This window comes from Capra hircus, chromosome 13, assembly GCF_001704415.2.
Source record: "Capra hircus breed San Clemente chromosome 13, ASM170441v1, whole genome shotgun sequence".
Taxonomy (NCBI): domain Eukaryota; kingdom Metazoa; phylum Chordata; class Mammalia; order Artiodactyla; family Bovidae; genus Capra; species Capra hircus.
In genome coordinates, this window is record NC_030820.1 from 52,139,018 (window position 1) to 52,283,196 (window position 144,179).

The 144,179-nt window shown below is 44.6% G+C and overlaps 1 protein-coding gene and 1 pseudogene across 1 annotated transcript; one reads left to right on the forward strand and one right to left on the reverse strand.

Annotated features, from left to right (window-relative positions):
• TGM3 (transglutaminase 3) lies at positions 3,043–47,043 on the reverse strand. The gene is made up of 13 exons (XM_005688225.3): positions 46,930–47,043; positions 34,002–34,169; positions 33,427–33,669; positions 32,694–32,812; positions 31,187–31,315; positions 27,975–28,152; positions 27,732–27,867; positions 15,840–15,943; positions 13,810–14,052; positions 9,819–10,127; positions 7,394–7,551; positions 4,060–4,193; positions 3,043–3,694 (listed from the first exon to the last, which is right to left on the reverse strand). Exons 1-13 carry the CDS (start codon positions 46,934–46,936, stop codon positions 3,547–3,549), a joined length of 2,076 nt encoding a protein of 691 aa, XP_005688282.2. The 5' UTR covers positions 46,937–47,043; the 3' UTR covers positions 3,043–3,546.
• Positions 61,968–62,797, forward strand: LOC102173948 (annotated as a pseudogene).

Genomic DNA, 144,179 nt, shown 5'->3' on the forward strand with positions numbered 1-144,179 from the left:
GCCATGAATCTAAAACTACTCTAAAAAATAAAATCTATTTAAAGAGAAAGGAAAAGAACAAAAATAAGAATAATAAGGATTGCTACTCAAGAATGGTATATAGGATTCGGTAAGATAATGGATGTGAAATATTGAGCACAATATCTGACAGATAACAAGCACTCAATAGATTTTCAAGAATCCTTAGAACAGTAACTTACAGATTTACCCTCTCAACGAAGGTTAGATATTACATTTTTTTTTTAGTGATTCCAATTGGTCACTTCATTCATTCATTCATTTATTCATCTACAATATCATTCACTTCTTTGGTCTTTAGTGAATATCTATGAGTACTTCATCTACACCAGACACTGCTAAGTGCGGAGGATGCAGGGCTGAAGGAAACCTGGTTTTTGCCCATGACAAGTACTAGTCTAAGATGGGGAGCGATGACCCAGATGACTTTAAGCCAAGTGGTCTAAAAAGACACAGTGAAGGGAGTCACAGATGAAGGAGACGCCAACTGTGTTTGGGTGCAGCAAGTTGGGAGGGAAATGGAGAAGGTTTCTCAGAAGAGGAAACATTTTTCCTGGAGAGCACATAAATGTATGCATGGAAATGGAAAGAAATGGATCCTTTCCTGTATAACAAACTGCAGGAAAACATACTGACAAAACAACCACCTGCTCTGTGGCTGGTTAGGCTCCTGAACAGTTCCTGCTGGTTTTCACTCCAATTTCAATTTCTTCAATAGATATAGGGAATACGTACTTTTCTTGAATGAATTTTGATATTTTGTGTCCTTTAAGGAATTCATTTTATCTAAGTCGCTGATTTATTGACAAAACGTTGTTCACATATTCCTCCATATCCTTTAAATAGCTGTAGCTTTTCTCATGATATTTGTAATTTGTATATTGTTTAATTTTTCCCAGTCAACTTGGCTAGAAATATATCAGTGTGATTCATTTCAAAAAAATCGCTTTTAGCTTCACTGGCCAATGGGATGTTTGCATAAGTGAAATGTATAATTTCAACTTTTGACTTTCAGATTGTCCCCTCAATGGGAAAGAGGGTGCCCATCGATTTGCCTTTTCTTCCTTCCTGCTGGACAACCTGCGGCTTTTGCCTTGAGCTGTAACAGTCACCTGGAGCCGGTAGGTGGAAGCTACATGTGGAGGATAACAGTGAGGTAAGACAAGGAAGCCTGTGTCCCTCTGTTTCCCTTGGCTCTTATACAACAGCAACTAACGCCCATCCTGTTTAGGACCCTGGCCGTTTGGGTTTCCCTGCTGTGGTCGCTGAGCATAGATCCTAACCAACGGAGCAAGACCACCTAATGTTGGGGTTCAGTCAGCAGGCCCACTACATCTCACAAGTCAGTACCACCTCTAACTTTAAGTCTACCATAAATAAATGTGGTGCTGAGGCCTTGGCCTGCTATTACTTTGTTTTATTGTTAAATTCTTCAGAAGCCAAGTTGCAGAGGGGTGTTTAGCTATAGCTCTAAGACACATGTGCTTGGGGTTGATTAGAAATTCTACATGGACTTTTCCCATTACACCTTAGGAGATTTCCCTGAGGATGGAAACCCAAAGGCAGGGTCAAGCTCTTGTTGATTTTTCATCTCCCTGAGAGAGACTGGCAGAAAGGACGCACTCAGCAGACACTGGCTGATGCTTGACAGAGTTAAGGTCTGGGACAGGCCTCATGGAGATGGGAGGAAATGGAAACCTCTGGATTTCCTTGTTTCTGATAGAAACCAGAGCAGAAGTATGTCTATTTAACCCTGCCCCTCCTCTCTCTGACCTGGAGCCCAGCCCCAAGGGGCACTTGAGAGAGGGGCAAAGCTTCAAAAGATGAGACAAGCTTCCCCCTCCACAGCTCAAAGCCTGCTGTCCTGCAGAGAATGGGAGGCCCAGCTGCATTCAGACACCAGAAACGGACCCTGGTGAGAGCTCTTGACACTGGGAGCAAACATGAACACAGATTCTGATGCTGACTGCCCACCTGGGGAACTTGAATTGGGCAGTTAAGGCTGGACCAGGTTGAGATAAGAAGGGAAAGAGGAGGCAGCTGGGGCAGGGCAGTGGAGCCCACAAACGGAACTGGCCTCAAGCCATCACTATAGAACCACACTTCCAGTGCAGTTCGAGGTAGGGGAGAACTCGGGGGGCCCAAATCTGGGGGACACACAGTGCAGAAAGTCTGCATTATCACTCCAGCCATGCGGTGGGCTTCCATGGCCAGACTACATCAGCACCAGTGAAATGGAACTTTATGGTTTTTCTCTAAATTTCCTCTCTCCCTGCTCCAACTCTAATGGATCCAGCAACAAAAGAAGAAGGAGGAAGTAAGAGGAAGGCATGGACAGTGCTTCCTACAAGCCTGGGTCAGGCCTGAGTTGAGCATAGGGAAGAAACTTTGAGCTGGATGTGAGGCTGAAGCTTCTGTTTAGATGGGACTGGTCCTTTATGTCCCAACAGTGAGGCATGTTCGCCAAAATGAGGTTAGTCAGCACCGGTGACGGAAGGCTATGGGATCTGCTTGGGGAAATTTCAGGGGGCACAGACTGAGGAACCACGAGAGCATGTGTGAAGGTAGAGAAGGTTCCTGTGGAGTTAGCATTGCTTTGGCTGCAAGAGGAGGAGTGTGGCACAAGTTGGGGTGAACCCAGTGTGAGCAGAGACCACGACCCACAGCTGCTCTGCAGAAGTTCCAGTGAAGACTGACGTCCCTTCTCACTCTGATGCCCGTAGAGGGTCCTGGAAGGGTTCACTTTGCCCCACAATGTTGGAACCTGCCTAGACAAGTCACTCCCTCCCAAGGCAGTCAATCGATTTTTGGACATCATCTTAGTGCAGTTTCCTAAACTGACTTGAAATGTCTCCCTAGTTTTGCACCTGGAGCCACAGGGAACCAGCCCACTCCTTTTGGATATTGGGACGTGGGGAGCACGGCTTCCCCAATGCCATCCCTCCTCCAGAAGGATATGGCCCCAGCCCCACTGTCTCCTTCTCCACCACCTTAGGTGAAGCAGCAGTCTTGTAGAGTCAGTGCTATGTGATCACACTCTTTTTAATATTTGTTTTGAGGGTAGTTGTGAGTGTCACAATGGATGGCTAACCATCATACCCCCCACCTCCACAATGACCCGGGGGAGGAGCAGGAAAGTGCCAACTGCAGGCTGGGGATCAGCACACAGTCCAGACCATCTTCTTCCGCAGTATCCATTTGTAGAGTCGCTGGGTCAGGTGCCACTCCGTGCCCACAACATTGAGGGTATGAGGGCTGAGCAGGGCAATGGGGCTCACACACCAGGCAGCATCGGGGAGAAGCTCAGGGAACGTGCAAAAGTGATCAAGTGATGGGCCAGGGTGGAACCAGCCCAGCCTGGCAGCAAGGAGGGGGTGTGTGTGCTGGAGGCTGGAGTTCCGGATCCAGGCCACCTTGGGGGATGGAGTGAGTTTCCCAGGCTGGATAATGAGTATGGCAGGGGCTCACTCCACAGGCAAATCCTGCCTGCTCCGTGTTCCCAAGTTTGTATGGGGCTCCCTGGGCCCTTCACTCAGCCACATCAACGGACAGCATGGCCTTGATCGCGGGAAACTTGTTGCAGGAGAAGTTGGCGAGGAGCTGCTTGGTGCCACTCCGGGTGGGCAGGATCTCAAAACGCACGCGGGACCGCTCTTTGGGGCGTAGCGCTGGCACGCTGATGGGGAAGGGCAGGAGTCAGTGTGAGGCCTCAAGTCCTGCTCTGGTCGAGGTCACTGCTCCTTCAACTCCCTCTAGCTGCCACCCTGGGTCATCGAGCCCCTTCAGCCCTGGGACCCTTCAGTGGGGAAGGTAGGGGTCCCATGAGCTCCCAGATATAAGGACCAGCTTCAAGCACTGAAGACCTGGACTTCTCTTAAGTTCAAGTTTGGTGAACCCCTAAACCAAATGCAAGTGTGCATCCTATGGGCAGATTCCCAACTTCAGAGGCTAGCAGAGTTCTGTCTACCCTGCCTGGGGTTCCAGGGAGGTCCCTCTGACCCCCTCCCGCATCCCCTACCAGCCCTTCAGTGTGGGACTCACTCGATCTTGAGGCTGCCCAGCAGCAGGCCGCTGCCCTCCACCATCAGCACGCAGTCCTTCACCGGCTCATCCAGTGGGTTGGAAAAGAGCATCTGCACGTTCACAGGCTTCTGCACCCGGGCCTCGTCCAGCACCTGTGGGGAGAGGGCTTGACAGAGTCAGGGCTAGAATGCTCATCTCATCTGCCCTTGAAAGCCGATGAGGCGGTGCCTGAGACTTGGTCATGGGAAAGATATCGCTGGGGACAAAGGAAGGGAGGACCACTTGGTTTAGTCCTCCTAAGCGCCAGTGCCATCCATACAGGGGGTTCCTAAGAAATTGCTGTCATCCCCAGGCTACAGACAGGACACCCAAGCCCAGAGGGAGAGGCGGCAGGTCGCAGCAGCTGAGAGCATTTAACTTCCCAGCTGGGTTCGTGGGCCCTTTCTCAGTTCATCTAGGGAAGGGCAGCCCCCACTTCCCAGACATGTGGTCTGCACAGGGTCCTTTATCAAGGGGCCGGTCAGAGAAGCAACCTGGACTATCTGTTTGCTCCCAAAGATGAAAGCTTGCACTCCTGCTAAGAAGCAGCTAAGCCTGGGCAGATGCGTCATCTCCCTGGGCCTTGACCCCCTCCCTGATAAAGAGGGCTCATCCCTCCCCTCCTCCTTCCTTGGACTAGAAGGGAACAAATGAGATCATGGATGCAGAAGAGAGCACTTTGGAAACAGAAACCGAAACTAGGTGATGGGTGGATTTTTCTTTTGAGGATCTCTAGAGGTAGCTGCTTTTTGTTCATTTGGTGTTCCTTTTTGTTGTCACCAATTCTCCCTGCCACCCTTTTATAGTAATAAATCTGCAGTTCAGATTGACTCAATAACTGAGAGATTTCTGGTCCCAGAGCTGTTTTCTCTTCTTGCTAGACTTTGCAATGCCTGCCAATAATTTGTGCATAATTGCAATGTTTTAGAGACCATGGTCTATATCACAATTTCTCCCATGGAACTCATTTAAGTGTATGACATGATTTGAAGGGTGAAGCATAATTTTATGCCATTGGGACCCAAGAATATATATAAATGTTGTCATATTTTTCACACTGATATTCAATTTGAGACTTTCCTATATTTGTTTTCCTTTCTTTGTGGCTGCTTACCACTCTATCCTATTGACCTAAATCTATACATACACCCAAAGAAGAGGATAAGAGCCACCCCAGAAACCTGTGTCTGTTATTGTCAGGCCAATGTGAAGGACCTCAGCCTTTGAAATAAAGTTCAGATTGTATGATCTGGTTCAAAAGTCCTCAATGCCTACTCCCAATCATAAATAAGACAACAGGGTGTTGCCCAAATTATTATCTTCTCATACAGATCACCCACGTGCCCTGCTCTGAGTCAGCTATGCATTAATTCATTCAGTCATGATTAGATCGTCTTGATTCTCTGAAGGCTAAAGTAAAGGAGAAGTTGTGTTAAGGGCAAATTCATACAAAGATGTCCAAGAGAAGAAAGGGCAGATATTTTTTTAAAAGGATTAAATAATTTCCAGGCTGCGTGTATTCTGATTTCCTTTTAAAAGATGTTAGATTCTCTTGAAAGATGAAGCTGATTTGATCTAAAAGATGGAAAGCAAAACTTTGAAAAAAAGAAAAAGCTATAAGCAAGTTTGAGGATACAGGATAAGGGAATATAATGGTGGAGAAACTAACTTTATCAAACACTGATAACTTCCACTCAGAATGTTTCATTTCACAGCCTCAAAAATGGCAAACGGCACTTGCTCCCTGTCATTCTACAGGAGTGGGGCACGATTCTTGGAAACACCCTAGGGAACAGGAGAGGCTTCTACAATCATGGATGAAAACTTGCTGGGTGGGAAAGAAGGCAAGCCCAGAGCCCAGAAGCTCTGTTTGGTCCTGCTCGTGGAGAAGCCTCTTTCTGTTTCACAACCACTGTGATGGGCCTAGAACAGGCGTGGCTCCGTCTCCCTAAGCTTGGAGAAGATGGATCACTCTGACCCCCATTCTGAAGCACAGCCCAGACTAACAGGACAATGAGAGAGCTCTATTTCAGGCTAGTGTCAAGGAGCAGGCCCTGGGTCCCCCTGCCCTCTGTCTGACATCAGGAATCCCCGAAGCTGGGGTGTAGCTTAGGGAGGGTGGGACGAGGGCAGTCACGAGTTACTCTAGAAATCTGGGGCTAGGGATACTAGTGACATTGTGATGGAACAACAATAACAAAAAAGGCAATTGCTGTCTAGACTGCTGGGGCAGATGGTGCTGCAGACTTGTGAGGAGTCTGACCCATGAAGTTCCCTATGGGGTCCCAAGGGAAGACCCCATCTCCTCATCCACTCATCTGCCTGTCCTTGCCTGCCAGCCCCTCATCCCTAGATTTGTGCCGTCTGGCTCTGGCTGCCTCCACCCTGGGCTGAGGTTGGTGTGTGTAGGGACAGGCTTGGAGTCAGCCCCATACTTCTAGCACCAGTGCTGAGGAAGGGACAGAGTGGCCCCAAGTGCCTCCCACAGACCTGTGAGAGCCCACATCCCTGCCTTCCTGAGAGGGAGCCTGGGAGCAGAGCCTGCTGCCAAAAAAATGAAGCATCCTCATTGTCAACTACTGGGAAGATGCTGCTGCTGGGTATGGACTGGCCAGATGTCCTGGAAAGGGCCTGAGGTCTAGCCCTTGCTCTGGCAGTATTTGGCAATTCTTTTCTCTTTGGATCTCAGTTTACTCATGTGTGAAATGGAAGGGCATGAAAGCTTGAGACCAGGTTTCTAAGAGTCTACACTTCTGTAACTCTGGGGTCTAGAGTCAGGAGATGCATGTGAGTTATGCCCATTTCTGATTTGCTCTACAAATGTGTCTGGGGGCTGGGCTGTGGGTTTCCTGAAGGCAGGACCCAGCCCTTGAGGTCTTCTGTGATTCCTGAGCCTAACACAGCCCAGGACACAGAAAATGTTCAGAGCGAGTGAGCTGAAGAGCCCTCCAGCTGCTCCTCAGCTGGCATCCCCAATGGGTCTAGAGCTGCAACCAAAGAAGCCGCAGGGCAATGTGCCCGTGGATCCTTCCAGAGAGGGAGCAAGGGCATGCTGTGCTGCGCCACTGGCAGGATCTTAGTTCCCTAACTGGGGGTTGGACCTGCACCCTCGGCAGTGACAGCATAGAGTCCTAACCACTGGACCACTGGGATCTCCCAAGGACACTGCTCTGAGCAGAACCCTTGGCTGATCCTTTTGGCAGAGGCTGGATCCGAGCTGGGCCCTGTGCTTGGCCTGTCAGCAGAGAGGGCTTTCCCTTGGTCTGGGAGGGCTGGGCTAGCATGGAGCAGTGTCCCTTCAGCCTCCCTTTACCTCAAGGGTCAGGGTGGGGTTGTCCAGGATGACGTCCCTCTCCACCACCACCTCAGGCTCGTCAGTGACCTGGCACACGGCTGTGGCCCGGATCATGTTGTCCGCCTTCAGGTACTTCTCGTACTGAGCATATGTGATCTTTACAGGGTGCTCTATTTCTGGAAGAAGAAAACAGGAAGCAGTGTGAGAGGAGGGGTTGGCTTCTGAAACCTTAAAAGCTGATGCCAAGCCGAGTCAGTGTGGGCTGGCTGGGACACCTGAAGCCCAGGCTTGCCTGAGTCCTCCCTGCTGGGCCCTGGGGGAACACCTGCCTGCTCCACACCAGCTGCAGAGCGGGGGCCCTGAGACCAGGATGCCGGCTGGCTGGGCGGATTCCAGGAGGAGGAGCTCACGGGGACTCAGACTTCCTCCCCATCCTGGTAAATATCAGAGAGCAAATTTCCATCTAAGGAGCAGGGAAGAATATGAGTATTAACTCATTGCCAAGTAAAGAAAACAGTAATGATGGCAGCATGATAATAACTAGCAAGGGAAGCCAGGGCCTGTCTGCATAAGAGCTTGGTCCTCTCAGGTGACCGTATAGCCTGGGATCCTATTGCCACAGCATCTGAACCACCACCCTCCTTCTGGTCTCTCCAGCTTCTAAGTCACCCACATGCACCAGTCAGGTGGGCTTTAGAAGCACTTTCCCCCAAATCATGTCACTCTTCTTCTGTGTCACCTGAAAAATCTCCTGTGGTCCCTCGCTGCCTCAGGAATAAAGTTCAGACCCCTCAGTATGGCCCTGTGTCTCTCTCTTCCTCAAAAGAATGTTCCTTCCCACAGTTCTCTTTGTCCTTTTGACAACACAGGTGCCTTACCACCTCCATGCTCTGAGTCACAAGGTCCCCTCAGATGGAAAGGCCTTCCCCAGCTTTTCTCCATTTCTCTGGCTCCTCTCCAAGCTTCAAGGCCCCTTTTTGACTCACTGGGCAAGCAAGCGGGGGCCTTGCCTGCCTTTGGGTGCTCTCCCCCTTCCTCATGCAGTTATGTTAGGTGGTTGGGGGGTGCCCGGCACCCACAGGTCACACACTCCCTGAGGTGAGGCTGTAAGGAGGGAGCTGTCTCTGCTTTCAGCACTGGAGGGATTTACCCAGCCTGCCCCAAATACGGAGACGACAGGCCCTGGCATCAGCTGGTCCAGCTCCCTTGAACAGTGAACCCTGAGGCTCAGGAAAGGAGGGAGACTTAACAGGGTCATCCAGAGAGTAGGTGATGATGTCAGGACTCCAAGACCACTTTGCCTGCTTCCTCCTGCCTTCCCATTTAACTCTGTTGCTTCTTGCAGAAGTACAGCTTTTTAAAAAAGCATTTCCCTCACATAAATTATTTTTGGCCTACAAAAATAGCTCTTCCCTTGAGCTTTGAAGGTAAATAACAGCCAGCCTTTGTTATAGGGAAGATTTCTGCTCAGTTCTGCCAGAAGACAGGTTGCTAGGGGATGCTGCCTCTGACAGGTGTGACAGCTCTCAGTTTCTCTGCAGACAAAATCTTTTCAAGATGGGCTGTATAAGTAATCAGTTTTTATTAGTTCCTTATGTGAAGCAAATAGCCACCCCACCCTTATTAATCTGCTTTGTTAACTCCAGACTTTTCATAACAGCTTGAAGGATTTTGCCAACTTGGGCACACCTGCCTTCTAATCCTTCCACAGCCCCAGCCTCTCTCTGCTCCACCTTGTTCCCCTCCCATCTGTGCTATCCAGGAGAACCAACTCACTCTTCCTCCCAGAGGCTCAGGCCTCCAAGAAAACCCATCACTGTCACTGGAAATCAAGGAATTTCACCTACCCACTGGCAGCTGTGAGGGAACACTGGTGGGAATTCAAGCCCTCGTGGTATATTGCAACCCTTCTAGGGTCAAAGCCAGAAAGTGATTCACTGTGGGATGGGGGTAAGGTAGGGTGGGAGCTGGAAAGAGGATGGGGTCGCAGCAGTAAAACCGAGAAAATGGGTGGTGGCACTGGATTTCACATCAGGAAGTCCGGGACCAGGATCTGGCCACCTACTAGCTATGACGCTTAATCTTTTAAGTGAATCACAATCTCTCCAAGCCTCAGTTTCTGGCTCTGCAAAAGGAATGCTGAAATCTGTCCTTGTAGAAGGTCAAATGTGATGGTGCATAAGAGCATATAAGGAAGCTCTCTGCACACTGGGCAAATGGTATGTAAGGGATACTGCGGTTTGTCTTTAACTGCCAAAGTCCTTTTCCTTTCTCCTCCAGGGCATGAAAGTGTTTTGGTTGGCACACCCCCACTGGTGCTGCTTACCATGTGCTATTTCCTTCCTTAATCAGTTGATTTGGTTCCAATAGGAACTCTCCAACCCCAAGAGGATACCAGCTACCATGAGTGTGTGGCATCCCAGCAGCCTACAGGTTGAATTACCTTCTTCGGGATTCAGGGATTTAGTGACAGAGTCCTTCCACACCTCGTGTACGAGAGTGCCGTTATAGACGATGGTCCAGGCTGTCATATTCACTGTCACTGTCTTTGCATCGCTTGTTAGGTTTTTGAGTATTAGGATCAGGTTGACTTCTTTGCCCACGGCCAGTACACCAGCGACCTTGAACCTCCCAGAGATGCTAGGCTCCGGTTCGTCTCTTGCCAGGCTGCTTGCAGATGTTGCGCTAAAGGATGCTCTGGGTTTAAGTTTCCTCAAAGCCTTTTCAAATACTTGTCTTTCCTGGCTGGAACCTGTGTGGTGGGAAAAGAAAGAAGTATCTCAGAGATGCAGTGGCAATGTGAACAAAGAGCAGTTCCCTGCCTGGAAAGGCGGCCTGGAACTAGCCCTGGTTCTGCTGCTTGCACAATGATTCTAATCCAAGCAAGGGTCTGACCTCCCCCAGGTCTCTATTTCATTCTCCTTAACATGAGGCTCACAGCCCAGCTCTTCCAATCAGCTCAAATTTCCATCAAGCTTAGGGAAAGCTGCATAAAATACATAGCTTGATGTTTTGCTTAGGTTAATTAGGTTAGATCCCTTCCTTCCTTCACTCTCTCCATCTCTCCCTGCCTCCCTCCCTCCATCCCTTCCTCCTTCCCTCCTTTCTTTCTTTTAATAAAATGTCCTTTGTGAGACTTAAAGAACAAAGCGTGTGTTAGTCGCTCAGTCATGTCTGACTCTTTGCAACCATGGACAGCAGCCCACCAGGCTCCTCTGTCTATGGAATTCTCCAGGCAAGAATACTGGAGTGGGTTGCCATTCCTTTCTCCAGACTATCTTCCTGACCCAGAGATTGAACCTGGGTCTCCTGCGTGGCAGGCAGATTCTTTACCATCTGAGCCACCAGGGAAGCCCAAAGAACAAACTGATAATTTAAAAAATAACAAGTCTGAGCTTAAAAAGATTAGAATGAGTTCATAAGTGAGAAAACTATGATTTAGAATTACCTCACTGAAAAAAATTCCAAACCACTTTATCATGTTATTCTGCTTTATTTCTAATGATGCTTTGAGAATCGGAGAGTGGAACTTTTGTCTATGTCTGTTGACAAGAAATTCTCACAGTTGGTATGGTTCCAGGTTATGACTAGTTTAAATTGTTGAGAGTTCAGTTTTCAAAAACACAAAGGCAGAACCAGAGGATGGGTTAGCCTTTGTTGCGGGTGCTGCTGAATATGATACTATAAACAGTCCCCAGAAAATGGCCAAGATCATGGCCAAAAAACCACGGCTCTTGGGGCACTAAGAGCTGATAACCAACTCCAAGCCTCTAAGCCAGGGTAGACCACACAGGGCACATAAGTCTTCTTGCCTTGACCAGAAGATAGACCCACTAACAAGGAGAAGATGTTGACCTTCCAGTAACATGAACAGAGAAACACAAAGAAGAATGACCATGTTTACGCTCCTGCCCCTAACCTCCCCAACAAACCTGTGAAATTTTAAGATGACTTATTAGAAGCACTTTATCATTTAGTGAAATCTTTCCTATAAGTTACATGTAACAACTGGCAGAGACCCCAAAGACATCTAAGCACATCGCGTTAGAGTTAAGGTCCTAAAGAGGAGGAGTGTCTGGTCCAAGTAGTTGGTAATCTGAGAATTAGGGGTGGAAAGAGGGCCAGTCCCCAGAAGTCTAGACCTGAAGTCTAGTAGTTCCTCCCACACACCCTACTGAAAAGAAGGCAGGCAGCCAAATTACCCGAGTTGATAGCTCCTGGTGGGCTGGGTTCCTTTTGGTGCCTTCCCATTCTCTAGCCGAGCTGTAAATCCACACCCAGGTCTGATGGCTGAGCAGGGAGCTGAGCCTCTGTGCCCAGAACCTTGAAGCAGTTGTGTTTGCACAATGAGGCTCAGAGCCTAGATACCTATATAGGTCACCTGCCAGGCTTACTCAAGACTAAGCTTCCTGCTACTGTTTTTTCCTTTGGTGTTGCTGTTGCGCAAATGCTTAGCAACCCATTTTATGGGCTTTTCCTCCCTCAGGCCATCAGACACAAGCTAGCATCATTAGGTAAGGGAGAATGGGCAACAACAGGTGGGGTGATCAGTCCTGCTGTCACACAAGGGCTGGGGCATTGCCAGGGGTCTGGCGGGGATCTCTCCACCTGGCTGTGGCCCCTCCTCATTGCTCAGGAGGTTTGGCTGGGACAGCCAGAACCCCCAAGAAGTGGAATTAAGGTGTGACACTCAGATAAGGGGCCCCACAGAATCATACAACTGTATAGGCAGTGCGTTTTAAAAGTCCCTTTGGGAGGTCGTTCTGATGAGGCTGCAGACGTTCAAGTTGATAAAAATCATCACTATTTATTAAGTCCTCACTATGGGCCAGGCACTGCCCTTGTTACTTTCTATACACTGCTGCTGCTGCTAAGTCACCTTAGTCGTGTCCGACTCTGGGCAACCCCATAGATGGCAGCCCACCAGGCTCCCTCGTTCCTGGGATTCTCCAAGCAAGAATACTGGAATGGGTTGCCATTTCCTTCTCCTTCTATACACTAGCTCATTTAAATTCCATTGAAGAGAGGCCTTGCTCTTCTCATTTTACAGGCGAGGAAGTGAGGGATCAGAGATGCTAAGAATCGTACTTGAGGTTGCACAGCTATAAGGAGTAGGGCAGAGTTCACCTCCTGCCTGGGGTTATCAGTTCCTTGGCTCCTACCCTGGTTTCTACATCAGAACACTGTTGAGAATGCTTGTCACACTCAAGCCTGACCCCCAGCCTGTGAGCTCTGGAGGGGCAGGTGCCCATCTGCAGGGTGCTTCCTGGCCTCCTGGAGTTGAGCATGAATGGGCGCTCGGGGAGGTCTCAGTACATGTTTACTGACTGAGAGAAAGGCCATCTGACCCCAGTGGGAGGAATGGGCTGCAGAACTACACTGGGGTCTAACGGAAAGCACCAATCTCATTACTCTGGTGCCTCCAAAGGACCCACACCCAGCAGCTTATCCACCTGGACTTGGAGCCTACCCCCCTACTCAGCTTTCCTCTTTTGTATACGGCAGCCAGCAGCAGCAGCAGCCATCCAGGGCACCGAACTGTGGGGTTTACTTTAGGGTGCACATGGGTACCTTCTCAAGAGCACTTTTCTTCACACCTCAGAACCAGCAGTGAGGACCCACTAAAGCAACTATTTCAAAGAGTTTAGAGTGACATGTTGATCCCATTAAGGAGTGACTGGCCTGCTAGAGCAAGCATTAATTCACTTTGGCCTATTTCTAAAATGAACATCACCTTCAAATGTAGAATTTTGTCACTATTGAGATTCCTCAGAGATATTAATTTGCTAACACTGAAAGCAACTTCTGAAACAGAGCAACACTCATAATTTGTGTTAAAGGTGGCCTCCTACCGACTAGGCTTCTAGGTGACTTTAAGGGGATCAGCACTCAAGTGGATGGTGACGACTTCAGGGACTCGGGCATTGTCATGGTGTAGGAGGTATCCCCACCTCATCTGGCTTTCAGGGAGCCACTGAAGCAGACAAAGCAGTCCCCATGTCTCTGGGGACTGTCCGTTTCTTTTTTCAGAGGATGTTTCCTGCTTGCGCTTCTTGGAGGCAAGGGGAGTGGACTGACAGAGACCCCTAGGGGGTCTTCTGTGGGGGCCATGTTTCTCCCTGTGATGCTCAGTCATGGGGCTGTCACCCTAATGGTGCAATTGGCAAAGGGACACAGCTGGAGACGAGCTAGACTGACAGCTGCCTGAGTCCTTCAGCGCATTTCCGCTGGCACTGTGTCTGCCCCTGATGGTTTTATCCCCGCAGGAAACAGTCTGGGGAACTGGGCAGTAGATGCTAGGGAGCAGTCCTAATATTCAGGCACAGCAGGCTGAGAAAGCGGGAGGAGCATGAGCAAGTTTTCCTTCTCCCGCCTCAAAGCTGTCTTCCCACCGTCAGGCCCTGCGTGGCACAGCCCATCCAAGCCCCTCCTACCTTCTGGATACTTGTACTTTTCGGTGACATCCACGCGAGAGTTGCTGCCCACCGCCTTGGTACTGATGTACTTGCCGACGCTGTGAGTGTCTGAGGAGTTCTTCTTCAAGGCACCATTCGACTCGTAGATCCACGTGATGCGGTCGGCATTGACCTCCGCAAAGATGAAGGGCATGTCGAAGTCCCAGTCCACATTACCCTCTCGGATAGCGATCACCGAAGCAGGGCCGCACTGGAACACCCCTGGGGGCCAGGGTGCAGAGGTTGGATGTGTGCCAAAGCCAGACCCCTCTGCAACAGCCCGCCTCATAGCCTGCTCCTCTGGGGGCCCTCCCCACCGCCCAGCTCCCCTGCTTCTACCCCAAACTCCTTCAACCCTGATTGTCTGCTCTCCTCTTTGGGCACTCAGCAGGACCCTCTGGGGCTACTGTTATCTTGTGCAATAGCACTCTGGTCAGACTCCAGCTCCACAGAAGACAGCCCACTCCTGCATTCTGTAGGTGCATAATTTGTGCTAACCCCCTGCTTTCAATCTGTTTCCTAAAGAGGAAAGTCTGACTGTCTTGTGCTCAGGGCTGCTTCTTTTCTACTCTGCAAATCATTCTTCCCAAATCATCCCCCTATTTTGGAAGACTTCTCTGCAAACCCAGCCTACAGAGACGTCCTGCTTCTTTGGGCTCCCAAGCCCTGACCATCACCTCCCTTCTTGAGCACTCAGCATAGCTAGCTCAGACAGATAGGTAGGTAGGTGGGTGGATACATGGAGAAATGGACAGATAGGTAGATAGATTCATAGATGGATGGGTGGATGGAAGGACATAAATGTGGATACAGGTATAGATACACAGATACAGTTTCCTTCATGAAGTGCCCAGATGATAAAAAGTAAGTTACAGCAGAATAGAAGAATATTATTCCATTTGTGTTTATAAAACAAACACACACACTTTTATATGCCTGAAACAGTGACAGTGACTTTCAGCTTTTTTTTTTTTTTTTTTTACCATGATCTCTAGAAATAAGTTTTTACATCATGGCACATATGTGGTCCTGAAACAAAAATCCCACAGGAAAATTCTTATTCTTAATGTCCAATACACTCTGATAGTTTCTTTTTCTTTCCTTTCCTCACTCCTTTCCATGCTATTCTATTTCATTTCTTAAAACAATGGTCACAACCCATTAACTTGATTTTATAACCACTAATGAGTTGCAGTGAGAAGTTTGAATAGTGGCCTAGAAAATATCTGGAAGTTACCCTCCTCACACCCAAGTTCCCCGAATCTCATTGCTTCTGGTAGACATGTTGCAGCAAGGGAGGGGGTAAGACCTCATTTTCATTGTAAATCTTTTAGGAACGAATTGAATTTTTTTTAACCATTTTTAACCATGCATATATGACTTTTATAATTTTTTTAAGTTTGAAAGAAACAATTGAAAATGAAGGCAATGGATAAGAATGCTCTGGAAATCAGGGAAGGGACGAGGAAAGGTTCCCAGAGAGCCCAATGCCCGAGATCTGATGGGAGAGTGGCCATCAGGGGCAGGGAAGGGCCAGCCTGCGAGAAGGTGAGCTCAGCCTGGCGGGGGACACCCAGAAGGTGAGAGGGGTGCTGGGGACCGTGACCACAGAGGCCTGAAGCTGAGCCAGGGAATCTGGACTAAATCCCAAGGCAAAGGGACACGGAAGGTTTCTATGCTGGGAGGGATGGGCTACTAGAGGCTGTGTGGGAGAATCTGTTGGCAGGGACAGTTCCCTTCCCTATTGCCGGCCATGGGCCAGGGCCTTTGCAGCAGTCATGTGAGAGCAGGGATGGCAGTCATTTAAACAGCAGCCTGAACTAAGCCAATTAAGAGGAAATCTACTTTGAAAATGCTTCTGTTTTAATCCCTCTCTGCACCCCCAAAGGCAGAGAAGATTTAGGTGATCTTGCTGTGCCGCTTTCCACCGTTGTAAAGATTGAGAAGTCATGACTTAGAGCCAAACCCAGAGAAGGGGGGCACTGGCAGGCTGACGGAAGAGTGGTTACCTTGGCTTCTCTCCTGAGGGGTGGCGTCCAGAACCTGCCATCCGTTGTACGAAGGGCCCAGGTCAGGCCGCACAAACCAGGCTTCATTCCAGACGTGGAAATTCCTGCAGACAGAGCCACACACTGCAGAGCTTGGCCAAGGCCACACAGCAGAGGAATGGCGAAGCGCCACATCTCTGACCTGGCAGGGCAGCGCCCTCGCACTCAAGTGAGTTTACTCTGGGCCAGCTATTGCGCTAGACCTCGGCGAGCACTGTCTCCTCAAATTCTCACAGCACGGTTAAATGGGTACTGTTTTCATGCTCATCTCATAAAAGGGGAAACTGAGGCTCAGAGAAGTCAAGCGGCTAACAATGCAAAGTTAAAGTGTGGCCCCAGGTATGCCTAACTCCAAAATCACCATGTTCTCCTGCCTTTCTGAGGAGCAGAATGGATCTAGGTTAGAGCCAAGACCCAGCGAGCAAACCCACACAGCTTTCTCTTGCGCATCCTGCTGGGGTACACTACTGTATTTCATGTGGGATGAAAGTGAATGGGGTGCAGCAAGAGTGACAGGTCTGGCTAAGAGCCACAGAGCCCTGAGGTTGAGGTCTGGATAGAAGAATGCACATGCCGGTCCTAAATGCTCTAAATCAGTGGCGCCCTCATCTCCCAATCTGCAGGCTCTCAGTCATTGGCCCCCGCCCTCACCAGGTGTAAACAGTTATCCAAAGCTTTCTTCATTCTTTATTCTTCCCTCTATTCTCCTCCTCTCCAATACCACAACAACCACATTAACGTTGGCAGTTTTGGGTCCAACTTGGAAGAAAATGTAAGTCTGACATAAACTCAAGTTCTATTCAACTTGAAAAAAATTTTTTTATATTCCTGAGGTGGAAAAGATAGTTTTAAGTAGAGAACCGACTTCAGAATGATACATATGACTAGGTAAAAATATTAAGCTTTCATATACCAAGTAAACAAAGAGACTATAGTTCTGTTTCCAGCATGGAAGAATAAGCTCATAATGGATAGTCTCTTGTGCAAAAACAACAAACTGACAAAAGATAACTATCTGGGAGTAAACAAAGTAGGAGGATTTTGGAAGGGTGTCAAAACTTTGAGGAAGAGACTAGCATGGAGCGAGTTGTGCTTTGGTGACCTTGCTCCTAAGGACAAGCTGCAGTAGATGGACAGTGCAGGGCAGTAAAAGTTCCAACAGACAGTCCACTTCTTTCTGACCTGAGGAGTTAAGAAACAAACTCTGGGTTAACTAGAATCACTAGAGGGTGTGGCAGAAATCTTGGAAAGGAGAGTCGGAAAGTGGAACATAGATTTGTGTATTAACTCTGCCTAAGCTTCTGGGTGACCCCTGAGCTAGGCATATACAAGGCAAACCACAAACAGTCCAGATAAAAATTTAAAAAATGAACTGAAACTTGAGCTGCTGCCTACCGCAGGTGAGACAGAGTTTGCAGTTTGAGTGTACCCCAGGTAGGCTCCTAAGACAAAATGCAGAATCAAGACATAGCCAATGACCAGGATACAATCCCCAATTAATGAACATCCAAAGAACCAGAAAAATGTCACTTATCCTCAAGGCAAAAGACAATCAACAGAAATTAACCCGTAGATAATCCAGATGTTAGAATTACTGGGTAAAGACTTTAAAGCAGTTATGATAATTATGATCAATGGAGTAAAGGGAAATATGCTCATAACAAATGGAAAGAGGAACCTCTTAGCAGAAAAACAGAAAATATAGAAAAAGAACCAAATGGGTAATTTTAACTGGAAAAAAGTCCAGTATCTGAAATTAATTCAATGGATGGCTTACTAGCAGGATAGAGATAACAGATGAAAGAGTAAACTTGAAGTCAGATCAGTATAAAGTATCCAGTCTGAAGAAGAGAGAGGAAAAAAGGTTGAAAAAATCAATAAAATAGGGAAAATATATGCAACATGTATACTAGACAGTTACTATAATGAATATTATAAAGTATTTACAAATCAATAAGATATGAAAGAACCTGTTTCCAGGTGGCTCAGTGATAAAGCCAGATTCTCCTATCTGCAATGCAGGAGACATAGGTTTGATCCATGGGTAAGGAAGATCCCCTGGAGAAGGAAATGGCAACCCACTCCAATATTCTTGTCTGGGAAATTCCATGGACAGATAAACCTGGTTGGCTGCAGTCTTTGGTGTTACAAAAAAGTTAGGAACTAAAAACAACAAGACGCAAAAGAAGTCAAACATGCCAATAATGGACAATGAACAGGCAATTTTCATAAGGAATAAAAATGATCACTAAACATATGAAGATAGTTTTAACTCCACCACAATTAAAAGAAAATTAAGGCTGATTTGTGTTGTTGTATGGCAGAAAACATGATAACATTGTAGAGCATTTATCCTCCAATAAAAAATTAAAATGACAAAGAGATATTATCACACCTATTAGACCGACAAAGATGAAAGCACAGGATGATACCCATTGCTGTGTGGGCAAACAAGCACTGTCATATGCTACTGGTGGGAGTTTAAATGTGTATGACATCTGTGAAAGGCAATTTGGTAATCAGCGTGAAAAACCTTAAAAAATCTACATACCCACTGAACCAGTAATTCCACTTCCAGAAATTTCTCCTATAAAACCCCTCACATACATGCACATGGATGTACGTGGGAAAATGTTCACTAAAACATTGTTTGTAATAGCAAAAATAATGGAGGAAATGTTTACCAATAAGGCGATGGTTAGATAAATTGTGACACAACCATCCAACAGAATATCATGCAGCTGTCCAAAAGAATGAGCAAAAAAAAAAAAAAAAAAACAACTTTTAAAAATCACAAAGTAAATAAAATTAATGTACCTTATATAAAAAAATAAATACATGGAAAAAAAAAAGAACGAGCAAAATCAATCTAGCATTTACATAGAAAGATGTCTAAATTATATCACCAAGTAAGAAAACTGCAGATGGTGATTGCCGCCATGAAATTAAAAGACGCTTACTCCTTGGAAGAAAAGTTATGACCAACCTAGATAGCATATTCAAAAGCAGAGACATTACTTTGCCGACTAAGGTCCGTCTAGTCAAGGCTATGGTTTTTCCTGTGGTCATGTATGGATGTGAGAGTTGGACTGTGAAGAAAGCTAAGCACCAAAGAATTGATGCTTTGGAACTGTGGTGTTGGAGAAGACTCTTGAGAGTCCCTTGACTGCAAGGAGATCCAACCAGTCCATTCTGAAGGAGATTAGCCCTGGGAATTCTTTGGAAGGAATGATGCTAAAGCTGAAACTCCAGTACTTTAGACACCTCATGCGAAGAGTTGACTCATTGGAAAAGACTCTGATGCTGGGAGGGATTGAGGGCAGGAGGAGAAGGGGACGACCGAGGATGAGATGGCTGAATGGCATCACTGACTCGATAGACGTGAGTCTGAGTGAACTCCGGGAGTTGGTGATGGACAGGGAGGCCTGGCGTGCTGCGATTCATGGGGTCGCAGAGTCGGACACGACTGAGTGACTGAACTGAACTGAACTGAACTGAAGAAAAATTACAAGAGTGTGTATGTGTATGCATAAGCTTATAAAAATATATACTGATATGATGAACCTATTTTGATTTAGAAAATATATATTCTTGAGATTTCTTACAATTGTGAAAAAAAATCATCATAAAAAAGTAGTGGAAGTCCCCCATAACTCCATTATCTTAGATAACCACAGTTTAAGTAATGGTTTGGTGTTAAGTATTGTGCATATGGGCAGATTTTGATGCATATGCACTAAGCTGTACCTTATTTATTTCTGCAATGTTTTCATTTTCTATAATGAAAATCACTTATTACTTCTATAATTCTGAAATTACAAAATATGTGTGTTAAGTTGTTTCAGTCGTGTCTGACTCTGTGACCCCATGGAGTTGTAGCCCGCCAGGCTCTTCTGTCCATGGGATTTTCCAGGCAAGAATACTGGAGTGTGTTGCTATGCCCTCCTCCAGGGGATTTTTCCAATCCAGGCATTGAACCCTCATCTCTGAAGGCTTCTGCACTGGCAGGCAGTTCTTTACCACTAGCACCACCTGGGAAGCTCTAATTACAAAATAAATGAATATTTTAACATATGTATGTTATATAAACACTAATAGCTAACACAGTTAAGTATCAACACAGAATAATACTAAGTGTCTGCATTATATCTTAAGCTTCACAGTGTTCTTATAAGGGAAGATAAGAATAAGTGTTATCCTCTTTCGACAATTCTGGAAACTGAGGCATAGAGAAGTAAAGTGACTTGTTCAAGGTCTCAAAGTCAGTAAACAGGCAGAATGGGATTTTAACCCAGGCAGAAGGGCTGCAATGTCCCTGCTTTAACTACCAAATGACATTCTCTCTAAATTTTAATGTATTGATACAGGAAGATATTAAATGTTATAAAACAGGCCATTTAATTTGGTCCCATTTGGGTAATGATTACTTAACACACATACATCTGATGTGTGTGAGTATAAACAGCGTGAATGTCTGGAAGGCTCTAACTCGTAATATTATTAGCGTTTTCTTTGGGTAGCTATATTACTATAACTCTCATTAATTTATTTTTTATTGTTTTGTAATCAGGAAAAACTGTTTTCATTTTACATGTTGTAAAATGAAACTTGCAAGCCTTTCCGTAGGGACCAGATCCAGAGTTCTACACTATACAGTTGTCAAGAGTTAGAAGTGCTTCCTAAGTACCTATCAGGTGCATTATGGCCCTGCTGGATTTTCTAGGGGAAAGGGGAAGAGCTAAAAAGTCAGTTCCAAAACAAGACAGAAGGGATAAGGCCATGAGAGGTGAACAAATAATGAAAAAATATCAACCAATGATAGGAGTGCGAAGAACGCAATCCCTTACTCACTGCTGTAATGAAACATAGCTCATTACAAAATTTCTGGAAGGCAATAGCAATAGGTGTCATAAGCATTTAAAATGTTCATTCTCTAACCTAGGATATGCCATTTCTAGGAATCTTTCTTATAGGACTAATCACTGAAATGTTCAAGATTTCCATACAACAATGCTTGTTACAGTGTTATTTAAAGTAGGAAAAAAAGGGGGAACAGATAGGTAACATAGGGAATAGGAAACAGTTTACCATTATAGTGGGAAAAGAGATAATGGCTTAACATTCAATGGAATATAATACATTAAAAATCTTATTTTTGAAGATTAATGACATTGGGAAAATGTTCATAATACCCTGTTTAGTCAAAAATACATGGTTTAAAACTATGAAGTGGTTGGTTTCCAAGTACGGGGAAAAGCAGGATGTGTCTATTACATGCTCTGTCTTGTGCCCAAGTCTTATAAAATGCATGATCCCAGTTCTATAAAAACAACAACTCATAAAGATTGCATAGGAAACTAGCAAATATTTAAAGTATGTGAACAATAGGATTATAGATGATTTTTACTTCTTTATATGTTTTGTGAGATTTCCTACAGTTGTAGGGGAAAAAAGGCATCATAAAAATTATCTCCAGGCAGACCCACAAAATCTTTTTTGGGCCCTTAAATTCGGTTATATTTTACCCAGGAGAAAGCAGGAGGAGTGTGGGAAGATGATCTTAGAAGGGTGAGAGGGAAAGAGAGGAAGGGAAAACAGTAAGGACACCAAATTTCAGATTCATTTTGTTTCTGGCAGAGAACCTTAGGAGAAGGGTGAGTTGGTAAAGAAATACAGGTGAGTAGCTATGTTTGAATACTTATTTGCAAGGCAAGAATTTAAGACAAAATAGATAACAAGCACATCCTGGTTCCTCCCTTGTTTGAAAGCCAGCACTTTGCTCACACTTACTTGGATGTATGTGCCTTTCAAGTGCATCATCAAGCACGTGCTGGTTTGTTCCTGGTTGTGGGCCACACTCTTTCCCACCTCCCAACCTTGGGCTCCGCTCCTGTCTTGAGTGTTTCCCCAGTAAGAGTGCAGGAAAGTGCAAACTGAAGCATTTATTTTATAAGAAGCTAATCTCTGCCTCTCCTGCTCATCCATTCAAGTCAATTCTAATTTGATCTTTGAAGCTTCTAAACCACTGTCCCTAGAGACTGCAACTGAGTTATGCTGACCTTTGAATTCATGGGGTTAGGGGACCCTCTCTAGATGTGACCCAGATTTCCACCACTTATGCTGATAAAAGCTTATTTGTCTTTCCAAATGCAGTTCAGATACAAACTCCTTCAAAAAATCTTGTCCTAACATACTCAAGAAAATTAGAGATACCAAGGCAACATTTCATGCAAAGATGGGCTTGATAAAGGACAGAAATGGTATGGACCTAACAGAAGCAGAAGATATTAAGAAGAGGTGGCAAGAATACACAGAAGAACTGTACAAAAAAGATCTTTACGATCCAGATAATTATGATGATGTGATCACTCACCTAGAGCCAGACATCCTGGAATGTGAGGTCAAGTGGGCCTTAGGAAGCATCACTACAAACAAAGCTAGCAGAGGTGATGGAATTCCAGTTGAGTTATTTCAAATCCTAAAAGATGATGCTGTGAAAGTGCTGCACTCAATATGCCAGCAAATTTGGAAAACTCAGCAGTGGCCACAGGACTGGAAAAGGTCAATTTTCATTCCAATCCCAAAGGAAGGCAATGCCAAAGAATGTTCAATTCTACCACACAATTGCACTCATCTCACACGCTAGCAAAGTAATCCTCAAAATTCTCCAAGCTAGGCTTCAACAGCATGTGAACCAAGAACTTCCAAATGTTCAAGCTGGTTTTAGAAAAGGTAGAGGAACCAGCAAATTGCCAACATCTGCTGGATCATCAAAAAAGCAAGAGAGTGAAAAACATTTACTTCTGCTTTATTGACTATGCTAAAGTCTTTGACTGTGTGGATCACCGCAAACTGTGGAAAATTCTGAAAGAAATGGGAATACCAGACCACGTGACCTGCTTCCTGAGAAATCTGTATGCAGGTCAGGAAGCAACAGTTAGAACTAGACATGGAACAACAGACTGGTTCCAAATAGGAAAAGGAATATGACAAGGCTGTATATTGTTACCTTGCTTATTTAACTTATATGCAGAGTACATCATGAGAAATGCTGGGCTGGAGGAAGCACAAGATGGAATCAAGATTGCTGGGAGAAATATCAATAACCTCAGATATGCAGATGACACCACCCTTATGGCAGAAAGTGAAGAAGAACTAAAGAACCTCTTGATGAAAGTGAAAGAGGAGAGTGAAAAAGTTGGTTTAAAGCTCAACATTCAGAAAACTAAGATCATGGCATCCAGTCCCATCACTTCATGGCAAATGGAGGGGGAAACAGTGGAAACAGTGTCTGACTTTGCTTTTTTGGGTTCCAAAATCATGCAGATGGTGACTGCAGCCATAAAATTAAAAGATGCTTACTCTTGGAAGGAAAGTTATGACCAACCTAGACAGCATATTAAAAAGCAGAGACATTACTTTCCCAAGAAGGCCCATCTAGTCAAGGCTATGGTTTTTCCAGTAGTCGTGCATGGATGTGAGAGTTGGACTCTAAAGAGAGCTGAGTGCTGAAGAATTGATGCTTTTGAACTGTGGTGTTGGAGAAGACTCTTGAGAGTCCCTTGGACTGCAAGGAGATCCAACCAGTCCATCCTAAAGGAGATTAGTTCTAAGTGTTCATTGGAAGGACTGACGTTGAAGCTGAAACTCCAATACTTTGGCCACCTGATGTAAAGAGCTGACTCATTTGAAAAGACCCTGATGCTGGGAAAGATTGAAGGCAGGAGGAGAAGGGGACAACAGAAGATGAGATGGTTGGATGGCATCACCAACTCAATGGATATGAGTTTGGACAAACTCCGGGAGTTGGTGATGGACAGGGAAGCCTGGCATGCTGCAGTCCATGGGGTCGCAAAGAGTTGGACACAACTGAGCGACTGAACTGAACTGAACTGAACATACTCAGAGAGTGCCAACCCTACCTCTATACTATCTCTGATATAACTTTTGTTCCACAATCATCTAGCTTCCTGTGCAGCTGGAACTCCTCTACTGAGGTTCATGTATCTCACTCTGCTTGGTGCCCAGTGTCCAGTGCAGGGTCTGACGTGCAGTTCATGCATCATGCTCTCTGAATTGAATTGTTCTGGAACCCTGCCACTCTTACAGCCTTGGTTTCCTTGCTGTGGGTCTAAGCAAGCTGCTCCAGGTACTTTGGGGACTGGCTAACTAGTAGTGGAGGCTGGTGGTCACAGAGAGATAGATGCCTTAGGAGTTAGGGCTCATGTGGGGGTGTGGGTTATGACAGTTCTTATCCATTACTGACCAACACCACTTCCCCGACCACAAGAATGGGCAATCTCCATTTGCCTTCCACCTCTGAGCTCTGTAAAGGCTACAAATAGAGTCAAATCTGTGACTTGAGAAACTGGGGGATCAAGTCAAATGAACCAAGAAAACAAGCCAGAAATGTCAAGATTAAGATAACTTTGGCCAAACTTTTCTAAAACATTTGTTTGCAGGCTTCAGAGACCTCCTTCACAGTGGTACAGAGGGGAGCCGTAGTAAAGAAGCTTTTCCCAGAGTGTCCCGACTCGAAAGAAGCGAAAACTCCAGAGCCTTGTGCCTTTTAAGTCAAACCGCTGGCATGAGCAGAAAGGCTTAGAAGGAAACGGACCCCACTGGATGCTATAATGTGACTCAAAGAGAGCTCTAGAAGAAATTGCTGAGGTCCCCTGACCTAGCCCTTCATTTTACAGATAGGAAACTGAGGTACAGAAAGTTAAGGAACTTACATAAAGTTAGACCCTTATTGAGAGCACCCAAATGTCTTCAGCTGTTTACCAGTGCTTCTCCCTGGGCCTCTGGTTTCTCGGTTACGAGATAAGTGGGTCCCTCTCTAAGATCCCTCAGAGATCTTAACGCTCTTTGACTTGGAATAGTCCTATTGACAGACACCTGTGTTCACCTCCAGCTTGGACATTATTTCAGTTCTACTTTGGGCAAATCGTTTCTCCCCACTGAATCCTGAGATAGCATCTAGTGTCATAGAACATTTTCATTTTCCACCTAAGTGTGAACCAAAGAACCCAGATTCTTCAGCTGGTTGGTGTCCAGCCACTGCCCCAACCCCTATTCTGGAAAATCTCAAGTTATGCGGTCAGGTTTCTCAAACATCAGTCAGGAATAGTGATAATATTCTTTGGCATCTCTCTGGTGCTTCATAGTTTACAAAGTGGCCTGGGTTCAAATCCATGCTCCACTGTTTCCAAGTTATCTGCCCTTGAATGAATGACACTATGTCTCAGGTTCCTCAGCTGTAAAATGGGGTGATCACAATAGCGCCTATTTCATTGTTCCTGAAGAGTACATGCAGGCATTCAGAAAGGGACCTGAAGCACAATTGCTCAGCAAATTATTAGTTGCTGCTGTTTTTATTATTAAGCATTCTCAGGTGCTTAACCTCACTTGATCCTTACATTCTATTACTTTAGGCAAATCTGAACAAGGTTCTAAAAGCTTTTAATAATTGCAACATACAGATTCAGATCGAAGAATTTCTGTCCAAACTCAAACTGTCCTTTTAATAATAGGCAAGGAAAAAAAATAGGTTAGTAATTTCACTCCAGGCAGAAAATGACTTGTGAGCTAATTCCCTCCAACCCCTGGCAGGAACCATGTTGAAGGGACTCTTGGGAGGTGTAGCTCTAACTCAAAAAGTAGGGTAAGCTGAAGATTCACAGAATCAAAAAGTTAAAGAGGCTTAAGTGAACATCTAGTTCCAAGGCAACATTTACATTTCACTGATGGGGAAACTGGGGGTCAGAAAGATGGAGTGGCTTATACAAGTTCTAGAGCTGGATGGTGAGTGGGACTGGAACTGGGGCTCAGGAATCCCTGTGTACACACCATCCAGTGCTGGTTCCTCACCCATAGTTGCAGGGAAAAGGGGGAAGAGAAGGAATGTTCAGCACCCACTGCTTTCTGAGGAGGGTTCTGATGAGGAACCCCAGGAAAAATCAGAGTTTTACGGCCTGACACTCTGCAGCAAAGCCAACAGAAATGACAGTAGGGACTGTCTCCAGGGGTCCACACTTGCCCCAGGGTGATTACATTTAGAATAAATTATGAAGCTAATGTGTAGCATGAACCCGTAACCAAGAGATCTCAGGTCTAATTCCAAATTCAGCTTAAAGGCCCCAACTTTCTGTTCCCAGCAGGCCTTCCTTGATGGCCCCCTCCCTGAGTTCCCACAGTACTAACTGTCTGACACACAGCTGGCACACTGCATCACTAAATAGTCTCTAATGGCCTCCCCACTTTTTGTCCCCTAACAGCACCAGACGTGCTCTCAGCAGAAGGACTGAGCCTCGTGCTCTCTGACCCCTCTGCAGTTCCTAGTATACAGAATAATCACAGAAGGGTTAAGCCGAAGAGGGCCACTCTCCCCAAAATCAGTCATCTTGTTGGAACAAGCATCTCTTTTTCTAAAGGAAGACAAAGCCAGGAATGGCATTGTCCCAAGGATCAGAAAAGGTTGCAATGGGATTTTGGACACAATAACAAAAGGAAAAAACAGGGAGAAGAAAAGACATTCATTTATGAGAAGTTGGAAAACAAAACCTCACTGTAAGTAGCAGCGTCACTAGAGAGAACATTATGTGTGTGTAGATTAAGGAAGAACATTTGAAATAAACTTTCTCTCCCCCATTAAACCCTAGCATCCATGTGACCTTGGGTGAATTACATACACTTCCCTCCCTTCAGAGGGGAGAGGATGCTTACAGTATTCAGTGCCATTATTGGTGCGGGCTGTTGTTTATTTGTTTTAATATCTCTTTTGGTTAATTTTAATATTCCTTTGACTTTATTCTATTAGTTACCCTAAGTACATTTCAGTAAAGTTGCATCTACTTATTCTGGGAATAATAAGCAATAAAGAATTTTTTATACAGACTTTCTCAAAGTTGAACATCTGGAAAAAAGATGACATCTGTTATTAAGTTATCTAGAATACATATATTCACATGTATATGCATGTGAATGATTATTATATGTATATCCTTTGAAACGGATTCAAACAATGGATTATTGACATATGCATGTAGTACTTTATATACGTAGACATCTATGTGTATATACACATATAGACATAACTATTTTCAGTTGCCATCTGGTAATAACTTGTCATATGGTATAACCTTAAATAGCTGTAACAATATCTATTTTATGTATATAAGCAGCTATACAAAGTTATAGATATATGTCTGTAAGTTTTAGATAACCTCCTTTCAGTTGGCATATATTATATATCACACACATGTGCATGTCATATTTATGGTTTAGAAATATATATTTCCAGTTATAAAGTTTCCTATTTTCAGTTGAAATCCAGAATAAGCTAACATTTTATTCTAGCAATCAAGATACAAAGCAAGTGTATATATATATATATGAGAAAATATGTCACTTTTCTTTAAGAAAGCCCATCAAGTCATATGGGTTGCCCGAAATGACATACATTATTCTTCTTACTAGAAAATCAATGATTTTAATGTTTTGCTTCTAAAATATCATAGGGTCTAGGGGCCCCTATAAATTCAGGGCAGTTTCACAGAGCCCAGGAATCATATTTTTCACTGGTATCAGAGCCTTCATCTGGTGGCAAGATAAAATGGACCATCAGCGTTTGCAGAACTCTGAGAAGGGTTGTTTTGGGTCTTGCTAGCTTAGGCATTTCCATTCTACACTTGATCTTAGCCAAAAGGCTAAGATATGATAGCATTTCCATTCTAAACCATGTGTTGACATGGTACTTGCCTCCTGATTCCTGTTTGGAGCTGGTCCCAGGAGCTGGGGAGAGCTAGGGAGAAGCTGCTTGGATTTGGTGCTCAGAAAGGATCAGATACTCACCACACGCTATCACTGCCTTTTTCCACGGGCCGTCCCAAGGGGTCGTAGTAGACATCCACGCTGAGGTTTCTGTCTGTGTCATGAGCTGAGTTGAAGTTGGTGATCACTCGGGAGGGAATCCCCAAACATCGCAACACTGCAAGTCAAGGGCAGTCTGAGGACTCGAGGTGCAGTGGAGACAGTACCTGGGGGCACCCCACTGCTGCCCATCCATCCAGCAAAGGCACACCTCATCTAGAATACCTGTGTTGAGGGTTCCAGCAAAGACCCAGCACTGGCCGTACCGGACGGGCCTGAAGCCAGATCTTTGCCACTCCTTGAGGATCTCCACGCTGCCATTCCAGTTCCTAGGATCCCGGCCACCAGTGTAGCTACCGCTCCAGTTCCCAGAAATCACGCCATTGTCATCATTGGCATTGATCTGGGCAGGAATAAACCCCAAAGGAATCAGCACAGAGAGTGACAGGCAGAGTTCAGGCGGCAAGGTAAGGAGTCAAAGAAGGAAGCCAGGGAGACTCCCTCAAGTCTCTGTGTCTTTCTGGGCAATTTGGATGATAATTGTGATAATGGGTATCAAGAAGTTTATGAATTTGAAAGTGCTTTCCTTAACAGGCCATGCTTGCCCCTAATTCATATGTTATTCCCAGCTCACAGAGAAAATCAAGGCTCCATGGCTTGTCAGTGATGAAGCAGGGGTAGAAAATCAGCCTACAGTCAAGTCCTGGCCAGAACTCGCAGGCTGCTGCCACCTGACTTGGGGATCCATAGTTTGAAGCTCTCTTTTGGTGTCCTGGTCTTCTGAAAAGATCACTGTAAAACTTTAGCAACTAATTTATTCTTGAAAAGAATAAAGATGGACTTTCACTTTTCATCCATCCATTGATTCATTCACTCAGCTTAACGCATGATTCTTGTATTTGGGTGTTTTTGTGCATGCTCAATCACATCTGACTCTGCAATTCCATGCCAGGCTCCTCTGTCCATGGGATTTTCCAGGCAAGAAGACTGGAGTGGGTTGTCATTCCCATCTTCAGGGGATCTTCTTGACCCAGGGATCAAACCCATGTCTCCTGCTTCTCCTGCATTGGCAAGCAGACTCTTTACCACTGTGTCACCTGGGAAACCCTTGATTCTTGAATGAGTCACATGAAAAGAGCACTAGACTAGGAATCAAGAGACCTGAATCTCTTCGTCTGAGTCTTTTAGAGACTCATATTGAAATATTTAGGGACAGAATGATGTGATATCTGGAATTTATCACATAATGCATGAAGAAGGGGACACAGATGAATCAAGACTGGCCTTGGGTAGGTAATTGATGAAGCCGGTGACAGGCACATAGAAGTTCATTTTACTTTTTCCTCTACTTTTGTGAACGTCTGAACTTTTCTATAATAAAAAGTCAAAAGAGGGACTTCCCTGGTTGCCCGGTGGTTATAATCTGCCTTGCAATGTGGGAGATGTGGGTTTGATCCTTGGTCAGGGAACTAAGATCTCATGTGCCACAGACCAACTAAGCCGGGGAGCTGCACTGGGTCCAGGCACCACAACTAGAGAATCCGTGCACTGCAACAAAAGATGCACAACTGTGTGTCATGACTAAGACCCAAGGCAGCCAAATTTTTAAAAAACGTTAAAAGAGAAAGAAGAAGGAGAAACTTGAGTCACGAGCCTACCCTGGCTGCTTGTCAGCTGGTTGATTGTTGACAAGCTGATTCGTTCAAGCTCTCCTTCCAACACAGGGAACAGAAGGAGCAAGTATGCCCTCAGCTGTCTCCCAGCAGCCAGGTCTTCAGTTTATGAAACTGAGTAGCGTTTACCCCAACCTCACAGTGAGAACTGCTCCCTCTCTTTGTGGGGGTCACAAGGCAAGGCTTGTGAGAACCAGCAGTCTGGAAATGGAAGGATCCTTGCCCACGACCAGCTGACCCAGCCATCACAGCCCTTCTGTGTGCTGGGTGAGCTCTGCACCCCTTCCAGGACGGCCGGGCTGGAATTGCAGGATCAGGGCCACGGGGCTCCTTCAAGATGGAAGATTGCACGGCCCATCTCCATCTCTTGAGTCACAGGTGCTCCAGCCTCCAGTGTGGTAATCACAGGCTCATCTCTGACTGAAAGCCGAGTGTTTCAAAGCCCCACACAGGCCATAATTAGCTCGTGGTCCAGCCCAACCAGGAGGGCTGGAGAGAGAGCAGGGAGGTGCAGCTGAGGAGCCTGGCTCGGAGATCAAGTGTTTTGTCCCGAGGGCTGGAGTGAGTCAGCAGCTGCTGGAGCCAGCTGCCTCCCCCACCCTCTCCTGAGCTGAGGAGGCTCAACTTCCTAAGTTGCCTATACACCAGCTTTCCTAGACCTTGGCCTGGGCTTTAATCCCACCCTTCTAGGACCACTTGGTTTTCACAGTTCAGCCTGGGTCCACTCCCTCTCTGGACTCTTCCTGCCACCCTGGTTCCCATCATCTCCTCAGTGCCTCCACATTCTCTGGGCCTCCCCACACCTGTCCTGCCAGGTTCAAGTTAAGAAGCCCTGTCTGATGACCCCCAATATCTATCATGTAGTCAGGAGGTCGTTCAGTTAACCATGTAACTAGCTCATTAGCTTGGATATTCTCCAGCTCAAAAAAGACTGGAAATGCCTAGTCCATTAATCACACACACACACAAGTTGACACTTCTGAGTAACTGTTTAGTTTCAGAGGGTTAAAGTTCAAGAACTCTCTGACTTTTAGCTTTTTAGTTTATAACTTTTGAGCAGGTTATCCCTTGTTTGGACATTTTTCTGATGGAGAGGTTTTCTACCCACTGAGTATAGAGCATTCCCCCAGCATTCAGCTTGTGTATGTATCCAGCTAATGTGTGTGTTTGGATAGGTGGGGTAGGTTTCTCACGTGGAGGGAGTGGGTGAGTGAAGGTGGCCCCAGGCGGGCAGTTGGAGGCCTTATTCTGGCTGGACTCACTCGAAGGCTAAGTTGTGTATGATTCCCTCCAGCCCCCTGGCATCAGGTTCCCCATCTAGAAGACGACCGTGTCAACCTCTGCCCTCCCCGCTGGCACTCAAGCTCTCTGTGCTGAGGAGGGGATGGGTCAGAGCAAAGGAGCGTAGCCCCTTCCCCAGGAGCCCCAGGGATGGAGCTATGTCTCAGCTTTGTGTCCTTCCAGCCCTGGCAGACCCCCACAGATCAAGTCCTTGTCATCTGAGGAAGGCCTCACAATACAGTGGGAAGGGCTTGGGAGCCGGCAGCCTGGGTCTGGTTCTGCCTCTGCCACTCACTCCCGTGTGTCTCAGGCAAGTCCTTTAATTTAGAGGCGTGTCATACTCTGTGCGCACAAAATGGGGATGTAATAACCACCAACTTTATTTTGTGAGGCATCAACCAACAAGATGAGTGGTTGTGCCTAACCCATAGCTGAGTTTGATATAGGGGAACAACTAGTTATTATGGTTTTCTCATCACTCACCATTGCACTCAGAACCCGGCCAATATATTTGGGGTCGTTTCTGTGGGCCACATCCGTAGCAGGGTCACGGCGAAAATTTAGACTGTTATCCAGGACTGAGAGGCAAATGTTCAGAATGCCTTCTTCAAACTGTTCAAAATGGGGCCATATGTTACGATGAAAGAAATTACAAGTAGTATCAGCTAATTGAGGGCAAGGAGGCTATGCTGGTAAGAGCCACGGGCACTGCCCATATCTCCCCCCACTCCACGGCCCCCAGAACTGAGAGACTGAGGAACAATCACCCACCTGGCCTTTAACCCTGAAAACTCATCCAGACCTCTTGCTGTACACAAGGCCCTGTGCTGAGGCCCCTCAAGTTTAATGAGACTCCCTCACTGTTATGAACTTGAGAGCAGTTACTTGACCTGTCTGGGCCTCAATTTCACCAGCTGTATAACCAGGGATCAGGCTGAGCACATCTCAAAGTTTCCATCTGGTTCTTACATTGATCTCTAGCATATCACTTAGACTTTTGGGAACTGATTATAAAGTGTCTCACTAAAATTGGAATTTGAAGCCATTTTCACAAAATGGAGAAGGCCAAGCTCTTTCTTGCCTTTGAGTCTTCATATATGCTGTTCCTTCTTCCTCCAGTGCTTTTCCCCAAGATATCTGTCCAGCTCCCTTGCCTCCATTAAGTTTCTGATCCTAAGTTCCTTTCTAAGCAAGGCTCTCCCAGATCACCCCATCAAAAATATCCTCCCTTCCACCCCTCAGTGCACCCTATGCCCTTACCCACCCCACCCCTTTTTCTTCTTTTCTATGAAATTTAACACAGAACACAACATATAAAACTCAACATATATAATATATGGCATTATACTGAAGATAAAATACATGGCAGATATGCCCTGGTTGACTACAGAAAGGGGTCTGGACATGGCAGAATGTGCACCTGTCCACCCTCTGCTGGACATCCAAGGCACCCCACCCAAGGTACTTCATTGTAATGCTTCATCTGTCTGCTGGAAAGAAGGAAATATGGAGGGAATCCCTGGATGTGGCTAGCTGAGCAAACTCGGGAATTCTGTGGACTCAGACATCATAGTACTATAGGACCCTTGGAAGGTCGAATGCTCACACCAAGGAAATTTCATCACATTATGACACGGAATGAATAACAGAAACTATACTGTTGTGCAAGTCTCTACTGGGCCTTATCTTCGTTCATGTATCATGGTACCAATAACACATTGTTGCATCAATTTAGTTATGTGTCTGTTTTGCCCGTGAAAGTGTGACCTCTTCAAAGACATGAAATATGTCTTATCCATCTCCTGTATCCACAGAGGCACCTTGGCCCCTGGCACATAGTAGGTCATCAATGAATATCTTCTGAATGAATGAACAAATAAGAGGCAGGCAAATGGACAGATTTGGGAACTGCCACCTATCTGTGGGGTCTGCTGCGGAGCTTCTTTGGGTAGAATAGGGACATTACTGCCAGCCTCTATGACCCTTTTACCTGTCCGTAGTTCCAGCCAATCATGCCAATTCGATTTGTGCTTCCCACAAAGATGATGCCAGCATCTTCCTGAACATATTCCTCTCTCTCAGCATGGTTACTCATAAAGACACCATCAGCTGTTTGACACGAAAAAAACAGATAGTAGGGGATAGAGTCTTACAGAGAACTATAGAGACTCAACCTTGTCTCAGTCCTGAGTACCCACATGGTGGCTGGAGCAAGCCACATCTTCAACCCTTCCCCCAGCTCCATTGAGGAGTGAAGCCTTGGGCTAAAATGCTTCCACATCATATCATGAGAACTATCAACTTGAAAGAGAAGCTGAGATGACCTAAGAATCTGAAAATAAGACCTCTGGGATTGAAAAACTTGCTTCTTCAGGCACAAGCTGTCTCCAGGCTGCAGAATGGTGCTGTAGTCATTATACCATACTATACAGTTTTCAAAAACTCATGAGATCCTTGCAACAGCCCCAGAAATAGCAAGCTGTCCATCTAATGGTGAGGAATTTGAGGCTCAGAAGGGTAGAGAGACTGCCAGACTCACGTAGCGGGTTCAGAGGCAGAGCTGGACCAAAACCCCTGGCTTCTGACTTCTAGCTTCTGTGCTCTTTCCTTATTCCACAACCTTCCCCTAATCAAACCTGAGCCCATGAAAACCATTCCCTCCATCTCTTTTCCATGGACATCCCTTAGCTGATGGCTGGGAGTGTGTGTGGTTGGATGCCTACCTTGCAGCCAGGGATTAAAGAGCAGTATGAATGTCCCAAGTTTCAGCATGGAGTCACTGCCCTGGGAGGAGATCTGCATGTTTAGCGTGTACCTCCCAATGGGTGCGTTTGCAGGGCTAAGGATGGAGATGTTCAGAACATTGTTCCTGTTGGACACAAGTTGTGCACCCCAGCCGCTGCTACTTGTCCCATTGGAGAGTGGAAACACAGCCTTTGTCTTGGCCGACTCTGAGGGGTAAGGCCCTGGAAAAAAGACATAGGACAATGGAAACCAAGTAGCGTTGGCTGACTGTGGAGAAACCAGATTCCAATATAACTGCAGGGATTCTTTGGGAGACGTTATACAATGAAGCAGCACGTTATGACACTGGAAGCAACTGGAGATCACATGGTCCAAACCCCTCTTGAGGTTAAGACTGTGACCCTCAGAGGTAGGTGAAACTTGACTCTACTAAGTCAATGGTAGATCTGGGTTAGAGCCTGAGGCCGCCACCACCACCGCCCCTTGGATGCACAGCCCCAAGGTCTCCTCAAGGTGTGTATGTGGGAGGAGGCAGGGAGCAGTGAGCAGGTACCTGTGGAAACTGTGAATGTCACACTTCCTCCAGAGCTGAGACCTCGGGATAAGGTCACTGACATATGGAAGGGCTGGCCTCTCCGTACGATGAGATCCTGGCCGTAGAACCTGTCTGTGTGATGTGCCTGCCGGTTGGAGGCTGTCTGCCAGTTGACACCCTGGAGTCCTAAAGCCATGAGACAGAAAAGAGGACATGAGATACTGGGAGAAAAGGGATGGTGGCCTATGGGAAAAGGTGTAAGTTACCGAAGAGACAACTTTTGGACAGGGCTTGCTGGGGAAGAAGCTTCTTGGAAAAATCACATTAAAATGCAAGATGGCAAGCACTTCACAACCTATTCCCACTTGCCTTTTCAGGTGGCTGATGCTTGGCACACACTCCCTCACCTCCCCTTCCACCTGGCTGATTGTCACTCAGCCCTCAAGGAAGTAGCTTCTCCCAACCAGCGAGGAAACCGAGTAAGCCATTCTGTCCACGTTATCCTCCTTCCATTGTGGACAGTGATGCACGGACTGGGAGGAGGCTACTTCTCTTGGATCTACCACCCTGCTTTGGCTTCCTTGCTTTTCCCTTTGTGTCTTCCCAGATGCCAAGGGCCTTCTATGACACCAACACCCAGCAAATGATTACCCATGTCATCTATACTGTATACGTGCAACATCTTGGTGTTGGCCTGTGCCCCTGATGCTGAGAAGGACCATGTGATTCTGGGAAGCATTTCAAGGCTCAGAGACTGGGAAACCACTGGCCTGGAGAGCCTTTCAAAGACTCATTGGCAAGAGTGGTCTCAGGCCATGAGATCCCTGGATAAGACCCTGAGGACAAACACCTCAAAATCTACCCTCAGCTTCTCAGATGATCGTGTAGGTAAGGGAGCTAAGCTGAGAAGGGTTATGAGAGATTCCATGGGATATGAGGAGTTCAACCTTTTTAAAACTTTTGAAGTATTTAATCCCTTTGAGTTATGTTTGAGACGTTACAACACCCAATCTTCTGCAAATGAAACTGGTCTCTATCTTTACGATGTGGTCACAGCTATGATGGGAGTGTGATGACACAACTCTTCTTTGTATGTGTCTGCCTCTGTTCATTAGAATGTGCCTTCTTTATCTTTATATTCTAACGCCTGGCACATTGCTTGACTAGATAAGGACAATCAGATAAACAAATGAAGGGCTAAATGAACAAACACACAAACAAACATAAAACTAATGTCATGCAATGACCTTCATGACTAGGGCTCCAAATTTAGTCTATAAAGAAAGGTGTATGTGGGGTATTCCTTAATAAACAGAGAGATTACCTGTTATTTGTAGGACAGTATATAAGGCACATGTTGAGGTATGAAAATGTATGAAAATTAGTTTTAACCCCCAAAGAGCTTCAGCAGTGCATAAGACAACATGTCAGAATGAATGATGAGGGAAATCCAATCTCCTCCCCCCACCCAAAAAGATGTCTAGGAGATGTAGGCAAGAATCACTTTCAATTGTAGGAATCAGAAAAAAAAAAAAAATCACTGAAAATGCCAGGCCTTGAAGGAAGAGAGAATTTTGTCAAGCGCCTTTCAGACAACAGACAGAGAGACTGAAGGCCCAGAAGAGCAGGTATTTTTGGCTAGAGCAGAGGTCTTGTCTGGAAGAGAAAGGGGAGACGGAGGGCATGGCTCCAGGGCAGGCCTGGGGCTGCGGATTTCCCCAAGCAGCTCCAGGGATGGGCACAGGCTCATCATCGACTTGAGTGGGATGCAGAATCTGGGGTGATGAACCAAAATTGCTGCTGAAGCAGGCTGAGAAGGTGATCGTGCCACCTGCTCAGTGTACTAAAGAGTCATTCATTCACATGTCCACTCATTTATTTATGCATTGAGCAAATAACTATTGAAAGAATAAATTAAAAGCTTTTTTTTTCTTAAACTCAGGGAAACGAAAACATTCATGCAGCCAACAAGTATCTACTGATTGAAGAGAAAGGCACAGAGGGAAAGGTGGGACGGAGGGAGATGAACATTCCTGCACATAAATGCTGAACGTTGAGACCTCAGATCTTGGGTGGTCACTGGTAAGCATCATGCTCTATATGACCTGCAGAGACCTGGCTTGCTGAAAGTTAGGACCCTCTAGGGCAAAGTCCCCACCTTCTAAACCCCTGCCTCTTACCAACTGCACTTACTATCTTCTGTGCATGGGATTTGGTAGAGATTTACTCACTGTCTCGCTTTAGAAAAAAGAAGAGCTCTTAGATACAGTGGTCTGAGGTCACACAAGTCTCCCCAGAGATTCCTCCCCACTCCCAAATCCGAAAGGATGTATGTCTTCTCCCCAGAAGAAGCTCACTATTCTTGACCATGGGTTGAGAACAGAAAGTATGGTCCCTGGACAGCCCTCTGATAGCACAGGTTAACGAATGGGGGGCAGCAGGGATTCCCATCTGTAGCTGGTTTCTGCCAAGGCTTAAGTACTGTTTGCTAGAGCTGTGTCAAGAGCAGAGGCGTCTCCACAAATAACAAATGTTGATGAGGGTGTGGAGAAAAGGGGATCCTTGTACACTGTTGGAGGGAATGTAAATTGGTACAGCCATTATGGAAAACTGTATTGAAGGTCCTTGGGCTGGAAGAAGCACAAGCTGGAATCAAGATTGCCAGGAGAAATATCAATAACCTCAGATATGCAGATGACACCACCCTATGGCAGAAAGTGAAGAAGAACTAAAGAGCCTCTTGATGAAAGTGAAAGAGGAGAGTGAAAAAGTTGGCTTCAAGCTCAACATTCAGAAAATGAAGATCATGGCATCCGATCCCATCACTTTATGGGAAATAGATGGGGAAACAGTGGAAACAGTGTCAGACTTTATTTTTTTTGGCTCCAAAATCACTGCAGATGGTGACTGCAGCCATGAAATTAAAAGACGCTTACTCCTTGGAAGAAGGAAAGTTATGACCAACCTAGATAGCATATTGAAAAGCAGAGACATTACTTTGCCGACTAAGGTCCGTCTAGTCAAGGCTATGGTTTTTCCAGTGGTCATGTATGGATGTGAGAGTTGGACTGTGAAGAAGGCTGAGAGCTGAAGAATTAATGCTTTTGAACTGTGGTGTTGGAGAAGACTCTTGAGAGTCCCTTGGACTGCAAGGAGATCCAACCAGTCCATTCTGAAGGAGATCAGCCCTGGAATTTCTTTGAAAGGAATGATGCTGAAGCTGAAACTCCAGTACTTTGGCCACCTCATGTGAAGAGTTGACTCATTGGAAAAGACTCTGATGCTGGGAGGGATTGGGGGCAGGAGGAAAAGGGGACGACCGAGGATGAGATGGCTGGATGGCATCATGGACTCAATGGACGTGAGTTTGAGTGAACTCTGGGAGTTGGTGATGGACAGGGAGGCCTGGCATGCTGTGATTCATGGGGTCGCAAAGAGTTGGGCAAGACTGACTGAACTGAACTGAACTGAAAAAACTAAAAATAGGACTATCATATGACCCAGAAATTCCACTCCTGGGTATCTATCAAAAGAATACAAAAATGCCAATTCAAAAAGATGCAATGTTCATAGTAGCATTATTTACAATAGCACGCTATGGAAGCAATCTAAGTACCCATTAACAGATAAATAAAGAAGATGTGGTATATATGCACAATAAAATACTACTCAAGCATAAAAAAGAATGGAATTTTGCCATTTGCAATAACATGGATGGACCTGGAGGGTCTTATGAAATAAGTCAGACAGTGGAAGACAGATGCTCTGTGTGTGTGTGTGTGTGTGTGCGTGTGCGTGTGCGCATGCGCGTGTGCTGTCACTCAGTGGTGTCTGACTCTTTGTGACCCCCATGGACTTTGCCCGCCAGGCTCCTCTGTCAATGGAATTTTCCAGGCAAGAATACTGGAGCATGTTGCCATTTCCTACTCCAGAGAATCTTCCCAATCCAGGGATCAAACCCACTTCTCTTGCAGCTCCTGCATTGGCAGGCAGACTTTTTATCACTGCACTACCCGGGAAGCCAAATACTATATGTTATCACTTCTACGTGAAGTCTGAAAAAAGGAAACAAATGAATGAATACAACAAAACAGAACAGACTTATAGATACAGAGAACAAAGTAGTGGTTACCAGTGGGAAGCGAGGGCAAGACAGAAGTAGGGGATAAGAGTTACAAACTGTTAAGTATAAAATGAATGTAAGGATAGATTGTACAGCACAGGAAATAAAGCCAATATTTTATAGCAACTTTGAATGGAATGTAATCTATAAAAATTGAAATCCCATGTTATAGATATGAAATTAATATAATATTGTAACTCAGCTACACTTCAATTTTTAAAAAGAGATTTGCAAGAAAAAGGGGGAATCAACACACGAAAGTACACACGGCCAGTTCACATAGGTTTACCTAAGTCCTGAAAAATAAAACAATTCTAATTATTGAAAAAAAAAAAGAAAGTAGAGGTGTGTCTCTTTCATCCCAGAAACCAGTCTGTAGGGAAAATGATGAAGAAAAGACTGGGCTCCAGGGTTCCTTGACTGCAGAGACACTGAAAGGAGATAAAGGGAACTTTGTACACACTAGGGGGGGTCCTTGGCTGAGAGAAGATCATCTCTGCCTCTCCCGTCGTGAGCGCGGGATGAAAGAGTCTTGCTTCTTCCTGGAGTGCTTGTGGGGTGTGCAAGGCTTCTCTGAGCTGCAGGGTGAGTAACACCAGGACTCATATTTGTCATTGGTGTCCTGTGTGTCAACTGCTGTTAACAGTACACAGAGCAACTTACACACACCATGGATAAAATCTTTACAGAATAACTGGGGCAGGGGGGATAAACTAGGAGCTTGGGATTAGCAAATACACACTGCTACACACAAAAGAGATAAACAACAAGGTCCCTGGGTAGAGCACAGGGAACTATATCAATATCCTATAATAACTTGTAATGAAAAGAATATGAAAAAGAATATACATTTATGTATAACTGAGTCATTTTGTTGCACATCTGAAACTAACACAACCTTGTAAATCAACTATACTTCAATTGAAGAAAAAAAGAAACTGGAAACTAATGCTCAGAGAGATAACTATCTTAAACATTTTCTTTAAATTTTATATTGGAGTATAGCCAATTAAAAGACGCTTACTCCTTGGAAGGAAAGTTAGGACGAACCTAGATAGCATATTAAAAAGCAGAGACGTCAAAGGTCCGTCTGTGCCATCAAAGGTCCGTCTAGTCAAGGCTATGGTTTTTCCTGTGGTCATGTATGGATGTGAGAGTTGGACTGTGAAGAAAGCTGAGTGCCGAAGAATTGATACTTTTGAACTGTGGTGTTGGAGAAGACTCTTGAGAGTCCCCTGGACTGCAAGGAGATCCAACCAGTCCATTCTAAAGGAGATCAGTCCTGGGTGTTCTTTGGAAGGAATGATGCTAAAGCTGAAACTCCAGTACTCTGGCCACCTCATGCAAAGAGTTGACTCATTGGAAAAGACTGTGATGCTGGGAGGGATTAAGGGCAGGAGAAGAAGGGGACGACAGAGGATGAGATGGCTGGATGTCATCACCGACTCGATGGATCTGAGTTTCAGTGAACTCCGGGAGTTGGTGATGGACAAGGAGGCCTGGTATGCTGCAATTCATGGGGTCACAAAGAGTCGGACACGACTGAGTGACTGAACTGAACTGAACTGATAGTCAATTAACAATGTTGTGATAGTTTCAGGTGGACAGCAAAGGGACTCCACCATACATTTACATGTATCTGTTCTCCCCCAAACTCCCCTCGCATCCAGGCTGCCACATAACACTGAGCAGAGCTTCCTGTGCTAGACAGTAAAACCTTGCTGGTTATCCAGTTTATTAGCAGAGTGCACGTGTTGATCTCAAACTCCTTATCCACAGGAGATAAATATCTTACTTAAGGTCATGTACCTAGACAGGTCTTACCCTCCCTGTTGCCCTGGTCTTCTGTTCTCCACCTGGGAGGGGAGAACAGATGGTGAGGAACTTCACTACACATTGTCCTCCTTTCTGGCGTTTGCATCCTGATACATAGGAGAGAATGAGTCACTGGAAGGCCAGTGTATCCCAAAGGCATTCTACATGAGACATGACAGAAGGGGGGCATCCCTGGACCCCCAAGTGGGATGAGCAGGTTGAGAGCATGTTCGCAAAGCTCCCAGGTGGTTCCTGAAACCCTTCTCCTTCAGCTGGCTGCCTTCAATCATCACCCCACTTTTGCCAGTCCAAATCAGGGATCTGATGATCCTGTTTGTGGATTATCCAGGGGACTTTGTTCTCCCACCTGCCACCCCTTCACGTAGCACTAATCTCAGCCTGAGTTTGTTCTAGAAAGGCAAGGGCAGGGGGATAACCTCAGATATGCAGATGATATCACCTTAATGGCAGAAAGTGAAAAGGAACTAAAGAGCCGCTAATGGGGGTAAAAGAGGAGAGTGAAAAAGCTAGCTTAAAACTCACTATTAAAGAAAGCTAGTAAGATCATGGCATCTGGTCCCATCACTTCATGGCAAATAGAAGGCGAAAAGGTGGAAGTAGTGACAGATTTCCTTTTCTTGGGCTCTAAAATCACTGTGGATGGTGACTGCAGCCATGAAATTAAAAGATGATTGCTTCTCGGCAGGAAAACTATGACAAATATAGACAGTGCATGAAAAAGCAAAGATTTTGCTGACAAAGGTCTGTGTAGTCAGGGCTATGATCTTTCCAGTAATCATGTACAGACGCGAGGGTTGGACTATGAAGAAGGCTGAGTGCCGGAGAAATCATGCTTTCGAACTGTGGTGCTGGAGAAGACTCTCAAGAGTCCCTTGGACATCAAGGAGGTGAAACCCGTCAATCCTGGTTTCAGAGAAATAACCCTGAATACTCATTGGGAGGACTGATGTGGAAGTTGAAGCTCCAATACTTTGGCCACCTGATGCAAAGAGCCAACTCATTGAAAAGACCCTGATGCTGAGAAAGATTGAAGGCAGAGGCTGAGGTCGACAGAAGATGAGTTGGTTGGATGGCATCACCAGTTCAATGGAAATGAACTTGGGCAAACTCCAGGAGATAGGGAGGGACAGGGAGGCTTGACTTGCTGCAGTCCCTGGGGTCACAAAGAGTCAGACATGCCTTGGTGGGTGAACAACAGGGCAGGGAATAGGGGAGGTGCACAAACACCCAAGTTTTTTCCCAAGTTTACAACTTCATGGGTATTTATGAGCTTCAGAGCTGTTCTTTGTGCCTACTTGGATGAAGGGCAGGGATGAAAGGAGAGTGGCTTCACCCCTATAATTGACTCATCAACACAGACTCTCAGAAACATCAAAGAGAGTAACGTTTTAGAGACTGAGCATCTCCCCCGACTCTTATTCTGGCTGTGAGGACATGGAGGCCCAGAAAGTCATTTGCCCACAGTGGGATGTCTCTGGACTCTCATCCAGGGCCCGTCTCCCAATCCCATGCTGCCTCTTTGACTCACTGCTTAACTCCACCAGCAGGCCAGGGGCAGTTTCCCCGCTTTCTTTATCCTGAGAAAATCAGTGCCACCAGCACCACTGATGTGATCATGACTGCTAAATGTCTATCCCGGTATACACTCGCTCCTTCTTTCTTGGTAATAAAATCCTTCATGTTAATGGCCAGGCTCCCTTGCAGCTGGGGGTCATGTGAATGGGTTCTGGCCAATGACTTATAGGTGCAAGTTAAATGTATTAATTCCTAATTCCCAGGAAACCTCTTTTGTAAAAAGTGAGGTGAAATTCACCATTTTAACCACTTAAAGCACACAATTTGGTGCCATTTAGTACATTCACAATGTTGTGCAACCATCAACACTATCTAGTTTCAGAACTTTTTCTTCAACCTCAAGATAAATCCCCCACCCACTAGCAATCACGTCCCACCTCCCCAGCTCTAGCCCCTGGGAACCACTCATCTGATTTCTGTTCCCATAGATTTGTCTGCTCTGGTCATTTCGTATCAGTGGAGTCATACAGTCTCTGAGTCTGGTTTTTCACTTAGCATTATGTTTTTAAGGTTCATCCACGTGGTAGCGTGTATCAGTAGTTCATCCCTTCTTTATGGCTGAATAATATTCCACTATGTTGATATACTGTATATTCATCCATTTATCAGTGGATGGATCTTTGGGTTGTCTCTACCTTTTGACTCTTATAAATAGTGCTGCTCTGAATGTTCCTTTGCAAGCATTTGTTTGAATGCCTGTTTTCAATCCTGAGGAAACCTCTTTTTTCAAAATAGTTGGCAAAAGCCCTTAGCCTGCTTATTTCCATCTTCTTCCCCCTGCTGTCCCAGGTCTGGGTGTGATGTGGACTCAGTTTAGACCACACATGCCTTTGGGATGACAGAGTGGGGGCCTGCAAGAGCCCAGGCCCCTCAGGATTGTGCAGCTGCCCCACCCACCAGAACTGCCTACATCCAGTAAACTTCTGTCTTGTTCATTTCTCTAAGCCATTGTTATTTGGGATTCACTGTCATTTACAGCCAAACCTAGCTGCATGTGACTGATAGTGTAATGCCCTCCCCTCTTATTCTGTGGTCCACTTTCGGCAGGGATAAAAAGAGAAGCACAGAACAGATTCTAGACTGTGAAAGGTGACTCACAGGACACATATTAAAAATCATCTAGCCAAATGTCAAGTTTTTTGTTAGAGACTGCTTTAAGAAGGACATTTTGTACATTGCTTACACACATGGGTTTATAATTGATGTGAAGTTTTCCCAAAACAGTATGAACCCTTACTATGCACGATGCACAGTAATATTTTCTACTTCATTTTTAAAATGATTTGCTGGTCACAGTCCACTAAATTGATTTTACAGCTTGCTAATGGTTAAAACTGGCAGCTTGAAAAGCAGTGATATGATGCAATATTCCCATGTGACAGGTAAAACAACTGAGGTCCTGGAAGGTCTACTGAGGTCACCGGTAGTTGAAAGTCAGAGCTTGGCCCAGAAACCAGGTCTTAGATCCTGGTCACTGGGAGGCTGTTATTTGCAACATGCCCCCATCCTCTGGGCATCGGGACGTCTGCAGCTCCTGGCAGGTCCTGCCTCACTCCAGCCCTCACCAGTCTCTTCTTTCTCTCTCCAGCCTGTGCTGCTTCCCTTCGTCTTTCCTCTGCATTCAGACATTTTCAGCCCCTGTGCAGCATGGGTGGTACAATCTCTTGGTGCTCAGGTGGTGGGGAAATAGGGGTTCCCTGGGGGGCACTGAGCAAGGGGCTGGCAAGGGTGCCAGGGCAAAATTGAGTGAGCCCTGAACTGGTGGTTCGAGCAGCCTTGAGCAAGGTCTCAGCCTCTCTGTAGAAGGGAACAGCGAAACTGAATATCCTCCCTTGTAGGGCATTGGTTGGGACCCCAGATGCACCCATCACTGGCACCTGGGCTCCTGTCCGTGGTACAGATGTCTTAGGATCCCACGCATAATAGCACCAGCGACACAGGCTAGAGAACGGTTTGAGCTTTTCCTGGGTTGCCATGGAGGACCTCAGATGGGTAGACAAAGTGCTGAGTGTTTTTCTTGCGTATGGCCTTTCACAGTTACAAACCTGTCTGATGTGGTCATTCCCATTTCACAGATGAGGGATTTGAAAGTCCAGTCAAGAGTCATCACTTGCCAAACATCGCACACTCAGGCAAAGACTGGCCCAAGCTCACACTGACGCCGGTGCAGCCTGACCATGTGCCACTCCAGGCTGCACCTTGCATCTAGCCGAGGTGGTGGTGGTGGCAATGGGCACGAGTCCAGGAAGCTGCCAGGGAGAGGGGAACACCCACAGCCTCCTCCTTGCCTTGACATTACACGGTTCGCATGAGAGAGGAAGGAAGGACTCCTGGAACCCCTTCACTTCCAGAGAGAGTTTCAAATTTCTTAAACCCTCGACATGCACGAGGACCACCTGGAGAGTTCATATTAGCCTAATCCCCACCACTTGGACGGCGCTGGTTTCTTAAACTCTACTGGTGATTCTAATATGGAACCAGAGCTGGAGTTGAGAACCACTACGTTAAGCCTACACAGTGTCTGTTTACACTAAGCAATCAAAGCTACTTTCCACGAATTCTCTCCCCCAAGACACATGGCCACTCTGAGCGGGAGGCAGGGGAGCAATCACTATCTATCTCCTATTTACAAAGGAGGAAAACAGGCTGAGACGGAGGACTGCAGATCCTTCTGAGCACCTTTCGGCCCCTACCAAGATGAGGGGCCTCATTCCCTCGACGTCCATACAACGGGGAAAGCTTTTCCTCTCTTCACCTCACACCCAGGCTGGCATGCGGGCCCTGGGGACGAGAATGATTGCCCCATCTGTGGAGCACAGCCCAGCGGGGTGGAGGCTGAGCTGGGAAGTTATCTGAGGTGAGCAGAGCAACAGGGACACAAGCGTGGGGGCCTGGAAATGGAGAAGGAGCGGCCAGCCTCTCAGCTCCCAGGAAACGTGCAGACCCACAGCCCAGAATAACACGGGTCCTCTGAGGCTGGGGCCTGAAGCCAGAGAGAGTGGGTCCTGAAGCCAGCACTCTGCCCAGTTAAGCTGCTGATGGGGACACTCACTGCCCTAGTGGGACAGGGCGCCTGTCCCCGACACAGAAGTGCCGGGCTCCCAAGGCAGAGGTCTGCATCCATGTTTGACCCTTGAGGACTCTGCCGCAGGGCCTCTGCATGGCCTCGAGGATGGGGAACCCCTTCACACTGGGCCCAGCATCTGTGTCCACAGCTTGCGTGTCTGTCCAATGTGGGGCTCTGGCCTTGGTGTGTGGAAGGCAGAGGGTGCCAACCACTTTGGGTAGAAGGCTGCCAGGCCTTCCTCCACCATGTCATCCACCCCAGCCCAGGCTGCCGTCTCCACTGGGAGGCGGAATAATCACACCCTACAGATTCCAACAAGAACCTTAACCTGGGAGCCAGGAACAGCCCTCTTGCACTAGCACGCTGCAACCCTGCTAGTTCCCTGGGTCACACGCACCCGACCACCCATGTTTCTTTTCCTGTTCCCTCCTCCCAGAATACTCCTTACCCCACAAAACTACTTCTGACCAAGTCCAACTCATCGTCCATACCAGTGCTACCTGGTGCTACCTGGGGCCTAGGGTCTCCCCTACCTTACACTGCCCCCAGGGTTAATCCCTTCCTCCTCTTGGCCCCTGGTAAGTGCTTGGACATGTAACACAACCTAATGACAGTCCACTGCGAACCCACCATGGAGAAAGACTGCCCTCTCAATCTCTATGCTCCCGCTGCGCCTCGTGGCTCCTTCCCTGAGTGTCCAGTAAGCAAACTCATTTATTCAGGAACTCAGGAATTCATTACTGAGCCCTGCCTGGCTGCATGACTGGGACAGGCCAGGAACCACAGGTGTGACAGCTTGAAGGGAATTAAGATGTTTCCTTGTCTCTCTTTTTAAAAAATTGATTTTCTCTGAATTGACCATTGTCCACATTTCTCTGCGACCTTTGGGCATCTGGTGGAGCCAGAAGTTGTCTTAAGAGCACAGTGTCCCTAGGAGTCACAGACATGGACACACTGGGCCCCTGGGGATGCCTGCAGGGCTCTCAGTGGGCAGGCTGCTGTGGGTGCACATGCCCCAGGGCTGAGCCCCTGCTGAAGCCCATTGCCTTCCGCCCCCTGTTTCCTTTCATGAAAGAGAGCAGTCAGTACTGGAAGGAACCTGGAAGTCCCCCCATTTCAAGCTCTTCATCTTGAATCAGGAGCTGGAGGCTCAGCAGCAGCAGTTGGTAACAGAGTTCAAATGAGAAACCAGGTTCAGTATTGCTTTCCATGTCACAGATTTCACCCGCGGTCATGGATGAGCTTGGAACTGGTGGCAGAAGAGGTGCTACTAAAACCGAGTCTGGGCCCAGCTACCAAATTTCTGTGGGTCCCAGGTAAGGGCCAACTCATCCTCTGGCAGGAGAGAAGTAGGGAGGGAGATGGCCTATCCTCTCTTGCTAAAGTCTGCAGAATCCAAGGTCCCCTTCTTAGCAACCCAGCACTGTTGCACGTTCATGGGAAGAAGTCCAGGATAAGGGAAGAGTCCATTTTTGCAGCCACCCTGTCCTGGTCTTTGTGATCTCTGAAGTAGCCAGCAGTCCCCTTTTGCATCATGCTCAGCGATTTCTTGGGCAAACCTTCCTGCAGCCTTAACCTCCATTCACAATATTTTACTGGTTTGACTCATGCCTTGTTTGGGTTTGGCGTCGCTGCCAACCCACTAGGCTGAGCACCCACGACAGGCAATAATTAGCCTGCTGCTGAGCAGGGGCGCTGTCTAAGCAGAGCCCAGTCCTCACAGTGGCCACAGAGTCAGAGAACCCGTGCTCCCCAGCAGTGCTTCTTCACTCCCTTCCCTGGTGCCGCTCTTAGGAACTGTCCTCGGCATACCTGCTCCTGCTCCTGGTGGTTTCACTCATCAAGTCACTTTCAAAGAGCCTGCCAGTGCTTGCGGATGTGTAGTTTACTTAGGAGCATTCCAGCACCGCTGATGGTTTCTGTTAAATTGACTTACACGCTGTCACTCCCTCCCTCCCTTGTAGCTCTGAGACGTGCTTTTCTTTGCCTATATTACTAACAGCTGGTAAAATGACACTGAGAAACACGGGAAGCAGGTGCCAACTGGCTTGAAAGGGCAAAGCTTGTCTGTCTAGCTAAGGGGATATGCCTCTGGCTGCACTGAAGAACCTGCCCTTTACCCGGGACTTCGTCCCAAACATGCTCTAACCCTGAGACCACACTAAAGGGACTAGGCAGGCATGGAGAAAGAGTTGCCTCTGAAAAGAACCTTCAAAAAAAACCAGGCTCTAGCTTTCAGAGCCCCGAAGGCAGCTGTCACGAGCTGGGCACTCTGGCCTCTCAGTCGGCCCAAGAGAAGCATGGGAGTCCAGCGGGGACTGGCAGAGAAGATGCCATGCACTCACCAGACATGTTTCGCTTTCCTCTGCCTCCTCTCTGGCTCGTCTGGGAATGGCACGGATGGTGTGGGGAGACTGACTGCCTTGCTGGGATCGCCTTACCATTTATAGAAGCCTCTCCTACACACCCCAATTAGAATTCTAATGAGGTAGGCGAGGCACCAGGTCATTCCTGTAGTGCCTGTAAACGTTTCACTTACGACATACTTGTCACCCAATGGAAGGTCATACCTGCTTGTGCAAGACCAGTTTGGGAAGAAGAGGGGAGATAAGGAAAAAAAAACGCAGAGTTTGATTTTATTATTTGTTTCAAGATGAACTACTTCCTGGATCACAGAGTTCAGGAAATGATGTAATGCTTTTCTTGAAGTAGCTTGTCCAGAGCAGATGCTGAGAAGTCCCTTGGGGTCAAAGAAAATTCTCTGCAGAACCTAAAGCAGAAATTGCCTAATGCTTTCTCACCGTCCTCACATGCCGGTGGTCTCCACTTGCACGAGGGGCGTGAGATACTCATCACAGTTCACTGTACAGGTTGCTGTGTGCCAGAAATGGCGTGTGATGGGTTGTTAGAAGCATTCGGTTCCAGTGCTGGCTAGGTCCTGGGCCATCACTGGACCTTGAAGTCTTGGAAGCCTTGTCTGTGACTTGAGGGGAGGCCCCACCCACTCTTCTCAACTCAAGATGTGGGGGAGTAATCAAATGAAGTGATGTGAGTGGAAAGTGCATGGATGTGTACCATATGGATTAAATCCAGTTGTCATCTGGAATGAGATGTCAGTTTAACTGCAGATGTGGGGTAGGGGTCAGTGTTAGTCATTCAGTTGTGTCCGACTCTTTGCTATCCGTTGAACTGTAGCCTGCTAGGTCCCTCTGTCCATGGAATTCTCCAGGCAAGAGTACAGGAGTGGGCTGCCATTCCCTTCTCCAGGGGATCTTCCCAACCCTGGGATCGAACCTGGGTCTCCCGGGAGTGGGGGAAGGGAGGATTATTCTTTTCAGTGAGGCAGTGAGGACAGCCAGTGAAGCTATACTGTGACACCACTTCCTTCTGTTCTGCCATGTGTTGTCTGTAAAACTGGAGGGCAAGTCACGGACCTTCTCTGAGCCCAGCTTCTACACCAGTTTTAAAAAAATAAGAAAAAAAAAAAATAAAAAAATAAAAAAAAAATAAATAAAAAAATAAGAGGGGGGAGACTCTCATTCTACATTTTTTTGTTTGCTTGTTTGTTGTTTTAAGGGTATAAAAAAATATATATCTAAAGATCCTATGGTGGCTGTGTACAAGTTCCAAGCTTTCCTGTGGTAGACAAGGGAGTTTTAAAAAATAATGATAATGCTCCAAGGGTTTGTGACCGAGAAGACACTTCTCAAGGCTTCCGCCAGACTTGGAGTGGGAAGGAAGCACCATGACACAATTAGGTCTTTAGGGAGAAGATGGGAACGCTGGACCCTGAGAAGGATGAGACTGAATAAGGCGGATGGGAAAAAGGAAATCCACGTCATCTCCCTGTCATCTGGGCTCCCACAGCACTTGGTACACTTTAGGACCTCTCTTACCATATGCGTCTGCCTGCACTGGGGCAATCTGATTACGTCTATCCCCATCACTCACTCTCAAAAGGTCCAGGCTATGTATTACTCACATCTTCTCAGAACTGAACATGGGCTTGTCACATGGCAGGAGCACACCTATTTTTGAATGAGTGGATCAATCAATCGATGTAAAGATGGAAATAATTCCCAGCAGTGTAGAACCCAACCTGGGTAGACATTGGCTAAACACTTTACATGTATCACCTTTTCTTGTCTTCAGATCAGTCCTATGGCACAGGTACCATTATTTCTGCTGTCCTACAGGAGGGAGAAATTCCCACCCCTGTGTGAGCAACTCCAGAGTCTTTCTGCTTAACCTGGAGGTTGGCTAACTAAGCGAGGTGGTACGTCAGCCTTTCCCAGGCCTCTGGCCACTCTGCATCCATGACCCCATGGAATGCGGCCACTGCTGGCTCTGGCAGATGACCCACAAGAGAGCAGAGCGTAGAGAGGTGACAGCAAAGTGAGCTGGACCCTGATCAGCAGCTGGGTGTGTGGCGTGAGTCCTGGTGCCTGCCATGGGATTGGCTGAGACTCTGGGCAAGGGTCTCACTACACCGAATCAGTCCTGCCAGAAACCCAAGAGCTGTGTGAATCCAAGGGAATGAGTGGATGTAAAGGGCTGTGCATGCCCTCAAGAGAGGGATAAAGAAATGGAGGGGGGAGTTGCTTATTACTGCTGCTGTTGTTGGCCTGAGAGCCAATAATTGGACCCTTGGCATCCCTTTCAGTGACCTGGCAGGGAAACCTGTCTCATGACAGGCAGGCAACTCTGCCCTTGTATTCTGAGATCACACAGATCTGGGTCCAAACTCTGGCTCTGACATAGACCTCCTCTCAGAGTCCCGGTTTCCACATCGGTAAAGCTTAGCTAGAAGCTCAGAGAGGGTCAAAGGAGAGCATGAACCTAAGTGCTCAGCACCGCCTCTGGCACCACTCAGTGTAGCCCCTTAGTGCTGATGTCATTGGTATTCTCACTGCCCTTAAAGCACTCCCAAGTGTCATAGATTTTGTGATGGGACCCACAGTGTGGACAGTGGTGCCTGCCCAATGACCTCTTGGCCTCCTCTTGGAAGGATCTGTAGCTGATCACTCTTGACCGCAAGGTGATGTGGCAGAAAGATGCCCACGCTGGATTCAGAAACCCTGACTGAAAGCCGGGCTCTGGGGCTTGCCTACTGTGTGGTTTGGCAGAGTCATTTTCCTTCTCTGAGCCTCAGTTTTCTCGCCAGCTTACCCAGACACCTCTCAGCACTGTCGTGAGGCTTCAAACCCTGAAGTCACAGATATGACACTCCCCTATAGATAGGGTGGTGCCGGGTTGCCTCCTCCCTGCCTGCCACTTGCTTGCTGGGCTCCCTGCAGCTTCTAACTGCCCAGCAGCAGGGCCTTGTGTCCTCAAACTGAGTCGACTCCCTGTTAGCCGCTGGAGGATTGCACCATGGCTGCAGCCGCAGCCCCAGCCTGCAGGCGGGCCGTAATTTGCATGCTGTCACAATTTCAGCTAAATGATTTTCAATTCACAGGTGGAGTCACCCAGCTACACGCAGGATGAAATTCCTGCTTGGCCACCCCCTTTGCACCTCAGACTCCAGTTAGAATGGAACATGCAAATATGGACTTAAAAAAAAAAAGAGAGAGAGACACTAATTGATCATTTGCCTTTTTTCTCCCTCTAATTAAGAGATTTAGAGTTGCTGAAAATTTCACAACACATGTAAAGGTACAGAACCTTATAAGAAGTCATCTAACCCCCAGCCATTCTCCCATAGTTAGAATCCTGTTTCCTGATACATTTCTCTTGCAAACTCTGGTGACAGGGAATGCACAGTCTCAAAGCAGTCCCTACATGAAACAGGCAGCTCTGCCTGTAACATCCATGTCGGGGATGATTCTGCTTAAGGCACATCTTCCCCCTTCCTGTTTCACAGGAAGTCTGTGAGGGCAGGGGCTTCACTGTATGCTTCACTGCTCCATCCTCGGTGCCTCACTGTGCCCAGCACAAGTGGTGGGCTCTCAGTAACTGGAGTTTAAAGTGCAATGAGAGGACTAGAAAGTTCCTCCTTTTTTAAAAAACTTTTAATTTTGTATTGTGGTATAGCTGATTGACGATGTTGTGATAGTTTCAGGTGAACAGCAAAGGGACTCAGATATACATATGCATGTATCCATTCTCCCCTCCCATCCAGGCTGCCACATAACATTGAGCAGAGTTCGCGGTGCTATACAGTGGGTCCTTGTTGGTTATCTATTTGAAATACAGCAATGTGTACATGTCCATCCCAAACTCCCAAACTATCCCTTCCCCTCATCCTTACCCCTGCAACCATAAGTTCTTTCTCTAAGTCTGTCTCTCTGCAAATTCCTCCTAAAGAGTCTATCTCCCTTGAGCTTCTGCGTGTTGATCTTCACTGCTTCTCTTCCATCCGTTACTCATCCCAAACGAACCCACCCATCCCCTCTTCACCCAACAAAGATCACATGCTCCCCCAAATCTGGCAAAAAAAAAAACCTTCCCTCCCAACAAGTCTCTTCTTCTTCAGATTAAGCATCAGTTTCTCCAACCATTCCTGGTGAGTCACGATTTGGAGACCTCTCATCTCCTTGGTGAGATCAGGTCATCCCCTCTTCTGAAACCTTCAGTGGCTCCCCAGAGCCTCTTACAGCTCAAGTTCTTTAGTCTGGCATTCAAGGCCCTCCAGTGTATGTCCAGCTTAATTCTGTTTTTTCTTTTCTACTACTCTTACATTAACTCTCCTATTCAGCAAAACACACCTAATCATTTTTCCTGGAACCCCATATGTTTTTCCCTGCCTCTACACCCATTTGTAAAATGCCCCTGCCTGGAACACCTTCTCTATTTCTTCTGCATCAAGGTCTCTTACTACCAAGCCAAAGGTCTCCCCTCCTCGTACTCATTCCAGTGTGCTGTTCCGGGAAAGGGGGCAGGTGCTAAAAGAAGCAAACTGAGGTTTAAGCCTCAGACACATTCTAACTTATCACAAGCCCATATTTTTGTAATCACACAGACCTTAGGCAAATCACTTAACCTCTCTGAGCCTAAGTTTTCTCCTCTGAAAAATGGGTCTGGTGATGCCAACACCACTCACCCTCCAGAGCATCCTGAGGAATCCTGTGATGACACGTGTAAGTGACAAGGTGCAGTGACTTCTCTCCACCCGAGCTTCTGGAACTTGCCCTGTGTCACTCATCAGGAACCTAATGATACATGATCTGACTCAGGAGGGGAGCGTGTGGGTCTGCATGGCTGGCCACTTTTTCCTGACACCAGGCTCTGTGCTAAGAGTTTCACATCAGTTGACTTGTAAGTGTCACAGCAATCCTCCAAGGGAGATATTTTCAATGCAATCCCATTCAATAAATAAGAAGCCAGAGACTTAGAGAAGCTAAGGAACTTGACAAGGGTATGCAGCTAACCAAGGAGCAAAGCAGGTTGTGAACCCAGATCTGCCAGACAGCAGAGGCCTGTCCATGCTGCCCTGTCCCTGATGAATCCTCCAGTTCAGTGACATCTGAGTGACTCTGGACCTTACATTCTGGAGAGTGTTACTGATTCTGGTGATGATAGTATTAGTGACTCAGGGCTGAAGAGAAGGAGGCATCCCTGCAGAACTGATATGAAAGCCTCGACTTTAATGTGTTTATGCCTTCATTTCCCACTCTCACCCAAACAAATGAATGAAGCAAAATGCTGGAGGAAGAGTAGAAGTGTAAAAGTCCTTTATAGCTCCTGTCAGCACTGATTTCTTACAGTGCCTGTTGAGGGGGGTCAAAGGTAGTCAGCACTGCAGACACCGAGCCTTCAGGGAGCTTCCCTCAGGGAGGAAGACAGGAAGCAGTTTAGGGAGAAGCTGAATTTTTCTTAAACACAGAGACTGATAAAAGCTGAAAAGAGGTGCAGAACGAGTGATGGGCTCCAATTACAGAGATTAAGAAAAAGACTTACTTATTGAGGAGAAGGCAGGAAAAGATCAGAGAGAGGAGAGCAAGCAGGTCGTTCTGGGAAAAGACTGCACATGAGGTTATGGGGAGCACCCAGTGTGAGAACAGTAGGGGAGGGTGGGGGAGGCTAGCTATGCCCCAGAACAGGGTGAAGACATGGATCCTGGGCATGAGGAAGGGACCGCAGCGGGCAGCCCCGCTCAGCACACGTGTCATCTCTTAACAGGAGGGGTGGTTCAATCTGTCCAGCTGTCACTCAGTCACCTCTGAGCATGGGGCTGGAAAAACCAACCAGGAAAGAGAGGAGGCCACAGCCCACCACTTGTAGGCTCTGAGGCCACCACCCGGAAGGCTGGCGGTTTGCCCAAGAGCATGGGCACCAGAGGGTGCCAGGAAGCAAAACACACAGAGGGCAGATCTCCGGGGTTGAGTCAATCCTCAGAAAGGAAGCAACCCAGAGAGGTCATCCAGCCCAACCCTTTCTTTCACAGATGGGAGAACTGAGGCCTTTAGAGAAATGATTTGCCTAAGGTCACGGAATAGCTGGCCTGGGCTCAGAGCTCGGAGAGTGTTAAAGGCCATTTGCCAACTTATTTATATGCAGAGTACGTCACGCGAAATGCCAGGCTGGATGAAGCACAAGGTGGAATCAAGATTGCTGAGAGAAATATCAATAAACTCAGATATGCAGATGACACCACCCCTATGTCAGAAAGCGAAGAAGAACTAAACCTCTTGAGGAAAGTGAAAGAGGAAAGTGAAAAAGCTGGCTTAAAACTCAACATTCAGAAAACTAAGATCATGGCATCCGGTCTCATCGCTTCATGGCAAGTAGATGGGGAAACAGTGAAAACAGTGACAGACTTTATTTTCCTGGACTTCAAAATCACTGCAGACGGTGACTGCTGCCATGAAATTAAAAGATGCTTTCTCCTTGGAAGAAAAGCTATCACCAACCTAGACAGCACATTAGAAAGCAGAGACATTACTTTGCCAACAAAGGTCTGTCTAGTCAAAGCTATGGTTTTTCCAGTGGTCATGTATGGATGTGAGAGTTGGACTCCAAAGAAACCTGAGCACCTAAGAATTGATGCTTTTGAACTGTGGTATTAGAGAAGACTCTTGAGAGTCCCTTGGACTGCAAGGAGATCCAACCAGTCGATCCTTAAGGAAATCAACCTTGAATATCCATTGGAAGGACTGATGCTAAAGCTGAAACTCCAATACTTTGGCCACCTAATGCAAAGAACTGACTCATTGGAAAAGACCCTGATGCTGGGAAAGATTGAAGGCAGGAGGAGAAGGGGATGACAGAGGATGAGATGGTTGGATGGCATCACTGACTCAATGAACTTGAGTTTGGGTAAACTCTAGGAGTTGGTGATGGACAGGGAAGCCTGATACACTGCAGTCCATGGGGTTTCAGAGTAGGACATGACTGAGGGACTGAACTGAACTTCCTCCCTCCGAAGAGAGCACTGAGGCCATGACACCCGGAACTAGAATGCTTGCTTCCCAGCTCACCACACTCTTTCTGCTGCCAACTTTCAGTTAAGAAACCCACCTTAGAAAGGCCTCTGGGTTGAGTTTGCAAGATTAGGGAAATATTTTTCAATCTTATCAATAGCAGAAAATATTAACATTGTTAAGAAGTAAAGTAAAGTGAAAGTCACTCAGTAGTGTCCAACTCTTTGGGACCCCATGGACTATACAGTTCATGGAATTCTCCAGGCCAGAATTCTGGAGTGGGTAGTCTTTCCCTTCTCCAGGGGATCTTCCCAACACATGGATCAAACCCAGGTCTCCCAAATTGGAGGCAGATTCTTTACCAGGTGAGCCACAAGGGAAACCCAACAACACTGAAGGGGGTAGCCAATCCCTTCTCCAGCGAATCTTCCTGACCCAGGAATCAAACCAGGGTCTCTTGCATTGCAGGCAGATTCTTTACCAACTGAGCTATCAGGGGAGCCCTAACATTGTTAAATACTGTACAATTATCACAATGTTTGCTTTTATGTCCACCATCTCCCTGATCCTTACCTGGATCCTAGGAAGCAGATTTTAGTACAATTGCTATGTTACAGGGGAGAGAATGGAGGCCAGACTCAAACTTAAAGTTCTGGACTCCAAATTTTGTCCTCCTTTTTCTGCACTTGAGGTCAAGTGCTAATAATAAATGGGAAAAAGGTGTTCAGGGTCACTCATGTGCTCGATGATTTATAGTGAGTAACTTGTATGTACAGCGTTTCACTTTATTTTTGCCACCTGACATAAGTTACTTGATATAAATATGATTTATGAATAATCTACAGGTTTGGGAAGAGGTAAAGGGCTCTCCAAGGGAGTATGAAGGGGGAAGGAGGGCTGAGCTAGGAGTCAACAGCCTCAGGGCCCTCTCTGACACTTGCTCTGCTGCTCAGCCACAGGCTGGCTCAGAACCAGATGCTCCCTCTCAGGACCCATTTCCCCAGCCTCCAAAGTGCTAAGACAATTGAGGCAGTTACTTTGCACAGGCCCTGCCTCTAACCTGGGCCCTTCCCATGGTGCCCAAAGAATCAACAGATCTTCCACTGAGGTCTCAAAAGAGAAGAAGAAAAATTAGAGAGAGAGGCAAAGATTTTTCTATATTCCATGCATTTATTCACCCCAATTTATTATGTCCACCATGTGCAAGGCTCTCTTTAGACACTTTGGGAAATTCAAAGATGAAAATGTCTCATGGAGGGCAATTTGTACCAAAACATTTAAAAGTACACATATACAAATGTATTTAACATAATGATCCATACAACTTGTTAATAAAAGGAAATATTTGGGGGAAAAAAAGTCAGTGTTCAATAATAGGAAGTAGATTAGATTGTGGCAGATCCACACGATATGAGGATGCAGGACTTCCCTGCTGGTACAGTGGTTGGGAGTCTGTCTGCCAGAGCGGGGGATGCAGGTTCCATCCCTGGTCCAGGAAGATTCCACATGCCGAGGGCCAGCTAAGACTGTTCACCACAACTGCTGTGCTCTAGGGCCCGTGAGCCACAGTGACTGAGCTCGAGGGCCACAACTACTGTAGTCCCCTTGCTCTAGAGCCTGTGTTCTGAAACCAGAGAAGCCACTGCAATGAGAAGCTCATGCACTGCTTGAGAGTAGCCCCTGCTCGCTGCAACCAGAGAAAGCCCCAAGCACAGTAGCGAAGACCCAGAGCAGCAAAAAAAAATTAATTCACCAGTTTAAGAAAAAGGGATGATGTAGATATGCAAGAATTTGACACTGAAAGATGTTCATATTAAGTTGAAACACTTACATAAATGAACATATTTAAATAAGTAGACATGAGTGTGATACATATACAAACACTTGCTCTCAGAAGAAAATCTAGTCTTCTAGCAGATGGAGGGCTATATACAAGAATGTTAACAGTGGTCTATCTGTGCGGTGTGATTAAAAGGTAATCTTGACACTGTATGCAATTTTCTATTCTCTCAATTTTTATAAATCATATCACATTTTTATAATCAGAAAAACAACATATTTCCATTAATTAAAAATTACCATATTATCACTGAGGTCACTGATATACAATAACATGAAAGAAAAATTTTAAACTTTATGTAAAGAAGGATCCAATTTTGATAGACCTATAAAGGTAGAAATTTTAAATGTAGAAATTTAAAAAAATTGATGTATAGCCAACGTATAATATATGTTACAGGTATACAATACAGCAATATAGTAATAAAGTAACACAAGTTTTACAGGTTGTACTCCATTTATACTTATTATAAAATATTGGCTATATCCCCTGTATTGTATGATATATTCTTGTAGCTGATTTTATACCTAATAGTTTGCAACTCTTAATTGCCTATCTCTATATTGCCCCCCATTTTCCCTCTCCCCACTGGTATCCACTAGTTTATTCTCTACCTCTGTGAGTCTGCTTCTTTTTTGTTATTAAATATAGGAAGTTTGAAAGCCTCGAATGTTGTACAACAAAACGCAAATGATTTGCATTTCCTGATTTTGCTTTGCTGTATTGTCTGCTTTCTAGAATGAAAGGGCATAAATCATTAAGAGGCGAGCAAAATTATGTGACAAGAAGGTTTTCATTTTTCTAAAAAAAGGTATTAATAGAAATCAAAGAGGACACTAATAGATGGAGAAATATACCATGTTCATGGATCGGAAGAATCAATATAGTGAAAATGAGTATACTACCCAAAGCAATTTACAAATTCAATGCAATCCCTGTAAAGCTACCAGCCACATTTTTCACAGAACTAGAACAAATAATTTCAAGATTTGTATGGAAATACAAAAAACCTCGAATTGCCAAAGCAATCTTGAGAAAGAAGAATGGAACTGGAGGAATCAACTTGCCTGACTTCAGGCTCTACTACAAAGCCACAGTCATCAAGACAGTATGGTACTGGCACAAAGACAGACATATAGATCAATGGAACAAAATAGAAAGCCCAGAGATAAATCCACACACATATGGACACCTTATCTTTGACAAAGGGGGCAAGAATATACAATGGAGTAAAGACAATCTCTTTAACAAGTGGTGCTGGGAAAACTGGTCAACCACTTGTAAAAGAATGAAACTAGATCACTTTCTATCACCGTACACAAAAATAAACTCAAAATGGATTAAAGATCTAAATGTAAGATCAGAAACTATAAAACTCCTAGAGGAGAACATAGGCAAAACACTCTCAGACATAAATCACAGCAGGATCCTCTATGATCCACCTCCCAGAATTCTGGAAATAAAAGCAAAAATAAACAAATGGGATCTAATTAAAATTAAAAGCTTCTGCACAACAAAGGAAAATATAAGCAAAGTGAAAAGACAGCCTTCTGAATGGGAGAAAATAATAGCAAATGAAGCAACTGACAAACAACTCATCTCAAAAATATACAAGCAACTTATGCAGCTCAATTCCAGAAAAATAAACGACCCAATCAAAAAATGGGCCAAAGAACTAAATAGACATTTCTCCAAAGAAGACGTACGGATGGCTAACAAACACATGAAAAGATGCTCAACATCACTCATTATTAGAGAAATGCAAATCAAAACCACAATGAGGTACCACTTCACACCAGTCAGAATGGCTGCGATCCAAAAATCTGCAAGCAATAAATGCTGGAGAGGGTGTGGAGAAAAGGGAACCCTCCTACACTGTTGGTGGGAATGCAAACTAGTACAGCCACTATGGAGAACAGTGTGGAGATTCCTTAAAAAATTGCAAATAGAACTACCTTATGACCCAGCAATCCCATTGCTGGGCATACACACTGAGGAAACCAGAATTGAAAGAGACACATGTACCCCAATGTTCATCGCAGCACTGTTTATAATAGCCAGGACATGGAAACAACCTAGATGTCCATCAGCAGATGAATGGATAAGAAAGCTGTGGTACATATACACAATGGAGTATTACTCAGCCGTTAAAAAGAATACATTTGAATCAGTTCTGATGAGATGGATGAAACTGGAGCCAATTATACAGAGTGAAGTAAGCCAGAAAGAAAAACACCAATACAGTATACTAACACATATATATGGAATTTAGGAAGATGGCAATGACGACCCTGTATGCAAGACAGGAAAAAAGACACAGATGTGTATAACATACTTTTGGACTCAGAGGGAGAGGGAGAGGGTGGGATGATTTGGAAGAATGGGAATTCTAACATGTATACTGTCATGTAAGAATTGAATCGCCAGTCCATGTCCGACGTAGGGTGCAGCATGCTTGGGGCTGGTGCATGGGGATGACCCAGAGAGATGTTATGGGGAGGGAGGTGGGAGGGGGGTTCATGTTTGGGAACGCATGTAAGAATTAAAGATTTTAAAATTTAAAAAATAAAAAAAAATTAAAAAATTAAAAAAAAATAAACTGTTTTGAAGCTTAAAAAAAAAAGTATTAATAAACTAGAAGAAACGTGAAAGTGTTAGTCGCTCAGTTGTGTCCGACTCTTTGCAACCCCATGGACTGTAACCTGCCAGGCTCCTCTGTCCATGGAATTCTCCAGGCAAGAATATTGGACTGAGTAGCCATTTCCTTCTCCAGGGAATCTTCTTGACCCAGGGATTAAATCCAGGTTTCCCACAATGCAGGTAGATTCTTTAGAGCCCCTGCCTCTAAAGTGTTAATGATCTAACAGAAGAGATGAGAAGAGAAATGGGATGACATGGTACAGCAACGTTCTGCAGACTCATCTGCTGTGAGATGGGAACAATCACAGTGGAAAGAGGCTCAAGGAAAGATTCATGGAAAAGACACATTTGCGCCACACCTTAAAAGGTAGGTATGAACAAACAAAAATTGGAGGAAAGGGCACTCTCAGCAGGGAAAAGGCCTGGAATAGGCTTGATCACACATGACCAGCTCCCAGTCTCTCTTTCCCACCCAACCACCATGCTTAGTCATCAAGTTCATCCACACCTTTTCAAAGAAGGCAGTTCTGAATGAGTGCAAAGGGTGAACTTTCCATTCTGGTTTGATCTTATTGTATACTGGATGAGGGACATGAACACGGATTCAACACTATGTGACTTATGAGTGAATTATTTTAGTTTGAATTATTGGTTCTTGGCAAACGGGTTTAATTGGCAGTTTTCATCTTCACCAGTTGCATCTGATACTAAAGATTCTTTAATTCTCATGGAGAAGTGGGGATTTCCTAATGCATCAGATTCAGATCATAGTTTCATGCATCTATAAAGAAAGCTATAAATTATGGAGGGCTCAGGCTTGTCCTGGCATCCCTCTGGCATAAAGCTTTTCCTAGGCACTACTTGCTTCAAGCAGGCCCCAAACACTTGGCCTTTCTTCAGCTTTGTTCCCAGCAAAGCAGCTGGGAGCACTTCCTCTGGCTCACAGTCTCTATTCTTAATGATGACGTTTAGGTGACATTTGAGCAATATATTGACTGGAGACTTGGGTGCTAATCCTGGCTCCATCATTAACTCAGTTGGAGACCTTGGAAATGAGGGGCTTGGTGTCCGTCAGTAGACCAAAGCTTCTCTTCAGCCCCCACACCATCACCCATTTTACATACTCTCATCCAAATGCTTATTTGGACACAGTGATTGTCAACAAGTGTGGTCCTTTCTCTGAGCTCCCCTGAGAATCTCAAAAAAATGATCTTCATATGTTTCACACCTGTAAGTCTTAAGGTTTAGGATTCTAGATTTAAATGATCATCAAAAGAGCACTGAAAAAACAGACACACACAGTGATGCCTGCACATACTTGTATGTGCTTAAACAATAACTGAAAAGGTTTAAGTAACAGTGATTTTCCTCTAGGGAAGAGACGGAGAGTCTGGTGGTTAAAGAAACAAAGATACTGACTTTTCACTGTGTACTCATTGAATTTGTTTACTGAATACATATTAAGTTAGGAACCAATTGGTTGCATGTAAAAGAGACCTGAGAAATGATGACTTAAGCACACATCTTTTGTATTCTTACTAAATAAGAATTCTGGGCCAGGCTGCCCAGAGTTGATGCTGAGGACCCAGGATCCTCCCAGCTCTCTGTTCCTCCTTCCGAGTTTCTGGCCTGCATCAGGCCTCAAGCTCATAGACAGCTGCTCCAAGTATGACCCCTGTGTTTCTGGCAGGAAGGTGAAAGGGCAAAGAGTATTGCCTGCTGACTGTGATCCCTTAAAAAAGCTTTACTGGAAACCCTCCTCAGCTTACTTCTGCTTACATCTCATTGCTCAGAACCTGTGTGGCTCTGTCATTTTGGACTGAAGGGAGGCTGGGACACATTGCCACATCATGCAATATTGGGATTATGTTAGTAAGAATGGATACGAGCTTTGTGATTATCAGTGTATAATACTGTCTTTTTGAAGTTAAGACTATCTTTTACAGCAGTTTTGAGTTCACAGCCAAATTTAGGGAGAGGTGCAGAGACTTCCCATACACCTCTGCCCCAACACGTGTATAGCCTCCCCGACTATTAACATCCCCCACCAAAGGGTGCATTTGCTACAACTGATGAACCTACACTGGCATATCATAGTTACTGAAAGTCCATAGTCTACACGAGGGTTCACTCTTGGTTTTATATATTCGGTGGATTTGTATAAATGAATAATGACATGTACCCATCATTATAATATCACACACAATAGCTTCCCTGCCCTAAATTCCTCTGTGCTCTGCCTATTCTTCCCTCCCTTCCTCAATCCCTGCAACCACTGACCTTTTTATTGTCTCCATAGCTTTCTCCTTTCCAGAGTACCATATAGTTGGAATCGTACAGTGCTTAGCCTTTTCAGATTGTATTAGTAATTAGGTTATATTAGTAATATGCATTTAAATCTCCTCCATGTCTTTTCATGACTCAATAGCTCATTTCTCTTTAGTGCTGAATGATATTTCATTTTCCTCACATAAAACAGTTTATTTATCCATGTACCTACAGAAGGACATTTTGGTTGATTCCAAGAGGTAATTATGAAGAAAGCTGCTATAAACTTCTGTGTACAGGTTTTCATGTGGACATACATTTTCAGTTCCTTACAGTAAGAGTGTGTTTAGTTTTGTAAGAAATTGCAACACTGTCTTCCAAAATGGCTGTGCTATCTTGCATTCTTATCAGCAATAAATGAGAGTCTCTGTTGCTCCACAGCCTCTCGAGCATTGGTGCTGTCAGTGTCCTAGATTTGGGTCATTCTGATATACATGTAGTGGTCATGTATTGTCTTCAAATATATACATTTAAATATATATTCAGTACATATTTTATATAATGTCTGGGAGTTGTTCCACATGTGGATGTAGTTTTGGTATCTTTGTGCAGAGAAAATGAGCTCCACATCTTACTCTTCTGCCATCTGATCCTGTCATCTGAGGCTGTTCTTAAGAACTGCTTTGATTCTCCTAGTATGAGAAAGCCCAGGTACCACAGTATGACAGAATGCAAGAAATAGGACCAAGAAATGAGATATTCAGGTTTAAGTTGCTGTTTTTTTGAGCAAATCACTTCCTTTCTCTGAATTTCCACTGCATGGCACCCCACTCCAGTACTCTTGCCTGGAAAATCCCATGGATCCTGGAGGAGCCTGGTAGGCTACAGTCCATGGGGTCGCTAAGAGCCGGACAGGACTAGGCGACTTCACTTTCACTTCTCACTTTCGCGCATTGGAGAAGGAAATGGCAACCCACTCCAGTGTTCTTGCCTGGAGAATCCCAGGGACGGGGGAGCCTGGTGGGCTGCCGTCTATGGGGTCCCACAGAGTCAGACACGACTGAAGTGACTTAGCAGCAGTAGCAACAAGAGAGAAAACAAACAAAAACCCAAAACAATTAAGAAACAGGAAGACAACTCAGGCCATCCCAAAGACTCAAGAGCCGTGTTCTGAGTCTGAAGCCCCACAATCCCCCCCTCCTGAATTCTGCTTCCTCTCCTCCCATAAGTAAAACATGCTCTCTCTGTCTCTTTCTCTCTCACATCCATTAAAATGTTTAGCTCCCTCTTTTTGTGCCTAGCACAGCCTCAGGGTCCCAAGAAGCACCTGAATTGTGTAGCAGCTCCAAAGCACTGGATGCTGGATAAATTGACTGGTGTGTTTGCCCCTCATCCATCTACCAGTCCCCACAAGCTGAGGGAATGTCTCCCTCTAATTATTTTCCTAAGGAACAGACTTAAGTTCTAAAAGGAACAGACTTAAGAAAATGAAGTAAAGAAGATTTGCATGCAACATTTCATTAAGATTGATGGCAAAGTCTGCACTGATATAATCTACCCTGCTGGTTTTATGGATGTCATCAGCATTAATAAGACTCGAGAGAATTTTTCTTTGATCTATGACACCAAGGGTCGCTTTGTTGTTCATCGAATTACACTTGGGAAGGGCAAGTACAAGTTGTGCAAAATGCGAAAGATCTTTGTGGGGACAAAAGGAATCCCTCACCTGGTGACCCATGATGCTCGCACATCTACCCCGATCCCCTTGTCAATGTGCATTGACACCTTATAAATTAACTTGGAGACTGGCAAGATTACTGATTTCACCAAATTTGACACTGGTAACCTGTGCATAGTGACTGGAGGTGCTAACCTGGGAAGAATTGGTGTGATCATCAACCTGGAGAGACATCCAGGTTCTTTTGATGTAGTTCATGTGAAAGATACCAACGGCAACAGCCTTGCCACTTGGCTCTCGAACATTTCCGCTATTGGCAAAGGCAATAAACCATGGATCTCTCTTTCAGTGGAAAGGGTATTAACTTTACCATTGCTGAGGAGAGCAACAAGAGACTGGCAGCCAAACAGCAGCGGACAAAATGATCTCTATGTGACAGGACTAGAAAAGTTTTTGTACTTAAATATGATAGTACATTAAAAATAAAAAACTGTTTATCTCCTGCAAAGCTCTGAAGGAGTGTTGAACAGTGCTGCAGATGAGGATTTAGAATAGGTAGAATTTATGATATAGATATTGTTAGAATTTCCAATACCTGGTTACATCAGAAGACTTAGGCAAGAATCATTTTCTAGTAGGAAAGCTAAGAGATGTGTCCGAGAAGAAACAGAGGCAAGCAGGCAATTCCTACATAGAGGGAAATTATGGAACAACAAGGCTAGGGCTAAAGTAGACTTACAAATCAAGTAGGTACATAAGTAAGTAGGTTTGCTTCCTCCCTTCCTTGATCTTCTTCATCTCTTGGGAGTAGAAGAGAAAGAAGGAGAAAAGCCCTTCAAGGCCTGCCATGTGCCAGCCACTATGTTGGGTTCTGGACAGTTTCCCACCCTGGGTCACTCACGTAACATATTCACGGGTTTTGCCATATCTACACACCAGCTATGCCATCATCTGCTTAGTATTTTTCTTTGAATCAGCTCTCTTTTCTTTTTTTCCTGTAACTTGTATAGCTACTTTAGCCTTCTACCAATCAATGTCATCTATAGAAGGGCTTGGTAGGTTAGTTATTTTTCTAGTGCATGTTTAAATCAACATATAGCTACTAGAATTAAAAAACATTTGTCCCCATGTCATAGTTACTCATACCATACTTCAGGATACACCTAGATTAGCTTGTTCAGTCTTGGCTACCACTCTGTGATGTAGGGATGATGGTTCTCCTCCTACACATGAGGAAGCCAAGGTTCAGAGGGGTTGTAACTTGCTCAAGGTCACGAAACTAGCAGAGGCAGAGTAAGAATTGAAGCCAGTTGCATTCCTAAGGCCCGTGCTCTTTCTCTTAACACTGCCCTACAGTGGGAAGAAAGGAAGAAAGGAGATATACAAAAACGAGATCTTTCTGCAGAGTTCAATGCATTCATCCACCCAGCTTGCTCAGTTCCTATGAAGTGTCAAGCCCCACAGCCCACTCTTGCCTCCCTGGAGAACTGATTCCCTTCATCACGATCAAGCCCTGGACCTGGCACAGACCTGGTGCTTGATTTGTCCATCAAGTGGTGGCTCTGCTCCAAGGGCAGATCCTGAAACAGCTGTTCTGGTGCCAAGGCTCCTAGAAGCCATCTTGAACCCTGCCCTTTTTTGCTGCCATCACTCAGACCACTGCTTTTGTTTCAGCTTCTTGTCTGGGCAAACAGGCCATGGCTTTGCCCTCAAGCTGGGACTTGAGCAGGGTTTGGTATTTTAGGCAGTGGATTTATGACAGTAGGCATTTCTTCCGGAACAGTTTGACAGCATTCTTCATCTTTTCTTTCTACCAACAGCATCTGTTTGCCTAGTACAGAGAGAACACACTTGCTGGGCAAAGAAAGGCAGGAGCTTCTGCCCCCTCTCCCTTGGCCCCTTCACCTTGACTCTGCTGAGGTGTGGTCCTTCCATGAAACTGAGAGAACACAGTCAGGGTCATGTGCGGACTTAGACTCAGCGTACCTCCTGCTACATTCCCTGCCCTGCCAATGGCTGGCTCTAGGTTTGGGGGATGCAGGATGAGAGAAGAGGGTCAAGAGTAATGGGGCAAAGGAACTGATATTTATTATGGGCCTCCCATGTGTCACACACGGTACTAGGTGTTCCATACCTGTTATTTCATTGAATTCTCTCAACAACCTACAACCTTAACAAGTAGGTGTCATCATACTCATCTTACAGAGGGGGACATCCAAGGCTATAAAGTTAAGTGACTTGTCTAAGGGCCGCACAGCTACCATAAAGCAGGGCCAGGATTCAAGCCCAGCTCTGTCTGCCTCCTAAGTCCCTGGTCTTTTCCCTACATCAGGCTACCACATCTCTGGGTAGGGTATATTACAAGGGGACTTAGAAATCGTCTAGTTTGGGATCCCCCAGGCTGTGTGCATCAAAACACCAGTTCTTCAGGGTTGAGGAGGAGGCCAGGAGATTTTGGAGAAAGTTGGTTTAAATAAAATTAAATTGACATCTTTTCTCTGGGACTTCTCAGAGCTTTTACTATCCTACTGTGTACATGAGTCTCTGAGAGGGGGCTGTAGTATGCCACATCATCTAAATTACTGCTTTTTGTGCCTGAAAAATACCAAGAAACCCATGTTTTTAGAGCATTTTGGAAACTGAAAAATACAAAGAGACCTGTGTTCTTAGACCTTTTTGGAAAATATTCATCTAATCAGACTTCTTGAAGTATTAAACAGGAGGCAGGAGACTTGCCCAAGTAATACAATAAGCAGAAGCAGGGTAATTCCAAGCACCCCCACGACCTCACTCCTGTCCTGCCTTTCTGTCTCCGCGGAGAGGCTCTGCCCATCTCATTGGTTGTTAGGAATAAGGCAAATACCCAGCACATGCCAGGTGCTGGGGTTAACATGGCACCATGGAGAGGCAGCCACATGGCAGTGCAGAGATGGCACTGGCGATGCTGTGGTAGCAAGTGGACCTCCCTTGAACCTGGCTCAAAGGCCTGGAGAAGGCTTCCTGGGAGACTGAACAGATCAGGGACTGGCTCCTGTGAGGTGCCAGCTCAGCCCATGGGGAGCTGGAGCCTCTGCCCCTGGCCCACACAACAGGAACAGCAGAGCTGCCTTAGGACCTCCTTACATCCACCAAGCCCTTCCTTCTCTCATGACAGTAAAGGAAGCAATTGGCAGAGGCAGAGATTTCTTAGGAATTCACTGACAGTGGTTGAAATCCCTCTGCAATGTAAGTAAGCATTCCTGGCCTGACCGCAGGATGATCATGAAAAGTCTGAGCTGGAAAAGAGAGCTCAGTGACTAATCTGGTCCAGGCTACACGGGGGCATGAGGCCTGGAGGCTGAGGTCGCCTGTCACTGCGATCCAGTGTGGGCGCCGCCCACAGTTCATATGCAGTGTGAGACAGGCTATCGAGGTGGAAAATCCAAATGCAGTGGTTATAAGGCTGCCTCCTACCTGGGGGGATTGGGTGAAGAAAGGGGGAACTGAATCAAGTGCCTCCCGCCATGGAGCCTTCCCAATTCAGTTCAGTCACTCAGTCTTGTCCAACTCTTTGGAACCCTATGGACTGCAGCATGCCAGGCTTCCCTGTCCGTCACCAACTCCCAGAATTTGCTCAAACTCATGTCCATTGAGTTGGTGATGCCATCCAACCACCTCGACCTCTATCGTCCCCTTCTCCTCCTGCCTTCAATCTCTCCCAGCATCAGGGTCTGTTCCAATGAGTTGGCTCTTCTCATCAGGTGGCCAAAGTCCTGGAGTTTCAGCTTCAGCTTCAGTCCTTCCAATGAATATTCAGGGTTGATTTCCTTTAGGATTGACTGGTTTGATCTCCTTGCAGTCCAAGAGACTCTCAAGAGTCTTCTCTAACACCACAGTTCAAAGACATAAATTCTTCGGTGCTCAGCTTTCTTTATGGTCCAACTCTCACATCCATACATGACTACCGGAAAAACCATAGCTTTGACTAGACAGACCTTTGTTGGCAATGTCTCTGCTTTTTAATGTGCTGTCTAGGGTGGTGATAGCTTTTCTTCCAAGGAGCAAGCGTCTTTTAATTTCATGGCTGCAGTCACCGTCTGCAGTGATTTTGGAGCCCAGGAAAATAAAATCTGTCACTGTTTCCACTGTTTCCCCATCTATTTGCCATGAAGTGATGGGACCGGATGCCATGATCTTCATTTTTTGAATGTTGAGCTTTAAGCCAGCTTTTCACTCTCCTCTTTCACTTTCATCAAGAGGCTTTTTAGTTCCTCTAAACTTTCTGACATAAGCGTGGTTATCTGAGGTTACTGATATTTCTCCTGGCAATCTTCATTCCAGTTTGTGTTTCATCCAGCCTGGTATTTCACATGATGTATTCTGCATATAAGTTAAATAAGCAGGGTGACAATATATAGCCTTGACATATTCCTTTTCCTATTTGGAACCAGTCTGTTGTTCCTTGTCTGGTTCTAACCATTGCTTCTTGACCTGCATACAGGTTTCTCAGGAGGTAGGTAAGGTGGTCTAGTATTCCTATCTTTTCAAGTATTTTCCACAGTTTGTTGTGATCCACATAGTCAAAGGCTGTAGCATAGCCAAAGAAGCAGAAGTAGATGCTTTTCTGGAATTCTCTAGCTTTTTCTATGATCCAACAGATGTTGGCAATTTAATCTCTGGTTCCTCTGTCTTTTCTAAATCCAGTTTGAACATCTGGAAGTTCTCAGTTCAAGTACTGCTGAAGCCTAGCTTGGAGAATTTTGAGCATTACTTTGCCAGCATGAGAAATGAATCCAACTGCGTGGTAGTTTGAAGATTCTTTGGCATTGCCTTTCTTTGGGATTGGAATGAAAACTGACCTTTTCCAGTCCTGTGGCCACTGCTGAATTTTCCAAATTTGCTGGTATATTAAGTGCAGCTTAATATAATGCACTTAAGTGCATTATCTTTTAGGATTTGAAATAGCTCAGCTGAATTCCATCACCTCCACTAGCTTGTTTGTAGTGATGCTTTCTAAGGCCCATTTGACTTCACACTCCAGGATGTCTGGCTCTAGATGAGTGATCACACCATCGTGGTTGTCTGGGTCATTAAGATCTTTTTTTGTCTAGTTCTGTGTATTCTTGCCAGCTTTTCTTAATATCTTCGGTTATCTTCTGCATATCTTTCTTAATATGCTTCTGTTAGGTCCATACCTTTTCTGTCCTTTATTGTGCCCATCTTTGCATGAAATGTTCCCTTGGTATCTCTAATTTTCTTGAAGCCATCTCTAGACTAGAACCTCCATCTATAGTTCTTCAGGTACTCTATCAGATCTAATCCCTTGAATCTATTTGTCATTTCCACTATATGATCGTAAGGGATTTGATTTAGGCCATACCTGAATGGTCTAGTGGTTTTCCCTACTTTCTTCAATTTAAGTCTGAGTTTGGCAATAAGGAGTTCATGATCTGAGCCAGTCAGCTCCTGGTCTTGCTTTTGCTGACTGTATAGAGCTTCTGCATCTTTGGCTGCAAAGAATGTAATCAATCTGGTTTTGGTATTGGCCATCTGGTAATGTCCATGTGTAGAGTCATGTCATGTGTTGTTTCAGGAGGGTGTCTGCTATGATCAGTGCATCCTCTTGGCAAAACTGTTAGCCTGTACCCTGCTTCGTTTTTGTGCTCCAAGGCCAAACTAACCTATTACTCCAGGTATCGCTTGACTTCCTACTTTTGCATTCCAGTCCCCTATGATGAAAAGGACATCTTGTGTGTGTGTGTGTGTGTGTGTGTGTGTGTGTGTGTGTGTTAGTTCTAGAAGGTCTTCTGGTAATCATAGAACTGTTTAACTTCAGCTTCTTTGGTATTAGTGGTTGGGGCATAGACTTGTATTACTGTGATACTGAATTGTTTGCCTCGGAAACAGAGATCATTCTGTCATTTTTGAGATTGCATCCAAGTACTGCATTTCAGACTCTTTTGTTGACTATGTGGGCTACTCCATTTCTTCTAAGGGATTCTTGCCCATAGTGGTAGATATAATGGTCATCTGAGTTAAATTCACCCATTCCAGTCCATTTTAGTTCCCTGATTCATAAAGTGTCGATGTTCACTCTTGGCATCTCCTGTTTGACCACTTTCAATTTACGTTGATTCATGGACCTAACATTCGAGGTTCCTATGCAATATTGTTCTTTATAGCATCGGACTTTGCCTCCATCACCAGTCACATCCACAGCTGGGTGTTGTTTTTGCTTTGGCTCAGTCTCTTCATTCTTTCTGGAACTATTTCTCCGCTCTTCTCCAGTAGCATATTGGGTACCTGCCAACCTGGGGAGTTCATCTTTTAGTGTCATATCTTTTTGCCTTTTCATACTTTCATGGGGTCCTCAAGGCAAGAACACTGAAGTGGTTTGCATTCCCTTCTCCAGTAGGCCACTTTTGTCAGAACTGCCCACCATTACCCATGGTGGCCCTTTGCAGTAGGTCCTAGGAAAACAAGACTAACTGCTCTGGACTCCAGGGGTGGGTACTGAGCCCTTCTCAGACTCTGCCTGCACAGCACTGTGTGCCCTTGTTGGGGTGCGGGGGTCACTTCCCCTCTCTCTGGGCCTATTTCCTCATATCTAAGAAAGAAGAGATTGGGTTTGTGATGTTTATCTGTGAATAATCCATGGAAAGGAGTTTCATATCAAAGACAAAGCATAGCTGATGCCCTTCTGCCTTTCACTGCCCTGTTCTACAGCCTTATCCATTTAATCCCTGGCCATTTACTGGGCATGTTTTCTGTCTTGAGATTATAGAATCTGTGTTCAGGAGACTCAAGGCCCAGTCTGGACAGGCCATGCTTTTGACAGAGAATAAATTAAATTTCAACTAACCTGCCAGAGCGAGACTAGGCCTGATGGGGCCGCTGCCCAAGCTGCAGGAAGGAGAGCCAGCCTGCTCTGAAGGACCCTTTAGAGAACACGGCCCCTCACCCTCTGCTGGGCTCACAGCCACAGGCAGGGGCCAGCACCAGGAGCTGATGGCTAGAGCATTGAGGCATTGATGCGGTGCTGCCTGTTGCTGTGACAACCCAGAACAGTCCCAGGTCATGGACCCTGCCATTTCTAAAGCTCTAGTTTCCTGAGCTCAGAGACCACCCTTCCATCCTGCACGCGCTCCCCTCTCAGTGGGCATTTTTCTGAGGTCGGAGGTAGGCAACGAGGAACCAATCTAGAGATAGTGCCCTCTGCAGTTCAGACTATCTTTGGAGTCCAGCTTCAGTTCTGAAATTTGGACAGGAGGACAGCCATGATGACAATGGGTCTGGAAACCCAATTCTTCTTGGAATGTTTTCAGAGAGTCCCCTCTGACTGAGACACTTGTGTAGAGCTGCGTGGCTGCATGAGACAGAAGCATCACAATTAAGGTCTTCAGCAGCTGACAGGCTGTCACGTTGAAGAGGGATTGTCTTTGTTTGGAATGAGCTCCAACGTAGAAGTATCAGGGTGACAGGCTGGGCTCAAAATAAGGGCAACACTTTCCAGAACTCAGATCAAGAGAAACAACAGTTCAAAGGATGGTGGATTTGTCCACCACTGTAGAACAAGTGGAGGCTCGAGGACCATGACAGAAAGGTTTTGAAAACAGTTGGCAGACAAACCAGGGTCAAGCAGGTTACCCTAGACGGTCAGTTTCAGGAAGGGCCCTTTCAGTTTGGAGACTTGATTTCTAGAAAATCCCTAATAGGAGGTGCTTGCCCTTTTGGGTGCCCAGTAGTGCCTGAAACCTTCCTGAAAGAAATCACTATCCAAACATCTTTGGATTTTTTTTAAAAAATTGCATCTTTTCTCTCATCATTGGCCATCATTCCTCCTTTGAGGCCTCTTTATAAACACCGGGAGTTGTAAACTTCTTTTAACATTGCTTGCTTCACCCTTGAAATTCCTGGAGAATAAATAAGCAGTATCTTCCTTGTTAAGGTATCTGTCCTATAAACTGGGATTTCAGTACCAGGTGCTGCTGGGGCATTTTATGTGTGTGTGTGCGTGTTCATTTGTGTGTACTTCCCCCACTTTCTTTGCCAAGTTGGCATTATTTTACACCTGTGATTGATGGCTCTTGGATTAATTCCTCTGCTTTGGATTCTTGATGAGATGATTAGAAATTTGGCTACTGTTCACTGCCGTCTTCACTCTGCCTTGGGCTATTTAGGAAGCAGAATGCCAATTTGATCTTTTTACTGTTCTTCCAGAGAAAGTAAATAATGATTTAATTTATAGAAATGATTGGGAATGACAAGAGAGACTTGAGATAACCCCAGATCCTCACATCATGGAAAGTCTGACTGCTTCCCCCAATAATATTCCATGGTGCAGGTTCAGAAACCATATCTTAAGGGAGAACTCATATATGAACAGGATCAGACTTGAACTCAGAAAATAAGGGATTCAGTCTTGTGTCTCCCCACTTCAGACCTCAATTTTCTCATCCATAACATGGAGATTCATTTATTCATTAACTCAACTCAACAGAGCATTGTATGCAAGAAGTAATAACTTCTTCTACTTGTGAAGTTGCTACACATATGAACTGGTTGAGATATGTCTGAAAAAGTTTTATAAATTATAAAGTGCTTTAGGAAGGAATGAGTTATTATACATAAGATGGGATCTAGGATTTTTTTTTCCTTTCTAACAAAGTCCGTTATGTCCAGTTCCAGGGGACTGTTTCTTAGCAATGATCCTACATCTTCTGTGGCTGACATCACTGGAAAAATCGCCCTTTCTTCCATCCTGTCCAAAGTGAAAAGTCAACACATATATGAGAGAACAGAGGCCGATCTACTTCTATTCTTGAGTTCTCCTTCAGCAAGTAGCTGAAAGTCTAATTGCTGGGATCTCTCTAGACATATAGTCTTCTAAGAAGCTCTTCACATGCCCCAAGTTGTATAAGGCATCAAGGCCACTTTTCTGTTCTGGGAAAGCTGAGGAAGGCAGCAAGAAGTAGTGACGATAAAAACACAACAAACTACATCACTCTTAGAGACATCTTTGTCATTCACTGTGGTCCTCTGTCTCCTTATCTTACCATGAAGAGCGGTTGTGATGCTCCAGTGAGACAATGTTGTGAAGGATCTTTGCAAAGTTAAACAACAGGTACTATTTTTCAGGTATTATTTTTCTATGCTTATCACCTGAACTTGAGTTAGCCCTTGTGATGCCTGCCTATCTCCATGCCTCTCAATTGCCAATACTGGCTTGGGCTGCAACCGCAAGTGATATTTGATATTCTGATCAGTATCTACTAAATAAATTTCCAACACTTCTATTTTCTAAGAGTCATTCTCTCTCTTTCTAAATACCTGTGAGAATCATTCTCCCAATACAGAAGTTAAAAACTAATTTCACCTGATAGCCTAGCTGTCTGGCTAATGCCACCCTGTTACCAGGAAGTATAGCTCTATTTCCTTTTTTTTGTTTAAGCTGCAGTCATTTTAAGTCATGGCCACCGACAAGTTAATGAATATGACTTTATTTCCAAGCCTGATGACGGTACTGAGATAATGCATCACTCCTTGCAACACCTCCCAGACAACTTCCCACAATTAGACCTGCTGATAGATAGGAAGGATTACTTAACATTTCTAAAGTACAAAGGAATTTATGACTTGTTTTTATTAGTTCTTCCTTAGAAGTCCCTAAAAGTATGGTTCATAAGACATTGGTGAAGAAATCTGGGTCCTGGGTAACATCATCAACAAGACAAATCACCATTTCCATGGATAAGACTCATGTGATTAATTCTTCCAGTAAATTCCTGTGGGGTCAATCAAGTTTTGACATTAACAATAAAGGGATTGTGAGAGCGCTATCCAACTATCAATGAAAGTGACTGGTGCCGATGGTCTTCCAAAACTCCACCAAGTAAGCTAATGATTTTCAGATGCATTTTCCTCCAGCTGGATTTCTCTCTTTCCTACATGGATATCTTAATTTTCTCAAAGGTGGAACAGGGAATCTGGAGCCCTAAGAAGAGAAATAACTCACCCACATTCGCTGAGTAAACTGGCTGCAGAGCCAAGAGCATAGCACTGGTAGGTGCTTGATAAATGAATAGTTGATAAATGAATGACTGAAGGAACCCAAATCTGGTACATGCTTCTCTACCCTGACTGTGCTCTACAAAAAGCTAAAATGTGGCAGGTCCAAATAGATGGGTTATAGATGAACCTCAAATTTTGAAGGTCTTGTATGAAAAAAAACCCTGTAAAATATCTTCATACTAATTTTTAAAAAACTATTATTTAATCAATAATGTTCAACCAATAACAGTTTGGATATACTGGGTTAAATAAAATACCGTTAAAATCAATCATATTTGTTTCTTTTTTAATATGGCAAGAAAATTTTAAATTCCATGTATGGCTTCCCTTTGTGGCTTACATTATAAATCTATTGGGCACTATTGCAATCTAGATTACAGAAGCTTTAGAAAAAGAATTATTGCAGGGTTACAGGAGATGAGTAAAATAGGTGAGAGATTAAGAGATACAACCTTCCAATTATAAAATAAGCCACAGGGATGTAATGTACAGCATTGGGAATATAGCCAATAATATTGTAATAACTTTGTATGGTGAGAGAGGATAACTGCTAGACTTATCATGGTGATTAGTTTATAATGCATAAAGTATCAAATCACTTTGTTGTACAAAAAAGAAAAAAAGCCTTAAAAATTAACCAAAAAGAATTATATATGAATTGTTAACCTTTCACTAAAAATTACTTTTTCAGTCTAGCTGAGAAACTAGGAAATAAAGGTAAGGGTAATTAACTTTCTTGGCAACAACAAAAAGATTCCTCCTTCTTTTTTCTACCTTAATCCTTTCCCTAAAGTTTCCTTTGCAGTCTCTTTAACTGCATACCTAGAAAGCTGGGAAATCCACTGAAGTATTGGTAGCTTGTTGGGTGGCTGACCAGCCAACCCAGGAAGCCAGGCATCTAACCAGAAGAACAACCATCCCAATTCCAACTGCCACAGGCACAGAAGTCATATTCGAACCAAGGAAGTATTTTTGGAGTATACTCTTGGTGAATAAGTTTTCATAGCAATAATTGCTGTAATAACTGACATTTTTATAGCACTTTGCAAATTTATCACATATTTTCATGTATCATCCCATTTGATTCTTGTAATGACCCTATAATACAGGTGTTATTATGATCCCATCTGATACAGACATAAAACTCAAAATGATTAAGAGATTTGCTTATTCCCACACAGCTAGAGGGTGGTAAATGTGGTTGGAAACCCTGGCCTCCAAATACAGGTCTTTAGTTTGTATCTCAGGGCATCCAGAATCCAGGGTGTGAGCTCCCACTGGCCTGACTGAGGGTTCAGCGGCCCCAGTGTCCTTTTCCTGAAGTGCTTCTCTAGAATGGGCAACAGCACAGGAGAAAAGGAAATATTTAAGATGAGAAGAAAAACCCAGGTAAGGGAACACAAACGTAATATCTTGATGCAAAACTTCTTTAAGAGCACACCATAATCCTCACTCTAATGACCTTTCATGCTGATGCACACAGAAGAAGAAGTGTTATTAAGGCCAAATCCTTACTAGGGGAAATCTTACCTACTGCTGGGCAGAGGCCAGCATTACTGTGTCCTAGTGAGAGATGAGGAAACTGAAGCTCAAAGGTATTAAGTTCAATGTTCACTCCACCACCCTAAGTTGGTTCGTACATCACTATGCAAGTCATATGCATCTTTATTACTGCCATCTATTTTTTGTCCTTATTCATTGCTTATTCAATAATTATCTTTATTTTTATACTAGTTTCTATTTGTAGTTTCTTTGGATTTACCTTGCTTACTTTCTCTGGCTCTTAAAATAGGTTTAGGGTCTTAAAATTTTTTTTGCTGTTGTTTTCTGGTAAATGCACTTAAGGCTATGAATTTTCCTTCAAGTATCACTTTTGCTGCATCCATGTGTTTCCATTACTTCCACTGCATGTGATCATATCAAAACTCATTTCCTTAATGCTACTTCATTACTCCTTTTTTATCATTCAGTTCTAAGTATTTTTAAATTTTCACTGGCTTTCCTCTTTAATATGGATTTAACATGGAAGTATGATTTTTATTTTCCAAAAATAATATCACTTTTTTGAACACATAGTACAAAATTAAAGAGATATGAAAAAGCATGCAGTGAAAAGAGCAGTATGGAGATTCCTTTAAAAAAGCTAGTAATAAAACTATCATATAACCTAGCAATTCCATTACTGGACATACATCCTGAGAAAATCATAGTTCAAGAAGACACATGTACGCCAGTGTTCATTGCAGCACTATTTACAATAGCCAGGACATGGAAGCAACATAGATGACCATGGACAGATGAATAGATAAAGAAGTGTGGTACATATATACAATAGAATTTATACTCAGCCATAAAAAGGAGCAATGTGAATCAGCTGAACTGAGGTGGATGAACCTAGAGCCTGTTATACAGAGTGAAGTAAGCCAGAAAGAGAAAAACGCATTTTGCAGATTAACACACATATGTATAGAATCTACAAAAATTGTACTGATGAACTTGTTTGGAGGGCATGAATAGAGATACAGATGTAGAGAACAGATTCATGGACACTATAAGGGGAGGAGAGGGTAGGATGAATTAAGAAAGTAGCATTGACATATATATCAGTCCAGTTCAGTTCAGTTCAGTTCAGTCGCTCAGTCGTGTCTGACTCTTGGCAACCCCATGTATCGCAGCACACTAGGCCTCCCTGTCCATCACCAACTCCTGGAGTTCACTCAAACTCATGTCCATTGAGTCGGTGATGCCGTCCAGCCATTTCATCCTCTGTCGCCCCCTTCTCCTCCTGCCCCCAATCCCTCCCAGCATCAGTCTTTTCCAATGAGTCAACTCTTCGCATGAGGTGGCCAAAGTACTGGAGTTTCAGCTTTAGCTTCATTCCTTCCAAAGAAAACCCAGGGCTGATCTCCTTCAGAATGGACTGGTTGGATCTCCTTACAGTCCAAGGGACTCTCAAGAGTCTTCTCCAACACCACAGTTCAAAAGCATCGATTCTTTGGCACTCAGCTTTCTTCACAGTCCAACTCTCATGTCCATACATGACCACAGGAAAAACCATAGCCTTGACTAGACAGACCTTTGTTGGCAAAGTAATGTCTCTGCTTTTCAATATGCTATCTAGGACATATATACACTACCATGTAAAATAGATAGCTAGTGGGAACTTGTTGCAAAGAACAGGGAACTCAGCTTAGTGCTCTGTGACAACCTAGAAGAGTGGGATGGGAATGAGTGAGAGGGACTCTCAAGAGTCATATATATATATATATATATATATATATATATATATATATACACACACACACACACACACACACACACACACAGAGTTATAGTTATGACTGATTTGTGTTGTACGGCAGAAACAACACAACATTGTAAAGCAATTATCCTCCAATTAAAAATTAATTAATTAACTAAAAAAAGAAAAGTCTCTCAAAAGCTACATATGTGTGATTCCATTATGATGCGTAACAGAAAAGGCAAAACTCTAGGGAGAGAAATCAGGTCAGGGGCTAAAGATGGTGGGAGCTTGGCTCTAGAGAGAGAGTAGAAAAGCTGAGAGGTAATGGAACTGTTCTGTGCCTGCACTGTGGTGGTGATTGCATGCTGTACACATTTGCCAGGGCTTCCCAGGGGGCGCAGTGGTAAAGAATCCACCTGCCAGTGCAGGAGATGCAAAAGACCTAGGTTCAGTTCCTGGGTTGGAAAGATCCCCTGAAGTAGGAAGTGGCAACCCACTTCAGTAGTCTTGCCTGGAAAATTCCATTGACAGGCTTCAGTCCATGGGGCTGCAAAGAGTCGGACATGATTGAGCGTGCACACATACACACACATTTGTCAACAGTTGGAGAAATGTTTAATAAGAATGGTGTGTTGCAGTGTATGTAAATTACATCTTAATTTCTTTAAAAATAAAAGTCGCCTTTGGCTCTCCAGAATTAAACACTAGTTTCCCCTTTCATCTAAAATTTATAGCTTTGTTTTTTCTCTTCATAGTACAGCAACATCTATTTTAGTTACAACGAAATTTCTAAAACTATCTAATTTTTAAAAAAACTGATTATCAAAACAATATTCTGAACTAGAATATGTCCTTTGCAATCTTCACAATCTGCATACTGTGATTCACTGGTAAAAAAATTATCTTTAACACAGACCCCTATACCTGGGATCTACTATATGTGTTGGAATCAATTAGCACATCTTGGAAAGCTTAGGGGACTCTGGCAGGGTTCTGAACACTCCTCTCTGGGTTGTTGCTTGAAATACAACCAGGAAGATCAGGTTCACAGTGTGCTTAATCCCTGGACAGCATCAGCTCTGGGGACACGAGTTAAGGAGTCATAGGAGAAGCTTGCTAAGATGGCACGGTTATAATCATCCATACCCAAACTAAAATACTCTCATTGTCTTCAGTATTGCTGGGTTATGACAGCCAAGCAACAGGATTAAACAGGGAGTGGGTGAGGTCCATCAACAGTATCATAATAATCCCTCCTGTGCACAGCAGGAGGACGCAGTAAGAAAGCCCTGCTCTAGGGGGCCTACTCATTAGTGGAGTCTTCACCTTAATCCAGAAAGTCTTTAAAGATGTTGAGCCCTTGCTTAGTCATTAAGTACCCAAGTATGGTTGGAAAAGTCACTCTCTCTATGCCTTGCTTTCTTCCTCCACAGAGAAAATTCCACCCATTTCACTTGTTACCAGAGAGACCGAGAGGAACTGTGGGCAGAGTCCAAGCACCAGAGAAGACAACCCAGAGGGATGGGATGGGGAGGGAGGTGGGAGGGGGGTTCAGGATGGGGAACACGCGTACACCCATGGAGGATTCACGTTGATGTATGGCAAAACCAATACAATATTGTAAAGTAAAAAAAAAAGAAGAAGATTCCTTCCATAACCGCTATATTTGTCAAGTGAGGATCTCTGATTCTCCTACTGTAATGATGAGGGTAGCCTCCCATCCTAGTCCCCTAAAGGTCAGGAGATCCAAAAGAAACTCTCATCTGTGAATTTCTCAATAAGCATCATATCAACACCAAATGAAATAATGGATGGATAAGGGCTTTGGACCTTACAAAACGCTGTAATGACATCAATACCTCCCTTACACACCCACACACTCTTTCCTACATGAATAATTCAAGCCTGTCCTTCAAAAATCAGCTCAAGCACCAACTTCTCCAGGAAGCCTTCCTGGAATGCCTGGCTGGAGCTTTAGTGGCCCTCCTCTGGGTTCCCAGGGCCTCTCATGCTACACTGTGATTGTAAGATTGGCTAGTCTGTCACCTCCTCTGATCTGGAGGCTAATGATCCAAGTCCGCAACCCTCCTGTTTTCATCTCAGGGGAGGTATGACGCCCAGCAGAGTGGACATGCAAACATGGTTGTCAACAAATTCTTACTGATGAAACTTAAGGGGTTGCTTTTACAAAGTCTTCCCATCTCTCGACCAGATTTAATTTTTCTTTACTCTGAGCTCAGAGTATTTTCTGTCTTCTTCTCTTATGAGATGGTAGCAAGTCACGTCACCCTCTGAGCCCGGTGACGGCCACAATACTCGTGCTAATGCTGCTGGAGCAGAGAGCTGGGAAGGTGCTCTGAAGGGATTGAGGGAGAGGAGCAATGGGGAAAAGGCTCAAAACTTTTTTTTTCAATTTCTTTTTTTTATTTTACTTTACAATACGGTATTGGCTTTGCCATACATCAACATGAAGCTGCCACAGGTGTACACGTGTTCCCCATCCTGAAACCCCCCTCCCCCCTCCCTCCCCATACCATCCCTCTGGGTCATCCCAGTGCACCAGCCCCAAGCATCCTGTATCCTGCATCGAACCTAGACTGGCGATTCGTTTCTTACATGATATTATACATGTTTCAATGCCATTCTCCCAAATCATCCCACCCTCTCCCTCTCCCACAGAGTCCAAAATACTGTTCTATACATCTGTGTCTCTTTTGCTGTCTCGCATACAGGGTTATCATTACCATCTTTCTAAATTCCATATATGTGTGTTAGTATACTGTACTGGTGTTTTTCTTTCCGGCTTACTTCACTCTGTATAATAGGCTCCAGTTTCATCCACCTCGTTAGAACTGATTCAAATGTATTCTTTTTAATGGCTGAGTAATACTCCATTGTATATATGTACCACAGCTTTCTTATCCATTCATCTGCTGATGGACATCTAGGTTGCTTCCATGTCCTGGCTATTATAAACAGTGCTGCAAGGAACACTGGGGTACACGTGTCTCTTTCAGTTCTGGTTTCCTCAATGTGTATGCGCAGCAGTGGGATTGCTGAGTCATAAGGCAGTTCTATTTCCAGTTTTTTAAGGAATCTCCACACTGTTCTCCATAGTGGCTGTTCTAGTTTGCATTCCCACCAACAGTGTAAGAGGGTTCCCTTTTCTCCACACTCTCTCCAGCATTTATTGCTTGTAGACTTTTGGATCACAGCCATTCTGACTGGTGTGAAATGGTACCTCATTGTGGTTTTCATTTGCATTTCTCTGATAATGCGTGATGTTGAGCATCTTTTCATGTGTTTGTTAGCCATCTGTATGAAATTTATTTTATTGAAGTGGATTTATAATGTGTTAGTTTCTGCTGTACAGCAAAGTGATTCAGTTATACATATGTATATGTTCTTTTCCATTATGCTATCAAAGGATATTGAATATAGTTCCCTGTGCTATACAGTAGGACCTTGTTGTTTATCCATCCTATATATAATAGTTTGGGGTTTCCAGGGGGCACTAGTGGTAAGGAACCCACCTGCCAACGCAGGAGACTCAGGAGACACAGGTTCAATCCCTTGGTTGGGAAGATCCCCTGGAGGAGGGCATAGCAACTCACTCCTCTAGCCTTGCCTGGAGAATCCAATGGAGAGAGGCACTTGGTGGGCTACAATCCATAGGGTCACAAAGAGTCAGACATGACTGAAGTGACTTGGCCTGCACACACACACAATAATTTGCTAATCCCACACTCCCAGTCCTCCCCTCCCACACTCCCTCCCTTGGCAACCACAAATTCTCTAGTCTGTGAATCTGTTTCTGGTTTTCAGATAGGTTCTTTGTGTCATGTTTTATTATGGAGTCCACATATAAGTGATATTGTATGGTGTTTGTCTTTCTGGCTTCCTCCATTTAGTATGAGAAATCTCTAGGTCCATTCCATGTTGCTTCAAATGGCATTGTATTCCATTGCATATGTGTATCCCATCTTCTTTATCCATTCATCAGTTGATGGGCATTTAGGTTGCTTCCATGTCTTGGCTATTGTGAATAGTTCTATTAAGAACCTAGGGGTGCATGTATCTTTTTGAATTATAGTTTTCTCTGGATATGGGCTTCCCTGGTGGCTCAGATGATAAAGCGTCTGCCTGCAATGTGGGAGACACGGGTTCAATCCCTGGGTAGGGAAGATCCGCTGGAGAAGGAAATAGCAACACACTCCAGTACTCTTGCCTGGAAAATCCCATGAATGGAGGAGCCTGGTAGGCTACAGTCCGTGAGGTCACAAAGAGTTGGACACGACTGATCCACTTCACTTTCTTTCTTTTCTCTGGATATAGGCCCAGGAGTGAGATTGCTGGACCATATGGCAACTCTACTTTAGTTTTTCGGGAACCTCCATACTGTTCCCCACAGTGGCTATGTGAAAGTCGTTCAGTCATGTCTGACTCTTTTTGACCCCATGCTCTGTCCATGGAATTCTCTAAGCAAGAATACTGGAGTGGATTGCCATTCCCTTCTCCAGGGGATTTTCCCAACCCAGGCATTGAACCAGGGTCCTCTGCACTGGGAGACAGATTCTTTACCTTCTGAGTTATCAGGGAAGCTGCAAATGTCTGTTCAGGCCTTCTACTCATTTTTTGATTAGGGAAGTAGTTATACCAATTTACATTCCCACTGACAGTGTAGGAGGGTTCCCTATTCTCCACAATCTCTCCAACATTCGTTATCTGTAGATTTTTAAGTAGTGGCCATTCTGATTGGTATGAAGTGGTGCATTATTGTAGTTTTGACTTGCATTTCTCTAGTAATTATAGACATTGACCATCTTTTCTTCTGCCTGTTGGCCATCTGTGTGTCTTCCTCAGGGAAATGTCTCTTTAGGTCTTCTACTCGTTTTTTAATTAGGTTGTTTGGTTTTTTGTGGTTGAGTTTTATGACCTATTTGTGTATTTTGGAAATTAAGCTCTTGCTGGTTGTATAATCTGCAAATATTTTCTCCCAGTCCATAGGTTGTCTTTTTGTTGATGGTTTCTTTTGCTATACCAAAGCTTGTAAGATTTATTAGGTTCCTTTTGTTTGTTTTTGCTTTTATATCTATTGTCTTGGGAGACTGACCTAACCTTGGGAGAATGACCTAAGAAGACATTGATATGAATTATGTAAGGGAATGTTTTGCTTATGTTCTCGCCTAGAAGTTTTATGGTGTCTGGTCTTATATTTAAGTATTTAAGGGCTTGAACTCTTGCTTCATCTTTCCTGTGTACCCTTTTCCTATGGAACCAGGAACACATTTTAGGGACTGAGTCAGGATTAACTCTCAGCCATGCATTCACTTCCCTCCCTTCTCTGGAATGCCTGACTCTTTACAGGGCTGATCTCTCTTCCGTGGATGTCCCTGACCTTCCCACTGGCTTCCTGTGGGTGACACACATCTTGCTGATTTCCCAGCGTCCGCAAAGACAGAGAGGCTCTGAATCCTCATTACACACTGATTACTAAAGCGTGTTCAAAGATTCCTCTCTACAGCCCCACTCACAAACTCTGGCTTGATCATTGTGCCATAGGTCTGTGCATGTCCCAACTTATATGGGTCACAGCTGGGACCCCAGTAGAGGAGAACATATTATTTAGAAGGTTTAATTAAATGGTCTCCAGAATGCCTCAAGCTTACAACCTTACATGTTTAAGCACATTCCCTGCTCCGCAGACGTGTAGAATCTTAAAAGTCAATGCTGAGAAGGCTGTTGGAGATCAGCCAGCCTGGCCCATTAATTCTTAGATTGGGAAACCAAGGCCCAGAGAAAGTATGTGATGTGGCAGGACCAGAACTTGAACACAGGTTTCCCGACCCAGATTAATGATTCTTTCATGATCCTTTGGCTGCCTTTGGGGATAGCAAATAGCTCTCTGCACCAGGGAATTGAGTAGGAAGGTTCTTAACATTTCTTTCAAATGAACTGCAGAAGCTCATGTGTGTTTTGACTAAAGCTGTTCATGACTATTGTCTAGACAATCCTGAACAGGAAAATTCTGCAATCACTACAGCTAGAAAGTCATCAAACAGAGATGAGATTGAGCCCCAGCTCTACTACTGATACGATGACTGACTTTGGACAAGTTGCTTCTGTGAACCTCAGTTCTCTGTCATGGGCAACTGAGTCATCAGTGGCATGTCACATCAGTGCCACCCAACACAAAACCTGTGAGCCATGCTGGAACTCTCTAACAGCACAGCGTTCACCAAGTCCTGCTGAGTCCTACACTGATTTCTTTGTCTCTTCCATTTCTCTCTTTCCCCTGATCCTTTTCTAGTTCAGGGTCCTGTTTCTGCTGCTCTGAATTATGTACATAGCTGACCTCACTTGCAGCTCCAGAACCAGGATGTCTCAGCCACCATCCAACCACTGAAAACCTTCCCACCCATCTCAGGGTAAATTCAAACTCCATACTAGGCCCTCTAGGGTCTGCTGTCTGCCTACCTCTCTGGCCTCATTCCTCATCTTCCCAACTCCACCTCCATCCTTCTATCCCGCACCTGGTCACTCCAGGTCCTTTTAGTTCCTTTAGGAAATCTTGCCTTCCCCGGGTCTGAGTTAACCCATCTAAGTTAACACTCTGAGCCACTTTTATTATGACCGCAGGACACACTGCATCTTCCCTTTACCTGACTATCCCCCACAGCAAGTGCCTCAGGAGGGACCATCTTGATCATGAGTTTCATTGTATCTCCAGAGCCAAGTATTGTGTCAGGCAATATGTCAGACACTTCATTTCTTTTGTAAAATGTGAATGGATCTGTAAAATGATATGATATGATAAGAATGTCACACAGAGTAAATGAAATAAGTCTGCACAGTGTCTGACATGCAGAAGTGACTTTTAATCAGTTTTTTCTCATCCCTGTTTCCCTTTTTGATCTGCTTCTAAAAGGGTAAAAACTTGGAAGGGAGATAACACGCAAGCAAAGTAGAAAAAGACTTGAAAAAATTCTTCATAAAAGATGATATCCAAGTGGCAGAAAAGTGCTCAATTTCATTAGTCATCAGGAAATACAAATTAAAACCTCAATGTAATACTGCCGCCACCCACCAGAATGGCTAAAATGAAAAGGATAGATAATAGCAAATGTTAACAAGGCTGTGTAACAACTAAAACTCTCATACATTGCTGTGGGGTGTGTAAAGCAGAACAATTACTTTGGAATAATGTTTGCGGGCATCGAGTAAAATGGACGTATTCATACTCCATGACTCAGCAATTCCACTCCCAGATGTGTGCCCAACAGAGCTGCATTCATATGTTCAACAAAGACATGTGTTAGAATGTTCATAGCAAGGACTGGAAACAACCCAGGTTTCTATCAACTTCAGAATGGATAAACAAACTGCTATTTACTTACACAAGAAGAATATTACAGAATACTCAAAATGAACAACCTATGCACGACATCATGGTTTAATTTCATATATATCATAATAAGCAAAAAAAAAAAAGCCGGACACAAAAGCGTACCTGCTATATAATTCCATTCATATGAAGTTCAAGAACAAATAGAAAAATTATGGCCTTAGAAGTCATGACAGTGTTTACCCTTGGAGAGATGGAGTAATGATTGGAAGGGGCTACAAGTGGGGCTTTGGAGATTCTGGTAATTTTTTTTCTCTATTTAGGTGGTGGTTACCCAGATGTGTTCACCTTGTGGTAATTATTTTATTCACATTATTTTATGACAATAAGTCTGTCATTCCTAATGAAAAGAGTGGCTCACTGTGCTAAACTATTGGTAAGAACCATGGGGTTTATGCTTTGCTTCTGGGAATCTGGAATTTAGTACATGCTTGGCAGAAGGTGCCCTATGTGACCTCCCTCTACTTAAAGATCTAGGCCTCTGAGCTCAGGGAAGCTTCCCTGGTAGGCAAGATTATATACCTGCTGTTGCAATTCATTGTTGAAAGAATTAAGTACATCCTGCTAGACTCCACTGGGAGAGGACTCTTGGAAGTTGCGTCTGGTTTGCCTCTGGGCTTCACCGCATGCACTTTTTCCCTTCACTGATTTTGCTTCGTATCCTTCCACTGTAAGAAACCTTAGCTGTGAGTACAACTATATGCTGAGTCTTAGGAGTCCTGCTAGTGAATGACTGAGGGCTTCCCTGGTGTCTCGGATGGTAAAGCATCCACCTGCAATGCAGGAGACCTGGGTTCAGTCCCTAGGTGGGGAAGATCCCCTGGAGAAGGGAATGGCTATCCATTCCAGTATTCTTGCCTGGAGAATCTCATGGGCAGAGGAGCCTGGCAGACTGCAGTCTGTGGCGTCACAAAGAGCTGGACGTGACTGAGTGACTAACACGTTCACTTCAGTGGATGATTGAGCCTGAGAGCAGACCCTGGCACAGAGTCAGAAGTGGATTTCCCCAGAAGGAACCTGACTCTGAAATACAGGGAAGGCACTGTTGGGAAAGAAGGAAGGACGAAGGGGCAAGAGACGCTGAATACCTGCTGTCAGGATGGCTTTGGAGATAGGGCTGGAACAAAATAACTGCTAGTTCCTGCCTCTTGTGAGAGGGAAAAGTTACCTATAGCATTCAAAAGTGTGAGTTCTACTCCAGGAGAACTGGCTTGCAGCTCCCCTGGCTACTTGCTGGCCAGAGTGAGAAGGGAAATCCAGACTGAGAGATGCCTTTGGTTTTATCCTCTCTTCCAGAGCCCAGCTCTTCCAAAACGGGAGCTCGAGGGGGCTAAGGAGGTTGACATTCCAATGTCCTCTCCTCTAAGGGGGAGGGCAAAGTGGTTGCCAGGAGTAAAATTTTGGATAAACTAGGGAAAACCAGAGGAGGCAATGCAGCCAATTCTTCAGGCCCACATCCCCTTGGCATTCCAACCACGATCTCCTGGCAGCTGTAATGTTAGCCGTGTAAATGCTGAATGCAGGGGACTTGTGTAAATATGCAATGAGAAAAAAAGAAAGGGATTTTTGTAATGGCTTTGTATTTTGTGGCTCTATAGAGCATCTGGATGTTTGGTAAAAACTGAAGAAAAGTGTTGGCCATGTAATTTCATAAATGCTAGGGAGATCATCCTAAAGAGGGAAACTGAAAAATTAACAACAACAAAAAGTACTCATGAAATACATCCTTACTGACGATTTTCACTTTGAGTTTTGCCTATTGGCACCTCTGGTGTGACCAAACCAGGGTCTGTTTGCCCGATGCTCAGCCAGCCAAACTCTGATATGCTGTTTGCAGCGGAGGAAGCATTTATTCACAAGGTGGCCAAGCAAGGAAATGGGAGAACAAGTCTCAAATCTGTCTCCTGGAAGGCGAGGGGCTGGGGATACTTATGGGATAAAGAAGTAGGGTAGTCTGAGGTGTGGGGACAGATGACTGGAGGTAAGAGAAAAGTGAAGTAACTGATGTTCTGTGCAAGCATATCTGTCTTACATGCTTCTTTGTGGGACATTGTTCTGAAAACAGCATCATTAACATGATCTGAGAATGGAGTTTTGGGCCTCTGATGACAAAAGGTCATCCATTGGACACTTGCACAGGCCCAGTTGAATGGTCCGTAGTCTCTACTGATTTGAATTGAACAAGACTAGCTCCATGTTCCTGGAAAACAATTTAAGCAACCAATTCTAGAGGGACTCACACATCAGAGGTGTTATTTACAAGGGGCAGTTAAGGAGTCTTGTGATATATTATCTAAGTTACCTGAAGTTTGGAGGACATGTATTTGTTAGAATAATTAAAGCAAGTTATTCAATGAAGGCAGGTTACAGGATATTATTTACTAAGCAAGTTATAGGCTTCCTAGGTGGTACTAATGGTAAAGAATCCATCTGCCAATGTAGGGAGCCACAAGAGATATGGGTTCAGTTCCTGGGTTGGGGAGATCCCCTGAAATAGGAGATGGAAACCCACTTCAGTATTCTTGCCTGGTAAATTCCATGGACAGAGCAGCCTGGTGGGCTATAGCCCATAGGGCCACAAAGAGTCAGAGTCAACTTAGCACATGCACAAACAAGCTATAGTTTAAGGGATCTAATTAATAGTTGCCCTTGGTTTCATGGGGAAAAGGCCATTGACATGAAAATCCAGCTGAAAACACACTTTGGAGTTTTAAAAAGCAGTTTTTAGTAGCTAATACCCATCTGATAATATCAGATCTTGCAAATGCTGATCCTAACAGGCTTATATTTTTGCCTGCTGTGCATATATTTGATTGGGTCAATTTGAACTCTAAGAATCCAGACTCTAAGAATCTGGACTCTCAGAGAGTGCTTAGGAAAGACTTGCTTGTCACTGGGCTTGGAACCTGGCCCTTTGGTCCACTAGCATCAGCTATTTCTGCTGCCAGAGAAATGTCATTGGCTTTTTGGGGTCCTAAACTCACTGATCCTAAGGGCCTAAGCCTACCTCTGACCTGAAACCTAATGCTGTCTGCTCTGGGTCTTTATAACCTCAACTGAAGCTGGGCTGAACCAAAAGCGGGACTCAAGCTCTAGGTACTCTGGGACCCATGTAGATAAAAAGTCCCAAACAAAGAGAATGTCATGAATTCTGGCTGAACTGTCTGGGTCGCATACAAGTGTGCACAGGAAAGGGCTTAGGATCAGATGGGACCATCTGAGAAGGAGCTCCTGCAGAAGCTCCTCAGTGCTTCTGACACAGAGACTGATGGCATTCTCACTTGAGTTTCCTGCTGGCAGCTGCACCTCAATGCCTGCAACTTCTCGGCCTCCCCCAGAAAGGTGCGAGTCTCACGCCCACTTCAGAGATGTCTCCCTGCTCTTCCCAGAATACGCACTGATGGCCCCTGCCCTCTCTTCCTGGGCCAGCACCTTAGGAGGTAGTTTGCCTGTCAAATGCAGCTGCTCCAGAAATTGCTGCTCATTGGATAAAAGATCAGGGTGAAAGGATGGGAAGTTATGAAAGCCCATTCTGAAAGGTGTTAAAGATTCTGGGTTTCATCCCAACCACTTCTTGAACAGGATTATATTTCTGGTTCAGTTGTATAAGAATGTTTTTCTATAAAAATGTTTTTGATCCTTCCATATACAACCCTTCCGGTGAGAGGTTTGGAGGGATGATTTCAACATGTTAAGTTATGATTCCTAAATGAGACACACTGAGTTTGAGACAGAGAGGAAAATCCAAAAACCAGTACCTAGGGAGCTCAGGGCAATACTAATGCTCTGTTTTTCAGAACTTCCCTGGAAGCTTCCCTGTTTCTGAAGGGAAATTCTCTGAGCACCTTTCCAAATGGCTGAAACCTTTCAATTCTCACGAAGCCTGGAGCACGTCTGACAGTGCTGAGCATGGTGCAAACAGCCCCACACTTCCCATGGAGAATGCCTTCAGATGCTGTCCACTCGAGGCTGGGTGAGCTGCTGTTTCAGACAAGCCCACCGTTTGTAACCGACAGCCTTGGGTAGCCCCTCTGAATGTGAGGACTGAACTGAACTAACTGGATGGAAGTGGAGGCCTTTGGAGGGAGCCCCATGATTGGGTGGGGGGCATACTGGGGGCCCTGTGAACCTGTATTGCCTGCCTAGTGGCTGTCCTGTTTGGGGTGCCCTGATGATCACCAGCTCTTGTTTTCCAGGGGTTCCAGGTACGCCCCCTGGGGTGCTCTTCTTGTGTGTTGCACCTCAGCATCACTTCACCCCTTGGAAGCCTTCACGTCAGCTTCAACTTTCTGTCTGCAGCTGTGCTAAACTTCAGCTGATGCCTTGGACCAGTAAAACTTGAGGAGAAAGCCACCTGCTTTCCTAAAATAGCCCTTTCTGGTTACTGGGCTTTAAATGGCAGAGTCCTGAACCTCTAAAGTACATGACTGAGGTTGATGCTGCAGGCTGGGCTGGCCTCACCCTGTTTCATGGGCTCCTAGTGAGAATAATTTTGCTGCAAAGACATCTTGGCCAGTAAGGGAGGAAGTGGACAGTGCATAAAAGAGTGAGTATAGCAGGCCTGAGACTGCATTTCAGAAAGAAAGGCCCTCAGCTGGCACTGGGCAATGTGAATTTCTGGAGGGTTCCCTCCAGACCTGAAATGATGAATGGTTGTCTGTCCTGACCTGTTTGTACAAATGACATGGTTCACACTGAACATCTGCTTTCCTTCTGGGAACCTGGTGTTTGGGGGCCTGCCAGGCAGAGGGTACCCATGTGACTGACCCCCCAACAAAACCTCGAACCTCTATGCTCTGGTGAGCTACCCTGGTAGATAAAATCTCACATGCATCGTCACAGTTTGTTGCTGGAGGAATTAAGTACATCTACTGGGAGAGAGTCTATTAACACTCCGGGAAGCCTGAACCTGGTGCCCTCTGGACTCTGCCCCACCTACCTCTTCCCTTCGTTGATCTCACCTCATGTCCTTTCACTGTAAATAAATCATTGTTGAGTCCTCGTAACAGGTCACAGAAACTGGGAGTGGTCTTAGGAATATCCACACAGTATCGGAAAAGGACAAGAAGGATTAAGAGATTTGTAAGAAGGATGAAGAGAGCTCAATGCAAGATGGGGAAAGGGACAAAGGCAGGAAACGAGGCAAGAATTAATACGGCAGCAGGACTGAACTTGTGGCTCCTGGGGCTGCCACCCACAATGTGAGCTCAAGGGCTCACAGAATTGTCCAGAGGACAGTCCTCAGTTGACCCCGGCGCAGCACAACTGCCCAAGGGGACACCCTAACCCTCAACTCTACTGGAAACATGAGCAGATGGGATAATAATCTATTACCGGCTGTACTGTTGTACAGGATGAGACCTTTTGTCCATTTTTGTTGAGCTTTTGTAACCACTCTGTGAGGAAGACTAGACAGGGATTATTATTGTTCCTAATTCACAGAGCATGTAAAGGCCTCCTGTCCCTAGAGTCACAATTTACTGTCCCAGCTGCTGGTACCTCTTTGATGAAACTCACCGTGATCTACCACAAGTGCTGGTTCACTGTGCATATCTGTCTCTTCTACTAGACTTTGATTTTCTTTTTCCTTTTCTTTTTTTAAGATGGGGAGAGGAAAAGATCTTCTCATGATAAATTAATTGTGGGAAAATACTAAAATAAAATAAAAATCACATGAAATCTCTATTTTAGTCATCTTTGTGTGCCACCTGTTTCCAAGAATAACCTGGCACACAGTAGGTGCTCAATGAACAGTGCATTGATCTGTTGTCAGCTGAAGGGTTGTCAGAGGATTAAATGAGATTAGACCTGGCACTTAATAGGCACTCTTTCAATGCTAGTTGAGTTTTTTTGGTATTTTTATTGCTGTGATAAGCTGAAACAGAAGGAAGAAGATCACCATTTTGGCTTGCAGAGCCTTAGTGAAACCGGTCTAGCAGGACACTTGTGAAACCAACCTCGAAAGGTCTTTCCCCCAAGAGACCACACAAGTAAAAAGTTAAAGTCAGCAGCTTCCACCCCTGAGATGAGGCATGGAGTAGAATCAACAGTCTCATCCAGGTGTGAGGCTTCTTTTCAGGATCAGCTTCACTGTGACTCATTCAACATGGAGACAGGGGTAGGAATGGCTGCCTTTGTCATCGCATCTCATGAATAAGTGTCTGGAGCAAGGACAAAGGAGACTATTAGGGTGGGGAAGGGCAATTAAAGACTTCAGTGAGGAAGCTAAAGAATGACCAGAAACAAGCAATGTACAGAGGTGAGACATGTCGACTCAAGATCACATCATGATGGTACCTTGGATATTTTAAAAATGCAACATGTGGGGTCAAACTGCAGTAGACGGAAAATATGAGAGGGAAAAAAAAGCATAACCATAATCAGAAAAGGCCAAGGTCAACAAGCAGAGAGGGAGATCCAAGGTCACCTGGAAGTTTTCCCTGCAGACACAGGGGTCTTCAGAGATGCTACAGGTACTACCAATCATTAAGTATCTCTTGCCAAGAAGACAGCTTGCTGCTTGCGGAATCTCAAGCTTTTAATCTGTTCCTGTTACAGTGATAAAGATCTAAAAATTAGTGATGTATGTCAGGCCTATTTCTTATAGCTAGGAATCTAAAGCCTAGAGAAGACAATTAACTTGTTCAGAAAAACTCAAGGGCAGACCTGGGTCTTCACAAGTCTTGCTTCCCTACCCAACATGGGGATAAATTGATACAACTGATAGATACTCGAGTGACTGATTCCAGGTGACGTGCGATGCCAGATGTGGGCCTCTTCCTGCCACACACCTAAAGAAGGTCTTCATGAGAGCCCTCCTCTTGTCATCAAGAAGTGAGGCTCAGCAGCACTTCAAGTTTTGGGGATCAAAGGGGATTTGAAACACGGCCTCCACAGATTGCTCCTGCCTGCTCACAACAGAACTAACCTCTTAGCCCCAGCTTCTAATCCATGCTGCTCTGGCCCAGCGTCTTCGCCTCTGATCTCACCTTCTTGCCCCTAGGGGCTCAGGCTGTGTGGTACAGTGCATGATGAGTGAGAGGTCTTGGATGTCTCAGCTCCCTGTTTTGTCAACTCTCTGAGCCTGTATGGGCTCCACCTCCTTGCAGTGCCCTAGGGCAGTTAACCAGTCCCAGTTAGAAGAATCCTTGAGTTCTTACACCTTGAAGAAAACATCAAGACCTGATTCAATCCTCTGATTTTGCAGATGAGGAAACACAGACAAAATCACACAGTAAAACTAGGATTCATGTTTAGGCTTTAACAGTGAAAAATCTGGCTTAAAGTTCAACATTCAAAAAGCTAAGATCATGGTTTCCGGTTCCATCACTTCACGGCAAATAGAAGGGGAAAAATGGACAGTGATATATTTCATTTTCTCACTCTTCAAAATCACTGCAGATGGTGACTGCAGCCATGAAATTAAAAGACTCCTGCTCCTTGGAAGAAAAGCTATGACAAACTTAGACAGCATATTAAAAAACAAAGACATCATTTTGCCGTCAAATGTCCGCATAGTGAAAGCTATTATTTTTCCAGTTGTCACATATGGATGTGAGAGTTGGACCATAAGGAAGGCTGAGAGCTGAAGAATTAATGCTTTCGAATGTGGTGCTGGAGATTCCCTTGGACCACAAGGAGATCAAATCAGTCAACCCCAAAGGAAATCAACCCTGACTATTCATTAGAAGGACTATTGCTGAAGCTCAAGCTCAAGCTCCAATACTTTGGCCACTTGATGAGAAGAGAGACTTATTGGGAAAGACCCTGAAGCTGGGAAAGATGGAAGGCAAAATGAGGAGTGGGCGGCAGAAGTTGAGATGGTTAGATAGCATTTACCAGCTCAACAGACAGGAATTGGAGCAATCTCTAGGAGACAGTGGAGGATTGAGGAGCCGGGCATCTTCCAGCTGTGGGATCACAAAGAGTTGGACATGACTTAGCAACTGAAAAAAACAACAACAATAATCCAACACCCTCATCCAACATCCTTTCAATAACCACGCCAGTATTCTCCCTTTTAATTCTACTCAGTTTAAATCAACACACACTTACAGAATGTCTAACACATGAATTCTAGGAAAGGGAGAGAAGGAGGAAAGACACATGAGAAAGGAGCAGGAATCACAAAATGATCCAGAAGAAGCTGTGAGGGGGGCAAGGGTGTGGAGGATGCACTCATCATCCTTAAGAAGCATGTGGACTAAAAGGAAAGGCAAGGCAAGTATATATATCCCAAGGAAATATATGAGGGCTCTAAAAAGCTTTACCCAGGGTAGATAAGAGCAAAGGGAGTTTAAGATGCTTTGCAAAGTCTTTGGGGGAAAAGGCAATATTTCAAACAGGTTCCACTCCCTTCTAGCTGACCCTTAGAGACTAGAAAGTCAGAGACCTTCCCCAACTCCTTCGCAGTTGAGATGGCGAGAAGACTCCTTTCTGGCCAATGAGACTTAAGCAGGTTCCTTCGAGGACAGCTTCTACCACTTCTGCTTCATTCTTCCAAGAACTTGGGTTATGCTTAGAGTACAGCAGACATCACTAAGGCAGGTACAGTCGGGAAGATGTAAAGAGCCTGGCTCTGGAAGGAATTCAGGACAAAGTTGCCATGCCAGCCCTAGATGGCCTGCCCCTAGGCTTCCTGTTGCACGAGATATTTTGACCCTATTGGTTTGACCTCTACAGCAGAACTTCTCTAATGTGAAGCTGAACCCAAAACTGGTTGCTTCACAGACCTTGGAAAAGTGATGGGATTTCAAACAAGCAGAGGTGGAGGGCAAGATAAGCGAGCACTCCAGGACGGGGGCATGTGTGGGGCATGTTCTCAGAAAGCAGGGGCAAGTACAGAGGAGAGGTTGAGAGAGGCAGACTGGCCCTGGGGCAGAACCTAGAAGCTGTGGACTTCGTTCAGAAAGCAGAGAGGGATTGCTGGTAAGGGAGCAGCACTCTCTCGGGAAGCTGATGCTCGTTCCTCGGCACCGAACACCAGGCGCTTGGTGAACAGGCTTGGCGGCTGGTGAGGAGCCTGGAGCAAGAGCGGGTGGCCTGCTTCCTTCTAACCCGCAGCATCTGCACTACATTCCTGCTTGCTGAGGGCGCACATGGAATCTTAGGAACCACAGTACCGCAAATTCCCTCCCATCCGGAGGCGCTGCTCCCGTCACTTTCCTCCCACCCGCCCTCGCCCAGCTGGAGAAGCACAGCCAGAGCCCTCTGGCTCTGAAATCGCACCCTGCCCTGAGTGTGGCCCGTGTCAGGCCTCAGGCATCCTCACCAAGCTGTTCAAAGAGGGAAGTCACGAGACATGTACACAGAAACAAACCTGATCTGGGGTCATTGATGGGAAAGTGGAAGTGGGGAAAATATCCAGTCTGTGAGGATCCTGAACAGGCTCCAGACCCCCAGGCAGCAACAAGGAATAAATTCTTCCCAGACGGGACCTTCTGTGTGTATGTGTTTCTCTGATTCAGACGCTTGGGCCCAGAGACAGCATGAGACAGTGGAAAACACTGCTTCCAGTTTGCTTCCAAAGTACGTTTGGACTAAATATTTTATTAGTTTTGAAAATATTTAAATTTTAAAAATTATCCTTCCCTAGGCTTCAATCTCCTCATATATTCACCTGTACACAGAGAGGTCTGGAGGGAAAAACGAAAGCTTCACCTTCCAAATTCCCAGAGCCACCAGCAGAGGGCCGCACTCTCTCCACATTGACCTCTGGGCCCTGTTCTGAGTCCTCAGTTCCTTGATTAGCAAGAATCTTGTTGTCTCCCCAGTCAGTTACATAGCAGAAACTCAGCGAATCTTGACTGAATGGATAAATGAGCTGCCACAGTTATTCTTTAATAAAAGTTTTAGGAGAAGTACAATCAGTCTACAGGCCTGGGACCATAATAAGTACAACCAAGCCCCAGGCCTGTTGGCTCAAGGAGAGACTGTGGCTAACTTAATGTGGTTTTTCACCGCTTACATTCCATACAACTAGTCCCACTGGATTTTAACAATGTTCTAAGAAAAAGGTCCTCTGTTCAAAAAAAAAAGTTTAAAAATTTGCCACTTTTACCTGGCATTCTACCCATCCCCTGGGCATTAATTAGCTTAGGAAAGACTCCAAGAAAGCCTATAGGAAAGAGATCTAGTTAACTGTGTAACCTAGAATTTCCCAAACTTATTTATCCATGGAAACAGTTTTTGGAGAATACCTATGAGCATCACCATGGTTGGAGGAACGCTGTTTTAATATGAATGGTTTATACAGTGAAGTTTTTACATACAAATCCTACTGAGCAGTAAAAAGCCCCTCTAAGACAAAACCTCATTGACTGCTACATAAACAAATTGACAGGATGAAGAAATGAGGACAGATATAAGAATTCAGAATTATTATCAAAATTACTGTCTCATCCTTCAGTGAACATCTATACATCAGCTGATTATCCACTCTGTTAAATGCAGAGGATATAAAGAGAAATAAGGTAGGGTTCACTTTCTCCATAAGATCACTGACTGAATAGAAGAGACAGTAAGTACAGAATAATGTTCCAGCATCCAGGAAGAAAGACCTGGGAGGATCATGGAAACTCGACCTAGAATAAGATAAATAATGATAGCATTAACAGCAATATGTTTAAATAGTTCTTATCACACTACCAAGTACTATTCTAAGCACTTTACATACATTAAGCCGTTTAACCTCATAAAAATCTTATCAGGTACCTTTAGTACCTGCATTTTACAAATAAAGTCAGTGAAGCTCAGAAAGGTTAAACAACTTGCCCAAGGTCACACAGACAGAGATGTGGCATAGCCAGGTGGCCAGGCAGCAGGCTGTAGGGCTTCTCTAGCAATGAGTAACATGCCAGGTGGAGAACAGAAACTTCCATGTAAAGGGAATCAGGAGCAGAGAGTAGTTCTGTGTATATGAAACAGAGAGTACATGCAGGGAGAAACAGCCCATAGGTAGACAGACAGACAGATTGAGACCAGAGCTTAAAATCAGAACTCTCAAACCTATGCTGAGAAGTTCTGAATGCCTCCTGTTGACTGGTATCCTCAGACTGTTCCATTAATGCCCTTTAGGCAAGAAAGGAAAACATAAGCCTTTAGGAGAATTGGAAAGCGTAGCCTGAAGTGCCTCCATGGATTTTTTTTTTTTAATTTTTATTTACTGGGCTGTGCTGGGTCTTAACTGTGGTACTTGGGATCGTTAATTGTGGAATGTGGGATCAAACTCAGGCCCCCTGCATTGGGAGCATGGAGTCTTAGCCATTGGACCACCAGGGAAGTCTCCTCCATGAATTTCTTTTGAAGTTTGTTGACAAGAGCTGAAAACCTGAGAATTCTGTATTTTATACCATAACAGAACTGTGTTGTTCTACTATAAAATATTTTATTCACTTACAAGATCAATGATTATTTTTCTACACGGAATCCCAGGCAGACTATCTGTCTCCCTAATTCCCAGAGAGAGGCATAGCTGTCAACAATGGAAGTCGTTTAAGATGCCCAAGCCAGGGAGGGGCTCATGGCAGATACCAGTCAGATCTGTGTCCTCACAGATAACTAGTTAGAATTGCAAGATCTGAGAAAAAAACTTAAATATCCATCAAGAGAGAACTGGCTGAATAATTTACACTGATATGATAGAATACTCTGGTATTTAAAGAACATCATGAGATCAGCATGTACAGATAAGGCCAAGTGAAAAGAACAGCGTGGACATGTTTGCAGTGTCTTCCTACTGATGTGGAGTGAGAAAGCATGTGTGTTGTAAGGGTGTCCCTTGGACAGGCAGAAAGGGTCCGCAGCAAACCATCAACCTCCAGGGAAGGACACTGAGAACATGCAGTGAGAGACCTTAGTTTTCATTCCATCTCCTTTGGTACTATTTGAATTTTTACCATGACGCCTGCATTACTTTCTCAGATAAAAGGAGCAGCTCAGTCAGTCTTAAACTGCTTCAAAACAAAAAGTGCAAGAAAATCGTTTTTGAGAGAAAGACACACTGAAAAGAACTCTGGCAGCACCGCATTATGGATGGTGGATGGGGAGATGAAAGAGTGGTTATTTTGAAAGATCTAATGAAAAGCCACTGCCTGAGAGCAGGTCTGCAAAGGAAGCAGGGACGAGGGAGATGTTCAAGAAGACATTTGAGAAGTGAAGCTTCTGGACTTGGCAGCTGGTCAGTTATGGAGTGTAGGACAGAGGCAGAAGTTAAGAATAAGCCTGGTGATAGGAGAGATGGGGGGCTGTTCACTAATGGAAGGTAAGCAAGAAAAGGGGGCAGAACTTGGGGAGATAATGAGTCCAGTTTTGACATTCAGGTAGAGATGACATATTAGAAGCTTGAGTCTACTACTCAAGTCACTTAACTTTTAAATTATTTGTGGTCCCATTTCTTCGTCTACCAAATGAAGAGCTTGGCAACAAATTAAATGAAATGGAGATGGAAGGCACAAGGGAAATTCTAATTAAAAAAAAAGTTCAGGGATAAGAGAATGGAGCTGCCCATGGAAACAGTTCCATTCTCTTCTCAAACATTTGCTAACTTTCCAGCAGAGAGTTTTTAAAAAGGGGAAATAGATTTTTGCCTGGAGAGCAACTGATACCAGACAAATAAACAAATATTGGTGAGTTGAAAATGCAAAAAAAAAAAAAAGATGCCTCATGTCAATGTACGGCAAAACCAATACAGTATTGTAAAGCAAAATAAAGTAAAAATAAAAATTAAAAAAGTGCATGAGTCTAGAACATATGATGGTAAACAATCACGTTTACCTTGCTGATGCAGCACTAGGTTCTAACAGAACTTTCCATGCAGAAAAGAGTTAACACAACAGGCCTAAGATAGGTTATCTTTAGAAAGTCCTGCCTGGGACTTTCCTGGTTGTCCAGTGGTTAAGGCTCTGTGCTTCACAGTTTGATCCCTGGTCAGGGAAATAAGATGCCACATTCTGTGCAGCGTGGCCAAAAGAAAAAAAAAAAAAAAAGGCCTGCTTTGCAAGGTTGACCCTTGGCTGACATCTGGGAACCTGACCTGAATGGCAAACAACTCCCACTGTTTGAGACTGATAAGAGACTCTCTAAATGATAAAGGTGTTCCTAGACTGTTTCTATAAACACTGCGCATGATGAAAACCATTTTCTTTCTGGAAGTCTGGAATTTTGATATGTGTTAGGCAGAGGGTGTCTATGTGACCAGCCCTGGGTAACAACCTTGGGGATGAGCTCTCTAATGAGTTCCCCAGGTCGACAACATTTGACATGTGTGGTCACTGTGTGTTGCTGAGGAACTAAGCACAGCTTGCATGATTCTACTGGGAAAAGACTCTGGGGATCTTGGGCCTGGTTTCCTTTGGGCTTCACCCCATGAAGCTTTTCTCTTCCCTGATGCTGTTTGGATCCTTTCTCTGAAATAAATCTCAGCCACAAGTACAACTACGTGCTGAGTCCTGTGAGTCCTTCTAGTAAATTACCAAACCTGGAGGTGGTTGCAGAACCCCTGCCTGCCTCCCCTCAGGTGGTGGTGGGCTGGGAGGTACACTCTAAACCCACATAGCCTCTCTGTGTCCCTGGCTATCCTCCCATCACTCTCTGTCACAGTTCTAAGGGAATACAGAACATCATGTATTTCTTTAAAATAAGCCTAGAGCTTCTCAGATAAAGGTAGGGTGCGGGTGACAACTTGGGTCCCTCCAGCCCCACCTGTCCCACGACTGCATCCAGAGCACCAGCCAGATAGCACCCAGGCCTGGTGCCCGTCTCTGGGAGCCTTAGCAACACACATGGACCAACCGCGTTCTCTGGGTGCCGGTTCACTCCAGGGGCCTGTGATTGCGTGATTACTCCATACTGGAATGGTCCGGGATTCTCCTGAGACAGATCCCAACAGAGGAGACAAAGGCAGATGGTCACAAAGCTTGTAAAAGGAGGTGCAGGGCGAAACTTCCACGCCCGGTCAGAATCCAAAGTAGCCCCAATTAACATGTGATGAGTGAAGGGTGATGCACCCGGGACCTCTGATCTTTCTTGTCCCCAAGTTCAGGAATCTGTGTGTACTCCCAGCCAGGCCCTGGCTCCAGGGGTCTCAGTCATAAAGGTGTGTCTCAGGGAGGTGCTGTCAGGACAAACCCTGGCTCCTCGCACGGGCTCTGCTCTGAAAATCACTAAGGTCCCCAATAATAAGCCATGCTTGTCTGAGAAATGGGGGTAGGGAGCTGAGGGTGGAGAGCTGGGAGGGGGAGGGTTGGTGGCCTATTTGTGCTGCAAGTCATAGCTTTTGTTGCTGCCACACCTTTTAAGATATGAGCTGGGGTAAAAAAAAGAAAAATGAGTTTTAGCAAGCTCTTCACTGTCAGTTCCCCATCCCCCAAGGGATTGACTTTCTTCCTAGACCTTCAACTTTGGCAAAAGAGATGCTCTCTTTTTATTCTTTCCAGAAATACTCCTCATTCCTTCCAGGAAAACAGAACACCACTAGTCTTGAAAGTAGCAACCTATTTAACTGCAGATGGAAGAGTTTACAGGATTGCCAAGGGCACAGAGTGCCTCTCACGCAATTCCATACTGATATGTGAGGGTAGGTACCTGATTTTCCTATACAACCATGAAGACCATCTGAGTCTTTGTAAGACATAGTCCTCTTTTTTTTTTTTTTTCCAGAGAGTCCTTAGCCTTCATTCTTTGATGTAGTCATCTGAGTCTAGCCTTGCCTAATCTAGATTTTCCTTTTGGCAGTTCACTAAGAAATTTCTATTTTCTTAGTTGTACCCAAATTCTATTTTCCCCCAAACTAGAGTATTCCTTCTGTAATCTATTACCTTGCAGAAGCAACCAGAGTTCTGAGTTAAGATCCAAAAGGGCTTGGTTAGAAATGCCACCTGTGGACTTTGGCAGGTTCCATAATCTCTCTGGGCCTCGTTTTTCTCACCTGTAAAATAGGAGCAAATATAATAATCCACATGACACATGCTTAGCCTTGTGCCCTTCACACAGCAAGCCTGGAATAAAAGGTGGCTGTTGTTATATTATTTACTACAGCAAAGACTTTCTCCAAGTCTCCTTAACCTCACATTTTAGAGGACTATCTGCAGACAAAAGTATTGACTTTTTTCCTATTTCTCTCTCATCTTTTTTTAACTCCTGATTTATTTTCTCACCTTTTACTCCTGATGGATTACTTTTTGACATCTGAATCCCGTGGTCTCTTTGACCCCCCGATATGTTGTTGTTCAGTTGCTCCATTGGGTCCAATTCTTTGCAACCCCATGGACAGCAGCACACCAGGCTTCCCTCCCCTTCACCATCTCCCAGAGTTTGCTCAAACTCATGTTCATTCAGTCGGTGATGCCATCCAACCATCTCATCCTCTGTTGTCCCCTTTTCCTCCTGCCCTCAATCTTTCCCAGCATCAGGGTCTTTTCCAATGAGTCAGCTCTTCCCATCAGGTGACAAAAGTATTGGAGCTTCAGCATCGTTCCTTCCAATCAAGATTCAGGACTGATTTCCTTTAGGATTGACTGGTTTGATCTCCTTGCCATCCAAGGGACTCTCAAGAGTCTTCGCCAACATCATAGTTCAAAAGCATCAATTCTTCACTGCTCAGCCTTCTTTATGGTCCAACTCTCATATCCATACATGACTACTGGAAAAACCATAGCTTTGACTAGACCGACCTTTGTTGGCAAAATAATGTCTCTGCTTTTTAATATGCTGTCTAGGCTGCTCATAGCTTTTCTTCCAAGGGGCAAGTGTCTTTTAATTGCGTAGCTTCAGTCACCATCTGCAGTGATTTGAGGGTCCAAGAAAATGAAGTCTGTCACTGTTTCCATTGTTTCCCCATCTATTTGCCTTAGAGTGATGGGACTGGATGCCATGATCTTTGTTTTTTGAATGTTGAGTGGAAAACCAGCTTTTTCACTCTCCTCTTTGACCTTCATCAAGACACCCTTCAATGCCTCTTCACTTTCTGCCATAAGGGTGGTATCATCTGCATATCTGAGATTATTGATATTTCTTCCCCAAATCTTAATATCAGCTTGTGCTTCATCCAGCCTGGCATTTCATATGATGTACTCTGCATATAAGTTAAATAAGCAGGATGACAATATACAGCCTTAATGTACTCCTTTCCCAATTTGGTACCAGTCCCTTCTTCCTTGTCCAGTTCTAACTGTTGCTTCTGGACTTGCATATAGGTTTCACAGGAGACAGGTAAGGTGGTCTGGTATTTCCATCTCTTTAAGAATTTTCCCCCTGATTAGCAGTCTTTGTTATAAGTACACTACTGATGCTTCTTCCTCACCACTCTCAACATGCCCATCTAAGTCCATCTTGTTGCTGTGCAGTCGCTCAGTCATGTCCAACTTGGAAACCCCATGGACGACAGCACGCAAGGCTTCCCTGTCCTTCATCATCTCCCGGAGCTTGCTCAGACTCATGTCCATTGAGTGGGTGATACCATCTGACCATCTTGTCCTTGTTGTCCCCATCTCCTCCTGCCTTCAGTCTTTCCCAGCATTAGAGTCTCAGTCACTTAGCAGGTGTTCACAGAGAACTTTCCAGACTACAGACAACATTTTCATGGCAGATAGGACACATTGCATTTTTCTTCAGTCAAGACACTTGGAGTTAATTATTAATAAGAGCTACTGGAAAAAAGTTTGTTTCCTGATTTATCTCTGTTTTGTATTACCTATAACAAAGATTTTATGGTTGATTGAGATATCTAAATAACCAGTTTTCTTTTTTCATGAGTCACATGCATTCTAGATCTTTCTTTACTCCTAAGGGTCTAGCAACGTCCCAACCTTTCTGCCAGAATAACAATGGCCACACAACAATTGTCTAGTTGTGTGGATTTCTGGGATTGGCAGGGAAAAAGTAGGTGTGAAACCCCATCACAAATCCAGCCAGAGTAGCTTCAAGGAGAAGCAAAAGAGGGCATTTAAATATCAGATTCAAGATGCAGAATAGGTTTAGACATCAGTGAAATGTAAATCAAACCCTTAATGAGATATCACCACACCTACCATTATATAATGGCTATAATCAAAAGGACAGATAATTACAAGTGTTGACAAGGAAAGAGAATTTGGAAGCCTTGTACAGTGCTGGTGGGAATGTAAAATGGTGGAATTGCTTTGGAAAACAGTTTGGCAGTTTCTTAAAATGAAAATGTTAAACATAGATTTATCATATATGTGTGTGTGTGTGTGTGTGTGTGTGTGTGTGTGTATTATATATATATTTATATGATCCAGCAACTTCACTCCTAGGTATATATATCCAAGAGAAATGAAACATATGTGTGCACAAAAATTGTATGAATAGTCATAGCAGCATTATTCAGAATAGCCAGAAACCAGAAATAAGCCAGATGTCCATGAACTCGTGAATGGATAAATAAGATGTGGTATGTCACAATGGTAGAGAATCTGCCTGCCTATGCAGGAGATGCAGGTTCGATCTCTGGGTTGGGAAGATCCCCTGGAGAAGGAAATGGCAACCCACCCCAGTATTCTTGCCTGGGAAATCCCATGGAAAGAGGAGCCTGGCAGGCTAAAGTTCACGGGGTTGTCAAACACGCGCACACACACCCACCCATGTCCAATAGTGGGATGTTATTTGACAATAAAAAGGAATAAATACTGGTAGATGCTAAAATATGGATGAACTTTGACAACAGTGTGCTACGTGAAAGAAGCTGGTCACAAAAGATTACATGTTGTATGATTCCGTTTATATGAAATGCGCAGAATAGGCAAATCCACAGAAAGTAGATTAGTAGTTGCTTAGGGCTGAGGAGGGTTAGAGGGAATTGGGAGTGACTGCTCATGAGTATAGGATTTCCTTATAGCAGGATGAATATGTTCTAAAATTGACTGTGGTGATGGTTGCTCAACTCTGTGAAATATTGCAAAAACATTGAACTGTACACTTTAACTGAGTGGATTGTGTAGTGTGTCAACATCTCAGTAAAATACATCTCAATAAAATAGTTATATTATAAATAGATAATCAAGCAAGAAAGAATCTTATCTTGATAATAAAGACTAAAGACTAAAGGTCTTTAACCCCTAAGTGAACCTAATCATCAGTGCAAAATGGGAGATCAGTGCAAAATGCTGTAAGGAAGGCACACTGAGAAAACCAAACCTTCAAAACAAAAGTGGATTATCTAAAAAGAATTTCAATGTCAGCTTCCTTTGGCTCCCTTAAGCCTTGTAAACCAATCTGGATTGTTCAGGATAGTAATTATGAGGTAAAAGCTAAACCTATATGAAATACTACGTGGCAACCAAACCAAATAAAGATGTTATTGGCCATTGTGTACTCCACACCCTTAGACAACTCCCAGGTTATTCGAGGCCCTGTCTGGGAGTTGTTTGCAGTGTCTGACAGCGCTCTGCCTGTTACATGGTAACCAAATCAGCTTTGCCATCTGCCTCAGAGTTGCAGCTCACCTCTTACCACCAGTAGCAAAAGTAAAAGTTCCCATATCTAGTAACAACCAAAAATAAAATAATTGTATAAAATATAAAACTAAGTATATTTATTTTGTAATATAATATAAATATAATAAAGATCTCTTGACAATGGCAACAAAGAATACAAAATGCGTGTAACATAGAGAGGAATTATAAAATTTTACTGGAGAATAAAAAAGATCTCAATGAAAGGAACAATAAATATTCACTGTACCACTATGGGAGGCTTCAGTACTGAAAAGAAACCAATCCCCTCTAAGTTAGTCTGGAGGTTCAGGAAAATCCCAGTGAAATTTCTAGTGGAAGCAAGTGTGTGTGAGAATATGTATGTGTGTGTGCACCAGTGGGCATGTGTGCAGTATGTGAAACAAGCACTTTAGCAGGGGCACAGTCTGGACAACTTGATTCTCAACATTTCTTGGGTGAGACTAGAGCCAAGAGTTTTTAAAAAATAGGAGCAATGAGAGTGGGATAAAAGATTAGCCTACAGAATTAGAAGAGCAGCAGAGAGTCCAGAAATAGACCCTCATATTTGTAAGAAATTTGTAGATGGTGTTGGGATGGCTGCCTAGTGTGAGAGGCCATGACTGGCCTCCTCCTGGGACAGCACGAGGCTGGAGAGGTTCTCCAGAGCAGGGAAAGCCCTCGGGTCAGATTGGAAAGTCCTAGGTTTGTGACACAATTAAGCTAATCTGAGAACAGGAACCCAGACATCAGGACATCTAGACGCGGAATCTATGTTGGGAGGGACAGAGTAGTTACATTGCTGCATAAGGCAGGGTTGGGAGCTATTGTATTAATAATATGCCTGCCCACAATACTGGGAATAATAACTCAAGCAGAGGAGATACAGAAGCTCCCCCAAATCCTAATCTCTGCCACCCTAGGTAGCCTCAGAGACAGAAAGTGGGCTGTGAGGAACTATGAGAGATTTCCATCAAGGTACCCTTCACCTGGGTTCAGTAAGCACTTGCCCTCACTGACTATATCTGAATGTCTGATTTTTATGCATCCAGAAACAAACAGGAGCCTTGGCCTCTCACAAGTCTCCATTTGGAAAAGTTGATCTCTCCCTTAATTTGTTCACAAAGATTAATTCCAAATAAATTAAACTTCTGATGTAACAATCCAACTTCTAGGAACCTCACCTATTGCACTGCTCATAAAAAGTATAAGACATACATAAAGGAATATTCGTTACAGCAAAGCTTGTATTGGCTCAAAGAGTAGGAAATAGTAGTCCTGGTAATAGCTAACAGATACTGAGGACTTACCATGAGTCTGGCTTTGCTGAAAGTCTTTACCGTGGCCCTCATTTGACCTGTGCCACACCCTGACCCAAGAAGTGGGATGATCGGTTCCATTTTACAGACAGGGAAACGGTGGCACTGAAAGCGGCGGGGCGGTGTCACATAGCTGCTTTGACTCTAGATATCTGACTGCAAAGCTCAGGCTCTTAAGCTGTACTTCTCACTGTGCGTGCACGTGTGCTGTCGCTTCAGTCGTGTCCAACTCTCTGCAACCCCGTGGACTGTAGCCCACCAGGCTCCTCTGTCCATGGGATTCTCCAGGCAAGAATACTGGAGTGGGTTGCCATGCCCTCCTCCGGGGATCTTCCTGACCCGGGGCTCGAACCGGCGTCTCTCATGTCTCTTGCATTGGCAGACAGGTTCTTTACCACGAGCACCACCTGGGAAGCCCCAGTCTTCCTCACTGCCTCAACCCAAATGTCTATGACACATTCACTCATTCATTCATTCAAAAACGTTTCTTGAGCACTACTCTAGGCTAGTCACTGGAGACAGTGAAAAAAGCAAACACGTTCCCTACCTTCACTGAGCTTACAGTCTAATGGCGGGGGGAAAGACACAAAAGCTTAATGTAATGAGTGCAAATAGGTCACACGATGAACCCAGGGTTCTGGGAAGGCTTCCCTGAGGAATTCACATCAGAGCTGAGATCTGGTGGGGCAGTAGTAGGCTGGGGCAGGTAACGGTGTGTGTGTGTCTGTGTGTGTGCGCAGAGAACAATATTTGTAATGATCCTGTGACATGACGGAGTGTGAGGTAAACACTTATACCAGTAACTATAAATGCTATTTTAAGGCCCTGGCTTCTGAGAAACCTATGCATGTCACCCTGTTTTCTCTCAACCCGAGAATACTGGCGCTGGGTAGGGTGGAGGGCGATGGCGGTTTTGCCTGAGTCCGAAGTATATGCCTCTAGGGCTTGGCAGGGAAGCAGGTGCAGATACGTCCAGTTCCTGGGCGGGGGCTTAGCATGCTTCGCCTGCAAACGGCACCTTTGGAGATACACATCTGCAGGAGGGAATGAGTCTAATCTGGCCTGGAGGGAGGCCACTCCTCCAGATAAGAGAGACAAATTCAGATGGGTACAGACGACCAGAGACAGACTCATGTTCAAAGGACTACGCCGTGGGCACAGCTGGGAGGTCCTGGCTGCTTTCTGAAGTCAGATACAATCGTGCATCTGCTCTTCGCTGAAAAGCAAGCTTCCATGGGCACTGAGCAGGGGTAAGGCACAGGCTTGCCTGCTGCAGGCAGTTGAAAGAAATACTGTTCTTCCATATCTCATAGGGCTTCAAATCCTTTTTGAAATAAGAAGCAGTATAAATAAACATAACACTTGGAAAATGCAAGGCATACACACATAAAAAGATAAAATTCTACACAAAATATATTACAAATATAACCATATGAAACAAACCAACCAAAATACCATAAATAGGACAGGGGAGAAATATTCTTAAAAAAGAGTGTAAATTATGTTTTGCCTTTTAAATGTGAAATTATATAAGGGTTTTCCTACTTTTTGTATTTCCTAAAGTTCTAAAATAAACACAGACTACATTTTTGATGGCAAGAAGAGTAACTTTATTTAAATCCTTTAATTAATGCAGTCAGATTCTCACTGAGTGCCTCTTGTACCAGGCACGGTTCTAGGCTCTGGCATTCAATAGTGTGTGTTTGACATGACATCGCAAGGATCAGGAAGGTCTGCTTGGCAAAGGCAGAGGGAGGAGGGGGGAGGGAGGCGCTTGGGTGAGGGGCCGGGGAAGGTGGCAGGAGGGGGGGCGGAGATTATAGGGTAGTGGGATCCTGTAGGCCCTTTAGAGCATGAAAAGATTTGGGACTTTACTCTAAATGGGTTTAAACAAAGCAAGAGTTAAAAGCCCTTGCAGGAGAGAGAGCAAAACGGCATATAACGGTATGGTTCAGATGTCACAGTGAGGAGGGCAAGGGCCCTAGGCAGAAGAGAGAGGAAGGCTTCATAGACACAGTAATCAGCAAGGTGGGCAACAAGGAAGGTGGGATTCACACCGAAGATAAGGAAGGCCATTCTGGAAGGAGGACACCTATTTTGTCACAGCACTCTCTTTAACAAATTCAAAATCAAAAGCTCAATATTACAAATAAATATTTTAAAGGAAGGAAGTTCTGTGTTAATAATGGACAACTAGACGTTTATTGGAGATTAAAAACACGCCAAAAATTTTTGGAAATTTGCAAGCTGCTGTCTGATACAATTGTTTCCGTAAGAACTCAGAATATGTTAAGCCTCTTGGCTCTTAACGAAATGTCCACCCCAGGGAGGAGAAAGAAATTCTGCTTAGAGGGCAGCTCAGCACCTTTGCACCTGTGAAACAATAAGGAAGAACTTTCCATTCCTTCCGCCACCCCCTGGCATTCTTGGCACCTGCTAAGAGGGACCTGCCCAGCCATCAAACACAGCCTTGTAGTTGAACACGACACAAGCATTAGCCATGTGTTCCAAAAAGACTAGTTGAGCTTTACTCCTAAAGTCATCATACAAGGGTTCAATTTCAGAGCACCTCAGACCCAGGTAGAGTGCCAGGCACAATACTGAGTCACTCAACAAGCAATTACTGCATAGGACCAAAGGAAGAAGAAAAGTGGGGAGGAGGCCATGGTGCTCTTATGAGAAGTAACAGAAGAGTTCTTGTTTTACGTTTCCCTACCAAATGTAAGGTGACCTAGACCCAGCATTTCTAATCCCCAACCCAGCCACAGAAGGCAGCCAGGTAAGCTCATTCCTTCCCCAGATCTAGCAAGAGTCTGTCCACCAACACCAGGGGAGCCTGGAAGCACTAGCAAGTAGAACAGATTTGGAGCCTTCCTGGGTAAAATGTGCAGCCAGGGAAAGTGCTCTGCTTCTCTGCTGGCCTGGACACTTCCAAGTCCATCAAGGGAAAATTGGGATGGTGGGTGGGACTGGCAGGAGGGACTCTGACATCACAAGCAGACTGCCCAGGAAGTATCCTTGTCCCTGTGGACCTCAAACTCCATTCCCCCATCCAAAGATGGGGGTAGGCAGGTGATATCGACAAGAGGGATTCTGCCACAGCAAGAGTATGGCCTAAGAAGCCTTTTTGTCCCTTTGGGCCTTGTCCCTTCCCTAACCGAGAGACACTACGGCCCTTTCCTCACCTATAGGCAGCACCAGCAGGGGCCTATGGGAACAGCATCAGATAAACCAAGCAGAGCCAAATAACATTGCAAAGGCTCTGAAAATTAAACTGCCAATGACACTACAGCCCACCAAAGTAAGCGAGAACCTGTGTGCTAAAGCTGAGCACAATGAACACCTCCTAAAATTAAAAAAAAAAAAATGTAAATAGGACCTCAAGTATTCTAACACAGTAGACAGTATGTCCAGGAAATAATTTTTAAAAAATGTATTGCATCAGACTTCCCTGGTGGTACAGTGGATGGGATCCACCTGCCAATGAAAGGAACAGGGGTTTAACCCCTGGTCCAAGAAGAGTCCATATATATAAGGGTATATAAGAGCTGAGGAGCAACTGAAGCCCATGCACCATGACCAGTGAACTTGTGTGCTACCACTGCTGAAGCCTGTGTGCCTAGAGCCTGCACTCCATGACAAGAGAAGCCAGCACAATGAGAAGCCCGTGCCTGGCGACAAAGAGTCACCCTCGCACACTGCAACAAGGGAAAGCTCTCCTGCAGCAACAGAGAGTCAGCACAACCAAAAATGAATGGTTTTTTAATTCATTACATCAAGAACAAAGAAAATCACAACTTGAATGAGAAAAGACAGTCAACTGATACCAAAAAAGATGAATTTGATGCTGAGAATTACCTGATAAGGATTTAAAAGCAGTTGTCATAAAAATGCATCAACAGCCAATTATAAACCCTCTTGTAACAAAAGAAAAAAAGAGCCATTTTCAGCAAGAAAAGAAATTACAAAAAACAACCAATGAAAATGGTACAACTGCAAAAACAAAAATAAAAATCTTGCCAGATGGTCTCAGGTTAGAGAGGAAAAGACAGGATAGAATCAGTGAACTTAAGGAGACCAATAGAATTTAAACAGTTGAACAACAGAGAAAAATAGAAAAAAAAAAAAAATGAACAGAGCCTCAGACTCTGGTGGGGTGATAACAAAAAAGCCAACATTCATCACTGGAATCCCAGAAGAAGAAGAGCTAGAAGAGTATTCAAATAATAATAATAATAAAAAACAAAAGTTTTTCAAGTTTCATAGACACAACCTATAGATTCAAGATTCAAGAAGCTGAGTGAATGCAAAGGAGATAAATCTAGAGAAATCCACCCCAAGACACACGATAATTAAACTTCTAAAAACTAAAGACAAACACAAAATTGTGAATGCAGCCAGGGAGGAATAGCACATTACCTATAGGAGAACACCAATCTGAACGACAGATTTCTCATCTGAACCCAGGAAGGCCAGCTGGAAATTGTACCACATTGTTTCAAGTGCTGAAAAGAGAAACTGTCAATGGTAAACTCTACGTCCAGTAACATTATCCTTCTGAATAAAGGAGAGATGAAGTCATCCTCAGACAAAGGAAAAAGAATTCAATGCCAGCGGACCTACTGTAGGATGCTCTTCAAGTGGGAATAAAATGATTTTTTCTTAAATAAAAGGAATCTCAGAGCATCAGGAAAGAAGATAGAAGAATGGATAAAACAGAAATATGAGTACATACAATAGACTGTTCATCAGTAAGGGTATATAAGAGCTGACAAACACAATGCTGATTTCAAGATATGATTTCCATCCTCTGGGAGAAGTGGTTCTACCTCAAAAGGATTATTCATACTTTGAGAAAAGTCCTTGAGGAAATCACCATATCCCTGCCTCCTGAGAGCACAGACAAGCAGTATATGGACCACACTGCAGAATCAGCAAAGAAATTTAATATGGACAACTGGTCAGAAAGTGATAAGCATCATACATAGATCATTAAACTTGAAAGAAATCTTAAGATAATTTATACCATCTCTATATGCATCTCATGTAGTACTTCTTTCAACAACATTTCCTCTACCAAGTAATCTAGCTCAGTGATATCCAACTATGGGGCAAGAGAAAGACTCATTCTTTTTAGAAGCTGTTATAATTCATGCTCAGTATTAGGAAAAAAGTGTTGAGACCACAACTTGAGCTTATGTTCCAACAGTCTTCTTGCTAGAGAGCTCATGGCACCCCATTATTTCTTTAACAGCCCTGTTAGAAAGTTCTTCCTCATAAAATAAGCACTCTCCTTCAATGTCATCAGCAGTCCCAGTTAGCACAAAATCTTGAGACAATAATAAACATACAGAATCTGCCTGCAATGCAGGAGACCTGGGTTCAATCTCTGGGTTGGGAAGATCCCCTGGAGAAGGGAATGGCAACCCACTCCAGTATTCTTGCCTGGAGAATCCCATGGACAGAGGAGCCTGGCAGGCTGCATTCCATGGGGTCACAAGGAGATGGACATGACTGAGTGACTAACACTTACTTACTTATACATGTATGAAAGTGAAAGTGAAGGTCACTCAGTTGTGTCCGAATCTTTGCGACCCCATGAACTATACAGTCCATGGAATTCTCCAGGCCAGAATACTGGAGTGGGTAGCCTTTCCTTTCTCCGAGGGATCTTCCCAAGGTGTTATGGCACCTTTTTATTTTGGGCGCTTTTGTTTTCCTCATAGCCTGTTGGTCTAAATAAAACGGTTAACTGAGGCAAGCTCAAAATTATCAAAAAGATGAGCTCCTGCAGGAACAGGAGAGGAAATGCAATTCAGGACACAAAATGCAGCAAGCAACAGGTGCTGGGGGTTGGGGGAAGGCTATATTGATGGGCAGGAAAGCAAAGAAGGGAGAATTCACACAGAGTCCGTTAAAATAAAAACAGAGACCAGCGTGAAAATTCCTCGAGCACACAGAAAGAGTTCAGTCATACAAAGTTCAGTTCAGCTTGTTTTTCGAGACCAACCTGACCTGGGTTATTTCTTATTCACGCCTCTGGAAACCATAAGCAAAACTTCCCAAGGCTGATATGAGGCAACCATGACCAAGTCCCCTACCATTTAAGAAAATGCCAATAATATCAACTTTCTGTAACCAGGCATTTACAAGAAGTCAGTTTCTCAGTCCTTAAGTTTTGTTTTCCTGAGAGCAGATGTGTGAGATTGTCAATTTTGCATCCTCTGGCCCCATTTCAGACTGAAATTCTTTCAGCTCAGTTCAGTCGCTCAGTTGTGTCCGACTCTTTGTGACCCCGTGAATCGCAGCACGCCAGGCCTCCCTGTCCATCATCAACTCCCAGAGTTCACTCAGATTCATGTCCATCGAGTCAGTGATGCCATCCAGCCATCTCATCCTCTGTCGTCCCCTTCTCCTCCTGCCCCCAATCCCTCCCAGCATCAAAGTCTTTTCCAATGAGTCAACTCTTCGCATGAGGTGGCCAAAGTACTGGAGTTTCAGCTTCAGCATCATTCCTTCCAAAGAAATCCCAGGGTTGATCTCCTTCAGAATGGACTGGTTGGATCTCCTTGCAGTCCAAGGGACTCTCAAGAGTCTTCACCAACACCACAGTTCAAAAGCATCAATTCTTCGGCGTTCAGCCTTCTTCACAGTCCAACTCTCACATCCATACATGACTACTGGAAAAACCATAGCTTTGACTAGATGGACCTTAGTCTGCAAAGTAATGTCTCTGCTTTTGAAATTCTTTAACAGTTTATAAAATGTTTACTGCTATAATCAGTCCATCCTAAAGGAAATCAGTCCTGAATATTCATTGGAAGGAATGATGCTGAAGCTGAAACTCCAATACTTTGGCCACCTGACGCAAAGAACTGACTCATCTGAAAAGACCTTGATTCTGGGGAAGATTGAAGATGGGAGGAGAAGCAGATGACAGAGGATGAGATGGTTGGATGGCATCACCGACTCAGTGGACATGAGTCTGAGTAAACTCTGTGAGTTGGACAGGGAGGCCTGGCGTGCTGCAGTCCATGGGGTCGCAAAGAGTTGGACACAACTGAGTGACTGAACTGACTGACTGATAACCAGAATATATTCAAGTTAAGTTTTGATTCTGATAAGAGCTTTACCTTTATCATTATGGCAATCTGCCTACCTCTTACTATCCCTTTCCACCCCATCCCTCTGGTTCTCAAAGTTTGACTTGCACCTCCTTCCTTTTGCACTGTGCATGCTGAGTCACTTCAGTTGCCTCCGACTCTTCCAACACTATGGACTGTAGCCCACAGGCTCCTCTGTCCATTGGATTTTCCAGGCAAGAATATTGGAGTGGGTTGCCATGCCCTCCTTCAGTGGATCTTCCTGACCCAGGGATTCAAACCTGCATCTCTCATGTCTCCTGTATTGGCAGGTGGGTTCTTTACCACTGGTGCCATTTGGGAAGCCATTTTGCATTATTTTAGTTCTCTAACACAAACCAAAATTCTCTTTTTTATTTCTCTTCAGCAGGCCATGGCAAGGTGACATTTTCCAAATTCAATTAAATCAGTAAAAAAGGAAAACAATTATAGAAAAAGCTAGTAGGAACAAAACATTTATGATGAGACACTGTTGGTCTGCTCACTAGCACGCTGTCCACACCTGCACTACCTGGTCACCTGTACAAGGGTCACTGATCCAAAGCAGATATGCTAAATAGACACCAGGTTTGGAAGATGTCATACAAAAGAGTCCTAATTATCTCATTAATAATTTGTATACTGATTACATGTAAAGTGATTTAGGGATCTCCAATATTCTTGCCTGGAGAACTCCATGAACAGAGGACCCTGGTGGGCAGCAGTCCCAAAGAGTCAAACACAGCTGAGTGACTAGCACTTTCACTTTTCCACGTTAAATACAACTTATTTTAAACATTTATTTCAACTGGGGTTTTTGTAACACCTTTTAAAAAGTGTGCTACTAGATAATTTAAATTACATAATGGCAGGCTTCCCTAGTGGTCTCATGGTTAAGAATTCACCTGCCAATGCAGGGAATATGGGTTCAGCCGCTGGTCCAGGAAGATCTCACGTGCCATGGAGCAACTACTACTGAGCCGGCACCTAACGCCTGCAAGCCATTAACTACTGAGCCCACATGCTGCAACTGCTGAAGCCATGAGCCTAGAGCCCACACTCTGCAACAAGAGAAGCCACTGCAGAGAGAGGCCCATGCACCGCAGCTAGAGAGTAGCCCCTGCTCGCCCCGACTAGAGAAAGCCCATGCACAGCAACAATGGCCCAGTGCAGCCACTAAGTCAGACACGACTGAGAGACTTCACTTTCACTTTCCACTTTCATGCACTGGAGAAGGAAATGGCAACCCACTCCAGTGTTCTTGCCTGGAGAATCCCAGGGACGGGGGAGCCTGGTGGGCTGCCGTCTATGGGGTCGCACAGAGTTAGACACGACTGAAGCGACTTAGCAGCAGCAGCAGCAGCAGCAATAAAATAAATTACATAATGGCTCAAGTTTGAGATTCACTGGGTAGTGCTGCCCTACCCATGTGCCCCTTGTCTGTATTTACAGGAAAGTCTGCAAAGTGAAACACTTTTCAGCCTCATTTTCATATGGGGGACATCATGGGACATGGTCTTGGCCAAGGTGGACTCGAGGGGTCTGATAAGGATGGCATCCTAAAAGATGATGCTGTTAAAGTGCTGCATTCAATATGCCAGCAAGTGTGGAAAACTCAGCAGTGGCCACAGGACTGTAAAAGGTCGGTTTTCATTTCAATGCCAAAGAATATTCAAACTACCACACAATTGCGCTCATCTCACATGCTAGCAAAGTAATGCTCAAAATTCTCAACATTCAAAACTCAAAACTCAACATTCAAAAAACAAACATCATGGCATCAGGTCCCATCACTTCATGGCAAATAGATGGGGAAACAATGGAAACAGTGACAGATTTTATTTTCTTGGGCTTCAAAATCACTGCAGATGGTGACTTCAGCCATGAAATTAAAAGACGCTTGCTCCTTGGAAGAAAAGCTATGAACAACCTAGAGAGCATAGTAAAAAGCAGAGACATTACTTTGCCAACGAAGGTCCATCTAGTCAAACCTATGGTTTTTCCAGTAGTCTTGTATAGATGTGAGAGTTGGACTACAAAGAAAGCTCAATGCTAAAGGATTGGTACTTTCGAACTGTGGTGTTGGAGAAGACTTAAAGCATTATTCATTAATTAAAGTGTTACCCTTTTGCTCCTGTTGGGTTTGACTGCTTCCTTGGAGGGCAAGGAGATCAAACCAGTCAATCCTAAAGGAAATCAGTCCTGAATATTCATTGGAAGGACTGATGCTGAAGCTGAAACTCCAATACTTTGCCCACCTGATGCGAAGAACTGATTCATTGGTAAAGACCCTAACGCTGGGAAAGATTGAAGGCAGGAGGAGAAGGGGATGACAGAGGATGAGATGGTTGGATGACAGCACCAACTTGATGGACACAAGTATGAGCAAGCTTTGGGTATTGGTGATGGACAGGGAAGCCTAGTGTGCAGCAGTCCGTGGAGTCACAAAGAGTCGGACACAACTGAGCTCCTGAACTGAACTGAAGGATGGCATTCTGAGAAAGCTTTTGTTTTCCTGATAAAAAGAGACAGGCCCAGCTGGCTCTGCCCCTTTCTCTCCTTTTCCATTTTGGGCTGCCTTGAATGAAGGTTTAATGCCAAGAACAAGCATGGAAGATTTGGACCTTGATAACAAATGCCAGCCTGCTTGCCAGGAAGAGGTAGCAAGGCCCTGCAGGCCCAAGAGCTGAGATCTGCAATGGAGCCAGTACTGACAACCACCTGATCCACATCTCTGGTCCCCAGATGCTGAATTTTACTGTTAAAGACACCTGAGGTGGTCTTCTCTTACTTGCCCATATTCCTAGCTGACAGCGAAGCTTCCAAAGAACAATCCTATGCCCTCGGCCAGCCCATGTGTAGCCTACATGGCCCACCTCAGCCACCAGCCCAATCTTGCTCTCTTCTCCCTCGGCTCTCCTCCAGCTCCAGTGAGGCCCCCAACTTATCTCAGGCTCATAAGGGAAAAATCACATCTCCTTCCAGCTTCAGACATCAAAGAACCCAATTCAAAGTCTTACGGCCCCCAGGCTGTGCCAATGCTCAGACTGGAGACACACGTGGGTTAGATGTTGGCATAGCTGTGGCGACACAATGCAGCCCTCACCTGCAGCTCACACACCTCCCATCCACGGGGAAGCAGTCAAACCCAACAGGAGCGAAAGGGTAATACTTTCATCAATGAATAATGCTTTAATGAATGAATACTTTCAATAATGAAAACCACAAATTATATATAATCAGAACCAGCAAACACAGAAGCAGGGAGCACGCTCTCAGAGGAAATGCTCAAGTCCCAGTGACTCATCTCCAGGCAATACCCCGGATCTCTGGGCTGTCCCTGGTCAGGGCATGGTGACCTGAACATCCTTTCCGAATGTCCCACGGTTTGCCTGATTCTCCTTCAAGTGCGCTCCTGGGAGAAAAGGCAAACCCACTTGTTGGTCCGCACGCCTGAGCTCTGCACAGCCATCGGGCTACCAGAAGACACTGCGGGCAGCCGGCTGCCCCAGGTCACAGTTGTTGGCCCTGAAGTGAAGCCAACAGAAATGAAAGTATGTTGGCACTAACAGACACCAGGCAGCCTCCACACGGGGGATCAGTTGACCCAGCTTCTAGATCCAGCTCGTGCGCCCTCAGTAAAAACCACGATTATGGGAAAACCTCAGCTAACACCAACTTCTGGTGTCAGACCTTATAGCATCACTGTACAGCGTCCTTCCTGCATCATGAGAGCTGCTGAACCGGCAAACTGTGACCAATGTCTGTGTCCCTCTTCGCTCCCTCAGTAAACAGCACCTTTCCTCCAGGTGCTCAGCCCCAAACCTTGGAGTCTTCCCTGAATTCCTTTTTCTCTCCCACTGGACATGGAACTATTAACATAACTTTTAAGCTCTACCTTTTCAAATGCATCCAAATCCAGAGCCTCCTACCTTTCCCCGCTACTCTCCCTGTCCAAGCTATCATCGCCTCACACCTGGGATCTTTGAAAAGCCCCCTAACTTGTCTCTTCCTCCCGAAATCTCATTACGCAGTCACCAGAACGGTACTGTCAGCCAAACGGTTGTTCCACTGCCCTTCGGTCCTATCTTCCCCCTCCTTTGGAAAGAAAACCTCAGGGCCTTTCCATTGTCTCTAGGGTCCTAGTGCAGACTCAAGCCTGCCCTGCTCCCTCCACTGGCTCCATCATTCCCCTCTCGCCAGAAACTCTGATCTGCCACCTCAGCGACTGTGCACAGCCACCCCTCTGCTTGGAACGTTCTTTCACTGTTTATCAATCTTCACTTCCTTCGGGTCTCTGCTCACATGTCCCCTCCTTGGAGAGGTTATCCACGGCACGTACCTTACTGTCTGTCTCCTACTAGAGTGTAAGCTACTTGATGGCAGGGAGCCACTGCTGGGGTCTCCAGCACCCTTGTACAGAGTCCGGGAATGAGTTTAATGAACAACCAAGTATGTAAGTAGCTTGCTCAAAGCCTCTGTCTGATGACTGTGCAGACTCGCTACTAAAGTTCCCACTGAATAATGGAAACAGACTTGTTCCTCAATATTTCATAGATATTACAGAGCTTACTGTGGTTGAACCAGAGGTAGGGTGCCCCAAGCTTTGCCTGTCTGGGAAGTTCTTCTCCCCTAAAAAATCCTTGGGAGAAGGGGCCCTCTGAACCCCCAAACCCCTACAGTATTAAAAGCCCTGGATTAGGTGATTCCTAAAGGATTCTCTAACACAACAGTGCGATACAGTGAGGGAATCAGGAGCAAAAAGACCTTCCCTAGGACTGCTGCACTGCTCTGAAAGTGACCAAAGAGGGAGAAGGAGGAAGCTTCTCCTCCTTGTGATGCTGTCCTGGTAAACAGGGCCTGTGCAAGCTGAAGGGCTGTAGTGATAAACTGTCATCAAGCCCTGCTGTCTCAGGAATATAATGTCAAGCAATCCACTAAGAGATGAGGAAATTGCATCAAGAAAGCCAGCTCATTCTTGGGTAAATGAGAACACAGGGCCTGATGTCAGTATAACACGAGACTCTTATCTTAGCAGAGCCTACGTCACAGAAATGATGCTGCTGTCAACCTCATTATGAAAATAGTACAGAAGTCTACAACAGATGTCACTGTCAGCTTCTGGACTGTGAACCAATGACAGTAATGCTTCAGTCAAATTAGAAGCTACACAAGGTCATTGCACTTGACTATTAGATGAACTAACGGGACATAATACAATTCCTGGAACAAATGCCCAACAAATATTAATTGCTAATAGTGAGCAATGTGAAATCGACTGTTTACTAGAGTTTCCTGTGTGGATTTGCTCATTCATTCCGCAAACATTTTCTGGGCCCCTACTATGTGCTAGACAATAAGAGAGAGAAAAAGGTTATAAAAATTGCCTACCTTTTGTAAGCTAACAATATAACAATGATGGTGGTGATGAAAAGAGCAGCTAGCATTTTTTGAGCATTTGCTCTACACCAAGGACTATTGGATCCTTTCAGTGTGGTATCTCATATGATATCACCATTCTTGTTTCAAAGATGTGGAAATTGAGGCTCAGAGATGAATCCAAGGTCATAAAGGGGCTCAAATCCCCTTCGACTTTCAAAGTCAGTTATCTGTTACCTCCATGGAACATGGTTTACCATCTGCCCTAGTGGATTAACATTTAAGAGGAGTTAAGGGAGGGTTTCTGAAAAAGAAGAAAACTACTATTACCAGATGCTCCTGCTCCAGCTGGCAGAGGAGGTCAGCCCAGGAGTCCAAGGCTGGGAATCTGTAGCAGTGGCCAGATTAGACTGTGGGGCAGGAATGCATTTAGCTACATAGTTACCAACAGAGATGGGGGAGGGAGGTCTCATGTCCTAGACATTTTACTGGGTGGCAGGATGAAACCATTCTTATTTTACCCCCAAAGGGCTTGGCATTCCTATTAGAAATACAAAGGATAAATTGAGAAATTTACTCCCCTTTCTCACAATTCCCATGGTATCTCAGCTATAACTTCCTCACAGTACTCACTAATTTCTGTTTTACTATTCCAGAGACTGGCTGACACAGAAGGTGCTAATTAATTTTTATTGAATATATTACTAAGGACAGAGAAATGTGGACGAATATACCTGTAATCTGCTTGTTTGTGCTCAGTAGTGTCCAACTCTCTTTGTGAGCCCATGGACTGCAGCCCACCAGGCTCCTCTGTCCATGGGACTCTCCAGGCAAGAATACTGGAGCTGGTTGCCATTTCCTCCTTCAGGGGCGCTTCCTGACCCAGGGACTGAGCCCGGTCTCCTGCATCTCCTGCACTGCAGGCCGATTCTTTACCGCAGAGCCACCAGGGAAGTCGTATCTGTAATCTAGCCAGAAACTAAAAATCCTTGTAGTAGCAGGACAAATAGATCCTTTCCAATTCACAAGCAACAGGGGAACACATGACCCCTGCGATGACAATACTATTCTCATGGTAATAATGGGGAGTATTTATATAGCGCATACTGTGTGTCCATCACTTTTCGAGGAACTTGACAAATATTCACTCTTACAATCCTCACCATTGTGTTAGCTGGGCACTATTACTGACTTCATTTTTTCAGTGAGGTTAGGATAGTTACAGAGAATAACTTGCCCAAGGTCACCGAATAAGTAACTAGTATTTCTTGAACACTTGCCTTGTGCCAGAAACTGAGTCCCAAAACTGTACAAGTTATATTATCTCGTTTAACATTCGTAGTAAGCCTGAGTAATTACTGGTATTACTACCACTTGGAGATGAAGATCGTGGGAGTGGGGACGGTAACTAGTCGTGAGCTCAGAGCTCGTGCTTTTAACCACGTGGCTAAGTCGAAGCGTGCAGAGCAGGAGAGCCGACACAGCCCGGGCTTGAGCGGACCGGGCGCCTGGCGAAAGACCTGTTCGCTCCCGGACATGGAACGTCACGATGGAATCCTCAACCTGGGCCGCATGGGGTCAGATCTGAGTGCGAGGAGGACCCTCGGCGTCCTCAGATCTCCACGCCGCAACTTGGAGATTTCCGCACCGGGATGCTGCGAGCGCCGCTAGCCACTACTGCCCCCTGCCGCCGGCCCGACTCGAAGCTCAGGCAGGCCCCGCCCAACTCGGTCCTCCGGGGAGAAATTGGTCTGGAGCTGACGGCTGAGGCCCGGGTCCCGGCCCGCTCGCAGACGCGACCACCACACCTGGGTTGCCATCCCCTGCCCCCGCCGCTCCTCATACCCAGAGTAAAAAGACCTCGACTGCCCTGCACTTTCCGCACGCTTCTCTCTGCCCTCACTTCCCTTCCCACACCTCCGGTCTGCCACTCCCTCTGTCCCTTTCCCTGGGACACCAGGCCATGCCTGGCTGCCTCGCCTGGAATCCGCGCGAGCCCACAGCATCCCACCCCGAGTTGCCATGGTGATGCGGCGCAGCCGAGAAACGCCGGAAGAGGCGGGGTCCTGGAGCCGTGGGCGAGCGCCTAGGACCTGAAAGTTGGCCGACTGCCCTGGGTTGCCATGGTGATGTGGAGCCCTGGAGAAGAGTAGCTAGGGGCCGGATCCTTTGGCTGACTGAGCTAGCCAGAGATCGCGGAGGCGGAGGTCCTTCCTCCACTCCGGCCCAGGTACTCCTGTCTCCCGGTAATAAGGGGAAGTTCCTTGCGGCTCTCACCACCCAGCTCCAGTCACCCCTCTGCAAGGAGATCGGGGTCTGGGGTCGCAGACACTCCTTGGATCTCCGGATTGCAGGGGTGGTTGGGGCCGAAGTCGCTCAGCTCGGGTCCTCCTTTTCCCGCTTAGCCCGCGGTTGCCATGGTAATGTGGGCATCCGAGGCGCTTCAGGCCACAAGTGACTTAAGGTTCCCCCCTCCCCCCCCTCCCGCTTCCCCCTACTCCTGCTATGGGTGGTAGACGGCGACCAGAGCCCCAGCAAGATTCTCAAGATTGTGAGCTGGAGAACGGTATTGGGGAATGGACACGCTTCTGGGGAGCCTCTTGGCTTCTCATCGCGGGTTGAGGGTGCAAGAGAGTGGACTGATGCCTGTCGTCGCAGGAGCGCCTAACCTCTTAGAGGCAGCCTAGAATTCGGTGGGGCTTCCCTGGTGGCTCAGTGGTAAAGAATTCGCAGGAGACGCAGGTTCCATCCCTGGGTGGGCAAGATCCCATGGAGTAGGAAATGGCTACCCACTCCATATTCTTGCGTAGGAAATCCCATGGAGAGAGGAGCCCGCTGGACTACAGTCCATGGGGTTGCAAAGAGTCTGACACAGCTTAGCGACTAAACAACAACAGTTTTGGGTGGCATGAATGTGCCATGAAAGTGTAACCAGTTCCCTTCTGGAAGACATTTATACCCTATCTTTTATTACTGCAAACAGTGCCATAATAATAGCTTCGACTAGCATGTGAGATGAGTGCAATTTTGCAGTAGTCTGAGCATTCTTTGGCATTGCCTTTCTTTGGGATTGGAATGAAAACTGACCTTTTCCAGTCCTGTGGCCACTGCTGAGTTTTCCAAATTTGCTGGCATATTGAGTGCAGCACTTTCACAGCGTCATCTTTCAGGATTTGAAATAGCTCAACTGGAATTCCATTACTTCCACTAGCTTTGTTCGTAGTGATGCTTTTGAAGGCCCACTTGACTTCACATTCCAGGATGTCCGGCTCTAGGTGAGTGATCACACCATTGTCATTATCTGGGTTGTGAAGATCTTTTTTGTACAGGTCTTCTGTGTATTCTTGCCCCCTCTTCTTAATATCTTCTGCTTCTGTTAGGTCCATACCATTTCTGTCCTTTATCAAGCCCATCTTTGCATGAAATGTTCCCTTGGTATCTCTAATTTTCTTGAAGAGATCTCTAGTCTTTCCCATTCTGTTCTTTTCCTCTATTTCTTTGCATTGATTGCTGAGGAAGGCTTTCTTATCTCTCCTTGCTATTCTCTGGAACTCTGCATTCAGATGCTTATATCTTTCCTTTTCTCCTTTGCTTTTCGCTTCTCTTTTTACAGCTATTTGTAAGCCCTCCCCAGACAGCCATTTTGCTTTTTTGCATTTCTTTTCCATGGGGATGGTCTTGATCCCTGTCTCCTGCACAATGTCACGAACCTCATTCCATAGTTCATCAGGCACTCTATCTATCAGATCTAGGCCCTTAAATCTATTTGTCACTTCCACTGTATAATCATAAGGGATTTGATTTAGGTCATACCTGAATGGTCTAGTGGTTTTCCCTACTTTCTTCAATTTAAGTCTGAATTTGGCAATAAGGAGTTCATGATTTGAGCCACAGTCAGCTCCTGGTCTTGTTTTTGCTGACTGTATAGAGCTTCTCCATCTTTGGCTGCAAAGAACATAATCAATCTGATTTCAGTGTTGACCATCTGGTGATGTCCATATGTAGAGTCTTCTCTTGTGTTGTTGGAAGAGGGTGCTTGCTATGACCAGTGCATTTTCTTGGCAAAACTCTATTAGCCTTTGCCTTGCTTCATTCCGTATTCCAAGGCCAAATTTGCCTGTTACCCCAGGTGTTTCTTGACTTCCTACTTTTACATTCCAGTCCCCTATAATGAAAAGGACATCTTTTTTGGGTGTTAGTTCTAAAAGGTCTTGTAGGTCTTCATAGAACCGTCCAACTTCAGCTTCTTCAGCATTACTGGTTGGGGCATAGACTTGTATTACTGTGATATTGAATGGTTTGCCTTGGAAACAAACAGAGATCATTCTGTCATGTTTGAGATTGCATCCAAGTACTGCATTTCAGACTCTTTTGTTGACCATGATGGCTATTCCATTTCTTCTGAGGGATTCCTGCCCGCAGTAGTAGATATAATGGTCATCTGAGTTAAATTCACCCATTCCAGTCCATTTTAGTTCACTGATTCCTAGAATGTCAACATTCACTCTTGCCATCTCCTGTTTGACCACTTCCAATTTGCCTTGATTCATGGACCTGACATTCCAGGTTCCTATGCAATATTGCTCTTTACAGCATTGGACCTTGCTTCTATCACCAGTCACATCCACATCTGGGTATTGTTTTTGCTTTGGCTCCATCCCTTCATTCTTTCTGGAGTTATTTCTCCACTGATCTCCTGTAGCATATTGGGCACCTAATGACCCGGGGAGTTCCTCTTTCAGTATCCTATCATTTTGCCTTTTCATACTGTTCATGGGGTTCTCAAGGCAAGAATACTGAAGTGGTTTGCCATTCCCTTCTCCAGTGGACCACATTCTGTCAGACCTCTCCACCATGACCTGTCCACCTTGGGGGGCCCCACGGGCATGGCTTAGTTTCACTGAGTTAAACAAGGCTGTGGTCCTAGTGTGATTAGATTGACTAGTTTTCTGTGATTAAGGTTTCAGTGTGTCTGCCCTCTGATGCCCTCTTGCAACACCTACCGTCTTACTTGGGTTTCTCTTACCCTGGACATGGGGTATCTCTTCACGGCGGCTCCAGCAAAGTGTAGCCGCTCCTCCTTACCTTGGAGCGAGGGTTACACTAGTAAAGTAATGCTCAAAATTCTCCAAGCCAAGCTTCAGCAATATGTGAACCATGAACTTCCAGATAAGCTGGTATTAGAAAAGGTAGAGGGACCAGAGATCAAATTGCCAACATCCGCTGGATCATCGAAAAAGCAAGAGAGTTCCAGAAAAACATCTATTTCTGCTTTATTGACTATGCCAAAGCCTTTGGCTGTGTGGATCACAATAAACTGTGGAAAATTCTAAAAGAGATGGGAATACCAGACCATCTAACCTGCCTCTTGAGAAATCTATATGCAGGTCAGGAAGCAACAGTTAGAACTGGACATGGAACAACAGACTGGTTCCAAATAGGAAAAAGAGTATGTCAAGGCTGTATATTGTCACCCTGCTTATTTAACTTATATGCAGAGTACATCATGAGAAACGCTGGGCTGGAAGAAGCACAAGAAGGAATCAAGATTGCCGGGAGAAATATCAATAACCTCAGATATGCAGATGACACCACCCTTATGGCAGAAAGTGAAGAAGAACTAAAAAGCCTCTTGATGAAAGTGAAAGAGGAGAGTGAAAAAGTTGGCTTAAAGCTCAACATTCAGAAAATGAAGATCATGGCATCCGGTCCCATCACTTCATGGGAAATAGATGGGGAAACAGTGGAAACAGTGTCAGACTTTATTTTGGGGGGCTCCAAAATCACTGCAGATAGTGACCGCAGCCATGAAATTAAGACGCTTACTCCTTGGAAGAAAAGTTATGACCAACCTAGATAGCTTATTGAAAAGCAGAGACATTATTTTGCCAACAAAGGTCCATCTAGTCAAGGCTATGTGTTTTCCTGTGGTCATGTATGGATGTGAGAGTTGGACTGTGAAGAAGGCTGAGTGCCGAAGAATTGATGCTTTTGAACTGTGGTGTTGGAGAAGACTCTTGAGAGTCCCTTGGACTGCAAGGAGATCCAACCAGTCTGTTCTGAAGGAGATCAGCCCTGGGATTTCTTTGGAAGGAATGATGCTAAAGCTGAAACTCCAGTACTTTGGCCACCTCATGCAAAGAGTTGACTCATTGGAAAAGACTCTGATGCTGGGAGGGATTGGGGGCAGGAGGAGAAGGGGATGACAGAGGATGAGATGGCTGGATGGCATCATGGACTCGATGGACATGACTCTCAGTGAACTCCTGGAGCTGGTGATGGACAGGGAGGCCTGGCGTGCTACGATTCATGGGGTCGCAAATGTTGGACACGACTGAGCGACTGAACTGAACTGGATAGCTTCGACTATACCTCTGTGTACATGTGCAGTTTACTCTGTAGAATAAATTTCCAAAATTAAAATTGCTGCGTCAAAAACCAAATGCAATTTTAATCTTCATGGTTATGGCCAAATTGCCCTCTAAAGACAGTAGCAAATTAACAGCCCCAACAAAACTGGAATCCAATAATTTTAATTGGAATTATATCAATAGTGATAAACTGCTGCGAAAGAATTTTTCCAGAACCAATGCCATTAAGCCAACTTGATTCTTTGATTAGTTGTTTTTTTAATTCAATATAATCAAATAGTATAAAATCTCATCTTATTTTATGGAAATTATCTCTTACTGCTTCTTTTACATGTAGATTTCACAATAATAAACATTTTGCTTGTTTAATAAATTGTGTAAAGCATTTTATTTTAGTTTTTCTCACAGTGATGTTTTTTATGTCAACATCCTTTTACTGAAAACAAGAACGAAAAACCAGTCTTAGACATTCAGAAGCTGACTTGACATAGTTTGGCCATGTTATTCTCCTACTGAACATAAGCAATATTACAGAATACTAATCTCAGACAAGCATCCTCTGGAAGCATGCTAAAATGAGACAGAGCTAGGCTACCACACAATTTTGTCCCAGCACAGACTAAAAGATGGTCACTGTCTCAACCACAAAATACCAAACATCCCCCTCTCTTAGCCAAAATGAGTGACTGCTACTTCTTTACCAAGTGGAGTTTCTACTGAGTGAAGTCAGACAGAGAAAGACAAATATCATATGATACGGTTTATATGTGGAATCTAAAATAGGGTACAGATGAACTTAGCTGAAGCTCCAATAGTTTGGCTACCTGATTTGAAGAGCCAACTCATTGGAAAAGACCCTGATGCTGGGAAAGACTGAAGGCAAAAGGAGAAAGGGGAGGCAGAAGATGCAATTGTTAGATAGCATCACTGACTCAATGAATGAATGTAGAAAATTATGTAGAAAATAAGCTTACAGATGGAAGAGGGAGATTGGAATCTGAGAAAACCCTGGGAGATAGTGAAGAACAGGGGATCCTGGCATGCTGCAGTTCGTGGTCTCAAAGAGTCAGACATGACTTAGCTACTGAACAACAACAAAAACAGAAATAGAGTCACAGATGTAGAAAATAAACTTACAGTTTCCATGGGGTACAGAGGGGAGAGACAAACTGGAAGACTGGAATTGCATATACACACTACTATATAAAAACTTGATAACTAACAATACTCTGTAAAGGCCTATGTGGGAAAAGAATCTAAAAAGAGTGGATATATGTATGTGTATAACAGATTCACTTTGCATTACACCTGAAACTAACAGCATTGTAAATCAACTGTACTTCAATAAAATATTGTTTAAAAAATTAGCTTTATCCTCCTGTAGTTCACCTTCCCAAGAGATTAGATTTATTGAGATACCCAGTCACAGAATTGCACCTGCTTTCTTAAAGCAGCCAATCTAAAGCAAACCCCACTTTCACAAACCCTCCCCAAATCAACCATCCAAAGTTCAAATCCTATGAGTTTCTTTCTAACCTTTTTTCTGAAATACTCAATAATTTCCCTGTGGTGTGTGTTCTCCCTGGCTGCAATAATTAATAAACTCAACTTGGTCAATTACATGTGTGTTTCTGGGGGTCTTTGACCAGAGGGTATCACCACTAGCAAGTTCAATTTTCTTTGGTAGAACTTTCCAGGTCTAAAATTTGTCAATGGCAGTCTTCCATAAATGTTTAATAAGGAACAAGTTTCATGTGGACTGATTTTTCCCAGCTTTTGAAATTTTCAGTGTTATCCTCAAGATATGAGTCTTCTGAGTTTTTTAAAAATAATTTTGCAGGAGGTGCATCTTAAACATTATCAGTTTTATTCTATATTGTTTATTTCTACCAATAATTGTCATTGTGAATCAGACTGAAGATTGGTAATTGGTATCTACTTCTTGAGAATTATCAGTAGGGCAATGAGCTTTAATTGGCAGGTTTATCATATGCTACCATGCCCTTATGTGGCACAAACACAGACCTTGGCGTGAAGAAATTCAGAGTCTAATCGGAGAGACAGAAGACCTGGCTGGGCTCCATTTGCCAGATGGATGAAAATGAAAAAGGCCTTCCAGATGGAGGGGACAGCCAAATGTTGTTCAGTCACTCAGTCATGTCCGACTCTTTACGATCCCATGGACTGCAGCACGCCAGGCCTCCCTGTCCTTCACCATCTCCCGGAGCTTGCTCAAACTCACGTCCATTGAGTTAGTGATGCCATCCAACCATCTCATCCTCTGTCATCCTCGTCTCTTCCTGCCTTCAATCTTTCCCAGCATCAGGGTCTTTTCTAATGAGTCAGCTTGTCATATCAGGTGACAAAAGTATTGGAGCTTCAGCTTCAGCATCAGTCCTCCTCCAATGAATATTCAGGACTGATTTTCTTCAGGATTGACTGGTTTGATCTCCTCACTGTCCAAAGGACTCTCAAGAGTCTTCTCCAACACCACAGTTCAAAAGCATCAATTTGGTGCTCAGCCTTCTTTATGGTCCAACTCTCACATCCATACATGACTAATGGAAAAACTATAGCTTAGACCAGATGGACCTTTGTTGGCAAAGCAATGTCTCTGCTTTTTAATATGCTGTCTAGGTTGGTTATAGCTTTTCTTTCCAGGAGCAAGCATCTTTTAATTTCATGACTGCAATCACCATCTGCAGTGATTTTGGAGCCCAGGAAAATAAAATCTGATTGTTTCCCTATCTATTTGCCATGGAGTGATGGGACCGGTTGCCATGATCTTCATTTTTTTTGAATGTTGAGCTTTAAACTAGCTTTTTCACTCTCCACTTTTACTTTTATCAAGAGGTTCTTTAGTTCCTCTTCATTTTCTGCCATAAGGGTGGTGTCATCTGCATATCTGTGGTGGATAGTATTTCTCCCAGCAATCTTGATTCCAGCTTGGGATTCATCCAGCCTGGCATTTTGCATGATGTACTCTGCACAGAAATTAAATAAGCAGGGTGACAATATACAGCCTTGGCATACTCCTTTTTCAATTTGGAGCCAGTCCATTATTTCATGTCTGGTTCTAACCGTTGTTTCTAGATCTGCATACAGGTTTCTCAGGAGGCAGGTAAGGTAGTCTGGTATTCCCATCTCTTTAAGAATTTTCCACGTTTATTGTAATCCAGTCAAAGGCTTTTAGTATAGTCAATGAAGCAAAAGTAGGTGTTTTTCTGGAATTCTCTTGCTTTTTCTATGATCCAGTGGATTTGTTCAAAAAACATTTATTGAGTAATGCATGCTCTGTGTCAGGACCTGGGCTGGGCACTGGGGATGCAGAGATGAACAGTTCCATGGGGTCCCAGCTCTTCCAGAGCTCTCAGTGCAGTACTAGAGATGCATTTAAAATAATCATACCAATGACAACAGTGAGTGATAACTGCTGCAAACAATACTTGGGTTCTGTGGGAGGCAGGGGCAACAGCATCCACCAGTGGGGTTTGGGAAAGTCTTCTTTGAGAGGTTGATTGTTCATCTGAGATGAGAAGGATGAATTGGAAGGATGCTCCTGTCCAAGGAGACAAGTCATGCTCTGAAGTGAGAAAATGCTCGGCTATTTTGAGGACATGGAAGTAGTAAGTGTGGCTGGAATAAAGTAGACTGGGGGACATTGTTGAGGATGAAGTCAAAGGGCAGGTATCTGGTCCCACAAGGCTTTGTCCACTACACTAAGGAGTTTGCATTTTTAACTTAAATCAGCAAAAAGCCAGGGAAGAGTACTGAGAGGTTACAATATGATTACATTAGATATACATTTTGACAATGTCTGTATGGAGAATGGATTGGAGGGAGAGGATTAGAAATGCCATGAAACCAATTAAGAAGAGATTTGCAGTTGACTGAGGAAGTGATAATGGTAACTGGACTGGGTGATACTCAGAGGAAGGAAGGATTCTATGGAGCTTTGAGGATGGATGAGATTTGGAGTGGATTGAGGAGTGCTCCAAGTGAGGGAATATTTAGTAAAAACTGTGGAAATCACCCTGTTATGAACTGAGTTGTGTCCCCCTAAAATTCTTATGTCAAGGTCCTAATTTCCAGTCCCTTAGAATGTGCCTGTATTTGGAAATAGGAACTTTGAGGGAGTAATTAAGGTTACATGGTGGGGAGTCCTAACCCAACGTAACTTGACTGGCATCCTTATTGGAAGAGGAAGAGATACCAGGGATGCAGAGACAAAGCCAGCTGAGAAAGCGGCTGTCTGCAAGCCCAAGAGGGAGGCCTTAGGAGAAACCAAACCAGCGCATATCCTTGTCTTGAACTTCTACCATCCAGAGTCATGAGAGGATAGATTTCTGTTGTTTCAGTCACCCAGTCTGTGATATGTTGTTATGGCAGCTCTTACAGACTAATGCAAACCCAATTGCCCAGTTAATAGAGGAGTGGGGAAGTAAATTATGGTGCATCTTATCATGGAAAAGATATGCCCATGCAAGTGCAAGATTTTGACTCATGAGGAGCTTCACTGAACATACTTTCTTTGACTTGGAGGAATTCCAGTGCATTTACAAGGACTAATGCAGAGCTTCAGGAGCAGCCACTGGTCCACAGTGGCCTGGTTGGTACAGGCTGCAGTTAAATTTGCTACTTTATTGCAGTGACAATCTCAGGCATCACTCATATTGCTTCCCTTGTTCTCCTTTGTCTGTTTTTTGGGGAGTTTTTTTTTTTCATGGCTCTGAGAATTAAACATATGTTTTGTTTCTGAACTCTTGCAGTAATTACTGTATACCATCAATTTAAATAGTAATTATCTTTTCCATTTATGAAACTTCACCCTATGAATTTTTTTTAGGAACAATTAGTCTTATAATGAAAGGGAGGACTATTCCATGCAAATATTAAAAAGAATAAGGTAGAAAAAAATGAGCTAAAGCTATAAATACTGACATGAAAAGCTGTGGGAAAATGTATGCAGGACTGTGAACCTAGTTTTGCTTTTTTAATAGAACCATTTGTTAGTGAATGCTTAGGGAAAAATTTTGGAACTATATGAGGCAAACTTTAAAAGTATTGTAAAAATTCTGCCACTTAAAGATCTGAGTTCTGTCAAGCAAATCCTGTTGGTGACTTCCTGTAGCAGGGAAACTGTGGTCCATGGTAATATGCTGATGGCTAGTAAATGACCAAGAGTCTCAGCTCCTCACGCTGGAACTCCCATGCTTACTGTCCATGATACGTGACTGAGGGTGGCCTCTGGGGTCAGTCACATAGTAAATACTAAATAAAGCTTAATGTTCATCTCATTTTAAGATAAGCACAAGTATAAATCCTAATATTCTCTCCCCTTGCCCCAATGCACCACCTTGTGTAACCTACATATGCTGCTTAAGAGATAAAGTGAAAGTGTTAGTCACTAAATCATGTCCAACTCTGTGCAATTCCATGGACCATAGCCTGCCAGACTCCTCTGTCCATGGAATTCTCCAGGCAAGAATACTGAGGTGGGTCGCCATTCCCTTCTCCAGGGTATCTTCCCATCCCAGGGATTGAACCCAGGTTTCCTGCTTTGCAGGCAGATTCTTTACCAACTGAGACTACAGGGAAACTCTCCACGTTTTTCTAACTATACAGATGGTGATTCTTTAGAACACCATGGTGATGCAGTTAGAACGCAATTTTGTGTATATAGCATCCACTATGTATGATTCAGAGAACACAGCTGTTCTTAGAAAAGAGGCAGTTAGTGGGTATTTATTTTCTTCCTTGAAGAAGATGGACTTCAATGCACTCTCAGAAGGCTTCACACTGGCTTTCTGACATCACTGGCCTTCTCTAAGCCACTGATTAGTATGGTTCCTTGAAGGAAATAGTGTCCAGGAAGGCCATTCAACTGAGTGATATGTGGCAGACTTTGAAATAAAGGTCATTTATTTCACAAAAAGTCATTTTGTATGATTTAGTATGATTCCTTCTTGAAGATCTGTTTTATAAAACTTGAATTTAATACAAAGAATTATATAACTATTCTCTCATAATACATTGAAATATTGGTTTTCAGGCTTTTAACTACTTCTGTTGGAGATGGAGAAAGAAACTTAAGCTAAATGCTAACTGCTGTTACCAAGTGAAGAGATGAAAGTTGCACATTGCCAAATTGATTGTTTGGATTTTTGAGAAACTGTTTATCAAAATGAAATTCACAGAACTTTAAGCAAAAAGTGTACAAGTAATCAAAATGGCAGTGAACTTGGGAAAGTTAACGAATCAATAGAACAATCTTTATTGAAATTTTCTGTGCTAGGATCGGTGGTGGAAGCACAATAATGCTGGCTGCCTTTTATCATGACATTTATTGTGCTGTGTGACAGGCTGAGCCAGATCAAAGAGTGAATTATTTGCACAGGTGCCCAAAGCACTGATGCGTAAGCATCACTAAAACATCAAGGGGACAAATGGGAGCATGGTGTCAGTTACTTGTGAAATTCACACAGGATTCTTTCAGAGTTTGAAAGTTGTTAAGTGGTCCCACTCCCACTGATACACGCAGCATGAGGTGGACGTGAGGGGGCTTTAGACCAAATTGGAAGGGAACTTTCAAGCCAGGATTACTGAAGGTAAAGAAGGAGACAGCCATGAGGGAACCGAGAAAAGAGTGTTCCAGGCAGAGGGAAAGTGAAGTGAAAGTGTGAGTTGCTCAGTCTTGTCCAACTCTTTGCAACCCCCTGGACTGTAGACTGTCAGTTTCCTCTGTCCATGGAATTCTCCAGGTAAGAATACTGGAATGACTTGCCATTCCTTTCTACAGGGGATCTTTCTGGCCCGTGGATTTTAGCTGGGTCTCCTCCACTGTGGGCAGATTCTTTACCATCTGAACCACCAGGCAGGTAGGTCCAAGCAGAGGGACAGTGAGTGAAAACACTCTGGTCCCAGGGTTTCAGGAGGGAGAAAGGAGGCTGCCATGCCTGAAGCACAGAGAGCCTGAGAAGGAGGTGTCAGTGGGGTTAGGAGGTGGTCCGGAACCTTGGGAAAGAATGTTAACATTATTTCAGCTATGATAGAAACACACTGAAATGTTCAACAGGGGTCTGGCATGAGCTGACTTATCTGGAGAAAGGCTCCTGGAAGACAAGAATGGAGAGAAAGTAGATAAGTAGCATTATCCAGTGAAAGATGATGAAGGCAAGAGGTAGGAATGGTGGGATGAAGGGAAATGATGATGTTTCTAGTTAGCACTGATGGGGTTTGCTGAAGAGAAGAAAGAGATTGAATAGGACTCCTAGGATTTGTCCACCTGGGTGACTGCTGGATGGGTGGCCATTTACTGCTCTGTGGCAGACCTGGGAAGACAGAGCTGTGAGCAGTGTCAAGGGTTCTGTATGGAATGTGTGAAGTATGAGGCATCTATTAAACATCCAGGTGACCAAGTCAAGTAAGCAGTTGGGTATCCAAACCTCCAGGGGCAACTCAGGGAGGAGGCCAGAGCTGAAGACAGGCATCTGTGACTCAGCTTACAGATGCATTAAAAACTACAGGCCAGAACTACCTCCCTGGTGGTGCAGTGGATAAGAATCTGCGTGCCAATGCAGGAGACACAGGTTCTGTCCCTGATCCGGAAAGATTTCACATGCCGTGGATTTCACTAAGCCGGTATACCACAACCACTGCACCCAAACTCTAGAGCACTCAAGCTGCAACTACTGAGCTCGCATGCCACAAAACTACTTAAGCTTGTGACCGTAGAGCCTGTGCCCCGAAACAAGCGAAGACATCACAATGAGAAGCTTGCCCACTGCAACTAGAGGAAGCCCTCATACAGCAACAAAGACCCAGTGCAGCCAAAAATAAATAAATAAATATTTTTTATAAAGTTAAAAAGCCACAGAGCAGAATGAGATCCTCCAGGGAGAGAGGGAAATGTAGGCAGGGAAAGGGTAGCATATTGGATACCTTCTTACCTGAGGGGCTCATCTTCCAGCATCATGTGTTTTTGCCTTTCCATACTGTTCATGGTGTTCTTGCAGTAAAATGCTGGAGTGGTTTTCCATTCTCTCCTTCAGTGGACCATGTTTTGTCAGAACTCTCCACTATGACCCATCCATCTTGGGTGGCCCTGCATGGCATGACTCATAGCTTCATTGGGTTACACAAGCCCCTTCTCCATGACATGGCTGTGATTCATGAAGGGGCAGTCTCGCCATTCCCCTAATTCCTGGAGCTCAAAGTTGTCCTTGATCTCATTTTATTTACCCCTCATGAAATAGCTCTCCCTAACTGGGCAGTTTCCAGATTGCAGCTTCCACTATCTCTCTCCCTTGATCCATCCTCCATGCAGCAGGGCTTTGTCTAAAATATAAATCTGAATATTCCTTCCCCTTAAAGCAATCAAGTGAAATATCCTAATGACTATCACTAGGGAACCAGTTAAATAAATACTGGTACACCCACAGAATGGAATACTTGCAGACATACCCAAAAATGATAATGAGAACACTCTATCAGTGCTGATACAAATGATTGCCAGGACGGGAAATGAAGAGAACACACTGTGGATGTTAAGCCACCATTTGTAAGGGTGAGGGGACAGTATGCATGTATGTGTGTGATTGTACATGCCTGTAACTTGCAGAGATATTAAACAAACACAAGAAATCAGCTCCCAAATAGCTTCCATGGAGATGATCTGGTCAGGCGGGGTGTAGGGCTTGGGGAGAGAGCTTATCTTTTGGAAACTTCTGCATTTTGAATCAAATGATCATATTACTTGTTCAGCAATAAACCAATTAAGATGTCCACATGAGTTGAATAATTAACTCTCTCATCTCACTTAGAAAATCTAGTCTCACTGAAACCATTGGATATAATTTTGGGGGTCTCTAAAGAGCTCTGGCACTGCAGTCCTTTATGTCTCAGCACAGAAAGGCTTCAGCAAGAGACAAATTGATAGTGAGAAGTGATTTATTAGAATAGGACCCTTGTGAGATTTACAAGTTGGACAGGTGAAAGGATGCCACACCCCAAGAACTTTTTGAGTTACAGTGGTATAATCAGAGGAAAAGTGGGGAAGGGAGATGTCACGCTTCCATCATCAACTCCTCCTCCAGGTTGGGCAAGAGAGTTTCCTTCTCCCTACATGGTCAAGCTAGGTCCACAAATTATTGTTTTTTATGTGTAAGGAGAGCATGTTCTAGGGATCATTAACTTACTGAGTCACTAAGCAGGATGTGGGTCATACCATCATTGTTTTATTATTTTGGGGCATGTCCCATGCTTCTGTTGCATGGTTTTGTTGCTTAGCAAGTCTGCTTGGTTTTGTGGTTAAGCAAACCTCTTTTCTTGAGTAATCATTAACTTACAGGGGTCTCCCATTTCTACTTACAATTCCCTATTGGGATTAACCATTTAATCACCTACTTGGTTGCTTTGCTCTGTCCCTCTCATCCTCATCCTTCTCTACAAAGCCTCATAATGAGACCTGCTCCAACTCTGCTCTTATCTTCCAGCACTTTCTTACCAGGTTCCAGTCACTCTGCCTCTTCTTGAACCTCAGCAGGACAAGACAATCCTTCCCTGGGCTTTTGCTGTTACTAATTCTGATACCTGGACCTCCCATATCCTGCTTAGTGAGCTCAGTAAGTTAATGATCCCTAGAACATGCTCTCCTTACACATAAAAAACAATAATTTGTGGACCTAGCTTGACCACGTAGGGAGAAGGAAACTCTCTTGCCCAACCTGGAGGAGGAGTTCATGATGGAAGCATGACATCTCCCTTCCCCACTTTTCCTCTGATTATACCACTGTAACCCAAAAAGTTCTTTCACCTGGCATCCTTTCACCTGTCCAACTTGTAAATCTCACAAGTGTCCCATATCGTGTCCCAATAGTCCCCCACAGCCCACTCCCTGTGGTCTCTATTCAGAAGTCACTTGCTCAGAGATGTCTTCCCTGACCTCAGCTTAAATTTGCTAACCCTTACCTCACATTACTGAAAATCCACCTTCTACTGTCTTCACAGCAATTAGCACCATCCAAATTAATTTATTTACTTGCTATTGTCCATCTCCCCGGCTGTTTTTTTACTGATGTCTGTAAGAGTGCCCAGATCATACTAAATAAATATCTGTTAATAAATTAATTAATGCCTTTCTATGTTGGCTACAACCTCCTGGCAACCATAACATTTATAATAGCGCTTGTCATGTTTCCTTACAGAGACAGCAGACTAGAGTTCTAATCTCAGCCTCTCTTCTTTGCTCTGAGAACTTGAGCATGTGCCCAGGACACAAGCTCATGAGGTTTGTGAAGATTAAATGACATCTGAGAAGTGAAGTCCTAGTTCTGACAGGTATCCCTCAGTGGAGCTTCGGGGCACCCAGGAGCAAGTGAAATAGGAGAGACGATAGACCCCACAGGCTGGGGAGTGACCCACCCCAGGCCAAGGAACCTAGGCAGCAGGAGGTCTCCTGTCCCGGGTCTCTGGATCCAGGCTCAGCTTCTGAGCACCGACGGCCTTTCTTTGTATTGTTCTGCTGGAGTCCAGGCCCCTCCCCTGGGAATGGAGTCTGTGCTTACCATCAACCGCCACCATAATTTCCCTCTTTTCAGGGAATTGGTCGTTTGTCTTTTGGTTTTCTTCTCATGAATGGTTGATATGTTTTGGCCCAGAAAACAGTACATAGAGTTTCTAAACAACATCATCAAATTAAATGCGGTGACACACTGATTTAGGGCAGCCGTTCATCTCATCGTTTTCTTAAAAGCAATGAAACGGTTGATCAGTTTCATCTCCGCATATTTATTTGTTATAACCAAGAGAAACACCAACATTTAAAGCCAGAGAATTGAACCTGCCTTCTAATCTAAGTGCTGAAATTCAAAGTCATTTTCCAGACATTGCGTTCATATTTTATTTTCTCAATTTAGACCGCAGGAACAAGGGCTGGATTTGTAATGACCTAGAGGAAGTAGTGAATCTCTGGAATTTGACAACAGATGTCACCCGTGTCATGTTGCTCACGGAGCCATTGGCGATACCTAATATTTCAGCCCTCATATATTTTCTTTGACATAATAAAATTTTTTTGTGAGAATGCAGGGGCTTATATACAAAAATCTCTGCCTCCTTGTGCCATCACATCTCACCTTGTTTACCCCTACAATGATCTTAGAAAGTCACAAACGTCTTATCTTATAGGTGGGAACCCGAAGTTCAGAGGAGTATGGTATTGCCCAAGGTCATGCAGAGAGGGACCCATGCCTGTCTGTCTCCAAAACTGTGGTCTTTCTGCATCATCTTTGGTTGAAGTCCCCAAAGTGTAGCAGCCCTGGAAAGTACCTAACTTGCAGCAGTCCTTCTGGGCCAATTAGTACTACTCAGATTAGAAAAGTCAGACTGAAGCCAATCAATAGAGGCAGAGTGGGCTGAAATGCAGAATTCAAATGAGCAAAATGAAGACCCAGAAGCTCTGGAAGCAGAATCCCAGTAGGCTCTTAGTTTGCAGCTCTCTCTGCTAAGTCACTGACACATGAAAAGCCTTAGAGTGTACGTCCTGTTTTCCTTTTCTGCCTCCTCTCTGTGAAGCAGCAATCAGCTTTGTCATTCATTCTTCAGGAAGCCACTCAGGGTGCGCCAGGGAGAAGGCAATTGAGAACTTAGGATGTTTGTTTCTTGCAAAATTTTGGGGACAAAGAAGCTGTTTGGGGCTCTTTGATTCATGTTCTCCCTTCAATACAGAATGATCTTGCCACCAAAGCGGCAAGGCTGTAGGGGGCAGAGATGGAGGATGGTGAGCATGGGGGCCATCCTTGGTTTGGGAGTAGGGGACAAGGGGCACAAACATTTCTTAGTCCCTGCTGTGGGCTAAAGCCCTGTACACGTGGTCCTACCTAATCCCAACAACCCTGCTAAGCAGCTATAACCCTCCTCCTCCCACTTTACAGATGGAAACTGTGGCTTGACGGTTACAAGTTTTAGCCAGGAGCCAGATCCTGGACTCAGAACAAGTCCCTTGAAATTCTCGTCTCTTCAAATTCCCATTCTTGGTGTTCCTGGTACCAGGCCTCTCCCCCAGACCCTTCACTACGGTGGATCATCAGAGATGTGACTTCCACACCTGAGTTCTGGTCTAGGCTGTGCCAGGGTTGGCTGGGCAGGATGGACAGGCCACTTCCTTCCTATGTGCCTCAATTTCTTATGATAAAGCTAGGATGACTCATCATAACAGTCTCAAATCAGAGCATTCAGCACTGCTGCTGGAGTTTGGGCTGGGAGTCAGTGCCAGTGCTGGGTTCTAGGGGTATCTTATACCTGGGCATAGGGATGGCTAGTGGAGGCAGGTTTTGATCTTGGGTGGCCTTGGCCTGCAGTGCCTTAAAGCAGGATTTCAGTTCTCTGGGCCAGAGACCAAAGTCAGGCTGCAGTAGTGAGGCTGATGAATCCTAGCCACTAGACTAAAGGACCAGTAACAAGACCCTGGCCCGTTGTTGTAGCTGTTCAGTTACTCAAGCATGTCTGACTCTCTGCAACCCCATAGACTGCAGCATGCCAGGCTTTGCTGTCCTTCACCATCTCCTAGAGCTTGCTCAAACTCAACTCCATTGAGTCGGTGATGCCATCCAACCATCTTGACCTCTGTCATACCCTTCTCCTGCCTTCACCTTTCCCAGCATCAGAATCTTTTCCAATGAGTCAGTTCTTCGTATCAGGTGGCCAAAATATTGGAGCTTCAGCTTCAGGATCAGTCTTTCCAATGAATATCCAGGACTAATTTCCTTTTCGATTGACTGGTTTGATCTCCTTGCAGTCCAAGGGACTCTCAAGAGTCTTCTCCAACACCACAGTTCAAAAGCATCAATTCTTCAGCACTCAGCCTTCTTTATGGTCCAACTCTCACATCCATACATGACTAATGTTAAAACCATAGCTCTGACTAGACAGACCTCTGTTGGCAAAGTAATGTCTCTGCTTTTTAATATGCTATCTAGGTTGGTCATAGCTTTTCTTCCAAGGAGTAAGTGTCTTATAATTTCATGGCTGCAGTCGCCATCTGCAGTGATTTTGGAGCCCAAGAAAATAGTCTCTCACTGTTTCCATTGTTTCCCTATCTATTTGCCATGAAGTAATGGGACCGGATGCCATGATCTTCATTTTTTGAATATTGAGTTTTAAACCAGTTTTTTCACTCTCCCCTTAGGGCTGGTGTCATCTGCATATCTGAGATTATTGATATTTCTCCCGGCACTCTTGATGCCAGCTTGTGCTTCTTCCAGTCCAACATTTCACATGCTGTACTCTGCACAGAACTTAAATAAGCAGGGTGACAATATACAGCCTTGATGTACTCCTTTCCCAGTTTGGTACCAGTCCTTTGTTCCATGTAAGGGCCTAACTGTTGCTTCTTGACCTGCATACAGGTTTCTCAGGAGGCAGGTGAGGTGGTCTGGTATTCTCATCTCTTTAAGTATTTTCCAGTTTGTTATGATCCACACAGTCAAAGGCTTTAGCATAGTCAATAAAGCAGAAGTAGATGCTTTTCTGGAATTTTCTAGCTTTTTCTATGATCCAACAGATGTTGGCAATTTGATCTCTGATTCCTCTGACGGTTCTAAATCCAGCTTGAACATTTGGAAGTCCTCGGTTCACATATGGTTGAAGCCTAGGTTGGAGAATTTTAAGCGTTACTTTGCTAGCATGTGAAATGAGTGTGATTGTGCAGTACTTTGAACATTCTTTGACATTACCTTTCTTTGGGATTGGAATGAAACTGACCTTTTCCAGTCCTGTGGCCCCTGCTGAGTTTTCCAAATTTGCTGGCATGTTGAGTATAGCACTTTCACAGCATCATCTTTTAAGATTTGAAATAGGTTAGCTGGAATTCCATCACCTCCACTGGCTTTGTTTGAAGTGATTCTTCCTAAGGCCCACTTGACTTCTCACTCCTTGATGTCTGGCTCTAGGTGAGTGATTACACCACTGTGATCACATTGGTGCATTAGCTTTGTAGAAATGAATTTTCACAAAGAGATGGAAAGTGGTGAAACAAGTAAAGTGTTTATTAGGAGGAGAAAAGATCACAAATAGACTCACATGGACAGGTTCAGAGAGTTGCGCCCTCGTGGTAGTTTGAATCACTAATAAGGTAGTTCTTCTAGGTTTCCTCTGGCCAATCACCTTGCTTTGCCTGGCTGTGAGTCCACATTTGGTTTTTCTCAGGGTCCTCCCCTTAGTCAGATGGATTCCAGCAGTGAGGCCTATGGGGAGGTTGACATCACCTACTATGGGGGTGGCACTCCTCCCTTTTTATGCAAGTGTAGTTGGAACGGTCTCTTTGACCTGGAGAATGAGAAATATGTGATCTCTTTGTCTCTTATCTAGGCAGGGCTCCATTCTTCCTCACTCCTGCTACTATCTTCATCTTTGAGTATCTGTCCACAAGGCACAGACCCCAGCTGCTCGGCCTGGGGTCCATCTATTTCTTGCCTCAGTTTAGTGATCTCTAAAGCACCGTAGGAGAAAAAGTCAATATTAAGTGACTATTGCTCTTTACTGAAATATGGAGAAGTATCCTTTTCTTAGAGCAGCCTGAGACTAGGCTGAAAATTTTAAAATAGAGCATCAAGGAAACTAAAGAAACATACACCCTCCAAAAGCATGGGGAAAGAGAGAGATTTCAGGTCTCACGTTCTAAAGCTCTTTGAGACTGGTGGATGACGAGGTAGACGAAGAGTCAGTGAAGGCAGGAGGAAGAGCGCTTCTCCCCCCAGTCCCACGTGTGGCTTTCAAGCAGAGCTTTGCTGCTGCCCGCTCTCTGCGAGACTGCCTTCCCTTCTGCGGTGAGAACTTCCGCCTGTGTATGGTTTCATTCATTCATTCTTTCTCTTATGTCCAGCACTTGGCATTAATGGTTTACACTCTCAAACAACTTGAATAAGTATAGTTCAAACATGAAAAAACATGCCTTTTCTTAAGAAGGCACTTATAATGGGAGTATTATATGTATAAAATTTCTGTGTAGTCCTGTTTCCTCTATGAAATCAGTTTTGCCCTTACCCATCCCGGCTCCCCACCTGGGTCCTTACAGACGGATGCCTATAACCCTGGGCTGAAAGAAGGAAGAGAAAGAACAGGGCCATGATGACAGATGGGAACCCAGGGAGGAGCAAACTCGTTAGCATCTGGGTGCGTCTGAGGCCAGTTCTGACTGTGCTGACAAGGGGCCTGGTCTGGTGCCAGCTTGGTCAGAAGTCAGTCTTCTGGAGGAGTCAGGAAAGCCAGGAGTCCCCACAGAAAGTCGTAGAGCACTCCTGGCATGTCAGGCCCAGGCTGAAGGCTCCATGTGTTGGTCACGGCAGTCTGCTGGCGGCAGCCTTTGTATCACTTTGATATACGAGGTTCCTGGGGTCCCATGGAAGTGCCTTGCTCAAGGCCACTCCACAACAGATGCCTCAGTTGGATTCAGACCCAGGCTTCACTGATTCAAGCTCTTGTTCTCAAGCCGTGCTGTGCATCAGAATTACCCAGCAGAGAAAAAGTCACCCAGAGGTGCTGATAAAAACTGCAGAATCCAGAGCCTCACTCACCCCCTCAGATTATGATCCAAGAGTTATGAGACAAAGAAGGAATGCTCCTTTAACAAGGACCCAGGTGATTCTGTTAAGAACTGTCCAGAGCACCTTGGATACAAATAAGAAGGGTTTAACTGTTTGAACATTCACCAGAATGGCTCCAGAATAGCGAGTCAGTCGGTCGGTTCGGTTGCTCAGTCGTGTCCGACTCTTTGCTACCCCATGAATCGCAGCACGCCAGGCCTCCCTGTCTATCACCAACTCCCGGAGTTCACTCAGACTCACGTCCATTGAGTCAATGATGCCATCCAGCCATCCCATCCTCTGTCATCCCCTTCTCCTCCTGTCCCCAGTCGCTCCCAGCATCAGAGTCTTTTCCAATGAGTCAACTCTTCGCATGAGGTGGCCAAAGTACTGGAGTTTCAGCTTTAGCAAAATTCCTTCCAAAGAAATCCCAGGGCTGATCTCCTTCAGAATGGACTGGTTGGCTAGAGCTAAGATTAACTCAAAATTTACTATGCATCAGGCACTGCTCTGAAGGCAGATTAACTCACTGAATCCTCCTAGCAAATCCATGAAGAGGAAGCTCTCTTTATCTCCACATCACATTATATTATATTATAATAATATTGTAAATAAATCATATTAAATTATTCTAAGTGAGGCAAAAGAACAATAGAAACTGAGGCTGGGGAGGACCTCTCTGACAAGTTAAAAATGAGGAAATTGAGGTCAATGCCACAGAACTTTTGATAGGCAAGCCTGAGTCTGGCCATCTGGGACCAGGTCTCTGAATTTCCATGCTAAACAGCCTCTTGAAACACGTACTGAAAAGGCCCACAAGGTAGCGACCAGCAATTCCTCGGATGCTGGCTGGGAAGAGGGCAGTCAGGGAGAATTCTGGGCAGACACACAAGGCAGGACTCCCAAGTGCAGAAGCAGACCCACAGAGAAGTCAGGAGAGGGCGCTGTGGACTGAGATAATATAATTTGCAAAAGACCTGGGCAGGCAGAGGGGTGTCCTCCTTGGGTCATGAACACGTGAATGAGTGTAGAAGGGAGTGACCACCAGTGGGGCTGGAGGAAAGCCTGCTGATCTGAAACTCTGGGGGTGGGGCCCGGCCCGGCCCCCTGTGCTTCCACCCGTGCTCACTTGACCACAAGGTGTTCTGAGCCAGAGCATCTGGAGAGGCTTCTTCCTCGGGGCCTCATAGTTTCTGGGGATTCCTCTTAGTCTCCTGGCTGGCTTCTCCAGTTCACTCCACACACATAATCATGAGGTTGGCACAGGAAGGTGGAGAAGGAGGAAGGCTGGATTCAGAAAGTGCTTCCGTTTTGTAAACAATGATTCTGAAGCCAGAAGCACTTCCGCAGCAAGGTACCCTAAGTGAACGTGGCAGCAGGGACCTGCTTGACTCACCCAAGGGTACTGGCGAGTGGGCACAAGTGGCCTCTTTAGCAGACTCATTTCCCGCTCCGTCGTCTACCAGTGCGGGCTTCCAGCAGGTCCTCAAACAGGTTAAGCACAGTGACAACTGTTTGTAGCTGTCAGCCTCCTCCACATGATGTACTGGGGTGTGACCCCCAGCACCCTGTGCCATCCTTGCCCAGTCCCCCGACTCACTGCTCCAGCCATATGGGCCTCCTGCCCCCTGGCGGATGAGGGGAGGCTGCTCCTTACTCAGGATCGTGGCCCCTGCCCTTCCCTCTGCCTAGAATGCGTTTCTCTAGGCTCTGTCACTTTCTACAAGTCTCTGTTTTGGTACAGCCTCATCACAGAGGCCTCCTTAGCCACTCTAGCAAAAGTGGTCATCCATTCCCCACTTGATTCCACTTGCCCTGTTTTGGTTTTCTTCCACTAGACAGTATTTGACTATTTATTTATTATATACCACCCACCTCAACCAGAATATTAGTTCCATGAAAGCAAAGGTTTTTTTGTCTACCACTAAAACCCCAGCTGTTAGAACAATACCAAGTACACAAGGACTAAATAAATCTTTGTTGGATGAAAAAAAAAAAAACTGTATGAGGTCTTTGCGATATCCTTGGCTAAGGTAAGCAGCTGCACTGGGCAGTATGGACACAACTCTGGGATTCTTGCCTTTGAGCCAAGGATGAGCCCAGTGCTACAGTCTAGGTCAGAGGCACCTATTAATTATTCATTCATTTGTTAATATTTCAGAATACATAAGTAAGGCCTTGCTAAGTACAAAGCTCTAAGGTAGATGCTAGCAATACTGATTACCAAATGCAAGCAGTGCCTTTGACATCCTAGAACTTACAATACTACGAAATAATCACACAAATAAAATATAAATGTGCTTCAAGGAGCAGTAACCTGGTGCCCCAAATCCCTCTAAGGGAAGGACTTGATCTACTCTAGGTTGCTGGGGAGAGCTTCCCTGAGGAAGCATAGGATGAGCAGAAATTAGAAGGTAGAGAGGAGGCAAGATGATGGGGAGAACATTCTAGACAGTGGGAGCAGCATGGGCAAAGGTCCTGTGGCAGGAAGGGAAGCCTGGTGAGTGTGAGGGAACAGAAGGAGCCCAGGGTTCCTGGAGCAGAGAGAATGATGAGGAGGTGACCTGGGAGTGCCTGGGGTGGGGTGGGGGTTTAGAGATGCAATAAGGGATTTTGCTTTGATCCTGAGTGATGTAGACCCACCAACACATTTTAAACTGGGTAAGAGCGTGTAGATGAGCAGAATAAGCAGATTTCTTGTTTTTTTAAAAAAAGATCTCTCTGGCAATTCACTTGAATATGTATATTGAACTCAAAATGCCATATATAAGTGGTAGGTAGGAACTGTGGGACTGGGCACTTGGGTTCAGATCCCAGAATTATCACTCATTACTTGTGTATGCTTGGGAAAATTACTCAGTCTCTCTGCCTCAGTTCTGTTATGTGTAAAATGGGGATACTAGTAAGTACTTACTTCATAGGGTTGTTGTGAAGATTAAATTAGCTAAAACATATAACAAGTGTATACTTCACAATATGCATTTATAATACTAGTTATTGGTATCTCCATGGAACAGATTAAAATCTGCTATGTCTCTGTCAGACATCCCAGCAGCCACGGCTTCCCAGGCGGCGCTAGTGGTAAAGAAGCCACCAGCCAATGCAGGAGGCACAGGAGACACTAGTTTGATCCCTGGGTCAGGAAGATCCCCTGGAGTAGGGAAGGGCGACCCACACCAGTATTCTTGCCCAGAAAATTCTACAGACAGAGGAAGCTGGCGGGCTACTGTCCATGGTGTCTGAAACTATAATCCAGGCAACCTCAAAGAGTTGAACAGCAGTGAATCACTGAGCACCACACAAAACACAGAAAGAGTGTGTCCTTCATAATATGCATTTATAATACTAGTTATTATTATTGACCCCATCAAACAGATGAAAAACTGCAGCACAAAGAAGTTATACCATACATTCAAGGTTGTTCAGCAAAGTGACAGAAACATAATTCAAACTCTGTCTAACCCCCACATTATCAGACATCCCAGCAGCCAAGATAAATAGGACTGGCTGGATTTTACTGAAATATTCCAGCAAAGTCACTAACCAAATAAACAAGAAAACAAGTCTGGGGAAAGTTAGGGCAATATATCTAGAGTTGCTATATTATCTAAAATTGTGGTCACTGCCTCTTGTACAATGTCACAAACCTCTGTCCATAGTTCTTCAGGTATTCTGTCTACCCTCTGAATCTATTCATCCCCTCCACTGTAAAATCATAAGGGATTTGATTTAGGTCATACCTGAATGGCCTTGTGGTTTCCCCTACATTCTTTGATTTAGGCCTGAATTTTGCCATAAAGAGCTCATGAAATGAGCTCCAGGTCTTATTTTTGCTGACTGTACAGAGCTTCTCCATCTTCAGCAGCAAATGATACCACTCTAATGGCAGAAAGTGAAGAGGAACGAAAGAGCCTCTTGATGTGGGTGCAAGAGGAGAGTGAAAAAACTCACTTGAAATTCAACATTCAAAAAACTAAGATCATAGCATCTGGTCCCATCAATTTGTGGCAAATAGAAGGGGAAAAAGTGGAAGCAGTGACAGATTTTGTTTTCTTGGGCTCCAAAATCACTGAGGATGATAACTGCAGTCATGAAATTAAAAGACGCTTGCTCTTTGGAAGGAAGCTATGACTAACCCATATAGCATATTAAAAAGCTGGCAAAGGTCTGTATAGTCAGAGCTATGATATTTTCCAGTAGTCATGTATGGATGTGAGAAGGGGACCATAAAGAAGGCTGAGCACCAAAGAACTGATGCCTTCAAATTTTGGTGCTGGAGAAGACTCTTGCGAGTCCCTTGGGCTGGAAGGAGATCAAATCAGTCAACCCTAAAGGAAATCAACCCTGAATATTCATTGGAAGGACTGATGCTGAAGCTGAAGCTCCAATACTTTGGCCACCTGATGCAAAGAGCCAACTCATTGGAAAAGACCCGGATGCTGGGAAAGACTGATGGGAAAAGGAGCAACAGAGCGTGAGATGGTTAGACAGCAGCACTGACTTAACGGACATGAACTTGAGCAAATTCTGGGAGATAGCGAAGGACAGGGAAGACTGGCGTGCTGAAGTCGATGAGGTCACAAAGAGTCAGACACAACCTAGCAACTGAAAAACAGCAATAAGTATCTAAAATGTCCAGTTTTCAAAAAAATTAAAACTAATGCAAAGAAGCAAAAAGTATGACCAATCAAGAAGAGAAGTAGGAAACAGAAACTGCATTTGAGAGGATCCAAACAAAGAGTTCATAGCAGCTGTAATAAACATGCTCAAAGAACTAAAGGAGACCATGCTTTCAGAAATGAAGGATTAGGTTAAGGCTCATTGGCAGAAGTTAGAGTAAAAGCTGGGAACCTAACAGAGGAAGAGAAATTCTTAAAACCAGACAAAAGAGCATGAAAATTGTGGGCTGCTGAGAGAATAAGCCAACTGCTCTCAACAACTATCTGCCTTCTTCACATTCACTTCAGTTCAGTCACTCAGATGTGTCCGACTCTTTGCCACCCCGTGGACTGCAGCACGCCAGGTCTTCCTGTCCATCACCAACTCCCAAATCTTGCTCAAACCCATGTCCATCGAGTCGGTGATGCCATCCAACCATCTTGACCTCTGTCGTCCCCTCCTCCTCCTGCCTTCGGTCTTTTCCAGTGAGTCAGTTCTCTGCATCAGGTGGCCAAAGAACTGAAGCTTCAGCTTCAGCATCAGTCCTTCCAATGAACGTTCAAAACTGATTTCCTTTAGGATTGACTGGTTTGATCTCTTTGCAGTCCAAGGGTCTCTCAAGAGTCTTCTCCAATACCACAGTTCAAATGCATTACATGGCTCTTTTCATAAACAGGTATTCTTTCCAACAGTTATCATTTTTTTAAGTCTAAATACGTTTGGTGTTGTCTCAGAAGACAAGAAAACATAATATATTTTAGATGGATTTCATCACTTAATGTGTAAGACTTAACTAGGAAGTTCACATAGGCAATAGATATCTTTTCTAAGTGCTTCTATCTAAATGAGGAATACTGGTTGTATTTTCCATGCCAGTATTAAAGATGTGTATAATATCCTATATATTATAGGATATCCTATGTGTATAATTTTCCTATAATAGGAAAATGTGAATTTCCCTAAGTGCATGCCTACTCCTGTTAATCTTACTATTTAATACATTAGATACAATCAACATTAAAAGTACATACACAAATCCATCAAGAACATTTTGCTGTTTCAAATGAAAGCTTTGCTCCCAGTTCTCAAGATGTGGAAAGCACTTAATGTGCCCCAATATTTTGATAACCAAGCTCTCTAGAAGTTTCCTCACTTGGCTGCTGGATTTTGAGCAAAAACATCCAAAAAATAAAGGGTTGTTTAAAAACAAGACAACTTTCTTTCACCACTGCCTGTTTTTACATGCAACAGTCGTAGGAGAAGGGTCTCCTTATAAACAATAAAAAATGAGATCTGAGATATCTTTGATATTAAAAATAAACATTGAAGTTGTAGTTTAATAACAGCTCTAGATAAATATGTTTTGGTTTTATTTAAAAAAGAAAAAGGAAGGTATAATGATAACGTCTCTTCAAACAGAGCATATCAATTAAGAGATAAAAATTATTTTAAAAAAAGACAAATGGAAATTCTAGAGTTTAAAATACAATAACCGAATTGAAAAAAACCTACTAGCGGGACTCAGCAGTATATTTGTGCTTGCAGAAAAAAAATAATTAGTGAATTTGAATATAGATTGATAGAGACTATACAATGAAGAACAAACAGAAAACAATAAATGAAAATGAAGAGTTGCTCAGAGACATATGAAACACCACCAAGCCTATGAATGTACACATAATGGGAGTTCTTGAAGGATAAGAGAGATGAAAAGGGGACACAAAGCCAAAAGAATATCTAAAGAAAGAGTCACCAGAAACTTTCCAAATTTGTTTTTTTTTATGTGTAAAAATATCAGTAAATTCCAAATGTGATAAACTCAAAAAGATCTACATTAGACACACCATAATCAAACTGTTGGACGATGAAGACAAGGACTCTTGAAAGCAGCAACAAAAAGCAATTCATCACGTATATGGAAACTTCAACAGCATAAATAGTTGATTTTTCATCAGAAACTATGAAGTTCAGAAAGCAGTGGGATGACACATTTAAAGTGCTGGGGGTTAATAAGAGAACTCTGTATCAAGTAAAACTATATTTGTACATGACCTAATTTTGTATAAAGAAAATCCTAAGAAACCCATTAAATCAATTACAACAAATGAATGATTTTGGCGACTTTTAAAGATACAAAGTATATGAATCAATTGTATTTCTATATAGGCTAGCAATGAACAATATGAGATAAAATGAATAAAACAATTTCATTTACAATAATGTCAAATG

Bases quoted from the DNA above. Each gene is read 5' to 3' on its own strand.
- TGM3 (XM_005688225.3), bottom strand. The intron at 15,944-27,731 runs GTGAGTATCTGA...CTCTGTCTGCAG, and splicing joins AAAGGCAGTGATAGCGTGTG to GAATTTCCACGTCTGGAATG. The intron at 3,695-4,059 runs GTGAGTCCCACA...CTTCCCCATCAG, and splicing joins CTGGGCAGCCTCAAGATCGA to CGTGCCAGCGCTACGCCCCA.